General features: G+C 46.6%; 4 protein-coding genes across 4 annotated transcripts; 1 reads left to right on the forward strand and 3 right to left on the reverse strand.

Moving 5' to 3' along the window:
- Positions 1-12,760: 12,760 nt before the first annotated feature.
- Positions 12,761-61,651, reverse strand: SLX9 (SLX9 ribosome biogenesis factor). The gene is made up of 6 exons (XM_054172513.1): positions 61,476-61,651; positions 59,667-59,775; positions 23,994-24,062; positions 19,470-19,623; positions 15,816-15,884; positions 12,761-13,386 (listed from the first exon to the last, which is right to left on the reverse strand). The coding sequence occupies exons 1-6, from the start codon at positions 61,602-61,604 to the stop codon at positions 13,260-13,262; spliced, it is 657 nt and encodes a 218-aa protein (XP_054028488.1). The 5' UTR covers positions 61,605-61,651; the 3' UTR covers positions 12,761-13,259.
- An 8,024-nt stretch (positions 61,652-69,675) lies between these two features.
- Positions 69,676-76,944, forward strand: ITGB2 (integrin subunit beta 2). Its single transcript, XM_054172523.1, has 15 exons — positions 69,676-69,787; positions 70,095-70,183; positions 70,483-70,666; positions 71,055-71,225; positions 71,464-71,705; positions 72,041-72,196; positions 72,387-72,482; positions 72,608-72,697; positions 73,033-73,170; positions 73,425-73,609; positions 74,238-74,482; positions 74,715-74,934; positions 75,067-75,272; positions 75,382-75,548; positions 75,841-76,944. Exons 1-15 carry the CDS (start codon positions 69,691-69,693, stop codon positions 75,901-75,903), a joined length of 2,349 nt encoding a protein of 782 aa, XP_054028498.1. The 5' UTR covers positions 69,676-69,690; the 3' UTR covers positions 75,904-76,944.
- A 1,314-nt stretch (positions 76,945-78,258) lies between these two features.
- Positions 78,259-89,316, reverse strand: KMO (kynurenine 3-monooxygenase). The gene is made up of 15 exons (XM_054172533.1): positions 89,154-89,316; positions 88,043-88,112; positions 86,408-86,505; positions 85,374-85,463; positions 85,102-85,150; positions 84,286-84,373; positions 82,852-83,050; positions 82,268-82,339; positions 81,586-81,707; positions 79,991-80,138; positions 79,470-79,527; positions 79,270-79,356; positions 78,912-79,036; positions 78,760-78,819; positions 78,259-78,558 (listed from the first exon to the last, which is right to left on the reverse strand). The coding sequence occupies exons 1-15, from the start codon at positions 89,205-89,207 to the stop codon at positions 78,391-78,393; spliced, it is 1,488 nt and encodes a 495-aa protein (XP_054028508.1). The 5' UTR covers positions 89,208-89,316; the 3' UTR covers positions 78,259-78,390.
- A 4,122-nt stretch (positions 89,317-93,438) lies between these two features.
- C2H21orf58 (chromosome 2 C21orf58 homolog) lies at positions 93,439-103,164 on the reverse strand. Its single transcript, XM_009900458.2, has 8 exons — positions 103,105-103,164; positions 101,369-101,426; positions 99,712-99,779; positions 98,851-98,994; positions 98,279-98,393; positions 96,826-96,965; positions 94,853-95,025; positions 93,439-93,454 (listed from the first exon to the last, which is right to left on the reverse strand). The coding sequence occupies exons 1-8, from the start codon at positions 103,162-103,164 to the stop codon at positions 93,439-93,441; spliced, it is 774 nt and encodes a 257-aa protein (XP_009898760.2).
- Positions 103,165-110,429: the final 7,265 nt, after the last annotated feature.

The following is a 110,429-nucleotide window of genomic DNA, read 5'->3' on the forward strand; positions in this document are numbered from 1 at the left end:
AGACCTGGACAGGCTGGAGAGCTGGATGCAGGCAAACTTCATGAAGTTCAATAAGGACAAGTGCAGGGTCCTTCATCAGGGGAGGAATAACAACATGCACCAGTACAGGTTAGGGGCTGCCCTGCTGGAAAGCAGCTCCATGGAGAAAGACCTTGGAGTGCTGGTGGACAGCAAGTTTGCCATAGGACAGCAATGTACCCTTGTGGCCAAAAAAGCCAATGGTATCCTGGGGTGCATCAAGAAAAGTGTGTCCAGCAGGTCTAGGGAAGTTGTTCTACCTCTCTGCTCTGCCTTAGTGATGTTTATAAATATGTAAAGGGTGAGTCCTGAGAGGATGGAGCCAGGCTCTTCTCAGCGGTGCCAAATGACAGGACAAGGGGCAATGGGTAGAAGTTGAGGCATAGTAAGTTTCACATAAATAGGAGGAAAAAAATTTTCATTGTGAGGGTGACAGAGCACTGGAACAGGCTGGCCAGGGAGGTTGTGGAGTCTCTCTCTCTGGAGATATTCAATACTCGCCTGGATGCGTTCCTGTGTAATCTGGTGTAGGTGATTCTGCTCTGGCAGGAGGGTTGGAGTAGATGATCTTTCGAGAGCCCTTCCAGCCCTTATGATTCTGTGAAGAGAGACAGAGAACCACTAGAGAGAGTCTAATGGAGACCCACAAGGATGATTAGGGGACTTGAGCATCTCCTTTATGAAGAGAGACTGAGATACCTGGGGCTATTTAGTCTTGAGAAGACTGAGAGGGGATCTCATTAATGTGTATAAATATCTGAGGGGTGGGGGTCAGGTGAAGGGGGCCAAGCTCTTTACAGTGGTACAGAGTAATAAGACAAGAAACCGTAGGTACAAGCTTGAACATAGAAGATTTCACCTCAACATGAGGAGAAACTTCTTTACAGGGAGGGTGAGGAGCACTGGAACAGGCTGCCCAGAGAGGTTATGGAGTCTCCTTCTCTGGAGACTTTCAAAACCCACCTGGATGCATTCCTATGTGGACTACCCTAGGCGATCCTTCTTTGGCAGGGGGGTTGGACCTGATGATCTCTTGAAGTCCCTTCCAATCTCTAATATACTGTGATACTGTGAAGGAGAAGGTAGACGTCCATCCTCCTGCAGCTGCCCACAAACCCACAGGTGACACCCAGCTTGCTGGCCACCAGAAAATGTTCATTAAATTAGGATCCAAGAGGAAGGAACATTTATAGGTACTTAAAGGGGATACTTAAAGAAAAACATGTGCCTTTCTAAAGCTTTGACCCACAGATGTGCTGGTGGGAAGAGCCTCTGGTATCTCCCGTTTGTCTTCCCCCATAGGAAGCTGACACCATCTCGTAGAGAGGTGTGCCCAGCTATCACAGGAGCCTCATGCAGAAATCAGACAAAAATGGTAACTGCATCAACCACCTCAGTGTCACTCAGATCTTGAGCTAAGAGATCAGTGTGCTTTCTCACCCATTTCTCTGCAGCACTTGGGAGGTAGCACCCATATTACTGCGATCCATCATGCTCCTTTCAATGCCCAGTGCAGGTTCCAGATGCAGCAGTGAGTGGCTGCTCCACTCACAGGTGGCTTCTTCCCTCTCTGTTCCTGGCAGGGTAAGGATTCATGCACATGTTCACAGGGAGGGTGAGGGGGACTGGTATGAAAGCCCATGTTGGAAACAATCTATTTTTACACTTGCTCACTCACAATCCTCCGCCTCTGCCTCGCTTGGGAGTGGCAGCACCCATGGGCAAGCAGCTTTTGGCTGGTGAAGCCTTCACTTTCAGGAATGCCTGTCCACATTTCCTTACCCTATTTTATTTTCAGCTCCAGGAATTTAACACTAGCTACTACTCCCTTCCCCCATGCCTCAAGGATCAGCAGTGAAGCCAGCAAGAATGAAACTGTCTTCCTCAATTTCACTGCTGTGTAATGGGCCAAAGCAGTTGTGTCTGGTCAGCATGTTGGAGAAACCACTACTGGGGCAGTAGGGGGATGACACTGAGAATTAACTACCTTGATTTGCACCACTGACAACAATGAAGATCACAGCACTCAGCAGAGTGAGTGCTCCTGCCAATCAGCTGGAAAAGGCTGGAGAGATGCTGGCCCCTGAGGTAGCTCTTCCCCACAAGGACATCTAGATGTGCCCCCCCAGGACAGCCAGAAAAACACCTGAGGACATTCCCTTTGACCCCTCCAGAGTCCAAGGGACAAGGAAGGGGCTCTGCCGGCTCTAGCCCTGCATTGAGGAAAGTCACCATGGGAGTCCTTGTGAAGGCTCACACTGGGCAAATGGTGTGGGAGCAAGGGCAGGAGGCATGGCATAGCCCCAGGCTTCTTATCTCACTTGATGGCTGGTCCAAATCCACTGCAGACCAACTTGGTGCCCTGCCACTGCAGGACAAAAAGTGCTCCCTCCCTACACAGCACTGGCCCTGCTGAGCTGCATCACGGTAACACAGTTGCTGTTGCTTGTGAAACATCACATTTTTCCAAGTCATTTGCTCTTTTCCTTCCTAATTTTCATCCAAATATTCTTGTTTTTTTGGTTTTTTGTTTTTTTTTAGAGTGGTTTTTGGTTTGGTTTGTTTTCCATGTACTTATTTGGATAAAATGAGTAGCTTTTTTACTTCATTGAAGTCCTGGGAAATCGGAAATATTAGGCTGTTGCTTGTAAAAGCAAGTGCAGCATGTTTTGAACACCACAAGCTAGAAGCAGCTTTACAGTTTCCACACTCTGAAATGGTTTTCCAAACTGGGACAGCTTGGTTTGCAAGATGGCCTCGCTCCTTGGGGTCCCCACACTCCAGGACATGTGCAGCACTGGAGGTACCTGCAGGATGGGGATTTTCAAAGCTGAGGTGACTGTGGGCTTTCCAGAGCCACAGATTTCAGGAATGGCCACAAGCATGGCCTGTGATTTCAGGGAAATTTTGTCTTGAAACCTTACCTTGCTGCCATGTCTGACCACCTGCTGAAACTGCTTTTTAATGGCTCTGTCTGCATGTATTCTCCCCATGACACACTGGCATCTTCTGCAGGAGACTTACCCATGAACTCTGATGTAGAGAGTGGAGTCCAAGGTAAAGGACACATGTTCTGTCACCCCAACAGCCTTTGGAGCAGGCTCTAAAAGCAGCCCTGCATGATAGGCATGCCATCCTGGCACACAGCTCATGCAATGCAGCTTCCATCCCACACTGACCGCACTGGAGCTACACCTTGTGCCCGGCCTACCAGTTCATTCAGACCTGCTTTTAGAGTACTTGCCCTCACTTTAGGGATGTGGGAGATGTACTGCAAGACACCTCCTGCATCCTGTGCCACCACCCCAGCAGAAACTACATCCCCAGAAAACCATGACAGCAGACCCCAGCTTGGTAACTTCCCCCTTGCTGTTGCCATATGATCCTCGGTGGAGCAGCAGCCAAGCCTGGTGAGCCTGCTTCCAAAGTGATGCTGCAAAATGAAGGACGGGGGATGTTTCACCAAGACTTTGCAGAGGGTGGCAAGCTGGCTGTCCTATGAAAGGATAGCAGACTTCTCACCTGCCAGAGGACACTTGGGAAGCATAGTTACCTCCTCCAAGGTATAGCTGATAGCAGTCATTTTAAGAAAGGATACAGGGCTCAGGGAAATTCTGTGGTCTGCAGATCCATACTGAGCACCTCAGGCACACTGCCTAACACCCTGCACCCCTACCATGCCCCACTCATCCTGCCAGGAGGCCTGGGCACCCTGCATATCTCTTCACCTGCCCATCTGCCTGTGCAAAGCCTGCCATGCTCCCAGCTCCTTCTCCATTGCAGTGATCCTTCTCCACTGCAGTGATCACTCTCACCCCACACTGGGCAAGCTCACTGGCATCAGCCAGGGACTTGTGAGCAGAGATTGCTACAAAGCACGTAATCTAGCTCTCTCATAAAATCATCACTGCCTCAATTATTCAGCACACACCCGCAACAACCCAAGCTCACTTACTGATTTTTCCATGCAGTTGAGATATCAAATGGTTTGTTGTATAACTGGAAGCAGTTGCCAAGACATGGCTTGTACTTCACATCATGCCTGTGCCTGTATCCCACTGCCTTGTTTACATGAGACTGATCTTACACATGTGCAGATGCCAGAACACAATTCAACATAGTTTGGCAGCTCCACTTGCAGTAATGTGCTTGCACAGACCCTTGAGTGAAGCCGAGATGCATACCTGTGCTTACACAATGCCCTGCACTGGGTCTGCAGGCACAATGGTGATGCCAGACTGACACATGCTTTTGAGCACCCAAATCGGGTGCTGGCTGCTAGCCCAAGTGGTGTGCTCTGCCTTCAAACATCCAAAGTGAGAGCTAGCAGCACAACAGCCCCAAGACTAAGAGGCTTTCACATATGGTTGGAACAGGTCCCAGAGGCAGGGATCTCCATCCTTTGGGGCTGGAAGGGTGACATTGGGCCAGCACAACTTCAAACGAGAAGCAATGCTCCTGTCTCCTCACTCCACTGGCAGGGACCCCTTCTAGGGCCAGGGTGGAGGAAGGGCTGGCTCCAGTTCCCCCTTGCCCTCTGCCCAAGCTTGCACCTTCTGGCTGAGTGGCTGCAGTCATGGGGCTGTGTAATGCTATCCATGGCAAAGCATCCCTCATGAGTCATGGTGGGCAGGCAGGACCAGAAGCCAAAGTGCAGGACTCCCTTAGGGGAAAACTCAGCAGTATCTATTACAGGTTGGACTTGATGATCTCTGAGGTCTTTTCCAACCTGGTTGATTCTATGATTCTAACTGCAAAGCAGGTCTTGAACCAACCTGCTTGGTGATAAATACACGGCCAGTTTTGAAATCATGAGGATCTAGGGAAGTTCTGGTCCAAGCTCAGCACCTGCAGCAGGTAAATCTGCACAAATCAAGCTAAGGAGCAGAAATAATGAATGCATAAAATAAGATGACCCAAAGGAACCCAGGGACACAGGGGAAACAGCTATTGGAAGTCTCTACACGTGTGCAAGGAAGATCAACTGACAGGCTGCTTGTAAGTCTACTGACATTCAACAGGGTTACCCACCAAGAAGCCTAAGATACCAAGCTATGGCAGGGGAAGGGGGAAGGTCTTTGTGGGTGTAAATTACTGGCTACAAAGATAAGGAATGGAGGGTATGAGCAACAGTCAGTTTTCAGTGGGGAGCCCCACAGGGATCTACAATGGCAACTGCATTCCTCAACACAGTCATAAATGATCTGGAGAAGGAGAGCACAGCAAGATGGGGTTGGAAATGTGTGAAAAAGCATTGCTTGATCTGCTTTGCCACTTCTGTTAAGTTGGTCACCATCAGCAACAGCACCCAGGGCTTGCTTCAGGTCCCTGTGGCATTCCCCATTTAGGTCAAGCAGTCTGTGTTGCACACCAAGCAATGCAGAGCATCCTGAGCCCACCACCAACACCAAGCATTGAGGACAGGACACTCACTAAAGCAGTGCAAGCTCTACCTTACCTACACAGAGGACCAAATGGCAGGTGGAGTAAAAGTGTTCTTCCTGTGGTAATACACCCCTGTTCTCAAACCACCAGCAAATGGGTTCATGACACAGGCAGTGGTTGTTTCACTGAGTGGAGCAGGAGATGTTTAGATTAACCTTGGCACTGGTAAGCAGTGATTAAATGCATCCAGGACAGCTGTAAGCGCACTTGGATTAAATGTATCCAAAATATCTGTAAACACAGTCACGTCCCCATGGCCTGGTGTACCAACACTGCTTCCAGCCAAGAGCTGCCAACAGCACTTGCAGGCCATGGCACCACTGATGCACTCACCCTCCCCATTGAACAGCAGCTGGCCCTGCAGCCCTCACAAGCTGCTGGAGGCATTGATCCCCCTGCAGCTCAGGCCTGGAGCAGGGCTCTGAGCACCCTCTCCTCCCTGCTGACCCAAAAGCACCTGCGAGAGCAGAGAGCTGGGAGCAGCAGTATCCCTCAGGGAAGCAGTTCTCATTCTTGTCTCCCCTCTCACATGTGTTGGCTTCTGTCCCTCACATGTTCAGATTGAGTTTTCAGACACAAGAATAATCTGTCCTCATGGCCCCTTTTGTTGTGTCTGTCCATCCTCCCAGGCTAGCTGAACATGGGACAAAGGAACGTGTGTACTAGGGCGGTTATCTGTTCCTCCATCTCCTTCTAGGAGGATATCCTGGCATCATTTGCCTTCACCTACCCATCCCTGACATTTGTTCATTTCCCATCAGCTTCCTGTTTGGGATGTTTATTTGCCTGGGCTTCCTCTCCTACTTGTGCCACCAAAACCAAGGCAACTGTCCTGGGAGCACCGTGTGAATGAGGTGTCACATGCTACCTTTTGTGTTGTCAACATCCTCCATGGCAACAGCATCCCATGCGTTCACCAAGCAGACCTGCTGACCCACCACATCAGGCAGCAAACCCACTATGGCAGCCTCCACACCACCAGAGACCCCACCACATGGCTGTGGTTCCCATCAGCCTTGCTGACATCTTACTCCCTGTCTCCTGGGCCACAGCTCCCTCAGTCACCAAGAGAACCTGCACTAGATTAATTCACAGAAATCCTCATTTTGTGAACACTGAGCATAGGGCCTGGATCTCACCAGTGCAGCCACCCACCCTCATCACCCTGGGGCAGCAGAGCAGGCGCTCTGATAGCATCGGGACCTACAGCTCCCCACATATCCAGGGATGATGAACTACACCAAGCAGATACAGGCAGCGCTGTATGGTAATAGGAGCAGTTTGAGTACAAATCACACTGAGTTCAAACAGGGTCACCAACACACCCCGTCTGGCACGCAACACCAATCGTTAGAGCAGAGAGAAACCCTTAGATTAGATTTTATGCATCCTACTCAAAACCAAGCGACCTGGAAAATCCCAGAACATTTGGATGCAAAGGTCTAAATCTTCACGACACTCCTGGCAAGGCTCTATGTTTTGTTTGCACTATTTAACAACTTCTTCATAGGGGAACAATTGACTTGGTTAAGCAAAAAGCCACTACAAACGTCCCCACCCTGCTGTTCAGCCAATAGAGCTCCATCAGCAACGTCGCTCTTGATGCTGCTCCCAGTTTGGTTTGCTGGGGCTCCTGCACCCAGTGATGCGTCTAGACTGGGTGGAGAGAAACCACAAAGCTGCACAGTGACTGGCTGCTCGGGTGCCAGGGGACTGGCCTGAGGGAACTGACAGCAACTATTTATTTTTGCATGGTTTTGGAAATGCTTCCTTTAGCATGTAATGCATTTTTCTCCCATCTGTGTATCTTATCAGCCTCAAATATTTAGCTTTTTCACTACAAGTCTAACTTTGTTACATAACTTAGTGCTTAGTAACTGTAACATATTTTCTTCTTTTTTTTTTTTTAATGGATGCAGGCGTTGCTTTTTCACACACTCTGAGTGAGAAGCCCGACCCAGACAACTGATAAGCACCAGAACCAGTGGCCTGCGCAGCACTGTTCACAGGCTTTCCTTTCACCGCCACATGTGAGACATCCCAGCAGCTCCAGGAAACCAGAGAAGTTGGAATTTACAGGTCAAGTATCTGCCTCTGCCCTGAGGCCAAGCTGTTGGTATTCCACGTCAGGTCCCCAGGTGCCACCCCACCTCAGTGCTGCTTCCACCCTGGATTGCAGCTCTGCAGCTCTGGGGAGGCAATGCCACCTTTCACAGAGAAAATGCCTGAACAGGATTAAATTGCTCATCAGAGTGAAAGCACAAAGCCAGGTTTAATGCCTCACACTGAACCAAGCCACAGTTAGAGCAGAATCAGCAGATGCCCAGATAATTATCATGTTGAGAAGAGTTAGCATTCCAGAGAGTGATTTTTTCCCTTGCAATGAAATGATATAGAGATGAGGGTGATCCAATTAACCAGGCTTTATGTGGATTTCCAAATGGCATGTGGCAATGCTCTTAAGCACTTAAAAGAATGCCCAAAAGCTCCTAAGGAAACTGAGCTGCATAGGATAAGAGGTAGGGACCTCCTGGGATTAGTAACTGGTGAAAGGTCAGGATGTGAAGGAGCAGGACTGCGTCTCAAGAGAAAGGGCTCTGGTGGAGCCAGTGAGGGTGAGAGTGACTCAGACCTTGAGCACTGTGGAAAAGGCCAGGATACAGCAAGATGACAACATATCTGGGCAGGACAGCTACCGCGGGCAGCGAAAGCAACAGACAAAGGCTGCCCCAAAAAGGCTATAGTGAGGTCCATGTTTCAGGGCAGGGACATGTGGCTTTGTGCTCAGAGACAAAGGCTAGATCAGGTGATTCACCTCACCCCTCTCTCGAGTAACATGTGGGAGGAGTTGGTGGTGCCCAGCTCATCTGCTTCCAAAACCATCAAGCAGCTCAAATTCGCATGCTGTTGCATTTCTTGAGGTTCCTGTGGCTGCTCCTGCTACATCTGCACGAAAACATCTTGGGTTGGCTTCAGATGTACCAGTGCTGTAGAAAGAAACAGGTACAAGTGTGAGAGCAGCTTTGTAAGGTATGGGAAAATGTAATATGGCTTAGCTGGGGAAGCTTCCCTCCATGGGAGAAATTATCCCATGCAGAAAAAGGGCTCACTGCACTTGCAGAAGCAAAGAGTGGCAGAAGGTTACGAGTGCCAGGTTTCTTCACTGCCAGACACATTTTGTTCCGTCCCTGTCCCTTCTGTGCTGGAAGGAGGAGGAATCACTCTAGCTTGAACCCTCTGGAGCTTCCTGAGCACTGCACCAGCTATGGTCTCTGCAGTGGGACTGTTAAGGACCATCTTCATGGCTGAAGGGAGCCTGTTGTCTAGACCAGTCCCCATGCTGAGCACCCAAGCCATATCCCTCAAAAGCTGCCCCTGTCAGAGCACACAGGGCAGGGATGGAGGAAGGAAGTTCAGTGCTACTTTCTATTCAAAGGAAAAGTCTGGCTTCCTTGAGCGCCAAGACCTCTGTTTCCACAAGTCACTGTGCTCCTCAGGAAGCTGACTTGTACATAGTGGAGCCAGAGAGGCGCTCCAGGTCACAGGGAGGTGACCAGGACCCAGGCTGCAGCAAGGAGAGCTCTGGCCAGGCTGAGTCACAGCCAGCTGGGTCATAGATAGCCACCCCTGTGGGCTGGGGTGTGACTCAGCTCATTGAGCAGCTGCTCCTGCTCACAGCCCATCCTGCTAATGCATGAGGCTAAAAGGATCAAGAGTTCAGGTCTCTTTTGTGAGCTGGGACATGCCTCCTCGTCCCCAGACAGAAACCTGCAGACACACCCCCAAATGACTTGTCAGAGGTTCAAGACAACCTGCTCTAGTGAGCATGTGGCTATGGTGAAGACAGAATCACAGAATGGTTTGGGTTGGAAGTGACCTGAAAGATCACCTAGTCCAACTCCCCTGCCATGGGCAAGGATATCTTCCACAAGACCAGGTTACTCAAAACCCTGTCCAGCCTGGCCTTGCACACTTCTACAGAAGGAGCATACACTACCTCTTTGGGCAACCTGTTCCATTGTCTCACCACCCTCACAGTAAAGAACTTCTTCCTTACATCTCATCTAAACCTACTCTCTTTCAGTTTAAAACCATTACCCTTTAAATCCTGTCATTACATGCCCCTGTAAAAAGTCCCTCCCCATCTTTTCTGTAAGGCACTTTAAGTACTGAAAGGACACAGTATGGTCTTCCCAAAGCCTTCTCTTCTCCAGACTGAACAACTGTATGCATGGGAAGGAAGCCAGCCCCAGGCATGACCTGGACAGCGGGCACAGAAGAGCAAACATCCTGTAACAGAGACCCAATGCTCCCAACATTCCCACTGCTCCTCACCAGCTGCCACTGACAGTCTTAAGTACTGGATGAAGAGTGTAGCCAAAGATTGGAGTTACACCAAACCAGGGTATGACTCAGGGACTACTGCCACAGGCTTTCTCTGGCAGCCTCAGAGGCAGCCAGGTCCACCCTACCAGTACCTGCAGTGCTAGCATGCACCTTGGTGCTGGACCTGTCAGGGTTTATGCTGTCAAAAGCCACCACACATGCATAGTTCTAGGAGAAAAAGAAAGTTAGGGGGCCAGCACAGCTCATAGCTTCAACCAGGCTGTTGAGTACTCTCTACCCAGCATATTCCCCAAGTGTGAATGGGATGGAGGCACTCACTTGCCCAAGGTCTGTAAGGAAAACTTTCCAGGGCAGACAAGCCAGAAAAGGTAAGAAAAAGAAGGGAGTCTACACATTCACACTAGAGCCTTTTTTGGGTTAGATGAAGAGTCAGGGCCAGGTCTGTGACTCACCACGCCTTTTCTGAGACATGCCACCAGCCTGATGTAACTCCTGCTCCAGCAGAAACAAGGCTATTGCCCACACCAGCGAAGAACACAAGAGCTGCTATAAAAAAATACATCCTTTTACAACCTGCAGACCAGAGACACTACCCATGAGCTGCTGGTAATGGAGAATCCCTTTCCACCCACTGCTTTGAGTGCTTTGTGCGTAGCAGAAAATATCTGCTGGTACCACCAGATGGACAGGATACCCAGGCTTCTGCTTGCACAGTCCTGTGAACAGCCTTCGAAGATGAAATCATCAACAAGACAACAGCTGTGAAAAGTAGCCCCAAATTTTTCCAGCCCTTAGTTTGCGGCACATTCGTTGCTTACTTGCTGCTTGCTTAGTCTAGAGCTGACGGGTTGGGCCCCTGCCCTCTCTTCTGGCACAACTACTTCTTACAGTTTGGAAGCTATTTTTTTCCACCCTACTATCTGAAAAAAAAAAAAAAAAAGGAAAAGAAAAAAACTTTGGCGTGGAAGCTTTTATCATCCTGAAAACATGCCAACTGCGAAGGCGACTCTGCGTCTCAGACGCCTGTTTCCTGGCAGATTTTAAATCCTTTGCTCAACTGCTAGGATAGCGGGGGCAGGAGATGCCTGTAGCAACAGGCTGTGAACTGTAGTTTCAAACAGTCACATGTTTAACTGCTGCTGAATACCCAGGAGACCAACATTTTCAAACAGTGGGCTAAGAGCTAGACACGCAGCCAAATGCCTGTGCTGGCCCATCCAAGGTAAGGAGCAGTGTGAACAGCAAGGCTGTGCGTGGAGGAGAAGGGCCGCTAGCATGGGTACCAGGCAGTGCTGAGTGGAGTCACGCAGTTCAACACCTCCACATGGTCACTCACCCCTTGGCTTGCTGGATAACGAGGCTTCAGCTTAAAGCTTCTGCAAAGTACAAAAGACAAGCAATAAAAGTCCTCCAACATGCCGCACAAGCTGCCTTCTGTCCCTGCTGCACTCCAGATACGTGCCTCCGTCCTCGAGTGCCCTGTTCACTAACAAGAGGAGCAATCTTCATCCTCCTTTGTACTTGGATGTCTTCACCTTCTTCATCATTCCACTTAAGCAAAAGGATGGTGCTTTTCTCAGGAGGCAGCTAGCTACACGGAGTAAAAGGGTAAACAGTAAGCTTACAGAAAAAAAAACCACCACTGTGAAAGTCTTAGCTTGGGGCAAGTCTTAGTCACATCTTGGGCTGCTGGAAGGCACAAGTAGTAAGAGTAGCTGCAGGCCATGGGTGCACAGCTCCATCCAAAGCCCAGCTCTCCAATGAGGTGCCCAGCCTTCACAGTATGTGCAGAAGCTTGGCTGCACTGGTGCTGGTTCAAAATCCAACATTACCTAAAAGAAACACAGTCAGATATCACTAAAAGAGCAAGCAGGAACCAACCAGGAAGTGGAGAGATACTGCAAGGTCTTTGACCCCATCACGGCCCTCTGCTTCGCAGAGCACAGTAGTATTCACCTCCCAGCACTGGCACAGGAGTGTCAGGGAAGAGGAGAGCCCTGCCAGGCCTCTGCCAGCCCTAGAGCAACAGGGCAGAGAACGGGACACAGCCAGGATCTCTCTGTGGCCTCTGCCAACAAGACTGTCCTGCCAGACCCTGGGGCAGAGAGGTGACATTCCTCTAACACAACAAGCAGCATCAGCAACAGTGTCTGCACTGCCAGGGCTAAGAGGCAGGCATTAGAAAAACTGCCTTTGTTCAACAGTGCCAGCCTAGAGGGAGGAAAAAAGTAGCATTACTGGTGGTGCAAGAGACAAGGTAAGATCAAGGTGTCTGCCACTCTTATGGCAGCTGGTTTTAGGCATCAATTTGGGTAAGAGCTGGCTGCAGCTTCCATGTTCTGTCTAGGATTCAGACTGAATTTCTTTTTTAAAGGTATCAGATGTTTCTCAGAGCTGACCTGTTATAGGCAGTCAGGGTTTCCAAGGTTAAGAAGCATCAGAAAACCTTTTGTATGGTTCAAAAGACAGCACTGACATTTTGGGGTGTCAAATTGAGATCACCTCAAAACAGGAAAGAGCCCTGCCTTTGGCTGTCCCCATGGAAATTCACTGGAGTTTTCTGAAAACTGGTGTTTGGCAGAGGGAAAAGCCTTCCCCTGCTGCAGTGGTTCCCAAACCCAAGCACATGAGTGACTGGCTGAAGATCACAGACTGCAGCCAGGACATGTTTGGGGATGCTTCCTATAGGGCAGGCCAAGCAGGGAATACAACAGCAGCCAAAAGGGATCAAAAAACCCACCCACATAAAGCACACAATTCCAGGGCAGGATGAAGGAACATCTATGACTTAAACATGTCCTGCAATGATTTCACATGTCTTCTGTTGCATGCCACAATGCCAGTCTAGTGGTTCACTGTACACAAGTAAGTCACTTTCCCACTGATGGGAGTCAGGCCACATTTCGACCAAGAACCAGACAAACCCAGTACTGTGTGAAAGTGCATTTATTACAAAGCTAAATTTCTGACATAAACCAATGTCTCTGAACAGCAGCACAGATATACAACAGCCTCTGGTCTCCAGTGCTTGGGGTCTTGAGCCGTCTCAACAGAGCAGTAGTGAATCTCTTCTCAGAGTTGTCAGAAAAGGGAGGGAAATGACAGAAAACAGATACACAGCAACTGGTACAATTTCTTAATTCTCCTAAATTGTGCCTGCTCACAAAAGGAGAAAAAGTGTCAAGGCACTTCACAGAGAGCTTAATGTCTGCACAAAGATCTTGCAGCACACTCTGCTCTCTGCAGGCTGCTTGCCAAGGAGCAGCTGCCACTGTCAGGAGAGAACTGCGTTATTCCTGCAGAGAGAAAACAGGACTGTTTGGTTTAATAATCTGCTGAACTGCTTCCAAGGGCCGAAATGGCTGACAGGTCATGTTAGTGCTGTGCTCCTTTGCAGCCTGGAGCCCTCACTCCAGCTCCAGCGTGCACGTTTGGTCTCAGCTCACACCTTAGAGAGGGTTACCTTCTTCTTCCTGCCTCAGCCTCTTGGAGAGGTGCTCACTGATGGCCATGAGGGGGTTGGCTCTGTAAGTAGGATTGGTGATGACCTCATGAAACCGAGCCACTTCTTCCTCCCTGAGGGAAATAAAATAACATACAAATGCTAAATGCCTCAGGCAGAAAGGACCGAGTGGATCAAAGCAGAATTCATAAATAGTGCATTTCTGTACAGACAGAATGACCCTGGGTGTAAACTTCAGAAAGCAACTGTGCAAGAAATAAAACCTAATTTACCCAAGGGCACAGCTCAAACTGCTGCCAGCTTCATAGGAGCCAGAGACTTGATCTCATGCCATAGAGACAGAAACAATCAAGTTAGTGTCCAGCATCACTTAGCAATGTTTTTTTTAGAGCTTTTCCCTAGTAAATCAGGAACAAGAGACTCTGAGTATCTAGTAAATCACTAAGAATTAAAACTACTCCAGATTGCACAAGGACAAAAGCAGATTCTGCTTTCAAGAACTCATCAACTGACTCTCTTTATTGCTCAACGTGGAGGCCTGGTAATCCTATGTGCAAGAATAGTTAGATACCATGGGAAGAGTATGACAGAATTCCCTCTGCAGGCTTGGTCACAGCTGGTTGCTGTGGAAATGGTCTTTCTTAAAAAGCAAGGAGGAATAAGAAGAGAGCAGGAGTTAGAAAACAAACCAAAACAAATCAGACCAAAACAAACCAGACCAAATCCATCACAAAAAACCCCACAAGTTTTCATGTAAATCACATCCAAGGTGGCCTCCCCACCCCCCTCAGACAAGCTCCTCGACCCTCCACAGGCCAGCAAGACATGCCTCCACATTCTCTGTAGTTGCTATGGATTAGCAGAATGCTCTTCAGCCTTCTGCATGCAGCTAGCTCCCTCCCTAGCATGGCCTTTCCCTTCAACACCAGCCCTGCCCCTGCCAGAGAAACAGAGAGAGAACCCAAACCTGAAGCTTGGGTTGTGGCAGCTGAGGCAGCAAGGTGAGGCTTAGGAAACCTACAGCCCTAACAAACACCCTGGAAAATAAACTCCAAGACTTTCCTCCAAGCTATTCCCTCCCAAGAAGCACAGCCTTCCCAGACCACTGGGGTAGGGTATGTGCCAGAGAGAATCTTCACTGTATCTGTCCAGTTTTGTGCAAAGATGAGGGGCACACACAGGGGTCACTGGCTTGCTGATACAGAAGATTGTGCTGGAGTTGACTATTCAAATTCAGATGTGTAAACAAGTCCCTCCTCAAGTAGTGTCCTTCATCTATGAGTTCTAGCACAATGAGATGTGCAATGGTGGTACTCAAAGCCACGACCCCTGGGTTTCTGCAATGAGCCAAGAAGGGGCGCATCCATAAAGGCAGAACTGAGCTAAAAAGGCATCCCAGCATCAACAGTGCCCAGTTTGAGACAGCAAAAGGTATTCACAGACTTCTATGAAGAGCAGAACTGCAAACTGTAGACTGTTCTCCTCAGCCTCAGTTAGAAATGGAATGGCCCAGAACTGACAGAAATTCTGGAAACAGACATCACAGAAAACAAACACTGTTAGATCACAGTGTCTAGCCCCAGGAGAGCTGTGCTGTGGGGAAATGAAGTTCCTCATGCAGTATAAAGTATCTGAGAGATTATACAGAGGGATAAGGAGTTGCCAGACCAAGCCCAGGAATTATTCAAAAGCATTTAGTGCTTCATTTTACAAGAAAAGGGTTGGCAGATGCCAGTGGCAGTTGTCCTTGTAAGCGATGTATGGCATGTTAAGTTAGCATCCTAGAGATGTTCTAACAGAGCAGTTCTGGATCCTAATGCTACACAGAATTCCATCCACACAACCACAGCAGGCTTTCCTGAAGGGTCTCAGCTAGAGCTACATGGGCCTGGTGTCATAAGATACTCAGCCACAACTGGAGGTTGCAGCTTCAACTCAGCAAGCCAAGACAAGGGACAGGCCACCTGGCTCATAACCAGATTGTCCATGCCACACAGAGGCTCACAGTGCAGACATTCTCACTTGGTACAGCCAGAAATGACAGCTGTGGCCAGGAAGACAAGATAACAGTTGGTGTGGGTTTGTCCTGAAACTCCATAGAACATAGACAGGCCCAAGCTATCACTTTCATTTCAATAATATGGGCAAATTCTTAAAAGAGCAAGTGCAGTTTCCTGTGCTCTCTTTGCTTAGATTTTACATGAGACAGAAATGGAAGTAGACTGAATCCATGTAGAATTGACCAAGTCTGACAGGGCCTAAGACAGAAACATCCTGCACTATGTAAAGGGAAAATTAAAGCTGCCACCTTTCTGGGCCCTCTTCTAGGGCCTTCAGGTATGCAAGAATGAAACACTAACACTGGTTGTCTAGAGAGGCTGTATGATATCCATCCTTGGAGATATTCAAAAACTGGGTGGACATAATCCTGGGCAACCAGTTCAACCTCTGCTGGATCAGATGGCACCCAGAGGTCCCTCCCAGTCTCATCCATTCAGTAATGTTCATCAGGGAATGGGCACTCTAGTAAGGGGGTACTTACAAGAGCCGGTGTTTCTGAGCTTGTTTCATCAGACAGAAGTCTGCTGGTTCTGCCTTCGCTTTTACACAGCTGTGGAGAGAAGAAACAAAACAAGTGTGTGAATGAGTGTTACAGAGAAGCAGTTATTTAGCAATTGCTGTGGAGAGGGAGAGAGACTATGTATTCTGAATCTGCCTTCCCAGAAAGGATAGGAAATTGTCCAGTATGGAAAATGTTCTGAATGGCAATTATGTCCATAGCCAGACAGTAATGGAGATGCAAATTACTTTTGCCACAGATTAACAGCTTAAAAATCAGGCCTGAATGGACAAGAAGTAAATGCACTGCAGAAAAAAACAGTCTACTTAGTTTATAGAATCATAAAATGGGTTGGGTTGCAAGGGCCCTTTAAAGGTCATCTAATCCAAGCCCTCTGCATTGAGCAGGGACACCTTCAACCACCTCAGGTTGCTCAGAGTACCATCTAACCCAACCTGGAATGCTTCCAGGGGTGGGGCATCTACCACCTCTCTGGGCAACCTGTGCCACTGTTTCACCGCCTTCATAATTTTTTCCCTTATATCTGTTTAAACTTCCCCTCTTTTGAACTCCTTGTCCTGCTGCAACAGGCCCTGCTAAAAAGACTGCCCCCATCTTTCTTACAGGCCCCTTTTAAGTATTGGAAGGCCAAATGCTACTTCTAAGCCTGGTCATTAGCTGTCCACACCCAGATCACTTTCTGCTTATCACTAACCTGTGGGTCAAAGTGATACTGTTGCTTAACAATCCCATCAAACTTCTCACCACCACCAGGTGTGTGTCACCTCTGCACATCTCATGTTCCTTGCTAACACTGCACAGCCCCAGCATGGGCAGACATGAATTACAGTGTCACAGTTTCTCAGCAAGAAGACGGCACTGCCAGCCCGGCTTTGGTTCCTGCAGTAGGATCACTGGAGTACAGAGTCACTTACACCGACATAAAGAATGCCAATATTCTTTTTTCCCTGTGAACATACATCCTCACCAAAGGCTCTATAGCCTAAGTCAGTTGCAAACAGATTCTTTAAACAGAATACACAGCAGAGCTTCAGCTTTTGCCACCAAACAGAGGTTTTGAGAACCCATGAAACTGAAAGACAGTGGACTCGTGGGAACCTAGAATGGAGCCCTATGTGTAGCTGAGGCAGAGTGGCAGGTGTAGATCTGCACTCTCTGTACCCATTTCTTATTCCTGGGTAAAATCCAAAGAGATTAGAGGTGTAATCCCATCCTGCACAGGAAGCTGGAAGTACATGATGCCCAATGCCAAGCAGAGAGGCATAGATTTACCACAAAGACAAGTGCTAAGCCCAAGCAAGGGCCACATGGAAAGAGCAGCAATTTCAAGTGCACAAGAGAAGTCACTGGTAGAACTGACATTAAGGAAACAAGAACAATCTGCCATTCTTCAGGATTACACAAATAGAAACAGGAGAAGCAAGTGGGGAACAGGTTCTGCCTGCACAGAGCAGCTTCTCTCCGATTCGCCCTGGGGCTGAGCCCCAGCACACAGCTGAAGAGGGAAAGAGAGTTTGTCTCCCACACCTCTGTTGGAAGAGAGCTTAAGAAGGGCTCTTTCTTTATTTGTGGGTGCTGAGGGCCAGGGCCTCCCCTACCTGATCTGCCCCAGAGTCCTTCAACTTTCTCAAGGTCAGGAAATAGGACAGTCTCTCACCACTTCTTCAAGACAGTAGGATATGGTCTCTTCTTGGCAATCTTACAGGGAACTCCTCTTCCTGTTTTCCACTCTTGACTTGTTAACATCCATCCTTTTTATTGCACATTTTTTCTCTCCATTCTTCCTTTCTGCCTCCTCCCCTGCCACCTATTCCTTCAACTCACTCACTATCATCATATTTCCCTACTCAACCAGTTCCTGCTCCTTTTCTTGTCCATTTTATTCTCTCATAGGGGATCCTGGTGGACCTAAGCTGCTGAGGGCTGCTTTCATCATTGCCCCAATCATACCCGATTCACCATCAACCCAGTGCTCCTCAGGTCACAGGCCCCTGCCCGCCCTGACAAACCCAAACAATGGTGGATGTTATGTCAGCCAGCCTTCACAGCACAGAGCCTGTGCAGCAAACAGCAGCCAGGAAGATCAATGCCTGCATGCTGCTCTATACCCTTCAGTCCCTCTCAAGGTCACCCCAGTACTGCTGGCATTACACAACAGGCCTGAGAGCTCAGGAAGAATGGCAATCAGCAAGAGCAGACAAACAGCTACAGGGGTTTGTGCAGCTCCCGTCACACTGCTGCATCCACTGGGACTGCAAGACACAGAGGAGCAGGAAGCATCTCTGCTCTCCTCATGTTCATTTACTGCTCAGCACAAGAACAATTTCTTGTCCCAGCTTGCCTCAATCACTCATAGAAGCACAGAGAAATCTCTCCTCAGGTTGGATGGCAACCCGCAGAGCAGGAGCTTGCCAAGTGTGCCACCAAGCTGCCACAGCAGTCCCTCTGAAGACAGAGCAGCTCTGCAGAGGGTGACAATGCTTACAGGAAAGCCTTTCTAGAGTACATTCCAGGAAGTATGACACCACATATGCCCCACAGGCTTGTGCCTCTTGGGACAGTTTCCTCTGCAGCACACCACAAGGGCAAAATGCTGCTTCAGACTGTGCAAGCTCACTTTTGCCTTCAGCCATCCCACTATTTTAAAGGGCTTGGTGCTTCTGAAGGCTTTTCAGTTCCATGTAACAGCTCTGCCCTGCTGGTCTGGCAAGTTTGAAAGGCTGCTGCCTGAATTTTCCCCACCAAAGCCATCAGCACACTTGGACCATGTTAGTAGCCCTGTTTCATTACACTTCATTCATTATAAAACAGAATAGAACCCTCCCTGTAATGCGCTCTTACCCATCAGGAGATCAAATTCCTGGAGAATCTAATATTTTATTAATAATGCTGACAAATTACCAGAGTATTACTCTTCATTTATGTAATAATTCAAATCCTATAAAAGCCTCCTCTAATTATTTTAAACACTTTACACACACACACACACCCCCTCACACACAGCCCCAGAAGCCACAAGCCAGCAAGGGGAAGAAGAGCACTGTAGTTCCTCCATGCTAGTACTGACTGCTTTTTGGCTGGCATGTCACAGGCAAGCTGGGTGACATCAGTCAATGCCAAGCTCCCACCTCCAACTGCAGACAATGCCAGGGCTGGGCTTCTCTACCTTGCTGTGCCAGAGCTCCACTGGGCTTCGGCCTCACAGTGGAAGTGAAAACAAAGTCAGAATATGAGCTCAGGCTTCCAGAAGGGCTGCCACACTCCCACTGGAGGCCCAGGTTTGGAGACAGAGGAAGCTGACAGAGCTTCCTTGAGGATGTCAGGCTGGAGATTTGTGCAACACTACCAAATGCTTCCACATGTGCCAATCACCCTCTGCCATGAAGTGTACAGAAGTGAAGAGTGACTGCAGTATCTGGAAGGACCATTCTGGCCACTGGTCTGACTTGAAGCAGAAAGAAGTCAGACCAAAGGAAGTATATAGCCATATCATCTTGTTCTTCTGACCACTGGCATCAAACTTGCAGTGCCTGTAACTACAAGCTGAACTGAAGGGCAGCAGTTTTTCCCACAGGGGTAAGGGAGATACACAGTTTATCCCTAAATGGCTCATACCTCTTGGGTGGCTTCCTGCTCCTGCCACCTGTGGTCAGGTCAGAGAGCTCAGGTAGGGCTTCCATCAACAGGTGCATGTCTCCCACTACAGGTGTTGCTTTTCTCTTTGCTTCAGCTTTTTGCTTCTGTTTGGCTAGCTTCACACTTTCTATTTCTGAATGAGAAACAAGATGTTACTGCAGGAAGGAGAAGTGTTTGCATGAGATAACTCATGAGCTAAGAAATTCATAGGCTGCTTCACTATCTAGAGGAACAACAGGCCAGAAGTGATTTTAACCAGGGAAAGACTGAAAATAATGCAGGTGGGTAGTTTCCTCCCTTGCTTTGTTTGCTTGTAACTCTACACATCTCCACAGATATTTGCAATGGGAAATGAAATCCCCAGACTGATTTTGTCTGTTTCCACCCCCTGCACCATGGTGTGTATGACTGTTCATTGCTTACAGCAACATGGCACAGATGTCCTAGGGGGTGGGAAAAACACATTGACCATGCATGGAATTGTAAGACAGAAAGAAGTGCAGAAGAGACAAACCAAAGACAGTCAGTTCCATATGTGGTGCTAAAGAGTCACAGCCCCATCTCTGCTTTGCTGTTGGGTCAAAGCAATGGTCTCCTAGCACAGGTAAAAAAGATATACTTAATTTCTGTTGTTTACTAAGTTTGGAGCAAGTCAAAGTCTCACCTTCATGACTCATGTGGAGCTCAAGTAGTCAGATGTTGGATAAACTGCGCCCTTAGAAATGCACTGCATTGAGTAGCAGACACAGAGGCAGCTGGCTTTTCCTCAAGACCACGTTTAGCAGTCTCCCTGCAGCAGTTCTGAGCAAGGCCCTACGAATGTTACAATGGTCTCCCTCCTTGGCCATAGGAGGTGGGCATTGAATGCTGCAGGCTTCTGCCTCAGTCCTCAAAGGTCTCTGGTATAGAAATAGGTCTAAAGCACCAAACAGCAGCAGGCCCCAGGGTAAGTCCCCCAGAAAATGTTCTCCAGAACAGCCCACAAAATCCCAGCACTGCTACAAGCCTCCAGCTGAGCTCCAAGACAACTCAACCTGTCCCAGAATCACAGAATGACTTAGGTTAGAAGTGACCTTAGAGATCCTCCAACCTCCCCACCATGAGCAGGGGATGCCTCTCAGCTAGACTTGGCTGCTCAAGGCCTCGTCCAACCTGGCCTTTAAACACCCCCAGGGAGGAGACATCCACAACCTCCTTGGGCCGCCTATTCCAGAATCCCACCACACTCATACTGAAGAACTTCATCCTAAAATCCAGTCTGAACCTACTCTCCCTCAGCTTAAAACCATTCCCCCTTGTCTTACTGCTAGACACCCTTAGGAAAAATCCCTCTCCAGCCTTCCTTCTGGTATTGGAAGGCATCTGTAAGGTCTTCGCTAGAGTCTTCTCTTCTACAGGCTGAACAACCTCAGCTCTATCAGCCTGTCTTCATAGCAGATCATCTTTGCAGCCCTCCTCTGGACTCACTTCAACACCGAGTCCTTCTTATAATGGGGGCACCAGAACCGGACACACTATTTGAGGTGGATGCCACCAGAAACAACTAGAGCTCAGTGGGATCCATGAGCTCCTTTTCCTTCTGCCAGGTGATCACCAGGCCTGGAAACCCCCAAACAGTACCACTGTGATGGAGGACTCCACTTCCTCTACAAGCACCCAGTGAAGGCTGCAGCAGAAGAGCAGGCTTCTGCTTATTGCCTTGGACAACAAGTGTATAGCAAGGATGAGCCCCAGTGCTGAGCTAGAAACTTATTGTCTGAACAGGATGGAGCTCAGTGACAGCAGCTCTGGAGCCAAGCTGGCAACACAGTGGGAGGCAATGGCTTCAGCTGCAGCATGGCCACAGAAGCAGGACTAAAGCAGCCAGTGCCATTCTACAGGCAAGATGTCTCCAGCCATTCTGGGTCTAATCCTGATGCCCATATTCAAGAAAGCAAAACTCAAATTCACTGGCTAGCTGCTGGCTCCTTTAATATCTTGGTCTTGTTTGTTCCCCAACTTAGCTGAGGCAAAGAGCAACAGTTTCTTGTGAACTGCAGTTTTGCTGTACATGGATGTTTGTGACAAACCTGGATTGTAAACGCTTCTGCTCACAGCAAGCCCTGCCAAGAAGACAGCTTTCTGCTCTGCATCACTTCTTTTTTTGGTCTGGCTTTATGAAGCTGACTACTTCAGTGCTTTCATAAACAGTATATGCTCAAAATTTTCAGACACCTGATTCTGCACAAACATCCCAAATTCTTTTCCTATGAAGTCTTCTTCAACTGAAGAGCCATGCAATACATGTATTTTTAAATGTGCATACTTCTAATGTCTGAAGCATTACATAGGTTTTTTTCCCCTCTCTAGTCTCTCCTGAGATGATTTATTGTAATGGAAGGAATCTCCAAGTTTTGCATTTGCACTACTGGGCTGAACTTTAGTTCCCAGGGTCTTGGCATTCAATGCCATAAAGGCAGCCCTGGGTCAAGAAGAAACAACAAACTCTTGGGAAGATTTAGGAAAACAGAGATGTAATGACAGCAACTTCAACAGTCCAAGCTGGGTTCTGGTTTGGGGGGCAGATTACAAAACCCACAAAGAATTGGCAGTTATCTGCATCAGATAATAATCAGTGTGTCTCTGTTGACTGCAGCTCTTTAAGGTCACAATGTCAGAATGCCAAGTTTCATTTAAAAATCTCCATCTCTGGAAATGTCAGTTCATTTTGCTGCTCTAGCTAATAATAATAAATTTCTTTACTGATGTTTATATAGGCTCTTCCCAGCTTTTCCCTTTTCCTCAAAAACAAGCTACATAGCTGATAACACTTGCTGACTTTTCTTACAGAAATCCCTTTGTGCCTCTGACCCCTAGCAAAACGTTCACTAGTGAATGCTGGTATTCGCCAACTGGCCACATGTTTAGTGGAGAAATCAAGAGAGACAGCAAACTAGGTATCTGTATCTTTTGTATCTGTAAAGCACTGCTACTATCTTCTAAGACAGAGATAATTTGACCTGAAGTTTTCGATCTTGATGATCTCCTCAAAGCAAAGCTTCTACATTTCATTTGCATTCCCTCATCTTGGCAATTTCAGAGCCAAGAGAGGAGGAAAGAGGCCAGGACAGAGCCAAAATAGCATACATGATCTTGAGAAAGACTGAAGCTACAAAGGCACATACACAGGAGGGCAGGATTAAGAGTGTGTAGGGGCATTGCTCCTGGGCTTTACCAAACTGGTTGACCATGTATATGGGAGCAGAGCTGACATCCAGCTACAGGATCATGCCCTCTATTTCTTGCAGAAGACATGAGTCCCAGGTACTCCTCTTACTGCGGACGTCATTAAATGCTGCTGAGGACTTACCTTCCTCCACAGCAGTCAGAACAGTACCTCCTTTCAGGAGAGGGAAAGTTCAGCTGTGCTCCAGCAGTCCCCTCCTCTGTTCCCACAATAATACCAGACAAGGAGAGACCTTTAGGAGCATCAAAATCACAACCAGCATGCCAGATGCTAGGACTAAGCACAGCCATCTACGCATTGTGCCCAACAGGGACACCAAGAGCTGCAGGTGTCAAAGGCACTTGAAAGTTATTGGTTGGTGGCAGGGAGTAGGTTTCCTTCACATTCACAGTGTTATCAGCTTTTTTATGTAACAGGAGCCCAGTGAAATCACAGGTTGATGGACTTGAGTTCAGAGCTAAGGAGCAAAAAGCATATGCTGTGGCAGGAAGCCATACCCCTCAGTGCCAGACACAGTCTGTTAGCAACTCTGCCGGGCAGGAAGATGTTAAGGCAGAAGCCTACCCCAAGGTGGCAAGAGGAGTCGCTCTGTTACACTGAGTGTCTTTTACTGTGCCAAGATACTCAAAGCAAAGCTGCAGACACTTCCCACAGGAAAAAAGCATTTCTGCCATGGGCTGATTTTGTTTAGCTTGTATTTCACAGCCTTGAGAAAGGCCAGACTGTTTGGTAAGTGGGTCACTGTCCTGTGACACATGGGAAAGAGCAGTACATAACCAGCAGTGTCCAGACACCTCCCTTACTGAAAGGCAGGAGGGCCCACTGCAGGCTTTTATCACAGAGCCTTGGGATTAGCTGGTGGCTGCACAGCGTTCAGCTCCAGGCTGTTGTACCATCCCTGGAGCTCCTCAGGGAGGAGGAGCTCCACTATACAGCTAGTCAGATCTGTACCAAAACTTTAAAAGATAGAGAAATGGACTAAGTCTACATGGGCACAGTGCCTCATCTAGATAAATAAAGATTTCATGTAGTCACTTACACTACATGTGGAGGAAGACAAAAAATAAGTTTGAGGCAATGACTCAGTCTTGGTGCTAACACTGAGAAATAGTATCTGGGGCTTCTAGCCCATGTGCTGGGGAGCAGATATGAAAAATAAGCATTCAGCCTCCCGTGGCACTGCCCAATACTGCCACCCACACCCATATACAGAGAGATCCCGCAGAGGCACGCTCTGAGATGCCTGCAGTACCACTGTGCTGTGGAGGAGTACTTACTTTGTAGCCATCTTTCTTTTCTCAGCTTCATTTTTGTTTTTTTGGACAGAATTGGTTTCTCTTCTAGACCTAGAGGAAAATAAAGACATTAAGATGGAGCTTGGCTCCTGCACACAGATTCAGTGCTGGACATTTCCCAAAGACAGCAAAGTCTGTAATATTTTGTTCAATCCTTGATGCTTTTGAACTTGCTGGCAGGTCATGCAGGCTGCAAGCAGACCTGGGGCTACACTGCACCTCAGCTTTTAGCAGAGCAAATCAAACTCAGCTCACAGTTGGTTAGGAAATAAGAAAAAGGCATCTAGATCAGCAACAGCACAAGCTGTGCTTTCTCAGGCTAAGTAGCCCTTGCAAAAAAGCTTTTTGAGAGATTCTTGCCCCATGTCCCACAGCCCTGCATGAACCTGACCTGGGAGCTGACATTTTCTTATGAATACTAGCTTCAAGTGATGGGAAAACCTCTAGGTTCCAAAACTGGGAGCAAAAAAACAAGTTTAAATCTGAAAAAAATGCAGGCTAATAAAGCTAGAAGGAAGGAAAAGACAGGCTCCAAATATGTGAGGGTAGGAGGGGAAATGGCAACCTGACATAGCTATCAGCATCTGCCTGCCCAAACAAGGGCCTCATTGCTTGCCCAGACAGCACATGGCAGGGAGGGGAAGGACTGAAAACAGTCTGAAATACACAGATCCGTGGCAGCCCTAGGGAGCAGACTATTACCGACAGCTTGTAAAAAAAGGCTAGAACCTCCTATATACCAACTTCAGTATTTGGAAACCAGCTGGTGATCACTGATATCCAAACCCAAGTAAAACAACGCCACAAATATTTTTACTGTAGACCCATTGCAGACACTATAAAATTTTATCTTATCTCCGGACTTCGGTCAACTTTCTTCCTGAAATGTGCTGGGAATACTTCTACAAGAATGCCTCTAGAGCAACAAGCTTCTCAAAGACAACTCCTCTCACTTCAGTTTATTTTTGAGCCTGGAAAAGAAAAAAATACCCCCAAAAGAAACAGGGGAAAAAACATTTTGAAAAAGGAATTTGATGCAACTCTAAAAATAGCTTACTAAAGACAACTTCTCTGAAGCTGCAAATCTTTCAGGATTATTTAAACAAAAGCAGGATCACAATTTAGTGACTTCAGTATTTTAAGGTGAGATCAAGCCTGCTGGGGCCAGGGGGAGTTTTCTATAAAGCCAACAACCACCACTATGTTATTGAGTTTCTAGAGAACACGGAGAACAAAGCTGTAGCTTTCACTGCCTCATGTCCCAGAAAAATACACTGCTGCAGTCAATACACCCAAGAAGCAGCAAATAAAACCATGCCTAAAAGCTGTCACTTATTTACAGAGCTCAGGGATGTCTTGAAGGGTTTGTAAGTACTGCTGCTGCAACCCATTTTTCTGTCTTCTGCAAAAAGCACTAATGCCTGGATACCCTGCTAGGTCCAGGCCAGTAGGACAGCCCCGCAGGGATGCAGGGCCAGGTGATAAGAGGGACAAATATCTAATCACATTATGGGAGAATTTCCTCTACCCCTTTGCTGTGGTATCAAAGCAGACGCTAAAACAACTAACTCCATGTTCCAATAATCAGCTCCCAGCTACCCCCACTTCTGATCACCCCATGTTTCTGTGGTTTTAGGGAAAAAAGAAGATGAATCACAAGAGGCCAAAACACAAATCACATCCCAGTAATGTCTGACAGCTGCCTGCACCAGACACCTCCGCCCTGCCTTTCTGGCTGCCCAAGATTGCCCAGATTTCAGTGGCACAGTGCCGGGAAGATTTGCCCCCTCATCTGAAAACACGCTCATTACTTCATTGGGAAAACAGTGCCCATTGGGATTTGTAATGAAAAGGAATACAAAATAAAATTCAGCCAGCTGGCCAATTCTAGTAATAACATCAATTCAGATTTATTTTTTTTCTTCCCTGAAACAGCAGTGGATTATTTAAGGAAACACAAAAGCTGTTTTCTTGGCAGAAGCCCAACCTCACTGCAGGCTGGGGATGATGGCCGGCACCCAGGCAGGCAGACGAAGATCACTGGAAGGGTGGGGAGAGGGGAGCCAGATCCCTTCTCTACCCACCATGAGCAAGGTGGCCAGTTTCTCTCCTTTTCCACTGCCTCCTTCCCAGACACATCCATTTCACATATCCTTCCCTATCACTCAAGAGGTTGTTCTGTTTCTGGAATGTGCCAAGTTGTGTTTGGCAACTTTCAGTGGCAATGCCGAGTGCCAAAGCCACTGGAAACCCGCTGGAGAACAGTGAAGGCAGAATTTAGCTAGTTAATTAACAGCACAGACTGTCCCCAAGGTAGTCTTTTATTTTTATTTAGCTTGCAAGCACCTCTGAGATCAAAGCCAGACCTCAGCTCCAGTTTAATTATTTCTCTGTGAAATCAGAAGGCCCATTCCACATCTAATTTAACAACACCTGCCTCTGAAATATTGTGCATGGAAGAAAAGCGAGGAAAACCCACTTACACGAGCTTACTTGACAATTATTCCTTCTACCAAGGATGAGTTTTCTCTTCCTTCTGATCTGTGCAGTACAAAACATCTCAAATACAGTTTTGAAAAAGAACTCCTTTTTACCTGTGTTTGATACTACTCTTGGCAATTCTCAGGACCCTGCTTTCATGGCACACAAGCAGATTCTTTTTTGGAGTAGAGCTTCTTTTCATGAAAAAATAAATGATTGTGTCTTACTGGTAAAGGACTCCTTCAAGTCCTCATTTTATCCTTTCTAGTCATTCAGAAAGAAGCTGGACTAGGTTAAAGCCATAACACTGCAGACTTCCCTGAGCCCACAAAGCTTCACTATTTAAGTTTGACTCCACAACTGAGAGGCTTCAGAGGATTTCAGAAAATCACATTACTTCAAGGACTCAGCCTTGAACAGAAATAGAATCACAGCATCATAGAAACATTTTGGTTGGAAGAGAACTTTAAGATCATCAAGTCCAACCATTATCTAATTCCACCAAGTCTGGTGCTAAACTATGTCCCTCAGCACCACATCTCTGTGTCTTTTAAACACCTACAGGGATGCAGTTTCAACCACCTCCCTGGGCAGCCTGTTCGACCACTCCTTCAGTAAAGAAATTTTTGCTAATACCCAACCTAAACCTCCCTTCGGGCAACTGGATGCCATTTCCTTTCACCCCATCACTTGTTACTAGGGATAGACCAACACCCACCTCTCTACAATCTCCTTCCAGGTAGTTCTACAGAGTGTTAAAAGTCTCCCTTCAGCCTCCTTTTCTCCAGACTAAAGAACCCAAGCTTCCTCAGCCGCTCCTCATAAGACCCGTGCTCTAGAGCCTTCACCAGCTTCATTGCCCTTCTCTGGACACACTCCAGCAACTCAATGTCTTTCTTGTAGTGAGCAGCCCAATGCTGAACACAGTACTCAAGGTGTAACCTCACCAGTACTCAGTACAGATGGACAATCACTTCTCTGGTCCTGCTTGTCACGCTATTCCAGATACAGGCCAGGATGCTGTTGGCCGTCTTGGCCACCTGGGCACACTGCTGCCTCATATTTCATCAGCTGTTGATCCACATCCTCAGGTCTTTCTCTGCCAGACTGCTTTCCAGCCACTCTGCCCCAAACCTGTAGCATTGCATGGAGTTATTGTGACCCAAGTGCAGGACCCTGAACTTGGCCTTGTTGAATCTCATACAACTGGCCTCAGCCCATCAACCCAGCATATGTCAGGTCTCTCAGTAGACCTTTCCTACTCTGAAGCAGCTTAGTGTCATCTGTAAATTTAGTGAGGGTGCACTCAATCCTCTCATCCAGATCATTGATAAAGATATTAAAGAGAACTGGCCCCAGTACTGAGCCCTGAGGAGCACCACTTGTGAGCAGCCACCACCACTCTTTGGGCATCACATTTGTCAATCTGTAAGCAGAAGTTATCAAATAAACCTTTGCCTGTGCAATGCCACACAAACAGAGGAGGGACCTTCAGCACTGGGCATTTGCTCCTCACCATGCAAAACTGCAGTGAAGCCTCAAGTCCTACCTTTGGCACAAGCTATTGCAAAATGGCATGTGGTATTAAATATTATTCCCAGAACTCTGACAATACACAACAGTAAAGCTGTTGCTGCTCAAAACATGTACCATGTAAACTGAAGTTAAATAACAACAGATGTGTTAATTTTAGTCTCAATTGCGTAACAGCAGCAAAACTAAGCATATGTCTACAGCTGTGAGATGAGTCCACTCCACTACAGAAATTCAGAGTACATCCAAAAGCAGAAGAATGGGTGTGGGTTTGGGTTGTGGTTTATTGTTTAGCTAAAAGCTTTACATAGTATCACTTGTAAACTGCCTGATACCGTTTTACACTGGAAGAGTCTAGGAAATGGTAAACCACAGTCTTCTGGGGCAATAGTGGTATGACCTGACAGATGCCAGTGCAGAACCACTGAAGATACTCTTTTTCCTATGGGAAGAAAGTTGAGGGGCAACACAAACCAGGCAGAAAGTCAGTCAAAATACCCTCCAGCAGAAGCAGTGCTCTACAGGAGCTAGCTTGGTGGCTTGTTGCCCTCACCACGCCCAACAGCTCAGCTTCCAACCAGGCAACCTCCAGCTCCACTTCTCCTCCAGAATGCACTGACATGGAAATATCCAAGGAACTTGGGTCATTACTAGGACCAGGGCTTGGAGGTGGCAAGAACAGAAGCAGAGCACTGATATCCACTCTCTTTACATCCTTGCTCCCAGGGAAGCCCCTAGAGACAGCTTGATAGCCTGTACTGTTTGAGGACTGTTAGGGTTCTAACCAGTTCAAGCCCTGCCACCCTGAGCAGGCTCAGGAACCAGTGCTGGAAGAGATGACAGCCCCTGCTGGGACAGGCCAGGTTTCACCATGGATACAGTATTTGCTTTTTATATTCCAAAACAAGCTACATTATTTTTGTTCACACTTAATCATTACACTAGCACACAAGCTTTCCTCCTGCCCATGAGGAAGGCATCCTTCTTAAAGTGGCATCTGCATTCTCAATCATTCCAGATCCCTTGGTTATTTAAAGCTGAGCCTACTTCCAAGCCCAGCATTACATTGAGACACAGAGGAACAGTGCAGCTCCTGTCCTCACACCAAGGTCATGTCAGGCTTGGTAAACATCCCCAGGCTCTGACCAGCTACAGCAAGGGCATGAAACCTCCTTCTGCAGAAGAGCTGAGACTCATCTCTAGTTAGCTGCATAAGCACACAAGTGACATGCCATCTGAAGCAGGAGCACTTCCCCTCAGGAGGTGAACAAGAAGTCACAATCTGCACAGTAGCCTGAAAAGCAACTCTAGAGACAAAAGTCTGTCTTCTCAAGCAATGTCTTAAGCGCTGCAGGCATGCTTAGCCTCTGTTGCAAGTAAAAGTACCTTTTCCTTCTCTGCCTGAGGCCTCTTTCTCTCCTCAGAAGTCCTTGCTCTTCCCACCTGCATCCTCGCAGCAGCCCTTCCTAGTACAGAGGCTGACATTTCAAGGATCAGTCTCAGATAGGCACCAAGTGGATGTTCGAGCTGGTCCCATGTCACTGTCCTGAGAACTGCTTTTGCAGCTGGAAGGCTATGTTCATAACCAAGGCAGAAAAGAGGGAATGTCTCCAGGCAACCTAGATTTCTGAACAAAGTATGCCATGAGAGCTATAAAATGCCCAGTGTGATCCAGATGCTTGGCAGTACCAGTTCATGGCCCAGAGAGATCCCATTAATCACTGTAAGCCTCCCAGTAGAGAAGCTGTGGCTGCTGCAGTGAGCTCATCTCATCTGCCAAGTCCCAGGCTCCTCCCTGGGAAAAGTTATCTTTTGCTCTTTGAAGAAGATGTGCTTTGCAGTAGTTATTCTCCAAAAAAAACACATATAGGGTACAAACATGGTGGGGTCAGAGGGAAAAAAGAGCCACCATGATTTCAGCCTTCTTAGGGGATAAACATCCACAGAACTTGCGCTGAGGGATGGCCATGTGGCTTCTGGTTTACTTTGTTCATGATTTTCCACTAGTGCCTTTCCTGTATTACACCTGTGAACACCTTGGAGGGCAGCAAATTAGGTCTGAATCATCACTAGTCCAGGGCACTAAAATGCTTTTTATTTCCACATACATTTTGCAGCTGGTTTTGTAAAGTTTCTCACAAAAGAACTGAAAGAAATCACGTATTTATTGTCAGCATGTCCTACTGAGTCATTGGGTATGCAGTGAGACTAAGAAAGGAGAATGAAACACAGGATACCAGACAGACAGCGCCACTGTCTGATACCAGACTTCTCCCTTTCCTGACCAGGAAAGCATTATGAGATACAACCAGAACCCACAGGAGACAAAACAACTATAGAAGCTTTTATAGAAGGCCCCTACAGAAAGAAGAGGACTTACCTACAGTAGGCAAAGGGAACCAAGTACTGAACTCATCTTCCAGAAAGCCTGGCTCTGGCAAACACAAGGGGATGAATTGTAACTATTTGCCATTTACTAGAGCTCTTGAAACTGCAGGCAGAAAGTACCTTTTTTTAAAACAGCCTTTTCTTTAAACTAATTTATCCTTATTAAACTGCACAGACACAATTTTGCCTGAATGCAAGTGCTATTCCTCAGCATTCCTTCTTCCTGTGGCTTACTCATTTGTCTGTCCCTTCTTCTGGGGTTCTTGGATGACTAACTACTACAGTGAGCAACAGCCAAACCAGCCTCTGTGCTCAGCAGACTTAGAGGTACCCTCTTGCTGTCCTTCAACTCAGCCCAGAAGCAGTAAATGAGACAGCTTCTCACTGCTTTCTGAGATGCTTCCCTAGTCAGAGAAAAACACCATGTGGCAGAAAGTGCGACTGCTGAGGATGATGTTGCACCAGTGCAGGAGCTCCACACTGCTTGCTAAAAAACATGTCCCGAATTGTGTATCCTCACCAACCAGAAAGATGCTTGGATTCAATACATCTTTGTAAGAAAGGGTGCTAGATTAATTTTTCCTTATTTATCTTCACACTTCTTCTGCATCCAGACAAAACCAAATCAGTCCTCAATACTTCCTGAGCTTCGAAAAGCACAAAGCAAATGCAGAAAGGCTCACCTACAGGCAGATGCCCTGCGAAATGCATGCCATGTCAGAGACTTTGCAGGACCAAGTGTGACTTCATTCAGGAAACAAGGTTTTCTGCTTTGGGAGAATGAGTTTGCTTTCAAGACACTTCAATGCCCTCTAGCCCCTTCTTATGTTCAAAGAAAAAAAAAAAAGGGGGGGGGCTGGGGGGGGGGAGGGGAAGCAGGGAAAGCAGGGAAAGCTGGTGTACGTGAAACAAGTGTAATTTCTTCCAACAAAAAGGCAAGAAGTCTTCCAGAAGTATTCTGGACATACATGGTGCAAATCAGATACTCTGAGTTGTTGAGGAACGGCGTACCTGAAAAAGCTGACTTTTTCTGTGCTTCCTCTGGCATGTATTTTCTTTCTGTGCAGCCCCATAAACAGCTTCAATACAGTAAATTTTATGCCCATCAGCTCTCAGCAAATGCCGCCGTGGCTTCTAGCCTTACAAAAGGTTGCTCAGTCCAAAGAGAAGAGAGGCAAAGGGTGAAGATATCAAAGCATTTTCAAAATACTCCCACCATCTCAGTTCAGATTTCTTTCAGGTTTCATGACAAGCCATCTTGTCCTTCATACACACCCTTCATCTGATTACAGCAAATTACATAGGAACAGTTACAGAACAAGAGGATTTGCCATGTCTGCATGCGAGAGAGAATGAATGGCAAAGCCTCCTTGCAATCAAGCTAATCCAGGAAACTGCAGGCCTGCAGCAGAGCCTTGTTGCTCCCACACTTGGACAAATTTCACCATCTCCAACCTCCTGCCTTGCTACTCTTGCAGAGAAACCCTCCCAGACAGCTTCTTAGAGCAACTTTATGGCCCCAGTCACCTCAGAGAAGACAGCCAACCAGGTATCTTTTAGTTTCATAGTCCATGTAGAGGCCTAAGAGTCAAGTCTCCAAGAAAGGCAAGACAGTAGAGCTGAAACTAAATGATGTTTCAGGTAGTGCCAGGGGAGCCTGGAACCACAATGCCACCACACATTCCTCTCCCTCACCTAAGGGAAACAAGTCTGATCTGCCTAAGATACTCCTTAAGAACATGAACAAGTGCATCTCTGCCAGATCTCAGGTTAGAAAGCTGGTAAACTTGTAAACTGGCATTAAGCATTATATGTTTATTCTATTCTATAAAGCAGCTTCCTCTGTTGTAGTTTAGATATAGGGGGCATAGGTGCTATTCAAAGCTCTCAAGACCTGACTCGCAATGCAAAGCCTAGGAGCACAGGCAGCCCTTACAAAGCCATTTATAAGCATTAACCTTAAGGAAAGGCTTAGAGGGAGGGCAGACCACACACTGCTACAAGGTTCTTGGAACCTCTCCATTGAGCTGGATGTGAAGTCCTAACACTTTTAAAAGCTGCCTGTGCAATTAGTGAGAAATATCAAAACCAAATCAAGTGGTTAGGACTCATCACCCCCTGAACAGCTGTGATGGGTGTGCTCACACACACTGTCACAACCTTCTCCCAACAGAGCTTCCTCTGAGCTCAGTGCTGTAGTTCCCCTCCATCTTCCCCTTCTCCACCTACTTCCTCTCCTCCACATCACATGCTTGCTTCCAGATAAGCAACACAGAGCAACTGACCAACTGGACAGCATCTTTGCAGAAAAGGCCCTGGGGATTCTGGGGGCCACCAAGTCAAACATGAGCCAAAAATGTGCCCTTGCAAAAGCAGCCAGCAGCATCCTGCAGTGCTTTAGAAGGAGTGCCGCCAGCAGGTCTACAAGAGATGATCCTCCCCCTCTGCTCAGCACTGGGGAGGCCACAGCTGAAATGCTGGGTCCAATTCAGGGCTCCTCAGTACAAGAAAGTTAAGCACTTACTAGGGTGAATCCAGCTAAAGGCAAAAAAGATGATAAAAGGACTGGACCATCTTTCACTTGAGGAGAGGCTGAGAGTTGGAAAATGAAGTGGCTCAGAGGAAGTTCTATCGATAAACAAACACTTGATGGGAAGGAGAGAAGAGCTAGTGATTCCCAGTGACAAGAGGCAGTGGGCATTTATTGCAACACTTTGTTTTGAGATAATTTTATTTTTTTATTAACTCTAAGGGTAGCCAAATAGTGGGACAGGTTGCCCAAAGAGATTATTGAGTCTCCAGGTGTCCACTCATGGAATTATTCAGAAGCTGGTCAGACACACTCCTGGACAACCTGTTGTATACGACCTTACTTGACCCTGCTGAACTAGGATCAGCTTGAGAGGTTCCTTCCAACCTTAACAATTTTGTGATTATGTCCAACATCAAAACCGAAAAATTCAGATAGTTTTCACAGGTGCCCCTACTTTCAACACCTCTGTAGGGAGGCTATCATTTGGGAAAGATACCTGCTGTAAAATTAAAACACTTGCCTGACATGGCATGGGAAAGCACTGCAGAAGACTTTTCATTCCTACCCCGCTGCCAATTCCAAAAGATCAGTGCCACCAGGGGAGCACACAAGCTTAGCACATGTCAGCCCTTGACTCCAGCATAAGCACATGCTGATCGTTCAGGGTAGCAGGGTTTTGTTTTCGGTGAGGCAAGAGCACTGGGGCTCGTGACAGGGCACAACCCACACTCCTGACTGTCCAGCATGATACAGACAGATCCATTCTCATGTGAGCACATCCTCTGTTTACATGCAGTGAGGAATGCACACAAATCTTTGGCACCCCATTAGAAGAGACTTGCCCTCCAAAAAACAGTATTTGAAAAGTCACCTTAGCAACAGAATTCCTTCAAGCACACATCTGTAAGGCAATGACTCACAGGTTTGCTATTGCAACCTGAAAACAAGGTACTGGGGACATGTGGAGGTGTAGTTCTAAGCTGTCTTTACCTCCTACAGCAAGTAATTTTAATGTTTGTACAAAACCACAGACACCGCTGAGGTGGACGCACCAAACTGGACTCCGGGGAAGTCCACAGCATGGAACAGCCTGGACAGCCGGCAAGTGCCCTTCCACAGAAGATAAGGATTTATACTTTAACAGCAAAGGAAAACACATGCATAAGATATCTTTCTGTGGATATTGCAGTTCTGGTAGAGAGCAGCAGGAAGAACAGAATAAAGTTTCTATAAAAGATTAAAAAGTAATAAATGAGTGCACAGGAGTGCGAGAGCAGCTGAAGAGAAGCAGCAGGACCATGGTACCAGAGCCTTGTCCAGGCTATGTAATCTGGTGCTGAGGGACCTGGCTTAGTGGTGACCTGGCAGTGTGGGGTTAACACATCAAGTTGGACTTGACAATTTTAAAGGTCTCTTTCAACCAAAATCATTCTGTGATTCTGTAAATATCTGAATGAAATTTAGTCTGAGACCAAACATAATTCACACTTCCCATGGGCAGCTTGTCTCCTTACGGCTTATCAAGGGGAATGCTGAAACACTGCTCTGCTTTCTGACAGGCTTGTAGGGCTGCAGGCTTGTATTTTAAAGAGATTTTTCTCAAATTATCCTTTGCATTTATGCTAATAAGATTACCTTTGACAAGTTTGAAAATCAGTAGCTCAGTACCTTCTGCAGTATCATACAGTGAAAGATCTAGATCTTAAAAGTGTTACACTATGTGATTTTACCTGGTGCTTGTAGTTTATGCAAAATGCAAGATAACATTAATTTACTTTAATTTCCTTCCATTTTAACTGGATATTACCTAGTAGACAATTAAATGGACATTCTCTAGGGAAATCATCCTTTTCCAGCTACTGGTTCTTATGACCCCTCTTGCATTTGTTTTGCACCAGGGGAAGTTTAGGCTCGAGGTGAGGAGAAAGTTCTTCACAGAAAGAGTAATTGGCCAGTGGAATGTGCTGCCCAGGGAGGTGGTGGGGTCACTGTCCCTGGAGGTGTTCAAAAAAAGGATTGGACGTGGCACTTCAAGCCATGGTTTAGTTGTCATGAGGTGCTGGGTGATAGGTTGGACTTGATGATCTCTGAGGTCTTTTCCAACCTTATTGATTTTATGATTCTAATGGGACTGCAGACAAAAGACTTCTGTTTATCCAAAATACAGATTTTAGTGTTTGACAGTTTTATATAGTTTAAGCTACCCTACACCTCAGACAATTTTGTAGCTCCTGCAAGTAGTGCACAAGAGGCATTTCGGCATTTATTCATGTTTATGAACACACTCATGCATTCACCATAGCTGCATTTTAACCACAGGTATTTTTTCCTCAAAACACCCAGCAGAGAACCTCATTTTGTGCTCCCTTTTCCTCATTGCCAAAGCAGTGGCCTGATGGGATGCTGAGGGAAGGAGAAAGGGTGAACAACAATAAGAAGGGGGAGGATAAAAGCATTTAAGAGTGCTCAAAGGAACTGCAAAAGCACACAGGGCAAGACTTCCACGGCAGACAGGCAAATATGTCACTGTCAGGTGCCACTGCAGCACTGGCAGCAGACCAGCTGTACACAGAAGGATGTGAGAGACAAAACCTAGAACAAGTTGTGTAATTGCTTTCTGTTCCTCAGGAATAACAGCAGACACTACCGTATGCTCCTTGTGGAATCTCACCTTTCCCCCCACCTCTCCATATAATAGCTTTCATGGATCCATTGGTTTGTTGTTAGAAAGACTAAGTTTTCCTCATTTCCTTGATCCAGGTTTAGCATTTCAAGCCATTTTTCCTTTCTCCACTGTGAAACACATAACATGACAGAGATGTAGACAGACTGCATCATCTGAAATTATTTCTTTCAACTGAAATAGTGGAGGATGGCAACCACACTGCACTCACCGTGTGACTCAGTGAAACATGCATCTGCAGGGGCCTCTGCCTTAACCAACTGACAAGGCAGGGATGTAGCCACTAGGAAGAGCTTCAGCTGGAACTTTCCTCAGATGGAACTGGACAAAATGAGGCAGGCTCAGCCATTTTGATAGTGCTGCACAAAGGCAGCACATACTTTACCTTCCACAAGAGCAAGTAGCAGGGTCCTGCTAAATTGCAATGGTGATGACTTGAACAACCACTTAATTGGTTAGTCCAGTATTTACATCTCCAAACATCTTAAAACCTTCATAATAAAATGATTAGCTCAGAGACATTGCAGTAACTAAGCAGGAGGGGTGCAAGGAGAAAGCTCTGCATCTTCCACCACATTCAGTGAGATCAGACTATGAGAAATTTTCATGATGGTTGTAGCACTGCAGAAGCCAGCCAGGACACTGGAGGTTAAGCACACAGCTTGTATTAAAGGCTGCCCCTGACCAAAGGTTTACAAAGATTCTTGATGGACAAAATCCAATGTGAATGGGTAGCAAAACTTCATAGCAGACAAATATTTTTTCCCATCTGTGCTTCTCAAGCCATGTATCCACAATGGCTTTCTGCAAGTCTAAAGGAGGCACAGGAGTTGGAGCAATGGAAAACACCATGGAGCAAAAAGGACAAGTTGCATTTATTTGCATTCTCTGTGATGTGGAGAACTGGCAGAGCAAGGCATCTTACAGCAAGCAGCTATTCAGCTCCTGAATCTGGTCAATCACCAACAGATACTCTAAGGGAGACACCAGCATTTTCCAGGAAGCCCCCTGAAGGTAAGGTATTAACTGGAAGTACTCCAATCAGATAAGAGGATTTAGCAGTAACCACTGAGGTGGCATAGGGCTTCTCCTGGAGATTTATGGCCAACAGAGAATAATGAACAGGAAGAGGCAAGAAACAATGTACTAGCAAGCATAACTGCGCACAACTGAAAGAGCATGTATGAAGTGATAGGTAAGAAGAAAATGCCAGGTACCAGCAGAACAGCTACACCCAGACCACCAGTGGCCAAGGGGCACGCACGTAATAAAAGGCAAAACTGAAACCAAAACACAGAACATCACTCCATGGTCTCTCTATGCTCTTCCTCTCAACACACACAAAACACTACTTAAGCTGATAGGTGACAAACATTACTGCAATTACAAACTGTTACGTATAATTACTGAACTAATTTGACTGCTGAGCGCACTGTGATCGATACTTAATTATATTCCCAGGCAATACAACTATGTCAGCCAAAAACTGAACTCAGTAAACAATGCACATACATAACTTCAGGGTAAAACCAAAACCATCACAAGAACATCAATAGACGGGACTTTTGTACAAGAGTTTCAGCAGCGTGCACAGAGTAGAGAGAACAGATCACACCACAGATGTCTTCACAGTGAAGGAGAAAGAACTGAACCATGAAGGTCAAGAGATGTCAAAACTGGATGAAATCATAAGTTCAAATGACAGGAAGATATGGATGAAGCTCTTGCACAGAGAGAAGGTGAGGAGGAAAGCAGGAACAGCCAGGGAAGGGGCCAAAACAAGGGCATTAAGGGGAGATGGACATCTACATGACACCATTAAGTGTACATGAGGTTTGTCTTCCAACAGACAGGGCTGCCAGGTAATTGATGCCACAGCAAAACCAAAGCACACAGAAAGCCCACCCTGGACAGATGAGGCAAAGAGATGCTTTCAGAATGGCAAGACGACCATCTCTGTTCCCAGACTGTTGACCTGAAGAAGCTACTCACTCAAGACTTCTCCATAGGGCACATGACACACAAACAAGAAAGTTTTTATCCTCTCAGCAGTGGAGGAGGAATTCAGAGACACATCAGAAGGCAGAGAAGATCTGGAAGAGGATTCCCCTCACCATTACTTCCTCAGTGTTTAGTTTGCTAGAGGGGTGTTATGTACTACACACCAGCATCTTTTCTTTCAGAAGTATCTTCCCTTTTTTGTAACAATCAATGTTTTGCAGAAATACCTGAACCTGTTACTTTTTAAACATGACAGCTGACCCAAAAGTAACATCCAAGCCTGGTATCTGCATCCCATGATTCCCTGTGGCAGCCACTATTCCAGTGGCAACAAGGACTTGAACTTGCCCAAACTAGAAGACTGCCTAAAATTTATTCCTGAAGCCCTCCCTGCTTCACATTGAGAAATGGAAGGACACAAAGGAAGCACATTTGTGAAACAGGGAGAAATTCTATGAAAACTCTTGAAGATCCACACAAGCATTCTTCCCTGCTGTTTCCCTGCCTCTCCTTGTGAGATTTTCTAAATTGGCATTCAAAGTGTGCACTGCCCTCCAGTTGTGCAGAACCCTCCCTGCTGGTGATCTCTGAGGAAAGGGATTTGCTGGATAGCCCAGACTGAAAGCATTTAGTTAACACTCTCATGGCAAATAGCTATCTCAGGATGCTTTTTTGGCAAGATAGCTTCTTCAGAAAGCATAGGGGATGCTAGATCAATGGGAAGGACCATCTTGCCAGCATGGTTCAGGAAGCTCTATGGCCTTGAGCTCATTCTCTCTTTAAGTTCAGAGCACAGCAGCAGAGATATGACAAGGAAGCTAAAATGTCAGTCTGCTTTCCCACCCCAAAAGACCTTCCATTAAGCAAAGGAAGTGCTTCAGCATCTATAATCAAGCTGGGATTCCACCAAAATGCACATTCCAGAAAAACATGTCAGGCAATAGATGAAAAACCTGAAGCAGAGCCAGACACATCTTAAGGTAGGCAGTCCTCAGCCTCTGCTAGACTGTGCAGGAGAGAAGGAACCTTGAAATAAACTCTCTGTTCAGTAAATCTGCTTTCTTGGCACACTGGCAGCTTCTTCCACTACATGCCTGTACAGGCAACACTTCCAGCACACCACTCCAAGGTGTCTATATGCCAACATTCCACCTACTGTTAAAGTGATTGCTCCCATTCACAAGCAAATGCCCATCAGAACACCAAGAAGAGTCACTTCTGCACAAGCACCTTGCATTCACATAATAATCAGAGGAACCTCCTTTCAATACAAATAGAAGAGAATTAATTTAAATCTCCATCATGGCTACCTAGCCAGGTCCAGGTCTATGAAGAAGGGACTGTACCTACAGACACACACAAACTCTGCTATGATGCTGGCAGGATGCTCAGGGGTGGTTTGGGGAGCAGGGAAGAGGTCTGGAAGATGCTGTCTTGCTCCAGGGAATACTGAATGCAATATTGAATTGTTCATCTCTAATGGAACGAGAGAAAAAATAATCAATTGTCATTGACTTCTTTGTTAATGACACAGGGACAAGTCTGATTACTCTGGAATGATCAACATGCAGTGCGCAGCAGTATTGATACCAGTGGCATTATCAACACATGACATTTGGAAACTTGGCACAAAGACAACAGAAGACAAACTCCAGGAAAGCTCAGCTTTGCCTACCAAAGAGCTCACTGCTGCAATAGCCACACCTCCCTTGCATCCTCCTACCCCAGCTCTGGTGTGGACCTCCAACAGAAAAACCTAGCTCGCTTCCACCCAGGTTAGTTTTCTGCTAATTTAGTAAGCTGAACCAAACCAAGTCAGCATCAGGCCAGGAAGACACATGGTCAGAAGCAGGGGGAGGAGGAAGCAGGCCGCCTCATTTTCAGCAGTGGCAAGTTATTTGAGACAGCTGGACTTCAGCCATGAGGTCTAAAATGCCCATAATCTATTTCAGAAGTTAAAATTTATTAGCAGCAATTTATTAGTCTTTATTCTAGCACGACATAATGAACACACAAGCACTCTAAGTCCCCTGGACACAGAGGAAACAGGGGAGATCAAAGGATTTGCCATTACAGCCTTCTTCAGCTCACTACTTTGTTTTTCATAACAGTTATTAGGCACTGGAAGTTTAAAGTATCTACCTAAGCATTTCAAGGAAAGTGCTGCTACATTCCCCCACTCTTTCCTGCTGGCTGCTGTCAAAAGATGGGATTGCCCAACTTGGCTACCCTATTGTTCTGATGTGGTACACCAACTCATATGTCAAGCTATGTGAGGGGGGTGAGAAAGATCTTGTCACAGTAAAAGGTTCAGCAGTGACAGCACTGAGCAAGCCCCGAGAAACAAACTTGAAAATCATTGCTTGATGCCTCTGGCCTAAAGATCTAATTACAGTAGTAGGGCAGGATGTTGGAAATAAAGTAGAATTTCAGAGTCTGATTAGTAGAGATATTTTTGATTTAAAGTTTCCTTCACAGAGCCCAGACCAGAAAACTCACAGTGATCTACTAAACTCAAGCCAAAAAAAATAACAAAGGGATAAAGGACAAGACTTGGGAATACCACTGCCTCGTGCTTAAATTACTCTAAAAAGATTAGCTAATCTGCCACAACAAGAGATAAATCAGTTCTAAGGCAGGGTGCAGTTCTCCTGCTGCTCACTGCATGCTGCCAGGTCCTGTTGATAGTTTGGGACAGAAGAAGCAGTGAGACCGAGCTGCATCCTGAAATTCACACAGCCAAGAGCCCTGCGAAGCCTCTGCATGGAAGTTACATGGGATCCCAGTGCCCGCTGCTATAGCAACACGCTCCTTTCTTCTGACATGTCAATGCCTCAGCACTCGAACAGGAGGCCCAACCTCCTCATCTCTTGCTGACCTTCTCCAGACACTAAACTTTCCTCTGTAAGGACCTCGGGAATGAGAAAAAGCGGGAAATAAAATGTTGGTGACGCAAGAAGAAAAATACAGCAGATAGAGAAAGCATTCAGTGACACAGACAGGCCTGCCTCCGTGGCCTGACCGACATGGCCCTACAAGTTACATGAACAGTAAATTCGTAACTGGCCCCAGGCACAAACACAGCATAGAATATAAAATCAGTGGTATTACATCATCCACCCTGCTGTTCAGTTTGGCCCAGAAGACATACTCAGAGAGGTGTATGTGGATAGTAAATTAAAGATGCAAGTATGACAGAAATGTCCCTTTGGATGTGCATGTGGGAATGTTAGAAGGAAAAAAAATACAGACCCGGCTTGAATTTTGGAACAAGGCAATGAACAAGACAAAACCAAATGGGAAGAGAAACACAGGAGAGGACTAAATCTCTGGTCTGCTTTAGGAACACGTTTGAGATGACAGAGAGAGTTTGAACAGAAGGCCACATGATTCAAGACTGCAGTGTGCAGAGACCAAGCACGTATTATTGGATTCGCCACAGGGATCACCACTCTGTCGCTTGCTTGGGCAGTCTCCTACTCCTTCCAGCCCTCCATGGGATGGGCTGAAATCCAGTCCTGTGTAATCCCATGTAACACTGAAAGTTTGTAGTTAATTAAGCTAGTTGAAAGCAGGAGCTCAGCCACAGTGAAACAAAAGGGCATTCCCTGCCTCCAGCTGGATAGTGGAGAGACTGAGCAAAACAGTATATAAGACAGCAGCACACCAACAAACTGGCCATAGTGCTTCACCAGGTCTGAACTGCTGCAAAAATCCTGTCACAGGCTGTAGGGTGGAATAGTGTCACTGAAGCAGCTTTCACAACTGGTATGGCACGGTAGGGCAAGAAAGGAGGATGTGGCAGAAGGCTTCTCTTCCCTAAGTCAAAGCTTGCTATGGGACAACTCACATGCTCAAAACCCAGGAGAACAAAGCTCCAGGCTCCAGGAAGTGCCGCAATAGGACATTAACCAGACACATCCTTTGCTGGGACAAAGAGGCAGGAAGAATGTTCAAGACACTTCTAAGGAAACCCCAGTGCCTGATCCTGGATGAGACTAAACAACAAAGAGAGAAGGGCTTGCCCAACTACTTTCTTTCAGGTTGTGCAGGAATAACTGCTGGTGAGTTTTGCCTTTCAATGCCATGCTAGTTAATCAAATCAGTCCCAGTCCCTTTCAATTGATCACAGTCTCTGCTTTCCATCCAAACTCTAAACAGTTGCTTCCCAGCCACTTGGGCTCAGGTTACTCCTTCCAGGCCAGCAGAATCAGCATTTCTATTGTCTACTGTATTCTTGCCCTGTTTGCTTGTTTAACCATAATCTCTACTCCCCAGGGCCACAGTAGCCAATGTTTCCAGTCTTGGCTACAGGCCTTATTTTCCAGACAAAACCTGCACACCCTATCTTGAAGCAAGAAACATGGAGCAGATGCCTTTTATCTTACAGAAAGTCTATGTGTAATATTCCTGAGATAGAGCTGCCAGCAAACTTCTGCCACAAGCAACGGATAAATTTCGTTCCCTTCTTTTTTTTTGCATCACCAATTAATTCCATGACCAACCTGAAGACAAGCAAGGAGCAAACGAGAGAAGAAAGTAAATATAGACCAATGACTGCAAAACAGACTGGAAAGATTTAGTAATTTTCAGCCAGTTACAAGAACACTACTAGATGAAAAAGGCCAAAGCCTAAATTGTACCTCTGAAATATTTTAATCAGCTCTTCTCATTCCCAGCAGGTCTGTGGCAGAATTGTACTAAAGGCAACTGTGCAAGGGCAGAATTACTGCATGAAAGTATTTGGGACTGGGATCCTCACAGGCTCTTTACAGCACACAAAGGGTGACAAAAGCATCACTGCTGTGAAGCATTAACTATATACCTGTTACTGCTCCAGGGACAGACACTACTGCCACATCCAAAGCCTAACTAGCAAAACAGATGAATACAGAAAATCTCCAACACCCCTCTTGCACATTTCCAAGAAGCCTGCTGCTCCCCAGAGACTGACAAGCAGTACTGGTTGGTATCAAATAATTAAATGGTGGCAGCCCACAGGTGCCCAGTTACACAGTAGACATGATTAAAGCAGCTGCTCAAGTTAGGAGATACATCGCCTGCAACTGCAAACCAGGGTTGCAAACGCAACGGAAACCCCAAGATGTGACATGCCCAAGAGCTGCAGCCAGCCTCACAATGTACACTGGGAGCAGTCCTTGCTTACCTTTCACTCTGTCCAGAGAGCAAGCACTGATCCTGCCAAAATTCAACAAGCTAAACAAGCTACACACAAAAACCTCATAGAGCGTTAACAGACAGCACTTTCAGGACTTCACTTTGAGCCTTGGTGTCCAGCTTTACCACCAGTAAATAGTGCCATTGGGCTGAGGACATACCAGGCCTGCCCAAAGCTTCATGCAGGCCAACACCACGTGTCCAACAAGGCCAGGCATGAATGCTGGAATTTAGAGTGAGTGTATTAACTATCAGCAATGTATTTTTATTTTGGGGGATCTGACCTATTGCTTTGAAGCCCACATGAGTGCCAGAAATTCAGAACACCAATGTGCAGACTAGCCTACAACTTTACTGCCATTTTCCTGAAGGACTGTTGTCCATCCTGAACCCAGCACCTTCTAGTTTAATCTGATTTCTTCCACATATCTCACTGGAAGAGGCTGGGAACAAGTCTAATCTCTCTTCAGTTCTATGGAAATTGTATTGTACTAAACTTCAGCTCCTGCTCTCTCAGTCACCTTTTCCAGGCAGAAAAGCTCCAATTCCATTCAATCACTGTTCTTATTCCACACCTTTAGCATCAATGCTGAAAAACTGATCTACAGAAAAAGGCAAATGCTCTGGAAGGACTGCATTTGACTGCAGCTGCTGTTAGGAGCTCACATATCCAGGCTGGCTAATGGCTTCTTCCTCTGAGGTGAGGCACATGTGCTTTTTCTGCCTCTGTGCTAAAGCAGCTCAATGAACCCTAGCATCACCCTCTACACATTGACAGCCCACAAGTACTCAGGCAATGCTTATGCAGCAACAAGAAAGAAAACCAGGAATAGAGTTTCTGGAGATGCTTCCTTACAGCTCTAATCAGAGTTTTCGTGAAGTAATTACTCTGAACCTTACTCAGAGCTCATTAGGACCACAGCAAATTTTCTTGTAGGTTATTTTAACAGCTGATTAATTCTTCTTTCCTGGAAGATTTCCTTAAGATTCTTTAACATGCCTGGTCTCAGGCTCTCCATGGAGTGGGTTCATTTCCTGACTCCCAAAACTTCATGCACTGATAGAGAAATGAAAAAAGTAATCACATGTCAGAGCTTACCCTTGATTTTTAGGTCTTTGTGGCAGATTAGTGTAGTGCACTCCCCCCTCCCCACCCTGTCCTATCTGTTGCACAACTGTACGTCAAGGCGTTAATCCTGCCATCTGCAGCAGTCAGAGCTCCTGCACACCAGGAAACCAAACCATCTAACAGTTATACAACAGCAAGAGAACAGAAAGTTCAACCGTATCTTCTACTACTGAACAGCCATACATTAAACGTAACCATACTAATTTCTTTTACCTGACAGCCTGCTTAGTCAACATATACAAGATAATTTTGGATTTAGATGTGGAATAGAGCCCAACAGCTCAGCCTGTATAATGCCAGTAGACTTTGATTATTTACATAATCTAAGAAATATTAGCTTGATCCTGGTCACACTTTAATCAGTCAACGGCTTTATAAACTGCTGTACACAGAGGATTGCAACATTAACATAAATACAAAGTAGGGAGAAGGGTTAGAATAGCCAGGAACCTTCCCAAATTGTTTGTAACAGGCATGTAATTTGACCTCCAGTCCCCAACTCACCATCCAGCATGCAGCTGGGCAACAATCGACACATCATCAGGACCAGCAATGCATAACACTGCTGCAGCCTCATTGCCCATTCCTCCCCTTTCCTTTTTTTTTAGCACATCTAACAGGTTTCAAAAGCAGAAAGCATTTGGAGAATGGAGCCAGACAATCACCTGCAGAAGTACAATGCATGAAATTCAGGATACTCTGGTCTGAGTTGGATCCCAGTCTCAAGCTCCTATTGCAGGCTAGCATGTGCTGCACCAAGGTACACCACTCCTGCCCGGTCCTCCCAGCTCAAAATTTATGTTCAAACCAGAAACAAGCTGACTTTTGTCCCCACAGCACTGTAAAACCAGTTACCATTGGTACATAAAAGTTTCACCGTAGAAGCCAAGCAGAATCCCCTAAAGTACAAAAATGATCTAGTGTTAGCATGAAGACTGTATGATTATAACGGCCTTTGAACCTTGAAAAAAATCTTACTCATCCTAGCATTCAAACATAACACAGCCATGGTGGTGATTAGAGAGTCCAGTAAGCCTAACCCTAATGAAAACACTCATTCTGAGGGGCGCCCAAGTGCCTCAAGTCTCCATCTTCATGGGTGAACAGACTGCCTCCTGGAACTGGTCCAAACATTGCTTTATTGCCTCTTCCAGCTTCCAATGTTTCTGGTGCCGCTTTCGTGTCATCTCAGTTGCTCTTCTGCTTCAGTGAACAATTTGGAGCTCCCAAAAGCACTAACAGAATCACTGTCTCTCACATGTTATGCAACACACAGCTCTCCCACGGCATTTTCCCCCTTGGAGGGCCCTACAACCAACATTCCCCCCACCCCCCATTCTGCCTGGCTCCAGGGGACACATGGGCACCATACCTCAACAGGCCGCTGTGATCATTACCTCACTACACACATCCCACAGCGTTCTTCATCTCCTGCCAAAGCTAGGCTTCACCACTCTGCCAGGTCTTTGTCACTCCCACAATGATTTGCCCTTTTTTTTTTTTTTCTTTTTCAAACAAGTCTCCAATTAGAATCAAGCCACTCTACTGCAATATGCCCATTAGGGTCACTTAAACAAAGATGAAATCTTAAGAACAACAAACAAACAAAAAACCCACTAGGCTCTTCTAGGAGAGATAGAAGGTTAACTTTTTCTCCATCCCATCATCACTTCCTCTCTTCTTTATTTGAAACCTGAAGACCAGGATCAGTTGCCCATCCTGGTATGACCTTCTCTTGGTAAAATCTATTTTAAAGCAGAAAAAAAGCATTTAAACACCAAGGCTCTGCTACTTTGTACTTCATGCTCTCTACCCCCTGCCAGGAGCACACGCAGACAACAAGCCTCATGCACTGCTGCACAGCATGCTTGCGTTTAGCACCAATGGGTGCTCTCATCACAGCCCCATCTACACTCTGCAGTGATGAGATCAGCAACTGCCAGAAGAGAGCATCACACATCATTAAGAAGGAAAAACAGGGTGTGGGGAAACACCAAACCACAGTATGTTTCTCTGACACTCCCTGCTCTCAGTTTTCAGGGGTGCCAGGTATTTGGCATTGTGTTCTATCTTCTCACATCTGGGAACAGAGCACCAGATCAGAAGCCCTGAGAACTACTTGTCCTCTCATCTCTCTCCACTTCAGTATCCCCAAGCTTACAGTGTAACATGGTCTGGCACTGTTCCTGTAAAGAAAGTGTTCCTTTAACAAAAAAACTGCACGTTCCTTCCAAAGGGGTAGTCTTGCAATACTTTGGTTCACCATGTCCAAAATACACCTACCAAAAACATCCACATTCCCAACAAAATACTGTATTAGTGTTCAGAAGAAAGAGACTTTCATTGTAAAAGAATGGCCAGCAGAAGATCTTTCCATATTGCACAGAGGATGCTGCCAAGAAGAGTACTTCTCTGCAGTGAAGACTGCTGGCATGAGCACTGTGCCTGCTGATTTCCTAATATGGACCAGTCAAAGGGGCTCAGATCCACATGTCATGTGCCTACAGACTCAGCACTGGTGCCTCACTTGGTTTAATCTTTTACCCTGTCAACAGGATATTATTTTTTACCTAATGGAGCAAGAGCTGCCAAGAGCTATGAGACATTTTTCACATTTTTCTGGCTTTATTCAGCTTTCCTTTCCTGATGAGGACTAGTACAGCCTTCAGTAAGGTGTCACAACAAAGACATGAAGAAATGTCAGCCCCCCAGTGGATCCTAAACCTAGAATGCAAAGTACGATCTGGATTTCTCCAATAAAGTGAGGCTGATCCAAGCCACTGTACCAGGAATGTTTGTCAGTACCAAGAAGGCTGTTGCACTTCAGCAGTTTGCAGGCTCAGGTATTGGCACTCTAAAAAATAATATAAGGCAGAAACCAGTAGGCCACATACACCCTTCTGTGCTAGAGCACCCCCCAATGTCAGGAACACATGGCACCTACAAGTCCTGAGGAACCTTCAACTATGTGCCCCTTTGGGTAGGGGAGAGAGAGATGGAAGGCTGCAGGATGTATGTGAAAACAACCAACACATTTTGGGAAAGAGAAAGATGAGGTGTCTTCCCCTGACAGTGCTCACACATGCCCCACCACCCTAGGCCCAGAAGCCTCACAAAGAGCGAGATTCAGGATGCATTTGTGCATCTCCTGAAATACTCTTCTAGTTCATGAACTTTTGCTTCAACTGAGGACTGTGCAAAATCAGAGCCATCTGTTGAAGCCAATGGCTGATGCTGCCGAAACTGAAAAATCCATTTTTCCTGCCATTCCAGCTGCCTTGAACCAGCTCACAGCCACCAGAGAGGTCAAAAGTGTGCAAAACATTGCTAATAAAAGTTGCACTGGAGACATTTACTCCTAGCCAGGATTTCTGCACAGCTCTTTCTGAAACCAAAAGACACTAGATGCAAAGTCAAGCAGCGCTACAGCCTCCTTCTATGAATATTACACAATAAATAATGCACTTAAGTATTGTGATGTTGGGCTCCAAATCCCAGCCTCACTTATCCTTTAAAGATTATGCCATAATTATTTGTAGTATTTATATTAGAGAGGATAGAGGGGGCACACTCTAAGATTTCATTTAAAGATTACTTTTAGACAAAACAAGTCTGGTTCTGTAATATTTTCCTCAAGCAGAAAAAGGTGGTGGCAGCAGCTGGGATACAGCAAAGAAATCAAGAGATGCATATGGACATATAGGTCAAATAAGAATTAGGCTGAGAAAAAAACCAAGTTAGCTGTGAAACATCCTGCTTTCCCTCACACAGTGCTAGCCATTTGTGGTTTAATCTTAGAGAAGCTCCATCTCATTTGAGCCTGCAATACTCAGAAGCTTCCAAGAAGCAAGTTATAGTAAGAACTGCTCTATGTTTTTTTTATACTGGCTAATATTTTCATTCCAGCATCACCATTCCATTCACTTATTGCACTAGGAAAAACCTTAAGGAGGAACTGGAAAATTTTGTTCTGTGCCCTGTGGAGCAGAAAAATGACAGAACTGACCTAGAAAAAAAGAAGAGTTATTCTGCTGCCCTCTAATGAGCACATCTAATATCTGAAAAAGAGCACTCCCAAAGAGGTGTTCTGTTCTGCCACAGGGATGTACTCTCTCAGCAATGCAGTTACAGCTGGAGCAAAGCAGTGCCTCCTTCACAGCCAGGACACGCAGAAGAAACATCTAGATGGACTCAAGATCTGTTCTGTACTTTTTTTTAACTTAGAGTACATGGCTGCATCCTGTTCTATTCCCTTTCCTTCCCTGAATAGAGGGGGACCTCTACTGTGACCTTCAGGACATACAGCAGCTTCCGGGAGCGCCCCTCTCCCTCTAGCATTACATCCAATGTACCTTTGTTGCATTCATCTTCTGTGTCCCTTCCTTGGGTCTGTCTGGATGTTACTGGTACACTGGATCTCTTTAAGATAGCTAAGAAAACACTGTAACTTCATGATATAGAGTTCGACTATATGCTTCAGTGCCACAGAGGGACACGATGTTGCTAGAGGTATACAGATACGAAAGAAACATGGAGGAATGACTGAAACATCTGAGAGTGTTAATGGAAACAGGCCAACACACTCTATTTTGGTGGAAGAAATGAAAGGGTTACACTAATCCCATATAAACACTACCTACACGTATGCAACTTCCATAAATAAACCCCACTCTAGTAAAAGCACTAAAGCAACAAATGTGCCTGCAGCTGGGAAAGAGCACATATAAGCCCACCCCAGGGTCACAAATCACTGGCATGAATCAAATGCAATAGCCAGAAACTTCACTGAGACAAAGATGGAAGTGTCACTTAAGGAAGCAACTAAAGTTGTTATTTCTCTCAGCAGAATTCCTGCATCCTGGAACCACCTTCCCCTACCTCACTGTCAACAAGCATGTCAGGTTATTTCAACTCAAAAGACATTGCAAATTAACTGCTGCAGGTATAGACACAGCCTGTACCCATCACAGCTGGGAATATCTTACCTGTGCTAATGACACCCATTCCCAATTACATCAGAACACTCCATGGCCTGAATTTACAAATAATCTTTATTTTGAACGGAAGGAGACAAAAGTAGACATAAGCAAAACCAAAATTTAAGAGCCATGCATCCAGGAAGTGCAACAGAAGCAAATCACCTCAGAGCATGCACATGCACAGCCACATCAGGCATGAACATCCACAATATATGCAGGAGCAAAAAGACTTCAAGCAGCTCTGTTGATTTTCTGTGTCCTCCATGCAGTTGAGCACACAGCACCAGTAGGCCAGGAAATGAGTCGGTGCTTCTCACTTTCCCTCAGATATCCTGCCAGGAACATGTTTCATTAAAGCTGGTTAACAATATCACTAAATACAATGATTTCAAGAGTACCTTCCAGCTGACAGTCACACCTTTCTAGAACATCTGCTTGGATAACCTATTCTCCTCTTGCAGGATCCATTTCGGGTGGTTAGATTCATGGCACGTCTGCAACACTGCCAGTTCAATATAAACCTCTCCAAACTACCAGCTTTTCATTTTTGCATAGTCTTTTTTCCTATATTTAGCTTGGATAATGTCTGTTGAGATTAACAATGTTCAAAATTAAAACAAACAAAAAAAAATCCAAAAAACTCACTTCCTTTCTGCAAGCTACTTGACTACAAAGCTAAACTCAAATTATGTGTTGTTACCAGTTAAGCATAAGCACCACTGAAGTAGGCAAACAGACCTTCAGATGGTGCACACATTTTTACCCAAGTGTAAAGAAAACCTTTGTCCATAAAATGTTCACAAAGACTTTGTGACTACCTCTGTACCCCAAGGATCCTCTAAGCAGAATGGCTCTCAGCACAGTAGCCAGCACTACATAGTATTCCTAAGTGTGCACTGCAATCATAGGTGGCTTGAGAGGAGACAGGTCAGAGAGAGTATCATGTTTTCCCCCAAGTATAACCTAGGGGCCATCAGTACTGTAACTGAAGGATTACAGATTATCTGTGCCCCTATTAACAGACTGTGTCATTAAAAAGAAAACCTGAGAAACATTACCTCAGGCAAGCTAAACCTGCTACTATTCAAATAAAGGCTAACTTACACAGAATACTACTATAGATCCCACTTAGTCTGAATTACAGACATCAGCTCTTGAGAGATCTGCCAGTAAATGCACAGTAAGAAATTCATGTAAGACTGCACTAGCTGGACACAGATTTCTCTCTCATTAAATCAGAACTCTCATTTATGTAGATGACAATCTTACCATACAAGTCTTTAAGAAAAATACCCAAGGAAAATAACCATCCTCATATGAGTACTTCCCAGGGTAATTTTAGCAGAAGAAAGAGAAGGCTAACTTATTCCTGCACCCCAAAAGCATGTAAAGGCAAGTCAAAAGGGGTAACCCACAGACCTCTCATCTCATCCACCCTCTACTAGCCTCTACCAATTTTCTAAATAGAGCATCTATTAAATATTAAACTCCCAGGATGCATATTTCAGAAATACGTTTGACAGCTTGACACAACTCTGCACTGCTACTGCTGACAAGGGAAGGCTCTCACTTCCCAAGCTGTCAATTTCTCCTCTCCACAAGCAGGTCTTCATCCTTCTTGTGATTCAGTTTCTCAAGGCACGCATTGTTGAACTGTTCCTCTCACATACCATGAGAGGTTTTCATTATGGAGACTTGTGCTGGGTGGTAACTTCGCCACTGGTTGTGACCGTTTCAGGCTGTGTCTTTAAGAAAGGGACAGTTGCTGGAACACTCTGGCTGAATGTTTTGAAAAACAAGATATTGGTAGAATGCAACTTTAAGTTTTAGTTCAGTTTGAGTCTCAATCAGTTCTGTTCTGTCTTTTCAGCCTGTCTGCTTCTGTCTCTCTCTGAGCAACAGCTGCTGGACCGAGTTAGCCTTGCACTAACAGATAAGAAACTAATTCTTGCATATGCTTTGAGCTAACAGAATTTCCTCCTTAATAATTACCTTTTCTCTCTCTCTAATCCTTTTTGGGAAAAAAGGGAGGTAGGGGGAGAGAGGAGGTACAGGGGGAGGGGAACCCTCCTGGCTGGAGGAGGGAGTTTTGTCCTGTACTACATTCTTTCCTGCATATTTCTGTATATATTGTAAATACTGTATATCGTGTATATATTCACTGCATTCATTCCATCCTGCTTGTAAATATAGCTTATATTCATTTCTGCTTCTCTGACTGAGTTAGCCGTGGTTTCTTTGGTGGGGATGGGGGGAGGGGGGTGGGGAAGAACTGAACTTTCTCTCACCACCACACCAGTGCAGAACTCTGCCTCCTCTCTCTTTGTGGCATTCTGTAGTTTTGTAACTACATTACTACATTTTTTTGTAACTACATTACTACATTAGAACAGCAAAAGCATGGATTTCAGTTCATAACCCTCTTTTGCAACACAGCAGCTTCAGTACTCTTCTAAGCAGGGCTGATCTATTTTTGTGTAAATAAGGATGTCTGACCATTTAAAACTGATTTAGAAGACCAGGCTAGATTAAGATCCTCTTAAAGCTTTTTGGAATCCCGATCACACTGAGCAAACTAACACATCCCATCATGCCTGAGCAGGAAGGCAAGAAAGTACACTGGCCCCAAATTCAGCAAGCCATTCAGTGGCCCAAGGGACTGACACATCTGAACTAAAAAGCATACGTTTGAGCACTCAACCTTTACAAAAGCCAAAGGAAGGCTTTGCAAAAGCACAGGGTAGCACCTCAGAAGCCTTACCACAGGAGTCTCCAATCCTTCACTGACCCCTACCCTCCTCTTGAGCCAGCCAGCTCCAGGGCAGGAATGCACCTTCGACCATTGCTGTTCCATGGCAGGCATGCACCTTCCACCATTGCTGCTGGTGAATATTATGCAGTCAGCATAGCCAGGGAATTCACCATGGTAAAAAACTACCGGGATCTGACACATCATTCAAACTCCTAGGGCTCATTTCAGGCTCTTCCCACTACCAACAGTCTCCTCTCCCAGGAGCAGACTGCAAGCATCGCGGCACTCTGGAAGACATTACTGTGTTTGTGTAGTGCTCAGGGTCCATGATCACCAGCTAATTGGAGGATTTTTAAAAAACAAGCACATTAATTATCAGAACAAGCCTCAGCCACAGCTAGAGGGAGGGGAAGGAGGAAAAAAAAATGTTAATTACTTCCATAAATATTAATTCAACTGATTCCCAGGATCTGGCAGAAGGCACTCACAATATAGACCATCTCTATTTCTGTTCCTATCTCCAGAAGGGAGGTCACAGCACTTCGCGTAGGGCAACTTTCAGACGCTCATTTAGCTCTTTTTGTTTAATTGCACTGCCTCTAACTGAAGTGGAGTTTCATGCAGCTATTCTCACAGCCAGCACCACGCTGCATAAACAATAAATTGTTAAACTAATTTCAGCAGTGTGATTTTTTTTTTTTTTTTTTACTTTTAAGACACCAGTGTCTTCAGCTTCCAGTAGCATTCCCAGTTCTCAATGAAGCTGCCCAGAGCAGGTCACCATCTTCCATTTCAAGCAGTCTCCAAAGCTGTTCAATTCTACTGGAGAAACTGGTCAACTTGACTCTTAGAGCACAGATCCACTGACTTTTATTCCTTGGACCAAAGCAACAGGAGAGTCCTCTGGCTTCAAGTCAAGCTTGTGCAACCCAGACCTGCAAAAGCATCTTGCAGACTGAGGTCATGGGGATGGGTGTAAAGAGTTAAAGAGTACCACTTTGCCTGTTTAATCTTTGTCCAGCATTTCCCCTTTCCTGGGAATTTTTCCTTTCTTGCAAACCCTTTTACTGGAGGTTTCAAACACTTTCATACACAATGTCAGAGAGAATACCAGCTTGTGGAGACAAATTTGCAGTTTGCCCTGAGACCTGCACCTTCCTGTCCTGGGATACAGCCTTAACCCATTCAGGTTACAAAAAGGATACAGACACGTCATAGAAGGTACATGAGTGAGAAGAGAGCCATGCAAAGGAGAGGTGTGTAGCCCACACTTGTCCTGGGAGAAAGCCCTCAGGGTTGAAGGTGGTTAGTCTTTGACTATTCATGTCTGCTGAGTGATTGAAGATGTAGTAAAGAAAAGAACACAAATGAGATATAAGGAACTCCCAAAACATTTGCTGGCTTTCCTGAGCCCTTCTCCCCACATCCCACAAGGCAGTGCAGGGAAGGAAAGCTGGTCTCTACCCAAGGCTAGATGCCTGCTGGCATGTGTGTTTCTCAGCTTGTTGCAGTAAGAGGCAAGGGACACTGCAGAGCTACTCCTTCTGCCCTGAGACCACAAAAAGCAGCCACGGATGCCACCTGCAGCAATGTCAGCAGATGATCAGGACAGGCTGGGTGCACAACTTCAAGTGATCAAGGCTGAGCTTTATTCAAGCTGCAGCAGCTCAAGGCTTCTCTAATAGAGCCTGGGTGCCTCATTTTAAAGCCATATCAATATCAAGTCCCCACCCATGAAAGCAAGAAATCCCAGCTCAAATGGTGAGGGGTTTGGAACACAAGCCCTATGAGGAGAGACTGAGGGAGCTGGGGTTGCTTAGCCTGGAGAAGAGGAGACTCAGGGGTGACCTTATTACTCTCTACAACTACCTGAAGGGAGGTTGTAGACAGGCGGATGTTGGTTTCTTCTCCCAGGCAGCCAGTACCAGAACAAGAGGACACAGTCTCAGGCTGTGCCAGGGGAGGTTTAGGTTGGATGTTAGGAGGAAGTTCTATACAGAGACAGTGACTGCCCATTGGAATGGGCTGCCTGGGGAGGTGGTGGAGTCGCCATCATTGAGGGTGTTCAGGAGGAGACTTGATGGGGTGCTTGGTGCTATGGTTTAATTGATTAGGTGGGTTGGATTGGTTGATAGGCTGGATGCGATGATCTTGAAGGTCTCTTCCAACCTGGTCTGTTCTATTCTATTCAAGCAGCCACTCCTCCTAGGGCAGTGTTCATGTACCAAGTAGACATTTTCAGAGATGCTAAAATCATTTCACTGCAACACCGGCAAGGACATCACCAATAGGCTACCTCTGACACCATCTTAAGGGAGACCATTTCAATGCTTCCAAAATTCACAGACCAAAGCCTGGGAAACTAGTAACAAAGACAGATGGAGCAGGAACATCTTGTAATTTTGGACTAGCACAGCATTTTACAAGCACATTGGAGATGCTACAGCCGCTCCTCAAAGGCCATTCACTGTCATCCTCCATTTGCAGAGCAAACCCTTTTCAGCCCTTTCCATCTGAAAAGTGCTAACAGTGGGCAGCAGCTTGAGAAAGGTACCCTGCACAAAACAAACACAAGACAGGCATGACAGATGCCAGAGCAGAATTAAATGCTGAAGTAAAGAAACAGCAGCAGAGTCGTGAAGATCCAGCAGGTTTCCACACCAGGGACATGGCAAAGGACCAACACAAGCAGAAGGTTTAAAAATACCCCAAGCTTGCATAAAGAAAAAGGAGTAAGCGTTTAAAACTGATATTTGGACAGGATGTGTACATTAAAACAAGAAGGATTAAATTCTTTAAATTTTTAGTTCTTCAACTGGTAAGCACTCCTACATGCCAGGAAAGAGAAACAAAAAATCAAAACCAAACAGGAAACCTCCAGCCTCATGAGGGCAGGCACTGCACAACACCCAGGCAGGCACAGCTAAACACAACGTGGCAGGCAGCATGCTGTACAGAAGGTGAAGGAAAGACCCAAAATGTATGCAACAGGAAGGCTGCTGACATCTCCAGCCTGTTCTTACCAATTCACAGCACCAAACCCCTGTCTAAAGGTGCACAGCGCTAGGATTAGACACAGCAAGAGGCCAGACTTGCACTGTGCTCTGAAGAATAACACAGCAAACAACTTCCCAGCAGAAGCAACCTGCTCCTACTGACAGCACAACTCTAGGATTTGCACAGAAGCATTTCATGGAGAAATGTGATCAGGGTGAGGACAGAAGAAGAACCATAATATTTAATGGCCATAAACAATCAGCAATCCAATTGATAGCAGTAAGTAATAGAACACAAATATTTGCATCCAGTTAGAGCTCCTGAAGAGTAATGGGGATTGGCCATGGCTGCAGCTTTGCAAGCAACACAGCAGTGGATCCACTGCAGTGGTACCTATGAGTCCAGACACTGCAGGAAGTGTCTGGATGTTGGATGCTGGAAGAGGAAAGGTCATGGATTCTGGCACATCACACCTTCTTAAAAAAAACAAACCAAGCCACATGAAGTTAAGTGCATGGTCCCACAGCAGAACCACGATACCAAACAATCACAGCTTTTCTGCTTCTCATCTGAGGCTACAAATAAAGAAGAGAATTGGATGAGTTGCTGCAGAGCCCAAGGGAAAGGAAGCAGACAGGTGACAGACAGCAAATCTGGAACACCAGGGCAGAAGCTGAGGTGCACACTGGAAAGGCACAGTCAGTGACTGCAGAGGGAAGTTTAACATCAAAAGGAACTCACAAAATATCTTTGTGTTGTAGTTTGAGCTGGGTGCCCCCCTGGTGCATTCACTTCCTGTGTCCAGAAGTCCAGCCCAGAGGGATGGACACAGGAAATTGTGTATTTCCTACCATAATTCTTTGCACCACTATAAGATCCAGTGCGGAGTCTGGCACTTCCTCTTTCCTTCCCTCTCCGAGACTTGGTAACTGGGGGAGAGATCTCCCGGCCATGGGCCTGATTAGGCCCAAGGCCACAGGGGGATGGGCAGTCTCAGGCCTGGCCAGCTGAGACTAGCCCAGCAGAGGGAGGGGGAAGAAGGAGCCCTGGGGGTTTTGGATGCACCCTCAGGTGGGGATGGGATCTTTCTTTGTCACTGCGCTTTGGGTTTTCTGTAACATTCACTGCTTTCTATTTAAACTTTCATCACTTTTGCAATCCGTTTGTCTGAGTCGTTATTTCTGCCTGTGGTGGGGAGGGGATCTGCCCCAACCCATTACACTTTGAGAGGAAAAAAAAATAAGGCTCTACACAGCCTGATGAGTTCAGCCATTATGAGCTGTCAGGTTTCTGCTTGACCTGATTTTATTCTCTCCTATTTACACATTTCTCTAGGAGGTAAAGAGACTTCCTTCATTGTCAGATGCTCATTCCTCTGCTCCTCTGCGTGCCACTGACAGAGATACCCATGCTGCAAGACAGTCCTGGTCATCAGAGGATTAAAATTCTTAAGACACAAAGGGAAAGTCAGAGATATTACAGTATGCAAGCCTGACACTCCCTTGTATCTTTGCACTATGGTGTGCAGATCAGCCACAGAAAGGCCCAGCAATACCTCTGTCCAGGCTAATGTCCCACATGACTCCATGCCCCTCACAGAGTTATTTGGATTGGAAGAAACCTTCAGAGATCATCTAGTCCAAGCCCTCTATCATCTTTTCCTAGACCACATTGCTCAAAGCCTTGTTCAACATGACCTTGAACACTTCCAATGATGGGGCATCCACAGCTTCTCTGGGCTGTTTCAGCGTCTCACCATTCTCACTGCAAAAAGAAATGTCTTCTTTATGGAAAAATTTCTTATGGTCTCCTTAACAACCCTTAACTGGTCTTTTAATCCATGTTTCACATTTCCCTAGCCCACCAGTGGCACAGGAGGAGCCAGAGCAACTTGCACGAAAAGCTACTCTTGCTACAACCTTAGAAATCAAGGTGACAATCTAAGGTTTCATAACCAATTCTGAAGTGGTAGCACTTGCATAGAAGGCAGAGAGGGAAGCCAAGGAACACGAGAGAAGCAGCCAGCCAAACATCACAGTCACCTACTCATCTCACTTAAAGAGACAAGAGAGGGAAAGGGAGTTCCAAACCCCTTCAGGTCTCACAGGCAGGTCCACAAGAGTCGTCTCTCTGGCTCTTCCCTCTACATCACCATCTCAAACTGGTACAGGAACAACTGCAGTCCCTGAACCATGGTCTGAGGAGTGCTTTCTACATCTCTTCTGCTAATCCAGCCAGCAACCAGTCTCTCTTCAACAGTGTTGGGGGCAGGCAGGGAAATCTGCTAACAAGTGGAGCTACAAGCCAAAGTCACCACCTCTTTTTCCTTACTTTTCCAACAATGAGCAATCTCTCAAACCCATAAATCCTTCTGGGCCAGCTTCACACCTGACAGCATCAGAATTGTCAGAGGGCACTCTAGTTCACATAGCTTTGGGGCTCAGGCCCCAAGGTTTTCAAGAGAAAAGTTGGGTCCCCCAGTTCAAGCACAAAGCCAAAATGTTGAAGCCCAGGCAGAGAGAAGTACAGATGCAGAACAGCAGTAGGAAAGGCAAATAGTTTAGCCAGAAACTTCTCATGCAGATACCTTCAAACAAGCTGCAATGCCACAGGAGAGACACCAAATGCAATGCTGGCTTTCTGGGAACTACACCTCCAAAAGCAGGAGGACGCAGGTTCTAAGAAAAAGAGGCAATCCAGCAGAGTGTTTCCTGGTAGGTACAAGCCCTATAACTGCTCCCTTGTTTCACTCATGACCTGCAAGCCTCTTTAAACCCACACTGAAGTATTTCTGGCTCTTCCTATGGTGTTACAGCACGAGGCCAGATTGTTTAAATGATTTGTCAGTTGTTTCAGAGACTGAATACACTCTCCTGGGAGGGATCTTTTCTTGTTTTATCAACAACAGCTACAGCTGTCCGGACTGCAGAAAAAGGGTGGATCACAGTATCACAGTATTACCAAGGTTGGAAGAGACCTCAAAGATCATCGAGTCCAACCTGTCACCACAGACCTTATGACTAGACCATGGCACCAAGTGCCATGTCCAATCTCCTCTTGAAACCTCCAGGGATGGTGAACCCATCACCTCCCTGGGCAGCCCATTCCAATGACAAATTACTCTCTCCGTGAAGAACTTTCTCCTCACCTCAAGCCTAAACTTCCCCTGGCATGGCTTGAGACTGTGTCCTCTTGTTCTGGTGCTGGTTGCTAGAGAGAAGAGACCAACCCCCTCCTGGCTACAACCACCTTTCAGGTAGTTGTAGAGAGCAAAACACAGAGATACCAGCAATGCTACATATGTGAAGCAGTCTTAGGTAATGCGTGTGCACTTGCATGTGTGCCTCACAAGGAGGACAAATATACCAGCTTCCTCAACTGCCACATAGCATTCTCAACAGAAAAAAGCCTTCTTCAGCTGTCAAATGTACAGGAGACAGAGATATAAGCCTACCTACAGTCTGCCAACTTGACCTTGTCAGAGCCTGAAAAGCAGGTGGGAGAGAAATACATTTTTGTCTTGCTATTAAACCTTAAAATAACAATGTGTAGGAGAATCCTACCCTCCTGCCCTGTGCACTGAGCTAAGAGGGGATGGTACAAAGCAGGGGGTGGGGATGTCTGCCATTGTATGCACAGCCTAGTTACAGTTCACTGAATTAACATAAAGAAGTGAATTGATTTCCATAATGAAAAAGCCTCCACAGGGCTTCATAATGATACAAGAAGAAAGGCCACAGCAGCTTGGGAAGAGTTTCAATAAATAAATAAATAAAATCACTATTTGCTTTGTTGAATTGTGGTTTTGAGCCCCTACATGAACAGTTATTTTTAGTTGATCATCTGGAAAGTGTATTGGAGCACAAAGCAATGGGGTCAGCATCACGCTCTACAGGAAGCCAGCACGCAGCCTCCAGAGAGGGTTGAACATAGCCAGGCACTGCACATCTGCATCATCAGCGCTGCGCAGGGACCAGCAGCACCACTCTATTTATAAACCAGACATGTACAGCTGTAGCCTGCAATGAAGCACCAGGACAGCAGGCTGTCAGCCTTCAACAATACACTCTCTAATTTAAGTAAATACATGGCAGCATTCACATGCACACACACATGCACACATGTCCTTTCCCCGGGAGAGTTATGCACAAGCTCAGTGTTTTGAAAACAATACATTCCACAAAGGTTTCTCTGCAGAAGGTGAGCATCTCCAGCAAATGAGTGTTTACATAACCTTCCCATTCTCTCACTCTCTGACCACATGTGACCAACGGGCTCTGGCTGCGGCAGCTCACCATTGCTTGGATAACCACTAGCCCCTGGGTAGTTATTGGATTTGTTTGTAGCCCTGGATGTGAAAACAAAGTCACTGTAGCAGTGTTAATCTGCACGGAGATTAGACATTCATTTAGTTTGCAAACGAGGTACTTGAGAGTCACACCAGGACAGAATGCTGTGCCATCAGTTTCCATTTAGAGAGGTGAAACCCAGCTAGAGTGAGCATTTCCCTGTTGTGGGACTAGAAAACAAACGCCTCTGTCAGGCAGCTGTGGGTAAAGCAGTGCTGACACACAAGCAGCTTCCTGACAAAACACTGGGACGTGAATGGCAGCTGCTTGTGAGGCAAAAGCAGTCGCAGACAAAGCCTGGAGATCAGGTCACAGCCTGAGCTTCGCTGTTTCCTGAGCCCTTGGAGGCGAGGAGCCTTTGGTCACATGAGGACATCCCACAGGTAGGAGCTCCATCTGCACTGTATGACTCAGCAGCTGCCTGGTAGCCTGAAGCCTGTTCCCCACCCCTGAGGGAGCATTAACCACATCTGTACCTTACTTCCTCCTCCTCCAACACTAAAGAGAAACCACTTCTAAAAGCCCCTGTAGGAATATGGGAAGCTGTGCTTGGGTTCAATCCTTCTGAGCTTGTTCTGACAGCCACTGTAAATATAGTAACCAGTGTCTTTGCTCACAACTTAATGTGGAACTCATTCAAAATACAACAAACCTGTTCTGGAAGAAATGATGCTTCTGGAGTCCAAGTCAAGCTTCTTTACTAGTGTATCAGGGTCAATCTTCAGCCCAGAAAAGATATTGGAAGATGAGATGTCCCAGGCCTTATTCAAATTAAACATTAAGCAGGAGTCAGTACAAACACCAACATTCATTACTAAAATACCCAAGCCTCACACCATCCAGACAGAAGCATGGCACATGCTCCAACAGTAGCATGCAGATGCCTCCCCTGAGCAGACAGGGGCAGGTAAGCAACCCCACCAGCCTGGTCCTCCCTGGTTCTTCTTACACACATTAGGAAGCGTCACAAAGTCACATTTTGGATTGTTCCACTCAACACATTTCTACCTCAGCCCAACCTTACCCCACTCAAGTGAATTCAGGTATTACTCATAGAAGAACTGTGACTGGCATCCTTAAAAGCCAGATTACAGGTATGTAACAATACAGACAAGCAACAAATGAGCAGATTAGGGGCCTAAAGCGGAATCGATGGACATTAAGCAGATTCAGTGACTACCAGTAACTTACCAAATCTTCAGCTTCTAGTTCCTTTAAGCACATTAATACCTCTGCAGCTCCTAAGCTTTGCAGTAGCTTGTCTGGTTGGCTTAGAAGAATTTATTATTTCAGACAGCAGTATCTCCTAGCACAGACACAGAACTTTATAGTGGTATAAAACCAGCTGCAGATGGCACAGCCTTTTCCCCACTCCTCACAAGGAAAGCTGTAGGCTCCTAAAAACCATTTACTGCTGTTCTGTGTCATTGCTGCAAGGGAGCTAGGGAAGGCAGCTAGTTTTAACCTGAACTGCATATTAATACAGTTGGTGAAACCAGACATGGTCTAAATCTCCTAAATGATTGTGTAAAAACTGACAGTTGATCTCTGCCTCCCTAACCTGACATCGAGGTGAACTACTGCAAAATGAGGCAGGCAGTCTCTTATCCCTATGCTCCTCTAGACTTGCTAGTACTGCATCCCTGTCGTCCCAACAAGACACAGGGCAGGCACCCTGTCCCCCAGCATGAGCAGTGCTGGCACACACCTGTCACCACTATCTTCCCCGGCAGTCCTCTGCATGCTGAAGGCCTGGGATGCTACGGTAGCTGCCATAGCTGTAGTGACTGCCACATGGCGGCTGCCAGTGCTGCCACTAGCTGGCAGTTCCATCATCGTCCTGTCCGATGGTGTGGCTGCCACCAGAGCAGCACGCTGGGACTCCCAGAATGCACAGGCAGGACCTTGTGCCGGAGTCCTGAAGCTCCCAGCTCCCTTGTTCACCTCCCTGGCTGCTCTGACGTGACGAGCCCTCAACAGCATGCTCCCACTGGCGAAAAGCAGCTGCTCAGGGAGAGCGCACAGCAGCTCCGAGGCCGCAAGGGCACGTTGAGAGCAGAGCGTCACTTTCCCAGGCAAAAAAGAGAGACGGGCCCTCAGGAAACCGCTTCACTCCACCTCCTGCCCTGCTGAGATCCTGCCAGCTACCGCCAGTGCTCCTGACACTCTGCGGAGCCACCCCAGGCACTGCGAGGGACACCGGCTGGCGTCCCACGAGCTCCAGACACCGCCTAGGGCTGGAATCGCTCAGTGATAGAGCGCCGACCCTCTCCGCTGCCGGCGTGGGCGGGAGCCACCGCCTGGAGCCGCCGGATCGCCCCTCGCGGGCCGCCCCCCGCCTCTTCCTTCCCTTCCGCCCCGTGACCGCCATGGCCGCGCGCGGAAGGCGAAGCCCCGCCTGCCCCACGTGACAGCGCCCCGCGCGCGCCTCGCGGGTCCGTTTCCCTCGTGCCCCCGCTACCTTTCCGGCCGGCGCGTTCCAGCCGCCCGCGCACAGGCTAAGGCCAGGCTCGGGCGGCGGCGGGTCCCGGGCAGAACAAGGCCGAGGGGCGGCGTGGTGGAGCCGCGGGCGCTTGGCTTTCCCCACCATGCTGGGAGGCTTGGCGTGGTGCGCGGGAGTGGGGCCGGGGTGGGGTAGGCCGGAAGGGGGCGGGCCGGCCTGCGCCGCGCCTCTCCCGCGCGGGGGCCGCCCCCCAGCCCGGGCGAGCAGTGTGTGCTGCCACCGCCTGGCGTTGTAGTGGTTGCGGCAGCGGGGAGCAGCGGGTCCGGCAGGGGTGGGACCCCGAGAAACTCGCCTCCAGCGACGGGCTGATCTCAGGAGGCGCCTCCGCGGCAGCCGCGGCCAGCCTGCTCGGCGGCTGTTAATTCTGAAGCATAATGATAGCGTCTTAAACATCAGCGGTGGTGAATTGCTTTCAGGTTAGCAGTGGGATAGGCAGCCTGGCGAAGGTGGCTCCTGGATATAGCCAGATGATGTTCATTTCTGTATGCTTGGATTGAACCCAGGGACCCTGTGACACGGTTAAAGCCTAGTGAAAGCCCCAGGAAAAGCTTTCGATAGCACTAGCTAGAGACCAGGATGCCATAGCAGGACAGAACACTCAGAAACTCTCTGCCAGAAATTATTTCTGTAGTTACAACAGCAGAAAGTATTTGACAAGCCCCCATGGAGCCCAAGCATGAATTTAACTGTGCAGTCAACAGACCCGGGGGGAGATCCCCAACAAAACACCGTCACCCCTAGCTGGTCCTTTCCATGCACAAGAGGGGGTGAAATACAAAGCTGCTTCTCACCCCAGGCGAATAAAAAGCTTGGAGCTTTGGAACCACAGTGGCTTTGCTCTTTAAAACACCCAACAAGTACTCCATGGCTGAATGCATCTGTTTTTCAGCTGGCCTTCCTCTGTCCTATCATCCTTCCTGAGCTCTGCTTCCTAGGTCTGACTTGGGGAGCAGCCATAGGGATCCTCATCCCCACCCTCGCTTTGGGGCTAATCATCTGTCCAAAGAGTTGATGAGTATGGCTTGGCATGGGCAGCACAAGAGTGCATGGCAAGCCGTGCCATACAAGTGCACAGGTGGTGACCATCCTCATGGGTACCAAGGGCATGGGGAAATGTAGAGAGAGGACCCTGGGAAGGTGATGCTGCTTGGAAAGATGCCAAGTGCAATGTAGGTGCCTGCTCACAACCAAGTGACATGCATAAGTGCTGGAAGGTTGAAAAGAAAAAAATACCTCTGAGGCTAGAGATGTCACAGCTGCCCCAGAACCCTGCTCCCATCGCACCACTTATTCAGCTGGAGTATGGGATGCACCAGGGAAGGGTTAATATTTGTCAGGGATAGAAAATAATACCAGAAAAACTTCCCTTACTCTGCTGTAAGCTAGGTGAGCATCATATAGGAGCAAAGCACCAAAATAACATCTCTGCTCACCAAAATCAGTGACTCCAGAGAGCAACTGCTCCAAGACTGCCCAGCACTGGATGCTCTGCTATTCACCCCAGCTGGTCAAGAGCATTCTGCAAAAATCACAATGGTCCCACAGTCAGCAGTAGGGAAAACATAATCCATTCTAGTAAATATAAAAAGGGGAACTAATAAAAATAAAGGTGGTTAACAGAAAATAGAAAAAAAACAATGTTCAACAGCTAAAAATGCTTGCAGTCGAGTTGGGGAGTGTACATACTACAACTAAGCATGTACATGTTTCCAAAGGTTGCCCACTCCCTTCACCTGCAGAAGGTTTAAACAGCAGCAAGGAGAAATAAAATGTAGAACCAAAAACTGGAAGCTGTTCTCAAGCCAGGAAATATCAAAGGAATAACCTCAAGCAGGTGAAACTGAAGGGGCATGAAGTTTGCCAGCTCTGCAAGGCAGCGAGCAGGAGAGGCTGGACACCAGCATCATAATGCTACCTGATCCATCCCAGGCTTGCTTCTGCTTGGACGTCCTGTCCCATGTGTGGTTGTGAAATCACAGACCCAGTACAAGAGTACTTATTGATACTACCTATTGATTAATACGTGTAGTAAGTAGCCTGGACTACTGAGCTAAGCAGTGATATGCTGGAAACAAGGGGAAACATGTTAAGGGTCCCCTGGGAATTGTTAGGGACAATGCTTTGCTGTGGATGTCCTCTCAAGGCCAAAGCTACAAGAAAGCATGAGGAGGAACTGTGAGTACACTGGCGAGCTTTGGCTTTGGGGTGCAAGAACACACAGCTTATCTGCTCCAGCTGCTGCAGCTCAGTAGGCTTCCAGTTCTCCCACTCCCTTCCCCTGACCTTTTGTCAATGGGACCAGAGTGATTTGACAAACCAATGAAAAGAGCAGCCAAATATGCAACACAAAAAGAAAAATTACAACAGCTCATCTCAGTCAAGCACACTTCCTTCCCACATATCTGCAATTGGCAATTCTGGTATTAAGTCCCTCTAGCTTTCCCAGCTTCATCTGCCTCAGCCCACCAGCTCTAGGGCTGGGGTCTGCTCTACTGCATCCAGCTGCAGCCACCCAGGTTTTCTGAGCAAACTAGGATGGGCACTCCAGCTCCCCACAGGCTCATCTTCAGCTCCATTCCTGCCATATCCCACACTGGTCAGGTAATAGCTGCTCTGATGCTCCCATGCTGCTACAAGCCTTCCCATAATGCTTTCTTGCTACACTCTGTCTGTCTGTGAGGACAACAGGCCTGGTTTCATCTCTTGCTATGTTTTCTGCTTTAAAAAAACACTAGCCCATGGAGTATTCATCAAGGCTCAGAAATTTTCTGCTAGCACTGCAATTCTTGTTGCTTGCTGCAAAAAATTAACCCAGCACCATAACTGAAAGACAGAAGCAGGTGAACTGCAACTGATGTCTTACAATACATGATGATCACTCAGCGTTAGCTCACTGGAGGGGGAGTCTACAAAACAATTACAAAAGTTTCACATTAATTATCTTGTAACAAAATCTATAGTCCTGTATGTTTTTTAAACAGCTTTTTGGGTTTTCACTCTAGTGCCCTGAAGATGTTAAAAGATAGTTGCCAGGAGACAGTTCTCCGCTCAGGGAAATAACTGTTGTGGGTACTTAGGAGGAGTTATTGCAGCCTGTGCAACAGAATTTGAAGGCTGTTTAAGAAAAACCCACACAGCCCACAGCGAGAATGGTGCCGTCAACCTCAGCCAAGTGAGGAGGCCCCACTACAACAGCAGCAAGCCCTGACATGAAAATTTCAGCCCAATCCAAAGTCTGAAGGGAGCCAGCTTCCCATTTTCTTCACAGCCAGGAGCAACCATTAGTTCCCAAAGGAATCCGTTTCCCCCACTACCCACTTTGTTTGCCTGCAGCAGGCCCAGGCTGGCTGCCAGCAGTGATGTGAAAGGTTAAAAGTGGGGCAAAAAGGGTGGGTTCTGGGTAAGGTCCCCTTCCTGGCTGCAATGAAAGGGTCATAGAACCTACAGTGTAGCCCAGGGTGGACATCACCCCAGCTGTGGAGGATGAGATGCTTTGGCAGGGCTATGGCTAGTGCGAGTGGGACTGGTTAGGTTTGGGGCGCGGAAGGCAGGGGAAACAGAGGCGCGGAAAGCAGGGGAAACACACCCTGTCACAGCCACTGCTCTGACTTCCTCCTTTTTGACCCAGACAACTGAAATAGGAAGGAAAGATTGGGGTGCATCACAAAGTTTCTGATGCCTTGCTGCCTTTCCCAGTCAAGCTTGAGAATTTGAAACCATCTTCATCCCATCCCAAGCACAGGACAAAGGAGAGGGCTTGATGCAAAGTGAGTACAGCATCTCGATTTTCTTTTCTTCTGTTCTTTCTTTCTGAATGGAGGGCAGCTGAGTGACAAGACAGTTTTGTAGCTCTATCGTTTACAGTGTGTTTGGTTTATAATTCCTGATCTGGGCTCTGGCTGCTCAAGTCCTTAGACAGGCCTCAGGGACCTTTCTCAGTATGGTAGCACTCCTGTGTGCAGCATGGCAGAGCAGTCAGTTTGTGTGGTCTTTGTGAAGGCAGCTCGCCTGGTCTGTAATGTTTTTGCTTTTGGAAGTAGGATGAAGGGGGCACTGCAGTGGTTATTGAGAGGAGGGTGTCATACCCCACAGAAGCCCTTCCTCACTGGTCCACGAGGCCTGGAAAACAGAGCAGACAGTGTGCAGCATGCTCCTCTTGTACTCTGACACATGGCACCAGAGAGAGTAGCACTGGCTGCATGCTTGCAGGCAGCACCAGGCAAGTGCCAGGGCTAAGGGCTATGCCAGCTCTCTGCTCAGGACCCTCAGCTTCCCTATGGAATCCTGTAAAAGCACCCACTGGTGCTTTTGTGTAACGGCTTAAAGAGGAAGAGGGAACTGGCATGGTGGCATCACAGGAGGGTGTTAGGGATGACTGCTGGGCCATCTATGGCAAAGTGACACTGCCTGAAAGTTCCCTCACTTATCTCCTCCATGCCTCTGCGTGCAGTGCTCATCAACTACTCTGAATTACACACGTGGAAACATTGGGCCAGTGCACAGCCCACGGGTTTAGTCCTCACAGCCTGTGTGGGAACTTCTAGCTTGTAGAAAAGATGGAGTCTAGTTAGGAGTATTTAGAGTGTTCTTCAGCTAAGCACTACAGGAAATGAGGGTGAGAGCAGCTCTTCCCTCCAGCCAGCAGAAGCATCTCCTGCTAGGCAAGAGCCTGTTTCCTTAGCCCCATTTTTTTTTTCTTTGGGAGGGGGGTGGTTGCAGAAATTTGAGCTCACACTATTTTTAGCTGCCATGGGCATTAATTAACTAGACGTGCAGCAAAGCAGATGCAAGCAGCAATCAATAACAAAGTAAGAGCATGAATACAGCTTAGAATACAGCAAATGTGGCCATGAAGGAGACAGCTGTGCCTCAGAGTGTGATGTTGCTCTTGGAGGACCTCTCAGGTTTGGCTGGCACAGGTCACTAGGTGCTTTCTGGGCACAGGGTGCTAGAGCCCAAGTGAGTGATCAAAGTCATTTCCCAGCAAGGTGCACCCAGGAGGGGTCAACAGGGATCTGGTGCCCATCCCACCTTGATAAGAGCTTTTACTGTTAAGACCTTGTGGCAGTTTTAGGCTGATGCCTAGGAAATTTTCCAGAGATTGAGTAGAAAGTGGTAGAATGTAAATAAATCACCATTGGCTATAAAGAGAAAATAATGATGAGGTCTAAATAACCCCATTAGTTTAATAACTAACAAAGTCAGTGGTATAAGCTAATTCGCTTTCTCGGCTTCTTCGCTCCAACAGATACTAGCTGGTAGCTGCTTCTGGCTTGCTGACTTTGCCTGCATTTCTTTGTTGTGGCTAAGTACTGACAAGCTACTTTCTGCTTTTCTCCTCTTTCTCTTTTGCTTGTCTGGGAGGGAGAGGGGGAAGCTATTGGTAGCCCCCTGGTTTTGTCCAGGGGGGTTCTTGTGTTCTTTATAGATTGTAAATACATGGAAATATTGTATATTTTGTACATATTCATTGCATTTCGTATTTCTAGATTGTAGTGTGCGTCTAAATATACCTTCATTTGCTCCCAGCTGAGCTGGTCTGGAAATTTTATTTTGGGAGGCATTTTTCTCCAAGATAGTTGGAGGGTAATTTCAATCTACCCCAGACACTTTAAGAGTTTTTACTGGTTTCTTGCAAGCTCAAACAGTGCTGGCAGAATTTGGAGGATGAAAATGTGTTGGGCTACCTAAGCACAGGAAATGCATATCGTGTCAATGAGGATATTGCAGCTGTGATAAATGATGCCCTTAAAACCTTACCGAAGTGAATTGTGGTGGTGGAGAGGGACTTGTGGAGGACATCTTTGTGAAGAAGGGTTCTGTTCACCAGCCCACCACAGGATGGCCTTGGGCCAAACATGGCAGAGTGAGGCCCTGGGCCATGTCACTGTGAGGGTTTGACTAGGTGATGACAGAGACACCTCTCATTGCCTGTTGCTTGGAGCTCTGTTGAGGGGGCTGTCTGTCATGGAGGCACCCACAAAACAGACAACAGCTACACAAAAATGTGAATCTTTATCAGCTTCTAGCAAGCCTCAGCCCTTTGTCAGGTGTCTGTCAGGCCTTAATGCTTTTGTAAGGGCAATTGTACCTGCCACAGCTGTTTCCAGGGCAGGGTGATTTTTCAAGGCTGCAAACATTTACGTCCAGATGGCCCCTGTCATAAGCAATGTTGGCAAACAGCCTTAGCAGTCCCTCCACATCTTAAGTCTGTACTACAGCTGGGCACCAAATCTCACTATGCAAATGTCACTGAGACGACACCCATTTACCTAAGTAGATATTCTTTCTGCCCTTAGGAGGAGGACAAACCTTTCAAGGCTGACCTCAGTGCCTTTTAAAAGTTTCCACTGTTTTCTCATTTCCATTTCAGTCTGAGCTGCTAATTCAACAGGCTCACAGGAGGTGATGATGGCACTTAGCAAAGTTGGCAGGAGCCAGGGGGTGGTTGTTTTCCTGCTCAGGACAACGTCAGAGCTATTTCAAAACTGATGACCTGTTTTTCAGATGCTGTGTCTAATATTGCTAAAAAGGGCAATGTTTTTTGGTCCTTTGTGCTTTCTTACTCCTTTTTCCTCTTTTAACAAATTCCTCTTTCTCACTTCCCCATGTGTCCATGTTGCAAGGCTGCTGCTCTGTTGTGTTTTGCTCCAGGGCTGTGGTGGAGGGAACGCATCACGAGAAATTACAGCATTAATGAACTCATTAATCTCACTGACACCACAGAATGAACATTGAAAAATCACTGCTTGAGAGTGATGCAGCCAAATTTATGGACAGCATAAATTTCTGGGATATGGAGATGTGCTTTGGGGCAAGAAGTGGTAATGTGAGCGGCAAGTTTCTCACGCTCAGAAATGCTGATGTAACTGAGGATAGCAAGTACTTGTGGGGTCTGGATGATGTGCTGGGAGTCCTTCCCTGCATGTCCATAAGAACTACACAGCCACCTCCCCAGCCCCAGCATTGTCCCAAATCCAGGTTTTTTACCCAATGTGCAAAGACCAATCAACACACAGAGTTGAGATACTTCTTGTATTCCAGTTCTGAGCAGAGGAGTGCCAGGTGACAATGCCACAAAGCTTGCACACCAGTTGAATGAAATTCACGGCAGATATTTGTACAATAAAATGCATTGGTCACCTTATCTCTTATTTCATCTTAAAGGTACAGCTACCTCTAAATTCAGTACACATGCTCCAAGGGTAAGGGCGCTATAGGGCTTCTCTAGCTAGGAGGTGTGGTTTTTCATACTATAATTATATTATAACCAGATTAAACCAGATAAAGGTTGCATTTGGTTTTATCTGCTATCAATATGTCTGAGATGACCCTTCTAGGTACAATACTCATGGTTTATGCCAACAACTGTTGATTTAAGGACTAATCACAATGCTTTGTTCTAAGGGACCCTTTGTTCTGGTTGCCTTTGTTTCAAAACAGGCTTTTCATGGTTACCTTTGTCATTCTGTAGTTACCTGATTTGGATAATTGGACCTTTTTCTGGACAGCTCCAGAATCAGAGCTCCCACCCATGGCATCACATCCTGGCCTCACTCCCTATGCAGGGTTGACTACAACACCCCATCCTTGCACACTGTGCAGCCTGATGGTTGCCACACCAGCAGACTAGACCAGTGTGAGCCAGCCTCTCTGCTTCCCTCACAGACAGAACTGCAGCTCTCCTAGGATGTTGATCACACATGCCATGATGTTGGAAACCCTTGCTTGTTGTCTTTCCTCAGCAGAAAAATGTATCTTAATTCACTACATGAAATGCTTAATTTTCCTGATGAATCAGTTAAATAGGAAGCAAGTAGTAACAGGCTTTTTTCCCCATATAGCTAGCATGTCATGCTAGTTAATTAATAAAAATGATCCTTTTGTTAATTTTGATTCCCATTCCTGTAAAAAAAAATCACGAAACAGAAGCTGGAAAAACTCACATCTAGTGAAAACTAAATTCAGTTCTTGAGGTTTTTCAATATTTTAAATATAATATCGTATAGGTCAAAGAATCTGGATAAACACTACACCAAGCTTTGCAGCAGTTCAGCTGTGGCAGGGTCGTGGTTTCAGTCTCTGCCTGCAGTGGGACACCTTTGGGAAGGACATACCTCCCTGGGGCCACTGTCCTTTGCAGGGTGTGAGGGCTCCCTTCCCTGCAGCTGCCATGCACCAGGTAATCACAGGGATGCTTTTTTCCTTGCAGAAAATGCCACGTGACTGGCTGCTGGTCATAACCTGGGTGTTGCTGCTGGTGACAACAGGTGAGCCTGACCTGCTCTTCCTCACTGCCTTCCTCTTGGTACCTTATGTGGGCAGTAAAATAGGGGTGGGAAGTCAAATGCTACCCAACAGCGGCAGGAACATGTCATTGAGAGATGTGCAAGCGCCACATACTGAATTTCCTGGGATTGGGAGTTAATGTGAGCCCAGCTGAGGGCCCTGGCAGGATGGGCTCAGAACAACATGGATGCCCAGAGCTGGGTGTCACAGCACCCTGTGGCTGCTGCTGCCGAAGGCAAGTCTCCTCCTAGTACCCTCCATGCCAAATCTCTCTCATCTCCATTTCAGCCTTTGCCATGGGGTGCCCCAAGATCAAAGTGGCAACATGCGAGGACTGCATCCAGTCTGGTCCTGACTGTGCCTGGTGCAAGAATCCAGTAGGTCTATAGCCTCTTCTGCTGTCAGCCCACAGTGGTCACCTAACAGGCAGCGGGGTGGTCACCCTACCTGCCTGGCTCTACCTGCGGTGGAGGGGGGAGACTATGTCCTGCCTGGGAGTGTTTCATGTCCTATGTGGTGGATGGAGCCAGGAGGGATCTGACAGATAAGACACTTCAGCCTTCCTTTCTCCATCAATACCCTGGAGACCTGGGCTGGGTAAGCTGGGTCATCTCATAAAGAGCCTGTTTACTTCTTTCTCCTCTGATTTTTTTTTCCCATTGATGTTGCAACACAGAGTTTCACCAAAGCTGGTGAGCCAGACTCCGTCCGCTGTGACACCATCGAGGAGCTGCAGCAGAGGGGATGCCCAGACAATGAGATTGAGTTTCCAGTCAGCATCATTACAAGAACACAGGACAGTCCCTTAAGCAATGAGATACAACTGGCTCCTCAGAAGGTGCACCTGAAATTGAGGATAGGTACAGTCTGCCTGGTGTTCCAGACACCCTTCTTCTTGCCCCCTGACTCAGTACAGACATGGCAGTCTGTCACAGCCTGCATTCAAGTCACAGAGTGCTTTGAGTTGGAAGGGACCTTTCAATTTCATCTAGTTGCAGCCCCCTGCATGAGCAGGGACATCTTCAACTAGATCAGGTTGCTCAGATGCCTCATCCAACCTGACCTTGGATGTTTCCAGGAATGAGATATCTGCACCTACCCTCTCTGAGCAACATGTGCCAGTGTTTCACCATGCTCATAACAAAATTTTCTTCCTTCCAAAGAGAGTGGGATCCCAGTATGGCATGGGGGAGATGGGGAGATGGGAGTCACAGCACAGCAACTGATCCTGGCATCCCTGTCCCACAGGCCAGCCTGCTGAATTTGAGGTGAAGTTTCGCCGTGCTGTGGGGTACCCCATTGATCTCTACTACCTGATGGACCTCTCCTACTCTATGCTGGATGACCTGGAGAAGGTGAAGAAGCTGGGAGGGGAGCTGCTAAGAGCTCTAGAGAGTACAACCCCTTCTCGTCGCATAGGTGAGCCTGTCTGCAGCACAGAAGCCTGGCACAGCTGTATGCTGCTAGGAAGAGCCACAGAGCTGGAGTGGGATGCAGGAAACAGGCAGCATGTCCCATCCCATTCAAGGCTGGAGAGTGTGCCAAGGCAAGGGATGTGGACTGCAGGAGCCAGCAGGTTGTTCATTCCCTGTGCCACAGGGATACCTGCTGCTCCATGCCACCCCTGCCCCTAACATGGCACTTTTGGATGCCCTAGGGTTTGGCTCCTTTGTGGACAAGACAGTTCTGCCCTTTGTGAACACACACCCTGAGAAGCTGCAGAACCCCTGCCCCAACAAGGACAAGCAGTGCCAGCCTCCGTTCGCCTTCAAGCACATCCTCTCACTGACTGACAATGCCAAGAAGTTTGAGAGTGAAGTGGGGAAGCAGTTCATCTCGGGGAACCTTGATGCCCCAGAGGGGGGACTAGATGCCATGATGCAGGCCGCAGTGTGTGGGGTGAGTCCCCGTGTCTGCCTCACTGCCAGCACGAGGCCTGTGACCTATGCTCCCAGGCTGTCCCTCAGGAGGTTGCTCTGCCCCTCTCCACGTGGAAGCTCTCTGGAAGCTCATTGTGTATAAGCCCTCATTCAGTAGCAGGGCAGGTTAGTCTGTGGAAGTACAAGACAGCATCTTACCCCAGAGCCTCCTGACCCTGGTCTCTTGCAGCCCACCTTCCCCATAACCCCTGCTTCACACTATAGCTTACACAAGACTTTGACAAAGGCCACACCATGTCCAGTGGCACTGTCCTTCCAGCCCTGCTCAGGGACAGGTTTCTGTGCCTTGTACAGGACTTGATCGGCTGGCGCAATGTGACTCGCTTACTGGTGTATGCTACTGATGATGGCTTCCACTTTGCTGGTGATGGCAAGCTTGGGGGCATCCTAACACCCAACGATGGCCAGTGTCACTTGGAGGACAACATGTACAAAAAAAGCAATGAGTTTGTAAGTACTCAGGGGCTATTCAGCAGCTCCACAATCTCAGCCTCATTCCCCCAGGTAGAAAATATACCATGTAAAAAAACTGCTGCTGAGACCACAAGGTCACCATAATTTGAGCCACAAAACCTAAACTGTCTATGCTTCTGCTGGTGAGGGAGATCACACTGAGTGCAGGATCCCTCTCTCCATCTAGGACTACCCATCTGTTGGCCAGCTGGTCCAGAAACTCACTGAAAACAACATTCAGCCCATTTTTGCTGTCACCAGTAAAGTGGTGGATGTTTACAAGGTAAAGCTACTTCATATGGTCCAGGTGCCTCCCATCCCTCCCTAGGGGAGCAGAAATCCTGCTGCTGTTTGCTGCTCCACCGTCACGTGGGGTGGACCAGTCAGGTCTTTGCTCTCTGTTGGCAGAAACTCAGTGAGATGATCCCAAAATCAGCAGTGGGAGAGCTGAACGAGGACTCCAGCAACGTCATTGATCTCATCAAGGAGGCCTACAAGGTAAGCGATAGAGGAGGCTGTGTTTCACCAATCTGGCAGGGCTCAGGGCAGGGAAAGGTTTCCATCCCATGTCCTCAATGTCAAAGAGCAACTTTGACCAGGGCTTTGAGTACAGGACATGCTGAGTCACTCTGCCCACAGCAAGCAAGAGGTTACTGCCTCTCCAACGCTATCACCTGCCTTTCCAGAACCACCCCAGGCAGCTGAGATGCCAGCCTGGAGTGCTCCCTGCCCACTATCCCCTGAACTGGAGGGAGGCCCCAGCTGCAACTCCGAGCCTCCTTGCTTTGGTCTCCTCTTGGACTGATGGCACTTTCTCCACTATTTCTCTGCAGAACCTCTCTTCCCAGATCATCCTGGACCACTCCACCCTGCCAGATGTCCTGGATATCAAATATGACTCTCTGTGCAATGGCACTGTCAGCATGGACAAAGCAAAAGGGCAGTGCGACAATGTCAAGATCAATGAAGAGGTACACTTCCTCATAGCAGGAATGTCCTACAGCTCAGAAGGTTCCTGATGCCCATCCTGTTTTACAGCAGGAACCCAGCCTATTGTTCCAGGCTCCTTACATTAATACCAAGAGTGTCCAAAATGCTTCAGGATGGAGGGATCCTCCGTTGCACTGGATGTGCATGTGCCCAGCCTGGAGCTAGTACCACTGTCCAATTGCTAAAGCTACCTGATGACCTTTGGCTCTTTCTTTTTTCACTCTACTCTTTCTAGATCACTTTCAAAGTGAAAGTCACAGCCAAGGAGTGCATCACAAGCCAGTCTTTCACCATTCGGCCACTGGGCTTCACAGACACTCTCACTGTTCACCTGGACAGCAACTGCAACTGCAACTGTAAGGAGCAGCCAGACTCAACCACCTGCAATGGGAAAGGCAAGATTGTCTGTGGGATATGCAGGTATGTGCTGTCCCTCTGAAATACCATTTCAAACTCTGCAAGAGCTGGGGAGCTCCTGGGAGAGGGCTTTTGGGCCAAGCCAAGGGTTTGGCTTTGTACCTAATTTCTTATAGAGGCAGGTTATGGAGGCAGGGGACACAATGATCTCTCTCTTCTGTTAATGGAACCTCTTCTGCTTTCCTTAGGGCATCCACCCACTCACCCAATTAATCATTCAATTAATCATCCATGAACCCACCCACTGAGCATCCTACAGACGCAGATTTCTGTAGGAATCTCTCAAAACCCCACTTCTGGGCTGCAGTTCACACCATGCACTAACTGCTTCATGGGCCATATGGTGGCAGGGAAAGGAAGAGGCTGGGTTTCCTCAAATCTCCTTTGTCAAGGGCTTGGAAATTATAAACACAACAATAATGTCCAGGCAACCATTTGGTGTTACAAATGCAACTGCAGGGTTAGCATCATTTATGAGGTTCCCTCCCCATCATCTACCCTGCTCCAGCACAGACTTTGCACCAACACGCTGTGGTTGTTTTTGGCAAGGCTGTCCCAGATTTGCTCTGATTCAGCTGAAGTGATTTCTTGCGGCCGTTGACCCAGGCTTGCTCCTCTCCTTTCATGGCAGCTGCTATTCTGGCTATACAGGGAAGAACTGCGAGTGTGATACCAAAGGCAAGACAAGCAAGGAGCTGGAGAGCAGCTGCCGGAAGGACAACAGCTCGGTGGTCTGCTCAGGGCTGGGGGACTGCGTGTGTGGTCAGTGCATCTGTCACACCAGCAACATGCCCAACAAGCAGATCTACGGCACCTTCTGCGAGTGTGACAACATGAACTGCGAGTTTCACAATGGCTTCCCCTGCGGTGGCAAAGGTGATGCATCTGCATGATGAGTTCCACACTGTGGCACCGTTTAGAAATATTAAAGCCCCAGGGAGATGCTGCCTTTCCCTGCCAGAACACAAGTGGGTGGGTTTGGCAGCACTGGGTCCCATTGCACCAGCCTGCAAGGCCTCCTTGATCATGCTTTGGAGAGTGCTGGGTGGGTGAGGCAGGGTGACCTGATTCTCTGTAGGATCTTGGTCTCAAAGTTCTTCCCCTGCAGGACGTGGGACATGTGACTGTGGGGAGTGCAAGTGCGTAGATGGGTATGAGGGCAGTGCCTGCCAGTGCAAGAAGTCGACAAATGACTGCTTGAATGCACGTGGGAATGAGTGCAGCCACCGTGGGACCTGCCACTGCAACCGCTGCCAGTGCCAGAAGGGATACCAGCCCCCACTCTGCGAGGACTGCCCCGGCTGCCCCTCACCCTGTGGAAGATATGTGTGAGTGACATGCCTGGAGAAGGCATGGGGGGAGGTGGCAGGGACCCCCTACCTCCTAGACAGGTGCAAGCCAAAGCTAGGCGAGAGGGCCTCTGTCCCTGCAGAGCTGAGCTGTGGCTGCATATTTTGTAGCTCCTGTGTAGAGTGCAAGGCCTTCCTGAGTGGTCCCTTTGAGAAGAACTGCTCCCAAGCCTGCCCCAACATACAAGTGGTCAAGGAGTCAAAGGGCGTGAGTAGTCATTGTAGGGAGAAAGACTCCCAGAACTGCTGGATCTCCTTCCACATGGTCCAGGAGGACGGCAATGAGATATACACTGTCACCGTTGATCCTGATAAAGGTACACTAGCCCTACTTCTCCTGCCCCTCTGCAGGCAGGCTGCCAGCGCTGCCATGGTGGCCTTGCCACCTTGCCAGAGGCTGCAGCTGGATGCTGGTCTGCCCCACAGAGTGCCCGGAGCCTCCTAACATTGCATTGATTGTGGGCAGCAGTGTTGCCGGAGTGGCCCTCATCGGCCTGGTGCTCCTCCTGATCTGGCGGCTCCTGACAGAGCTGTTTGACCGCCGGGAATTCCGACGGTTTGAGAAGGAGAAATCCAAGGCCAAGTGGAACGATGTAAGAGAGTGGTGCTGGGGTGTGCTGTGATGCTCATGAACTTGTGGAGGAGATACCTGTAGGGGATGACCTCTCCAGAGACAGTCATGGTAGACCTGAGCCTTCCCCTCTGGGCAGTTTTGCAGCCTGGATGGATTCTGCAGGATGCTAAAGCAGCCTGTGGGCTCTTCTGACAACACTGTCTGCGCTGTCAGTGGTGGGAGGGGTGGGGTAAACAATGGTCTTCTGAAAATCCAATACAGCACAACAATGCTATAGCATTGTTGTTATAACAACACCTCTCTCCCTCCAGGCTGATAATCCCCTCTTCAAGAGTGCCACCACCACTGTTGTGAACCCCAGGTTCAATGAATAATGAAGCAGAGCATCCCCCGGAAGCATTAGGACCCTTCAAATAAAGAAATGCCAAACTAAGGAAATCTCAAACTAAGGCTCCCAGCCCTTCTTCTTTATCCTGTTGGTTCATTCCCTTCTTCCAAGAAGCCACCAATGTGTCAGGTACAGGCCAAGGAGCTGCATCATGCACGTCTTCTGGCACAGTGCTCAATGATTGGGTTAGCAGATCTCGGAGAAGGAAACAGACACAGCTTTGCCATGGATGGGGCTGCAGAGCAGATCTCACCCACAGGCACACACAGTGACTCCTGTACCAGGTGCCAACTGTCTCAGCTCTTGATGCTAGCTTTGCCTTCTGTCAGGAGTCTTGGACACCAAGCTCCAAATCCAGCTGAGTGCACAGCATGCTTCCAGCTTTGATATGGAGCTGGGATTTCAGAACTGCCATTTCCTTTCTGCTTTAGCGGAATCTGCTTCCTGGCTGCTCCATGCCTTCTACTGCTGCACTGGTCACCACCACTATGTTTGCACTAGTTCCTGAAGTACTTGCAGAATAGCTGGATGTGGAGGGCACTCCAAGCTGGCAGTCTGCTCTGGTGATTGCAAAGAGGTGATGGGCCCTGAGAGCTAGTGAGCACCTGTACCTGAAGATGAAGAGTGGCTGGGCACCATGCACTGAATCTTTTTTCAAATTATCATCTGCTTCCTGGTGTTGCTCCCCTCTCAGATCTACCTCAGGAAAGGTTCTACTTGGGCTTCTGCACATTTGGCTTACCTCCACCAGGCCTTGAGCCCTCCACAGGACAAGAAGGCAAAGGAGCAACTGTTTGAACTATGAAACATCAGCACCAAGTGCATGAAACATTACCTACAGCTCAGAGCTCTGCCACAGCTTCTTCCACCACCCCCAGAGCTAGAACTCTTCCCTGCTTTGTGAGAATATCAGACATGCCAAGGGATAGCCATGCAAAAGACTTGGCAGTACTGGGAGCATCTCCAGGACTTTTCCAAACCATGCAGAGCAGCTAATTACTCATTCATTGTGGGCTCATTCTTATGAAAAAGTGGTACAATTCCATATTTGTTTCAACAAAATTTGGTAACAGTTTGCATATAACTATATTATGTCACACCTTGCTCTCTGAAGAGGTTTCTTGTTAATAAAAATTAATATATAAAGTAAATTGATCTGTTCTGCTAACCATCAAGTGTAAGGGCAGCTGCTGGAGCATTCATCAACCTGATACAGCAGAGTCCTATCACTGCTGCCAGCATGTCTCACAGTCACAGTGCCCAGGAAAGATGCTGTCCAGAGGAACAAACTAACTGTCTTTTACACTAATTTGCCATCTACATCCTGAAAGATGCTCCCCTGCAAGCCAAAAATTACTCACTAAATGAAACAAATCAGTTCTTGTCCCTGTCCACTCACTGGCAGCTATTAAACAAGAGTGGCTGTACTGTGTCAGGTATGGGGTTAATTTGGGTCGTTTTGCTGTTCTTCAACAGTGATTGTGAATGTCTATGGCAAGGTAAGAAGAAGTAAAGTGTGCCTGATACTCCCTCCAGTACTGTCCCAGCCTGCAGCTATTTTTGGTTCAAAGACCCCCAACACAGTGTAGGTCCCATGTGCCTTGTGCCTGACTGCATAAAGACACCAGAGGCACCTGCAAGAGGTCAGGGTCATGGATGTGACGCCCACTGCTAGGGACCAAGGCAGAGGCTGTTGTAGAATAAATGATGAGACTATCTCCCTGGTCACCACCTGCAGGTCTTAATGCTGGTGCAGTGTGTGCAATACAATACAATGCTGCAGAGGACAGTTAGCGTCAATCAGTGAGGCATCTAGACTTTGAAACAAAGAAATATGATCAGCAATTGCATTAGACAGAACTTTATGCACATGCAAAAGCACAAAGGGGATATAATGAGGTGGGAGGGTCACCCTCCTTTAGCCTAAAGGCTTGGTGATCTCTCTGTGGAATCTTGCTTGCAGAAGGCAGAAGTGTTTCTCAGGCAGGTGTGGAGTGGCCCTTTCTCCATCTCCAAGTGCTGCCCCACAACATGCCTTCTTACCTTACCTTTATTTCCACCAAGAATAACTGAACCCTGTTTTAGTTTACTCAGAGTAGGGAGAAAGCCATCTGATTTTTCAAGTCAAGATGTTGACTGGATTTTGGTAAGAGCAAAAGTCAGCTGTCCTGCTGGGTGAGAGGGCCCACACTCCCCTCCCATTACTGCACACCAAACCCCCACACAGCACATGACACACTGCATCGCTCAACACAAGGCTGCTGAGATGAGACAGAGGTATGCCTGACCCATAGGCTCTCTGGATACTCTGTGCTCCTCTTGCCCAGGGAGAGGGATCATCACTGCTTCTGAGGGAACAGGAGGCAGAGGGACTGCAGGAGCTGCAAGGACACATCCCAAGAGAAGCAGCGTCATCCAGCTAGGACAACAGCCATGTCTTCACTTTTATTACAGTCAGGACCTTTCCTTACATTTAAGCCACTTGTGTGCCAAATGGAAGACTTCCAATATTCTTCAGAAAATGGGACCAGCCCCACAAGTTTTCCATGCAGAAATCCAAGTCCCGTGTCAGCCGCTTTATGAGCAAGAAGGTGCCACCCAGTCCTGCTGCCCCCATGACAAAAAGCCCTCGATTAATTATCTGCAAGTGCAAAAGAAAGCCCAGTGTCAGCAGAGGTGTATTCCTCCCCTGCAGCACCAAGGAAAGGCTTCCCACCTGCATCCACATGGCAATATGCCCTCACTAAAGCTCCCCCCTGTAGCAGAGCAAGATGTGAAGATCACATGGCATGCAGGATGTGAACTTGTGGCATGGGGAGGATGGGCACCACCACTGACCAACCTTTTTCTGCCATTTCCAGCGCTGAAGTGCTTCATGGTAGCGAATTCTGGTGAAGGTTACCTAGGAGGGTTGCAGGAGCATGTCACTGCCTCAAAGCCAGCCAGGAGAGCTTGTGGCAGCTCAGGCAGCGGGGACTGAGGAGCCAGCCTTACCATGGTGTACAGTGGGACAATGGTGGAAGGCATGAGGGTGTGAAGGAAGTTGTCTACATGCTTCCGGAAAATGAACCACGTTGAATTCACATGCTCACGCATCTGTGACAGAACAACCATCACCCCTTTGTAAGGTATCTTAGCAAAGCTCTCCTGAGTTTGTTAGCTCTCCCACTGCCTGTCCTGGGGATCACCACAGGGAGCAGACCCACCCCAGCCCCCATGGCATTCCCAAAGAGCTCTTAACATCTGCTGGGATGAGAGTCTGACTAGAGTCTTGCCAAGCCTACTGTGTGCATCCTAACAGGGTGCCACCATGTGCATGACCCACAGCACCACAAGTCTGTATGTCACTCACTTACCTCTACATAGTTGTACATGGCTAAATCTGAGATTGCATGGTCATCTGGAACCCTCAGCCTGGAGAATTCAGGGAGGCAGTCACCTAGGAGAAGAAAGGGACAGCTCCTAAGCAGCTCCCTAGCCTGGGTATCCATGTGCTTTTAGCTGCAGAGGGATCTTCCTCTGCTCTCTCTCTTCCCCACCCAACTCACTCACCAAGGTCATTGTGGAACAGGTCCATTAATTCATCAAAGACCAGACAATCTTCAAAGCCCTGTGAGGAAAATTGGAAGGTAAATAGGCATAAGGAACCATGCATTCACAAGAAGTGCCCTCACCGATACTTAGCTAGTGTAGCTGTTCACATGTACACAGTCCTACTGGCTACAGCTTAAGAGCAGGAGTCCTACTCCAGAACATTCTGCCAGGGGTCTTGCAGAGAAATCCAGGGGGTTGCACTTCCCTGCAGCCTGGAGCTGGCCCCTCCACCCATGCAGCCCTCTGCTCCATTGGAAGGCAGGACCACTTCCTCATCTCCCCTGCTCCCTGGAGGACAAGTAGGGTCTTAGTAAGCAGCCAGATGCCTGAGGGGAGTTGTGCCAATGCAGAAGGCTGCCAGAGGACTGTGGGACAGGCCAGCCCGTGACCTCCATGGAGCTAGTCTCTAAAACTAAGCATTTCTAGGTGAACAGAGTTGGGATCCAACTGACACAGCCCAGGATCAGCCATGAACTTACTGCATTCATGCCCTGTCCGTAGAAGGGCACAACAGCATGTGCAGCATCTCCCATCAGCACACACCGGGAACCAAGGTGGTACGAGGAGCACTTCACAGAGATCATGGCCTGGGCTGGCAGCAAAAAGTAATCGTGCTTCAGCTCTCGCCTTCAGGCAAAACAACAGATACTTCATTTATGGGACCACAAGAGACAAGAAAAGCAAATCATGCCATGTCCAAGCTCAGGATGCCAGGGTCACAGGCACTGTCATTGCTGGAGCACAAAATCCAAGTCTATCCATTAAGGTATTTGTGCCAGGGAACATGTAGGGTCCATAAAACCTATTTCATTAACTCCCCACTATGATCCATATACTTTGTCTGCAGGTTTTAATCTCTGCACACAACCTGAGCATAGGAAGAGGACACAGTCTAAAGCTGTGCCAGGATGTGACACTTGGTGCCATGGTTTAGTAGTCATGAGGCCTTGGATGACAGGTTGAACTTGATGATCTTTGAGGTCTCTTCCAACCTTATTGATTCTATGAGTGTCTTAGACATATCAATCCTCTTATCATGAGTGGTGGATGGCAGTCAGTGTAGGAAAGACATATTAGAAGATACCTGAATTTATATGAAGTCCTTTGATATGATCACCTTAAGAGGAAAGAAAATTGCCTCACATAGCTAAAACTCTTCCTATCAGCCAAAAAAAAAAAAGCCTGTAACAGATAACTGTGTTGCAAAGCAGAAGCATTAATAGCATAGATTGGAGCTACCAACAGCTAGGGAGCTTCCTTCTTTGCACAAAAAAGAGAAGAAGCCAAACAGAGCCACGGCCATCAAGACATGCTGATAAGACTGGCCTGCACCCCACACTGCCACCAGGGCTCCCAGGAGAAGCTCTGGCTTCGGGCTGCTGCCCCCCTCATGCCATTTGCCCAGCCATGAGAGGGTCCCCAATGCGCAGGGAGAAACAGGCTGCCGGGAGGTGCCTGCTCTTGTGTCTTGAAGCCTTGATGGCTGTTTTAGCCATACAATCAAAAAAGAGCCTTGCTTTGTCTAGTTAGCACAGTGGGACTTTTTTTCCCCCAAGTTCAGGTTTTCTCAGTCTGTTAGCTAAAATGTTCACATTTGTGCAACTTGGCTGTCAGGTAACCCTGGCAGAGTCAGTCTGCTCACCCACCTCTCATGTCAAAACCCCATGGCTTATAAACAGCTAATCCATCCCTTGAGCTCAAAACCTTTAACAACACTGAAAAAGCAGTGGGAGGTAATCTGCACTTTGCTCTTGCAGTGGTAGGGCCTGAGCTGTGCTTCCAAGGGACAGAGCAGTGCTTCAGTGCAAGTCCATCAGAAACTGCTGCAGGATGGGGCTACATCCTGCTGCTGAGCCTGCTATTCCAGAATGAAAGTAATGCAGAGCTCACTCTGTGCGCTCCCTCCTCCTTCAGATGTACAGGCCATGGAGATCCACCCCAAAAATGTTCACAATCTGTTGGCCCACTGGCTTCAGCAGTCGCCATCACCAGGACCCGCAGGTTGGGTGGGGATGCACGCCTTGGCTTTGCAGAGTCATGCTGATGAGCAAGAAAGGGAGATGGGAACACTTACTCTCCAATGAGGGGGATGGCATCTGGGAAGTATGTCTGGAAAAACTTCAGCACTTGCTCGCCTGTTGTGAGCTTCTCAAAGTCTTCAAAGGGCATGAAGAGTGTGCAGGTGAAGGACTTGTCCTGTCAGCCAAGGAGGAAGGTAAAAAAGAAGACCAGAGCCATAGGTACCACCTGGCACCTGGAGGAGCAGTTACATGCCCAGTCCGCCACATGGCAATTGCAGTGACCCACCTGAGCAGCAGGTGTGAATGCCTATTCACCCAGTTTTCCGTGGTGGGTTTGCACATGCTGGAGGCAGGCAGTGGGGAGGCAGAAACAGGCAGTGTATGGTCTGCCATCGTGGGCTGGGAGCACTGCCCTGGTGCTCCTGTATCTAGTTTAAAACTTCCAGCTACAGAGAGCTGATTTTCAGGAGGTTTGAGTGGGTGCAGATGGGTGGGTAGAGAGCAGTGGCACAGGTACCAGCTCAGTGCTGTGAAGGAGGGATGGATTTGGGGTTCTGTCCTCCACCAATACATACACACACCCTCCCCCCAAAGCTGTGGGCACCTGGCATAAGCTGGGGATCGCTCCTGGCACCTGTTGGCCCTTACAGACCTTGCTGTGTGCCTGCTACCACAGCCAGTTCATCCCTACAAGCTCCATCCCATCCCCCAAGGAGTGTGGCTGTAGGTTATCACCATGTTTGGTAGCGCAATCATCATGAAGGTGTTTCTTGGCCAGATATGGAGGTAGTTTGGTTCCATGGCAAACTGAAAGAGAAGGAGAATTGTCTTGTTTCCCTGCCCTGTCCTTTGTAGTTTCCCCAGCACAGCCTCTGGTTCCTCTCCACATCAGCACACCTATTCCTATCCTTTGTACCACGAGAAGGCACAATGACCGTAGGGTCCCTTTCTGGTACGTAAGAGACACAGAGCAAAAGCGAGAGGGAAAGGTAGGAATAATGAGCAAGAATCTGCTGGTTTGCAGTCACTGATGTTCTCCCAGGCATGTTTCTGTATCCCCAGAACCTCTCAGAGTAAGAGCTAACCCACTGATCTGGGGCAGGCTCTCCAAGATTTTTACAGCCAGTTATGAAAACACTGGCTCCATCACTGGAATAGAAAGAGATGCCTGCCTTCTCCTAGGAAAGTTTTAATCACTTGTCTGAGACCCAGGTGAGAAATTAGGCTTTTTAGAACTGTAATGGCAGAGCCACCATGAGAAGAGAGCAGGGTGTCCCACCTGCAAAAGTGGTAGCAGTGCCTGGGACAAGCCCACTTACATCTCCGTCCTTGGGAGGGATGGTCAGCTCCATATAGCCATGAGGAATGTATGTGTGACTGTAGTTAAAGCGTGTTTGCCTCATGAAATGCTTTCTGACTGTTGAGAAGGCTCCATCACATCCCACAATGAGATCATAGGTGACTTCCAAGGACTGCTGGTCAGAGCTGAAAGCAAGAGGGTTCCTTGAGTCAATCCTGCTTGTGGTAGGTTGAGAGAGGGCTTAGCTCCCCCTCCTCCACAGAGTAAGAAACCACAACTAGCCCAGTCGAAAGAGCAAGCTATATATTTACAAGCATATATGGAAAGCAGGTTGTATATAACACAATATATAAAGGTATTTACAATATATACACAGAAATACACAGCAAAGAGAAATAACACAACAAAAATCCCTCCCTGAGGGAGGGATCCCCTCCTTGGAACCCCCTCTCTCCCCCCCTACCTCCCTTTTTTCCCCAAAAAGGGGTTAGAGAGAGAGAAAGGCAAGTTACTAAGGAGAAGAGTTGTTAGTAAGCTTCAAAAGCCCATGCAGGATTAGCTTTTGCTTATCTGAAGGCCAACTCCAGCAGTTCGCAGAAGAAGCAGGCAGGGAGAACAGGCTGAAACTCCCCCCCAACTCCCAAACCAAACTGAACTGAGGGAAAAAAAAAATTCCAACTGCTTCACAATCTAAAGCTGCATTTTTGTTTATCAACCAATGAAATTCGTTTAGAATATCAGAATGTTTTGGTTCTAGTACCGGAAACATTAGCCAGTGTGTCTCAGCACTGCTTGTCCTTAAAGGCACAGCCTCAAACGACCACACTGCTGTAACGCCAGGCCAGCTCAGTACCAAAGGGCACAGCAGAGCTGCCTTTTGTGAAATGCTGGGGTCACCTGCAGCAGTATTAATCTGCTAGGATGAGGAGAGATTGACTTTCACTGACTGGGAATCTCAGCATTAGGATCGATAATTATCCTATTATGCATTATCAAATGCATAACTCTGCCACATTTACCCAAGAATGCAACAGGTACTGTTGGAATAATGCTACTATTTCTTAGAGCCTGCATCCCCAAGTGGATGGGGGATGACCAGAACTTCACAAAACTACGAAATAAAGTCATTAGTTGCCCTCCCAGATGAGCAATCTGTCCCTGAAAAACAGTGCTATGGAGACTGGTATGTTTGTTCTCAGCAGAGGTCAGCAAGCATGTGCCTAGCCACCTGCCAGGTTTCTCGGGAACTTAGAGAGTTGCTTAATTTTGGTTTAGCCTCCCAATGAACTCAGCTTTGAGGTCTCTCCTTTCCAAAGCTGACAGCGAGTTTTGCATGCTGACTAATAACTCACTAGATTCAGACTGAGATTACTCAATTATTTGAGGTTTTATGAATGATTAAGCAGAAACTAACTGAACCCAGAACCTGATCCCAGGCTTGTGAAGGGATTACCATTTTATGGTTAATGTCCCCGACTCTGCATTGCACTCCAGGAGCTTGTGTCCAAAGTACAGTTTAGTGTTGGAGTACTTCTCAGCAGCTGTGAAAAGAAAAGACAACTAAAGGTGGAGGCTTGTACTGTAACTCCAAAAATATTTCCAAAGGATCCCTAAATTATAGGGACTTTTGCTATTACAGAAAATAAGATTGCTGTGCTGAGTGATGGCCAGCAGGCAGGGCTCACTAGGACTGTGCTTGGTCATTTCTGGTGAAAACTATTTTGAAAGTGCAAGGAATCTTGCAAAGATTTCTTTCTTTGACATCATGACATGAACCACTTACCTGTTTCCACCATTGTATTTCAGGATGGGATGTGGTGCCTGTAGTCAGTGGGAATTTGGGGAAAATTCGACCTGGCCTGATTCCATACTCTGGCACAGTGGTCCAAGTTCCATTTGTTTCTGTACAATCAGGGCTTGCAGAAAATGCCACAAACCATGGCAAGGCTGAGGAGGTATCTCCTGCTTTAGCTGGTGAAGTTCTGGGAGCAGACACTGGTGCCAGTAGCCAAAAAGCAGAGGCAGCTCCCAGGAGGGCATCTGCAGGAGAGCTGCCTGTGCAGAAAGACTTTAGGGGGACTTGTTTGAGTGTCTTTTTGTGTCAGACAAGGAGCAGGGAAACAGCACAGGTTTTCTTCTTAAAAATGCAGCTAGTTCAGATCTGCACTTTCTGAGCGCCTGGAGCTCAGAGTCTCCTGTCCATGAGGCAAACCCTAAATCCTTAGTGAACCAGGTGTAAAAACATTTGCAAACAGACATGGCTACATACCTGTTAGCAGCTCCCTGTTCAGGTTTGCTCTGTCCACAGAAAGAATGTACTGCAAGGCAAACAAACATGGGGTTCAGAAGGCATTACTGAATGATGCTCTGCATGACTGGGCAAGAAATGCCACCCTGTCCCAACAGCCCTGTCAAAAGCAGTGGTCACACAATCCCCTTCCCACTCACAGCATTGTTTTTAAGAACACAGAGCTACAAATACTATCAGAGTCCCCTTATGCTCTGCAAAGCATGTCTGGAGTGGCAGCACAAGACCAGTACCTGGTTCTTCTTCCCATAGGGGATAGAATATTTCTTCCCTGAAGGAGTATGTATCCTCCTTGCCCGCATGGGAATGCCTTTGGACACAATCTGAAACAGAAGGGAAGACAAGTCAGCCTTCTGGCCAACACTGAGATGCTAAGGGGAGGCCACAGGCTACCCATATCTCAGAACCCCCCACTGTAAGCAGAACGGGATGCTCTCTGCTCACGTATTTTCATGTGGTTACCCAAGCTACTGGGGAAAATTTTACAGGGCTGTCTGCCAAATCTTTTACTGAGATTACTTGCAAGCTCATTCTCATTAAAATGAGGACAAAATTATTTTTGATAGAACTGACATAAAATATACCATTTGTTGGTCAGGACATTGGATGGTAGCCAGATTACATCCTGTGCTGGGATATGAGGTGTGGAAGCTCAGGCTTCTCTGTAGGGAGCCAGGGGTCACAGGATCTCACCACTACCTGCAGCTAGATGTTAAATGGTAGCAAGCACACACCAGAAGACTTCTGGGCTCTGATCCAAGCATGCTGTGCAGAAGTCAGTGTGCATGTCAGGGGTCTGTCCAAAGCTCAAGGTTTTGTGGGAAAATACAAATCTGGGCATGTCAGTGGGGAAACCAACTCACTTTATCACATCCTGATGCTACTACAGCTCTTTTGGGAGTCCACCTATTCCTGCCTGGTTTGCTCTTATCCTACAGGAGGGAGAAGAGCATGGCAGGGAGATAAACTGTCGTGTACTGGTCTCCAGGGAAGCACCTTCTGTCACAAGCAGAGCCCAGCTGTCTGGGGTTGGGTGCTGTCTTCAGGCTGGGGGACATCCCTGTTGACAGCTGTGCTGTGAAGCAGTGGAGAGCCAGGCTGAGGGTATGCAGTGAGAGAGGTCTACCTCCACTCTCATGAAAGCAGAGCTATTTCTGTGATAGCCTCTGTGTGCTTGGGGAGCATGACAGAGCTCATCCATTGCCAGATGAAGTCAACAGAGTTCTAATCACAGAGATCCCACCACTGACAGAAGCTTCCAGGGTACCTGCTCTTCCATCCCCACAGCTCGGAGGGCTTGGCGTCCTCTGTGAGATAGGGCCAGGTTAATGCTCCTGCCACGGGTAAAGCTGGCCACCCGGATATCTGCATGGAAAGAGCAGCTGGTTATGGAGACACCAATACCACAGCCTGGTGCAGGTGGCATCTCCCAAAAATCCCTGCAGCAGCAGCAGGCAGGGCATTGGGGAGTTCCCGTCTCCCCATTCTGCATACAGAGAGGGCAGGTATCAAAAGCATGCTTAGGTGTCAAGAAGGCAGCAGAGTGAGGTCAAGGGCTACTTCCTCCTTACCGCCTGGAAGAAGTAGCTTCAGCCAAGTGCTGCAAAGAGAATACTGGATCCTGACAGCTCCCCACAGTGCCAGAGGGCACATTATTACTAAGAGCTCTTTCCCCTCTAAGTGGAGAGAGCTGAACAGTGAATGCCTGGCAGTTTCTGCTGAGACTCACAGACCAATGCTTGTCAGGACACTGGTAGGTCACCTCCATTGCTGTTCAGATGGAAATGTCTCAGCACTGGCCTGTTCCTAGTCCAAATGGCCTCACTCAGGATTCCCAGATTGTCCAGCAAGTATGTGTGGCAAAGCCTCAACCCAGTAGTTTTCAGAGTTGGATGTCAATGCAAGCAGTGGGCCAAAACCAGAAGCGGTAACATCCCTCTGACTCAGAAGGCAGGTAAAAGCAAATAGAGGCTTCCTGAACCTGTGAAACTTCTAGCATGTACAGCATCCAGCAGAGAACTTAACAGATCATGGTCAAAGCCATTTGCCCTTGCTCTGAGCCTGCAGCCTGCTGGCTTGTCTTGGAGCTGACTGCTCTGACCCTCTGTATCTGCAGCCCAGACCCACAACTGTGCAGAGGACTTTGAATGGGCACAGCTGGGAACCGTGCACTGGAACTCCATGTCTTGATGCCCAAACAGAAACAGTTACCACAGAGACCACATGTTAGAATGAACTTCTTCTTCCCTTCACTGCACTTTTGAGTTGAGTTTCATTTTCCATAGGCCCATTCTCATATGTTGCTTGGCTTGCCATCTCTGTACAGGTTTTATTTGTCTGTCATCTAATAGACACTGAAGGTGAACTTCTCTCCCTTTCAGCCAGAGCCTGCATTCTGAATCATCATTTCTTTCTGGTGATGCCCTTGCAAAGCTGGAGGCTTCCTGAAAGCACTCCATCTCTCCTGCTCCTCGGTCCATTAGTCCCTCTCATCACCAATGGCAGTCAGGTCAGTGCTTTTAGCCCTAACAGAGATGCCATTGCCTCTAACTTCTAACTCAACTTGGTTCAACAGCACTGTGATGTAATTCTCTGTGCAGAGACAAAATTTCAAAGGTGAAGATTTGAATCAACATTTAGGCCAATAATATAAAAAAGGGCATCATTTTAGTAGCTGAAGGGTGGGCTGCCTCCACACAAGACAGCATATTTCAAATAAATGCATCCCCAGACCTGGAGCCAAAGGGAAGAGTGAAAAGCATATCCTCAAAGTGACACAGTTTCAGATTTCCTCTCTGCGGTTTCAGTGAGTTCACAGAGTTTTCCTTTTGCTTCTCCGGGAACTGTTATCAGTAAAAGGACAGAAACATTAATAAATCACTAATGATCAGGCTGAACTTACCTTCTCTGGCTTCATAAACATCAACATGGAAACCTCGTTTAGCAAAGAAACAGGCATTTAATGCACCCACCTGCAAGAGAAGGATCAGGCAGGGTGGATGAAGTGTTTCACTAGCAGCTGTATCACAGATTACTACTGAGATGTGCTAAGAGAAATCAGGAGCCAGAGGATGCAGCTCAGCATATACAGGAAGGCCCTTTGATCAAGAGCCTTAGAGGACTTCTTCTTGGAGAGAAGTCCTCTGGCACCCCTGATGTACCTGCAAATCCTCCAAGACAAAAGGCACGCATCAAAACTCATTGTATGACATCATGCTTGTTTACACTCAGTGATTAACTGCAGCAGGGCTAAACTGTTCAGCCAGAGACAACAGGAGCTTCTGATACATGAGAGATATAGTCTCTGGACTATATCTTCCTCCATAGAATTCAAGGTGCTGCATCATTCTCTTGGGAACAAAGTGGGGGAAGCTAGACTTGTGGAAAAGCAAGATGTTGCCTTAAAAAGGACAGCATGCTTATGCCCTGCTTGTTATTTAAAGAGATAGCTGTATTTTTCTTGGTTTGTTTCCATCATTAATCATTGTCAGAACTACAGACTCATATGTCATCACTCTTTTCCAGCAGCATGGTGACGAAGAAGCTAATGGCCAAAATGTTAGAAGAGAAATTTAAGTGCTGCAGTGTTCCACAATGTCCTTTAGAGTCAGACTACCCTGAAAGTGCCAGTCGATGAAATTCATTCCCAAACAAAAGTGGGCAGAGGAAGGCATTTCCTCTTAGCCCAGTGTTTGTCCACCTTCAGTCCTTGCAAAGCATTACATGTTAGTGACTTGGTTAAAGCCCAAAATGGCTGAGAGGCAGAATGATCTGGCAGCCCAAATGAGGACTGTTATTTGGTGTAACTGGGCACCATTGCTTCACCTCCCAAATCTCTTCCTCTGACAAAAGCACTCCTGATGGCAGGATGTAGTTGCACATACCATTTAAGGTAAGTGCCAGCTATAGGAGGAATGATTTTAAGAAAAACATTCACCTCACATCCAAGCAATGCTTTTACAGCCCCAGCTCACTGGCAAACACAATCACACAGCAGCTAAATTTTTTCTTACCAGACCACCGCCAACAATGGCAACTCTTTTCCTCCATGGGTCACCACACTCCATCACTGAGGCAGCTCCTGGGTTGTAGGTCCTTACTGCTATGTTTTCACACCCTGTCCTTCTGCACTGCTCTCACCAGTGGAGAGGGGAAGGATGTTTGCAGCTGAGTCACACGTAGGTCCTTCTCCCCTGGTTCATATTAAAGTTTAACTTCCAGCTCAGAGATTGTAGATCAATCAGCTTGGTCATGTGGCCACACACACTAAGCCTTAGGTGAGGAGATATCAATGTGGCATTATTCAGGTAGGCCTCATTAAAAAGCCTCTTTTGAAAACTACAAAGCAATTCTGCAGCCTTCAGCGACATCCTAATGAAACATGCACAGAGCAGGAAGAGAACTTGCATCTGTTGAGCTCATGCAGATGCAATGCAGAGGTACTATGGGATGACACAGAGTAACTCCTGGAGACTTATGTGCACTATCTTGAGGGTGGGATGTGAACCACACTGCTTGCTCAGAGCCCTGATCACATTTGCATGGACAATTTTTGCCCAGGGAAGTGTGTATGGCTTGAGTGGTTTGGGGTATGATGGTGAACAGAGTACCCATGCCTAATCCACAGAAGCTTTGCAGGACAGGGATGAGGCTGTAAGAGACATCTCTATGTGCACTGTATCACACACCCATCCTTGGGAGGAAGTGCCCTGCTGAGCCAGAGCTGCACACAGTAATAAAAACTAAACCTTCAGTGCACAGCCTAAACCAGCAGACTTGTCTCCAAAGAGCAAGACCAAATGCCTGCACAAGCACAGCACCATTCTCCATTGCATGTCCTGGTTCCCAGTGTAGTAAGGGCCAGCTGCTTCTGAGGGAACAGGGACTAAGTGCCTCATCATACCATGGTCCCAACTTGACACACAGAACAGGGTCAGTAAGATCCACAAACAGTCCCAAGCCCAAGCTGAAATGGGACTGCTTGTGTATTTGTCCAGCAGGCTTCATAGATTACTCCACCCCTGTTTTACCAATTTCACAGCAGCACTTGAAGGTAGACCAATTAATTAATTAATGGACTGCCATGGATAGCAAAGCAGAGGATTGTGTAACTAAAACTGGTCTTGTAATACTGTTTTCTGCACAGGCAGCCTCTGCCATGGTCCTTGTACCTACTCTAGAGGCAGGAGGAATGGACATGTGGGAAAGCACCTGAGCCACTGGTGTGCAGCATTGTGTGGTATGGTAAATGGGCCATAGACTGAAGGGTCTTTTATTCCAAGATCACAGAATCATCAAGGTTGGAAGAGACCTCTAAGATCATCAAGCCTAACCATCAACTTACCACCATGGCCCTTACACCATGTCCCCCACTGCCACATCTACACTTGTTTTGAACACCTCCAGGGGTGGTGATTGCACCACTTCCTTGGGCAACCTATTCCAGTGCCTGACCACTCTTTCAGTAAATGAATTTTTCCTAACAGCCATTCTAAACCTCCATTGGTGCAACTTGAGGACATCTCCTCTCATTCTGTCACTTGATACTTCTTGCCACCAAACTCACCTCATTAGCTACTGACTAATTCTTGGCAAACCAGACTCAGCTTTCCCTATCAGGAGCTATCTATGCACACAACAGTATCTTTTCTTCTGAGCAACCTTAAAAAGACAAACAAACAAACAAAAAAATTGTTCCTAGGTTATCTTCATCAGATTCAGTCACAACTGCACTTGGCAAAACCAAAGCGAAGATGTTCTCCACTTTAAAACCAGGAAAAGGCAGGAAGACATTGAGAAAATGCTACTAATTGATTGTTTATCTTTCTTTATTAAATACAACTGGACAGCTGAGAGAGTCCTAGATGAAAACAAAAAGAACCCTAATAGGCTCAGATTAAAGCCTGCCCTCTGAAAGTTATCAGGAAAAGAAAAGAAGGGAAAGCATTTATGTTGCTGAAGAATACAGGATGTATTACAGGATGGCCAAGGGATTAGGCCCAGCCAGCACGGATTTAGGAAGGGCAGGTCCTGCCTGACCAACCTGATCTCCTTCTATGATCAGGTAACCTGCCTGGTGGATGTGGGGAGGCCTGTGGATGTAGTCTACCTGGACCTCAGCAAGGCTTTTGACACCATCCCCCACAGCAAACTCCTGGCCAAGCTGTCAGCCCATGGCTTGGATGGGAGCACACTGCGATGGGTTAGGAACTGGCTGGAGGGCTGAGCCCAGAGAGTGGTGGTGAATGGTGTCACATCCAGCTGGCGGCCAGTCACTAGTGGTGTGCCCCAGGGATCAGTGCTGGGCCCTGTGCTCTTTAACATTGATGATCTGGATGAGGGCATTGAGTCCATCATCAGTAAATTTGCAGACAACACCAAGCTGGGGGCAGGAGTTGATCTGCTGGAGGGTAGAGAGGCTCTGCAGAGGGACCTCAACAGGCTGGACAGATGGGCAGAGGCCAATGGCATGAGATTGAACACATCCAAGTGCTGGGTTCTGCACATTGGCCACAACAACCCCATGCAGTGCTACAGGCTGGGGTCAGAGTGGCTGAAGAGTGGCCAGGCAGAGAGGGACCTGGGGGTGCTGGTCGATGGTAGGCTGAACATGAACCTGCAGTGTGCCCAGGTGGCCGAAAGGGCCAATGGCATCCTGGCCTGCATCAGGAACAGTGTGGCCAGCAGGAGCAGGGAGGTCATTCTGCCCCTGTACACTGCACTGGTTAGGCCACACCTTGAGTACTGTGTCCAGTTCTGAACCCCTCAGTTTAGGAAGGATGTTGACTTGCTGGAACGAGTCCAGAGAAGGGCAACGAAGTTGGTGAGGGGTTTGGAGCACAAGCCCTATGAGGAGAGGCTGAGGGAGCTGGGGCTGCTTAGCCTGGAGAAGAGAAGACTCAGGGGTGACCTTATTACTCTCTACAACTACCTGAAGGGAGGTTGTAGACAGGCAGATGTTGGTCTCTTCTCCCAGGCAGCCAGCACCAGAACAAGAGGACACAGTCTCAGGCTATGCCAGGAATGGTCTGCCCGGGGAGGTGGTGGAGTCACCATCATTGAGGGTGTTCAGGAGGAGACTTGATGGGGTGCTTGGTGCCATGGTTTAGTTGTTTAGGTGGGTTGGATTGGTTGATAGGTTGGATGCGATGATCTTGAAGGTCTCTTCCAACCTGTTCTATTCTATTCTATTCTATTCTATTCTATTCTATTCTATTCTATTCTATTCTATTCTATTCTATTCTAATAAGGCATGCCGAGAAGAACCACAGGATTTTTATTTTTTGAGTCAAGTCTAAGTCCTGATTATATGAGGGAAAGGCTGAGAAATGATGAAACAAATATACACAATTCCAGCCTGCTTCAGTCAGTTTCCAATAGCTTTTTGAGAGTAAAACCTTGGGCAGCTTTGTAAACATGGTGTTCAGGAGAGAACGAGAGTCAGAGCCCTCCTGGGGCAGAAAATGTGTACTGCGGTTAGCCAGGGGTGGGCAATTGCACTGCAACATTCAAACTCGATGAGTGCAGAAGCAGATTTCTTTCAGTTCTTCTCCACTGAGAATTATTTATCCAAGAAGTGTGTAAAGCCAACTCACACGGGTAGGGCAGAGTTCTGGTCTTCAGGAAACTCCAATGCCAAGATTTTGCTCTGCTATGCAGGTAACTTGCATTTGGATGGTTCCTGATTATCTTTACTTGCCTGGGTAGGTAATTACTATAGGAAAAGTATATCTGTGAAGGAGTGAAAACAAAAAGTGCTGAGGGAACAAGACTTCAGGATGATGACATTTGACTACTAAACTCTCATTCAGGTGTCCTGGGTTAGTTTGCATCATCCTCCCCCGGACTCAGCAGGCCCCTTTGCAATGGGCATTTCCTCAGTTTGCACAAGAAGGGAACTCCCAGCCCTAGAGCTGTGCCATACTCATTAGCAAGGGCTCAGTTAACACTGGTGTTAAGATTATTTCATCCCCAGGGGCTGTTGTGGGCTGTCAGGCCAGCAAGGTACTTAGGGATAGGTTTTCTTGATTCTGTGAAGACTGGCAAAAAAAAGTGTCATTGCTTGAGGGTGAGTGGTCTGGGCTTGGAAGATGAAAGGAAACAACTGAACTAGCAGAAATATGTAAGTAGGCTACAGGTGCATGGTACTTGTTCTGAACATCTGCAGTCTTTCTCTCACTCCTTGTGCCAACAATGTGCAATCTTACAGGTACTCAGCTATCAATCAGATCGGAAACTGTTCAAGTACAGGTTGACTTCAAGCAACGCTGTGGTCCACATGTAGAGGAACACATACTGTCAGAATGTAGGCCACCTGCAACAACAAAAAAAGGCTTTGTTGTATTGGTCAAATAGTCAACTGTGCGTGCTTGCTGCAGCTGTAAAAGGACAGTGTAGATGTGTTTGATATCGTAACTCATGGTGGAAGGTAGCTGAAGAAGACAGCTTAAAAGCCCTGATAAGATCTTCATTTGCTGATTTCTGCAAACAGCTAATTGCACAATTCTGTAAGGAACCAAGAGATCTTTAACGGTATAGATTACAAACCCATGTAAAAGTGAAAGGGGTTGAAATGTTTATCCCTTATAAACCCATTAGATATATAATCTGTTCAGGAATTCAAATCCCATGCTAAAGAGGCCTCTGACAGCTGGTCACCCTTGCCTGAGGATTCAGCTGCCTCCATCCTGTCCTTCTGTTCACTAATGCTTTTAAAGAGCCATAGCACAGAAACAAATCTGTTCTCACCAATGCAACAGAAAGTCCCAGTGCCAAAGTTCCCAGCCATCCCACCACACTCTAGAAATGTGCATTTTTTAATCAGTGTCAGCAGATAAAAACTTTCTAGCACTGTTGTTTTCATGTCTTCTTTCTTGCTGTCCCCTCCTGATGTACTCAGCAAGACCACTGCTCTCTCTTGGCTCAGATCCCTGCCCGAGGGGATCTCTTGCCACCAGCATTTGCCTAGTTTCAACCACAGCCCTGAGTGTGATCTTCTCATATCCAGAAAGCTTGCAATGACAGAGACAGCGGGAAAGGCAAGTAAGCCCCAGGAGGAGCTGTCTGCTGAACTCTGTTAACAGCTTGAGGACTCCAAAGATTTGGGGATAGCTCATGGCAAAGTCTATCAATTTTGGCACTTGGGAAAATCCCCAGCTGCAAGTGCAGCTTATCACAAAGTATTATTTCTGAGTAGTACCTTTTCTGTTTTTTTGGTTTTTTTTTTAGTGACTGTTTTTTTGGTTTTTTTTTTAGTGACTGGTCAGGAGCATTTTTCCAGGAATTTCTGATTAACAACTATTTAATCAGTATTTTAAGAGTATAAATCCTAGTGGGAACCTTAACCTGAATGTAAAACACATTATTTAGCAGGTGTCTGCTGGGTTCACAGGGAGACCCAAAACGCAAGGTATCAGCCACTGCAGAGTGAAGCCATGCGTGGCAGGGACACAGCTTGGTATCATCTGTATAGACCATGTCTGATCCTCATGTTTATTCCACTGTAAGCAAGGACTAATTACTGAAGTTATGATATTGACTCTATCAAATAACCACTTAACCTGCCTCAAATCCACTGTTGTGTTACATACAATATTCAGGACTGATCTTAGTGAAGAACTATGAAGGCATGGGATTGTCTGGTCTACCCTGCTACCTTGCCTGTGCAGAAATTCAGAGCCAGAATTTTATGTCTGGTTGCCTGCTTACTTACGTGGGCAGGGCAGGGAGTGGGCTGCCAGTCCAAGGATGTGCTGAGGATGTGGACGGGAAGGCCCCATGGGGCACTGGGAGCATCCCTGTGGGAGGGTAGTGGTGGTGGTGGTGCACCGCAGATGGCCTGGGTCTGTCTGCTTTCACAGCCAGGGGAGCAGCAAACTGCAGGTCCTTGTTGGAGAGAGACAAAGAATGATGTGTGAAATCTGTGTCCCCATGGGAGGAGATGCTGGCTGAGGGGCTGGGTTCCCACTTGGCCACCCTTTGGTAAAGTCGTCCTTCAGCATGTATCTAGAGTTCAGTTTTGCAAACTCCAACACAGAAGGTCCAGTAAATGCTTGGTGATTTCAGATTTTGCCTGATATTCAGAGGCACTCAGAACCCACAACACCCAATTTATTCCACTAGCCTGCATCAGGGAAATAAACAGTGACAGGATGGCCTGAGGATGAAGTTTGGGACCAGGGGGACACAAGCTCGTCCTGCCATCTTCCCCTCTATGCAAGGTCCTGCACAGAAAACTGTATATGTTGTCTCTCCCACCACCACCGCCTCAGACATCCCTCACGGTATGGGGGAGAACAGCATTCAAAAGCAGAAACTGCAAAGTTGAAGGAAAATAGAAAAGGGCTTCTGTTTGAGGTGACTCTCAGCACAGCTCTGACATGAGGAAAAGTCAGTAGTCTGCCATTTCCACAGGAGGTCCACTCTGAGACTGTAGCTGTGAGTGACCTCCTGGGATGTCAGCACCCCGAAATGCCAGAGCTAGCAGCTGCTGTTGGAGGCTTTCTGTCTGGGCAGACATTTGGTTTCAAGCAGGTGCAGAAACCCATCAGCTCCCTCCAGGCCATGGGCTGGGCTACAGAGGATTGCATTTCCTACCACTCCATTAAACCCAGGGCCAAGGGCTTTTTGAGTTGTCTGTTGCTTTTGCAAATAGCATGTAGGAAAGGTGTGAGTGAGCAGGGCAAGGAGTGCAGAAGTGTGGGAGGAGCGTTAGTTTCTCCGCACCCGATAACAACCTTAAGATCTGAGAAACAACAAACCCACAGATCTTTCTTAGAGCACAGGGAAAATACGTAGCTAGCCTAACAAGGAAGTACAAAAAGTACTGGGGAAATTTTTCAACACTGGGACATTCCCTCCTCCCCAAAGATCAACTGTCCTTGCTTCTTAGGCAATAAATGCTACAAAAGAGAGATTAGAAATGCATTTTCCAAAAGCACTTTAAGGATGCCAAAGAGCTAGAGCACTCTTAAAAATAGCTTAGGAATTGGGCATCTAAGGATGTGTTCCAAATTACCTACATCTTATGAGGCCCTGGGCATGTTTTGGAAAAACTCCTGTAGGGATCTACACACCCAAAATGTCTTTAAGATCTGACTTTCAGAGCTCAGTAGCCATTGGTTTTCAGTGAGACAGGAACTAGAGCAGTAGGGCTCCAAGTATGATCATAAAATCGGTGCTTCAGCTCTAGATCATTTGAAACTGCCAGGTCAAATTTTACCAGTTACAGGATTTGTAACACAAATATTGTTCTGATGTCCTTGCAGACTACCCTAGGTGATCCTGCTTTGGCAGGGGAGTTGGACTCGATGACCTCTGGAGGTCCCTTCCAACCTCTAATGTACTGTGATGTGTGCAGCAAGTGGACCTGCAGCAGCAGTGTAGATGTCTTCCATGTGTAGTCTGTTAGTGGTTCAACTGTACAGGCCAGATAATTTTCAGAGCTGGACTGAATCCAGTTTGCACTTGTGGAGAAGGTATTCTTCCATTGGGTCCTGTCACAGTGCTTGCCCTAACAGTCTGTGCTCTGTTCAGTTACACTCTTCTGGTGCAGTGGGTTTCAAGATGCATGCAGCTGTTAAACATTCCAGACTTTCTGCATGTTTTGCCCAGGCCGTGCACCCTCCCCAGGAGATCAACCATTGCTTTGTGTGAGCAAGGATGTCCTTCAGCTTCCAGTGTTACCTGCTGTGCACGCTGAACTGGGGGAGAGCTGGCTCCAGTAGGCTGTGCGAATACCATCGGTGGCAGAGCCTTCAGCATCATGTTCTGCATGATGATCTGGTGCATTTGAGCATTCTGCATCAGCATCATCTCTACCATATCTGAGGAGAGGTTACCCAAAGGAAGAAATTAAGAGCTTTATCAGTAACTGACAGGCAGCAGAGGCATCTTGGTAAAAAGGGACCTCCAGCATACAGATTGGTCAATGGAACTGAGACAAAGCACCAGAAAGGGACACATGAAAATATCAGTATTATTTGCCTAGGCAATGCAAAATTAATGTGTAAGAAGATTGTTCATACAAACCTTCCTCTTTCTTCTCTCTTCTACAAAGCCACTGCTGAGCATCTTCTGTCTGTTAGTTGCCCTACAGTGCCACCCCTCTGGCTAGGCTGACTGGCAGGCTAGAGAAGGGCTGAGTGCTCGACCTCTCTTGCTTGCTCCAGCATGGACTGGCTCCTTACAGGGCTCTGATGCTTCTGCTCATGATCATTATTTCCATGTGAGAGGTTCCCTGATCTTTAAGTGATATTGCAGTGCCAGTTTGAGAGTCCACTGCATGCACATCAAATCTACTTATCATGATCTCTGAGTCCTAATAACAAAGGACCTCTGCGGTGGGAAAAGGAAAAATTATCAAGACAAACCTCCTATTATTTTTTTTAATTGGTCACACCAAAATAAATTTGCATGTATCAGCTTCAGAAAAGTTATGCATGAATTGGTACTGTTTTGAAAATTTTAAAATCCAGACACTTATGGTGAAGAAAGAGCTGAGAAATACTGCCTGAGGATTTCTCTGTGGGATGAAGAAACACCTTTGGCTGAAGGTTGAGCCAGGAAGGTTATCCCAGATTTTTGTTCATGTATTATTTCACAGGAGCATCCACCTATGTTTAGAAACAAACTCTTTTTATTGACATTTCACTGTATTTGAAACAGCACTTTCAGCTGTTCTGTCTTGTTTTCAAAGATGAGGCACAATAAAAACCTGTATCGGCCTGAGGACATTGAACAGTAGGTTAACAGGAACAAAAGAATAAAGAACAGAATTTAGAAGCCTGTTTCTTAATTTTGGAATAATCTGTATGGATGCTAATATTATCCAGTGCCTTGCACTGAGCTGGTTTGCTTTCCCAAGCTTCCCTGGCAGATTCACCTGGCTTTGCTGAACTTTTAGTCCCTTTGTCTTCAGTTTGAGCAATGAGAATTTGTCTGAAAGCCTCTCAGAAATGGTATCTAGTCCATTTATGGAGTGAAATTCCCACAGCTCCAGCAGCAGCCCAGTCATGAAACAGCACATCACTAACTAGCTTGGGTGATGTCCCATGCCCTCTTCCACTTGCTGTGACATCTTGCCAGCCCTGTCTGGGCCTGGTGATGGGAGCTGGCAGCTAGACAAAGAGCGCATTACCTTCCTTAATGCTTCCAGAACGGAGGGCTGCCAAAGGCTGGGCTGAGGGAATCTGCGTGATCAGAGGGGGTGGCTGAGGTAACTGCTGGATGATGGTGGCAGGCTGAGGTGGCATCTGAGAAAGAAAGGAAAATGGAGAAGTCAGGGTTGTTTTTGGCCAGATCCCTCATCTTTGGAAGGGCAGAGAAGCAGGTATCATCAGCCCAGACTTCAGTAAGGTTTTGGACATTGTCTCCCATAATGTCCTCACAGAGAAGCCATTGAGGTCATGGGCTGCATGAGCAGACAATGATGTGCATTGGAAACTGGATGAATGGCTGGGCTAGAGTGTGAGCAATCCTCCTGCTCCTCTTGCTCCCTCATTCCTACAGTAAACCATTCACATTGTTCATTTTGTGCCTGATTCTGTAATATGATTTCCCTTAGATTTTGCCTAGGGTAGTAAGAGTCCCATGCAACAGCAAGAGACCTATCTTCCCTTTTGGTGGGATGTGTATTTCCACACAGCTCCCAAGTGGCTGTCTCAGATGGGCACAGTGCTAGCAGTGTTTCCTAGGAGAGAGGATCCTTACCGTCTGCTGGATAATCCTTGGTGGCTCCACTTGGGGAGCTGGAAAAGGTATCTGGTAGACATGTGAGGGGGCAGCTCTGTGGTTATGGCACTGACCTCCAGCTGGTGCAGGGGGCTGTGAAAGCTCTTCCAGAAGGTGCTGCTCCTACAAAGTCAATTATCTTCTTAAAGAAAATTTGGTCACAGAAAGGCAGACAATACTGTTACACTCTCTGGACAAAATGGGATTAACCCCTGGGAGCTGGCAACAAGCAGGACACAGCCCCACTCATGAGAACACTGCTGCAGAAATGTCCAGCACCACTGCATCTGACAGGCAGGACACAAGTGACCACTGCACAAAAGGATGCACTCAAGCAGTGTCCACACAAGTATAAGGAAAGTGTTTTTTCCCCATTACCTTGAAGGCTTACAGTTTTCAGTGTGAGCAAATAAGAATGGAAAGCAAGCAAACAAATAAAATTGCCAAAGAACTGGGAAAACATTTCATTAATGGTTGGTACCCTTCACAGACTAATATTAAGTAACAGTTACTATAACCCCAATTTTGGCGGCATTAAAAATCCCTTCTTTGTATTTGGCACTACCCCAGAGAGCTTGTGATATAGAAGTTCAGGACAAACAGGATCAACCCACCAAGTAACCTAAGTGGGTGCAATCTTTTTTAGCTGTAGTGAGGGATACATACTGCTGTCTGTCCCCTTTCCCTGAAGCTGGCCAGCCTCTGTAATTGGAACAAGCAGAGGACTGGATACTGCCCAGCTGGAGAAATAAAGTACAGGAGAAAACTAAATCCACATCATCAGTGAATGGGCAAATAACCTGGCCCTTCCTGTTGATTCTGTCCAGAGAGGGCTCTTACTCTAAGATCTTGCAGGAGGTTTTTCCTTCGCCTTAGTGCACTTCGGAACATATCCTCATGTCCATTCCCTGAAGGAAGAAAAGTCTATTATCACCTCAAAGGATCACAAAAGCAGAACCATTATAGCACCTACAGGATGAGGTTCATTTTTACAAACGTGTCCTTCCACAGACGACTTTAGGCTACCGTTCTTGTTAAATCCACAAACAGATCATGAATTTATGACACATGCAGACACAGCTGATCAGCAGGTCTACAAAGGCAATGCAGCTTCTCTGAAAACAAACTTTTTAGCTCTTTTTAATCCCCTGGCTTGGAAAAACATTTCAGCCTGAAATTTTCTATATCTACTCTGTACATGCAGAGTATGATTGTGCAAAGTGTGAAAAAAGCTTTTTGTGACGTATCTAAACAAACTCAGTTTTGAATGTCAACTTTTCTGTTTCTTTCTTTTGTTCTGAATCGACTTCCTTTTTGGTTCTTCCCACATACAGCTGATTTTGCACTCACTTGAAAATAAGAAAGAATGTTTTCAGATACATTGGAGGCATGTCTGGTGTTTCCTCTGAAAGGTGTCACTTTTTATCTTCAAAAGTTTGATAAAGGCACAAGCTATTTTAAACTGCCTTATTTATCAGCTTGTAGCTGGTTCACTAGCTTGCATAGAGAATTGTCTAAAGTTTGGACTTCATTAGCATGCTGGGATTCCTGACCTCTCTACACAAACCGAAATCAGGATGTAATTGTACTTTGTGGTTTTCGGGTAAAGTGATTTCACAGCTCTTATCAACAGTCCTTGAGACCAATGCTTTCAGTATAACAATTTGTTTCAAAGGCTGAATTTTTAGTTTTGTTTTGTTTTACACTGGAAACCATGCTTGGGTCTGCACAGGGCTATGCTGAGCAGCTTCAAAAGTACAAAGCATCATTAGCAATGGAGTGTTCCTCCTGCCTGGATCCCTCAGAGTTGTCCCAATGTTCCCTTTTCAAGACCACCTCAGCCAAGCTTAGAGCTGGACTGCAACAGGAGCTTGGTCCTAGGTATAGGAGCTAGGACAAATAGAATCACCAGTAATTTGCTGCAGATGAACCAGCCTCTGCAACTGAGAGGCTGTAGAGGACATCTAGGTAGGAGGTCATTCTTATGTCAGTACTCAGCTGTTTGATCACTTCCCTTTGTCAAAAAAAAAAACACCAAAAAACCCTCCAACCAACAACCACCACCACCAAACAGTTGAAGAAACAGGAAACAAAGTGTAGATAGCTGCACAGTATAGCAACCCTGTTCTTGCATCAAGGCTGCTAAGATTTACCAGCTTGGTTAGCATTGAGAGTAGTATAGAGACTGACATTACTGCACAAGCTTCACTGGACCTTGTGTTTTTTGTTACTTCCAACCCCAGGGCTGTATACAGATTTAGATGCTCAGGCTAGGCTGAGGCAGCACTGACTCAAGTTCAGAGTCTCCTTCCTGCTCTCCAGAAAATGTCTCTGTCACAGAGCCAAGACAGGGCAAGTTCAGCTACCCAGATGTCCAACTACTGAACGCACAGCTTTTCAGGAAGGGATGTGACCACCTGGTGTGTCCAGCTAAGGAACTCATGCCTGAGAACATCACTATGCCCTTTTCGTATTAGAACAAAAGGTTCTCTTTTACTTGCAGCTGAGAGAGGTGACTCCATCTTCTCTAGGTTCTCCTGTTCATTTTCCAGTCTCTGTTGACAAAACCACAGCAAGAACTGGTTATAAGGCAAAGATCACAACAATTTCCAAACCTACCTTAAAGGCATAGGTTTGCAAAGGAGGAAAAAAAGCCAAGGTGGAGATAATGGTGTTTCTTAACAGCTAAATCACAGCTAGTGAAGTACTCACAGACGTGTGAAATTCTATTTATAAATCTAGTTAGGGTAAAAGAACAGTCAAGCTTCCAACTGGTTGGGTTATCCCAGACCTGGAAACTGATAGCATGGTGAATCAAAAGATCTACACATGATTTATTTTGTAAGACAATGAGATGGATCATATGAATTTGATCACAGACACTTTTGGGTATTTGATGCCCTATCAGGCCCAAATGTTCTTGACCAGCTGCATCCAGGGCTTCCATCCACACCTGCTGTTCATGTGCCCAGGAACCTCTTTAATTTCAGCTCTAAGTCTTCAGTTCTTGCCTTAAACTGGATGAGTAACTGGTCTGCAGTTCAATTATAGCCATGCCTTTGGCCATGGATCCTATTAACCCTGTTCCCAACATGCAAACACTTATCAGGTTGCCCTTGGACCTGCCTCATCACCATGAGCTTGCCTGATAGGACTGGATTTTTTTTTTAACCTGGCCACCCTTTCTGGCTCTGCCCTGCCTGCCACCCTTGGGGGCTGGCCAGCCAGTCCCCTGCTCTCCTGACTCCTTGCTCCTTAGGGATCAGCAGGCCTTTGTTGCTCCCTGATGCTCTTTTCTTGGTTCTGCATGACCCCACACTGGTGACAGTTTTGACTTCAAATACCTGCAGCATCTAAGATTTAAAACTCCCAGACTCTAATCTGGGAAACAGATTAGATGCCACTTTTAGCATACATATCTCCAGGCAAATTGTTTCTCTTTCCAGACAACTCTTTAAGTAGCTTCCTGAGGACACAGAAACAGAAGATGCACGCTAGTGGATGTCAGATATACTGAGGATGGAGGAACAGGGCTGAGTAGAGAACCCTGGGTGCCTTATTGTGTCAAGTCACAAGAAAACTACTGGAATTCTGCATTGTCTCTTATAATGCTTCCAGCAAAGGTCTGCTCATGTTTCACAGTAACACATCTCGTCTGAAAGTAGGCAAAAAAGGAAGCATGAAATTGCCTTAAAACAATCCAAGGTCCTCTTCACCCAAAATTTGCTGCTAAATTTTGTCTATCACAACTCAAACTGCTGACGTCTCCCCTAAGTTCAGCCACCTTAATATACATAGAATACACCAGGTTGGAAGAGACCTTCAAGATCATCGCGTCCAACCCATCAACCAATCCAACACCACCTAAACAACTAACCCATGGCACCAAGCACCCCATCAAGTCTTCTCCTGAACACCCTCAATGATGGCGACTCCACCACCTCCCCAGGCAGCCCATTCCAATGGGCAATCACTCTCTCTGTATAGAACTTCCTCCTAACATCCAACCTAAACCTCCCCTGGTGCAGCCTGAGACTGATTTTTAACTTACTGTAGGTCCATGTAAACCTGTGAAAATGACTGTAGCATGCCTGTGCTTCGGTGTGCCTCTGCTTGCACAAAGAAAGAGGTTCTCAATTGGCTTCAAATCTGCTTTGTATCTCAGTAGAAATATAATTAAGCAAGCAAAAGCAAAAAGCAAAGCAAAGCTGACCACTGCAGTTCTTCCCTTACCTTTTCCAGGAGTTTGAGTTTCAGTTGTGTCAGGTGATCCACCATTGAAGGATCTGTCATTGTAGCAGTCTTCTGGAAATGCAGGCAGGCAAAACCAGGTTAAAATGCTAAGCAAGGGCATATAGTTTCTCAGTGGTCATTTTTACTCCTCTGCAATCTGCACAGAAGATTAATTCGTTTAGGGAAAAAAAAAAAACAAAACAAACCACCAACACAAAACAAAACAGAAAACCCCACAAGATCGTGAGCAATTGCAGGAAGAAGATAAAGTCTTCAGCTTCCCTTCCATATAAAGAAATAAGCGTTCATCACAATGTCAGAGACACAGCTTTTACTGCCGTTTCCCTCAATGCATTTTTGTGTGGCAGGTTGTGATGGTCACAGGAAGATAACTCAGGGTAAATAGTTATCCGTTTTTAATGGTTAATAGCCTTTCCCCAGCAGCGTTACCAAGCCTCGCCCTCTGTGCTGTTACTGTCTTCTGAGCAGCTCAAAGTTTTGTGCCTGTAACCTGGTTGCAAGGTTTGTTGTGTTAATCTACAATGTAAACAATTTTATCTCTAGGCGTCGAAGCTTATGTACCCTTTGTAAAGCAAATACCCAGCACTTCAGTGGGCAAAATAAAACCAGTGGCTCTTTAACACAAGCCCAATGTTACAGGTCATATTATGATCTTGTTGATTGATCTCTGATAGCAATGTTTATTCCACTGTAAGGGGGCTGTACGCTTTTGACAAAGTGTAAAAAAGCCCAAACTTCTGATGTTTTCCTCACCAGATAGTAATTAAATATGCAAACAAATTAAGAAACATAGATGGAACTCATGCCCAGATAAGTAAAAGAATAAAGAGGCTATGGTATAACATCCTTTTGCTTACCATCTCCCAAGCAACCTGTAGGGTGTCTCCCCCTTCCAGTAAAGCCTCACCAGAATAAAAACCAGGGCAACATTTATCAGTGACATCTATAACACCTAAGCATGAGAAAGAAACCAAGTAACAAATACTCATTCCCAGTGTCACATTTTAAACCCAGTTCGGCTCCTCAGGGAGTGAAGTTACAGTCCTTTCCTTACTTGAAGGTCATAACAAAACTGCAGTTGAGTCACTGCTGGCAGCTGAAGCAGCTGATAGGTGCTTGCAGGGAGGTGTGTGGGAGCAGCACGAATTAATTCCTCCAGCTGTGACCCACACAGCACGTGTGTGCAATACGTCCTTAAAAATACATAGACTGGTAGTCACCGAGGAGGATATAGAAACTGAGATGTGGGGATCCCAAAAATAGCTGTGCCATGTCAGAGCTGGGGCTCAGCTTTCTTTGACAGGCCTCATTTGCAAATGCTACAAGTGACAGGGCAGGAGAGAAAACCCTCTCACCTGCCAGCAGTTTTCCTGAGAAACAGTTCTGTGTGCATTTTTGTACTTTAAAACCCCTAACACATTTCTTTGCATGTTATCTCTAACATCTTTGACCTCTTCATCTTTTGAACAGCTATGACAGTCTTTGACAAGGAGTTTCCTGGATGACTTAAATTTAAGCTTAAGCCTAGTTATTCAATTAAAGTGCATAGGTATAGCTTAGGTAACTGTTAGGGAAAAAACCATATTGTATTTAGACCATTTTAAATCTGGCTTCCTGAAAATGTTATTGGAAATCTCCTAATTTACTATGTGAAATTTCTATTACTGTTCTCTGTGCATTTTTCCCATACCATTTGTGAATTAGAATCATATAAACAGAATCATTTAGGAATCCTATTTGCATTCAGGTGCCTCTTTTCTAAGCAAGAGAATCTATTTAATTTGTTCTCAAATAACAGCTTTTCCTTACTCATTCATCTCATAACTCAGCAGGGAATGTATAATGCAAGAGCCCACACAGCCCCTCCACTATCAGCCACTCCCTGAAAGGGCTGCATTAGCTGCACCTGTGATGACACCATGGTTATATGTGTGTTTGTACAGTCTCATGTTTATCCTAGTTGCTTCTCTCTGTACCTTGGTAGTTCATAAACCCATTTGTAATGAGGTGACCAGGGTTGTTGGTAGCATTCAGGCAGTTACATAGCAAAGCAAGCTGTTGGCGTCTCCAGATAAGCACAACAGCAACAAGCTGGTTATGAGTCATTGATGGTGCTGTAGCAGACCTTTGACTGCTGATGTATATCAAGGTGATGTTTTACCATCATAGAATCATAGAATTGTTGGGATTGGAAGGGACCTCAAGAATCATCTAGCTCCAACCCCCCTGTCATGGGCAGGGACCCCTCACACTAGATCAGGCTGCTCAGAGCTACATCCAGCCTGGATCCATCTACTGGTTTAATAAAGTGTCCCCTAGAAGTTAAATTTGTAGAGTCTTCATTGCTATCCAAATAGAGGGTTACAAGAAAGGTTGACAAAAAGAACCAAGTATAAGCATTCTGTTAAAACACAGCATCGGTGTTAAGTAGCTGAGTTGACTGTAGAGGAAATGTAGAGAGAGAAATCTCTGCCAGAGGTGACAGGATTACCAGAGAAAATAACAATACTAAGTTAAAAAATGCTTTCCACCAAATCTGCAACGGGTGTTTCTTTTCCTACACAGGATACCCTGGTCACAGTGGGATCCCTACTCTAGAGACATCTGACAACCTTCTAATTAATAGTTTGCCAGAAACATGCTAACCAGACACAAGAGGATCTTGCCAAAAGGGATCTATGGTTACACTGAGTCACAGACTAGGGATCACACATGAACATGGTGAAGCAAAAGAGAAAAACTAGCCAAAATTAATTCTGCAAAAGATTAGCAGGACTTTTACATGCCCCTCACAGAAGATCATTATTCTGCTCTATTTAGCAGTGCTGAAGTCAGAGTTTGGATACTGCACCTAATTTTAGACATGGTGGTTTAAGAGGGAAAGAAACTCGGGGGGAGGAAGGAAAGATAAAAACGGTACATTTACAAAATTCTGAGGGAGACTTGGTAGAACTGGCTTTCTTTAGATGGCAAGTAGATGGTGAGGAGAGGACAGGTTAGCAGTCTTTAAACAAATTAAAGGAAACAAGAGCAGGGTGGGGAGTTTCTGTCTGAAAAGGCTGGGCAGGAAGCATTTGACTTAATGAGGGAGAGAAAAACCTGATGGAAACAACAGTAAGATAAATGATGGAGCACCTCTCTAAGAACAAGTTTCACAGAAGCTGTTGGAAAACAATACAGATAAACAACCGTGATTAACTTTGTAGGACTGCTGGACCCCTCCTCAGATAGGAGAATGGATTACATAACCTGGTGAGGTCCATACCAGTACTACATTTCTATGGTGTCTTTCCTTGATTTCAATACCTTATGCCCTCAAATTCCATTACTATGACTTCTAAAACACAATATAAAAACCCCCAAACTGACACACCTGGAAATATCCTAAGACTATAAACTCTCATGCTCTGGTTCCACAGGGAGGACTCTTTATCATTTCAGTGTTAGTAAGATGTTTTAATGTATTGAACAAGAGTTAGAAGGATAAAAAACCCCCACAAACCCACACTCACACAAACATTACCAATGGAGAAGTTCGTATAATATCCTTTCAAATAAGTGTCTGCTTTTGCCAATTGTAATGTTGTAAATTAACAGTTGATAGCTCTTGTTAGGCTGCTTCATGGTTACAAGTATTGTAATAATGCCCCATCTGCATTTTTAAGCTAAACATATTTTGCAGTTAGAGTTATTTAATACCACTGTCATGTAACAACGTTCAGTGTTGTTTTTTACTGTAATTTCTGAAAACAATTGACAAGGGTTAGGGCTGGGCTGGCCACTAAATGAGTGACAGATGCTCTATACCAGCCTCAGACCCTCCCAAAGGGAAAAGAAAAGGAATAAATGAGAGATAGTTATGAACTGGAAAACTAAGAGTACTTTGATGAAAATAACAAGAATAAAATGAAATATACACAAATATATATAAAACTAATATTGAACTCAAACCACCTGATGGCAATTAGTCAACTTCATCACTGATGCTGTGGCAGAAGTCCCAGGCTGGACTCAGCAGCAGATGGAAACTGGATTCAGGAGCTGGATTCTGGAACACATGGATTTGGATCCAAGGCAGAATAGAGTTCCCCTCAGATATCAGCCACTGAAGAAGAGGAAGAAGAACTTGACCTTTGTCATACTTCAGCATTATATCAAATATAACATATATGGAATGGAATGTACAGTTGGTCAGTTCAGGTGAGCCTGAACTGTCTGCTCCTCCCCACAGGTGCATTCATTTACTCTGAACTCCCAAGGAGTACACAAGATTTAGCAGTGACCTTGGGCTGCACACCACTCCTTGGTACTAACTAGAAACATCCAGCTTCATCATTCCTAGAAACAGGCACTGTCTGGGAAAACATGCTGTCAGTTTCAGAAAGTAAACCCACTGAACAGAATTTGTTCACTTCTAACTCGATGCACAACAGTGACCCTCATTTGAACCAAATTATACTTATGATTGAGTCTTCTTACTTAAGTACACTATACTAATAATTTACTATATTTTTGATTGTTGTTTTATACAACAATGGCAAACCACTAGTTTCTGCAAACAGTGTTCATGTATTTGCAGATGTATTGTGGCAGCATCCAGAGTTCTCAACAAGCTTTCATTACCAGCCTGATCTTAATGTGGTGTTATCAGCACTAGTGTTAATTTACTTGAGCTATAAATGACCTCTACTGCTTTTACTGTTATGCCATGTAGGACTGCCCCCTGCAGAAACAGAGGTGGTGGCCCTGCCACACTGGTTGGCTTCAGGTCCCCCACTGCAAAGCTGCACTAGCAGTGCAGAAGCCAAGTCCAGATGCTGGTGTTAGTTGATTGCCAGTTAGCTGACTCACTGCTGAAGACACATCCCTTTTCAAGTATTTCCACTTGAGCCAATTTAATCAGATTAGCACTAGAAAACCTGACATTTTAACAAGCAGGCAAGGATGTAAGAAAATAGAATGCATGAGTTAGCTATTTAAAAGGAAAAAAAAAGTTGTTAAACAAACATGACTTCCTAATTTTACATCTTTTAGGTGGAGCAAGGCGTCAAAGCAGCAATTTATTTTAAACTAAATTTATTAAAGTAACATATGTGATTTAACAAAACTGACATCATAAATGCCATACCTTTTTTTAAGAAACCTTTTTGTTCTGAGTGATGGGATTAAAATGAGGTAGTTGTAATAGCAAGGGAGGAACCAGACAGTTCACCTTATCTATGTGTATGTAAATCACCAGGGCCTCTGCTAAGTACCTTACCTTGAATCAGCAAGGGTCTGTCTGAAGATAGCAGAACACAGACTGAACTTCTTAACTTTTAAGACAGAGCACAGGCTTAACAGACTACTGAATATTAACTTCTCCACCCAGAGAAGTGAAGAACCTAATTTAAATGAACATATGAAGTATGATGCAGGGGGGTTATATATGAAGGGGGATGTGCAGTAGATGTTTCAGGAAAGACTGTAAATCCTGAGTACCTTAGCCAAAGAAAAAGGGAGAGGGAAATTTGTGTCCAGGAATTTAGGATAAAAGGGAAGCTGCATCTCCCAGCAATTTGAGAGACCCCACAAGGAATTGTCCTGTGGATTCTCACTGTATTTGAATAAAGTTTTACAAAACTCCTCTGTCTCCACTGTGAACAGGAACTTCTAGATCAGATTAATTTTTCCTTACATAAGCTTACTGGTTTCCTTTTGTTACTCAGATGGTGCTAATTACACACAAAAGAAATTGTTATTCAGACTTCATCTCCTAGCATTGGCTGGAGACAGACTCAGAATATCCTGACTATGAGGCCAGAGAACAACAACATCTCAAGGGAATACAAAGCAGAAGGTGACCAGAATTAGCATCAGGAATCTGTCCTCATTATCAGATCTATCCCTGCATGATTTACTTACTGAAACTACCACTTTTCCTTGGGAGGGTGAAATTGATTGTGTAGAAAAGGAAAACCAGTGCATAGCATTTCCCAGTAGCCTTCGCAGCCATTTAAAATGTCACTTCTAACTTGGCTCTGGATACAGACAGGCTTTCTGATGTGTAGAGAAAGCCTTGCCATCCCTGCCTTGCTTCTGGCATCCTCAGTTTTGTCTTTGGATCATGGAGCAGACACTTCTCTGATCTTTTTGTTGCCTGTGCTGCAATATTTCCATAGAGATAGCACTGAAGATTGGTACAAAATGGTTTATTCCCAGAACTCACACATGGATGGTGGTTTACAGGCATAGGAAACCCAAACGCAGTATCACCAAGGTTGGAAGAGACCTCAAAGATCATCGAGTCCAACCTGTCACCACAGACCTCATGACTGAACCATGGCACCAAGTGCCACGTCCAATCCTCTCTTGAACACCTCCAGGGATGGTGACTCCACCACCTCCCTGGGCAGCCCATTCCAATGGCTAATGACTCTCTCAGTGAAGAACTTTCTCCTCACCTCGAGCCTAAACTTCCCCTGGCACAGCTTGAGACTGTGTCCCCTTGTTCTGGTGCTGGTTGCCTGGGAGAAGAGACCAACCCCTTCCTGGCTACAACCACCTTTCAGGTAGTTGTAGAGAGCAATGAGGTCACCCCTGAGCCTCCTTTTCTCCAGGCTAAACAATCCCAGCTCCCTCAGCCTCTCCTCATAGGGCTTGATGCACTCTATAGGAGCTCTGGCTCATGACTTGGATGATGTCTGAATTTGGGGCAAAAGTCCCTATAAAAAAGAACTTATCAAAGGACGAAGTACACAGAAAGGCCCAAGGGTAGAAAAGGAGTTATTAAATCATGAAGATGCTTGCATTTCCTTGTCTCTTAGAAAGAAAAAAACAGTATTGCAAGGAGTTACCTCTGAACTGAGCTTGTGTTTTCCAGTATGATTCAATGACTTCAAGAGACAAAGAAGCCACCTGTTTTATGGATGGCTGTAAGGTTAATTTTTCTCAATGTTAAGAAATGAGCCCTTGTTATCTGGCAATTATTTCCAAACTTCAGCTCTTACTGTGCTTGTCCGCCTTGGATGATGAGATTTTGCAAGGGAACTCCTTATGGCTCACTTGCTGATGGAAACAAAGCAGCAAGGTGCTGCAAAACTTAGGTGCAAGATACACAGAAAATGTAGATCAGGTATGTTGTGAAGGGTGACATTTCTACACAGAAGTTGACAATTAAGGTGGATCACAGAATCACAGAATGGTAGGGGTTGGAAGGGACTTCCAGAGATCAGCAAGTCCAACCCCCCCACCAAAGAAAAATCACCTGGGGCAGGCTGCACAAGGGCTCATCCAGGTGGGTTTTGAAAGTCTCCAGAGGAGAT

Source organism: Dryobates pubescens, chromosome 2 (genome assembly GCF_014839835.1).
Source record: "Dryobates pubescens isolate bDryPub1 chromosome 2, bDryPub1.pri, whole genome shotgun sequence".
Classification (NCBI taxonomy): domain Eukaryota; kingdom Metazoa; phylum Chordata; class Aves; order Piciformes; family Picidae; genus Dryobates; species Dryobates pubescens.

Bases quoted from the DNA above. Each gene is read 5' to 3' on its own strand.
- SLX9 (XM_054172513.1), bottom strand. From the start codon at position 61,604: ATGGTGGGGAAAGCCAAGCGCCCGCGGCTCCACCACGCCGCCCCTCGG. The intron at 59,776-61,475 runs GTAGCGGGGGCA...AATTTGAATAAG, and splicing joins GGAACGCGCCGGCCGGAAAG to GCCTGGGACATCTCATCTTC. The intron at 13,387-15,815 runs GTAAGTACCCCC...TATTTCCCTCAG, and splicing joins GCTCAGAAACACCGGCTCTT to GGAGGAAGAAGTGGCTCGGT.
- ITGB2 (XM_054172523.1), top strand. From the start codon at position 69,691: ATGCACCAGGTAATCACAGGGATGCTTTTTTCCTTGCAGAAAATGCCA. The intron at 72,483-72,607 runs GTAAAGCTACTT...CTCTGTTGGCAG, and splicing joins AAGTGGTGGATGTTTACAAG to AAACTCAGTGAGATGATCCC. The intron at 73,610-74,237 runs GTATGTGCTGTC...CTTTCATGGCAG, and splicing joins ATTGTCTGTGGGATATGCAG to CTGCTATTCTGGCTATACAG.
- KMO (XM_054172533.1), bottom strand. From the start codon at position 89,207: ATGGAGTGTGGTGACCCATGGAGGAAAAGAGTTGCCATTGTTGGCGGT. The intron at 83,051-84,285 runs GTAATCCCTTCA...ACCTACCACAAG, and splicing joins GGGACATTAACCATAAAATG to CAGGATTGACTCAAGGAACC. The intron at 82,340-82,851 runs GTAAGTGGGCTT...CTTCTCTTTCAG, and splicing joins TCCCTCCCAAGGACGGAGAT to TTTGCCATGGAACCAAACTA.
- C2H21orf58 (XM_009900458.2), bottom strand. From the start codon at position 103,164: ATGACAGATCCTTCAATGGTGGATCACCTGACACAACTGAAACTCAAA. The intron at 101,427-103,104 runs GTAAGGGAAGAA...TTTTGTCAACAG, and splicing joins AACTCAAACTCCTGGAAAAG to AGACTGGAAAATGAACAGGA. The intron at 98,995-99,711 runs GTAAGAGCCCTC...TTGACTTTGTAG, and splicing joins ACCTCCTGCAAGATCTTAGA to GAGCAGCACCTTCTGGAAGA.